Consider the following 144,179-nt stretch of genomic DNA (forward strand, 5'->3'; position numbering starts at 1 on the left):
TCTAACGACAAAAAGATCCCCTGGGGGGTACTCACCTCGGGTGGGGGAAGCCTCAGGATCCTAATGAGGCTTCCCACGCCGTCCTCTGTCCCACGGGGTTCTCGCTGCAGCCCTCCGAACAGCCGGCGACTGTGCCGACTGTTCAATTCAATATTTACCTTTGCTGGCTCCAGCGGGGGCGCTGTGGCTGCTTTCGCTCCGAAGGAGGCGGAAATACCCGATCTCAGTCGGGTCCGCTCTACTGCGCAGGCGCCGGAGACTTGCGCCTGCGCAGTAGAGCGGACCCGACTGAGATCGGGTATTTCCGCCTCCTTCGGAGCGAAAGCAGCCAGAGCGCATGCGCAGGAGCCTGCAAAGGTAAATATCACGTCACCGCTGTACGGAGGGCTACAGCGAGACCCCCGAGGGACGGCAGACGGCGTGGGAAGCCTCATTAGGATCCTGAGGCTTCCCCCATCCGAGGTGAGTACCCCCCAGGGGACGTTTTAACGTTACAGATTCTCTTTAAGACAAACTCACTTAATAGAAGAGTAAATACTCTTCTATTAAGCGAGTTTGTCTTCCTTGAGGTAACCCACCTCAGCTTTTTTCATTTTATTTGTTTTTAAAGTATTTTATTACTTCTGAGCGTCTCTTTCCCCTACCACCTCCCTCCCTTTTGGAGGGGAAACATCCCTCTTGGACCATTTACAGGTCACATGGGGTTGCTTTTTTTTTTATCAAGACTGCGACCACCACCACCAGCAGCTCTGCCTGGTACCCGAGTGGAGTCGGGGTTATACATCTCCACCTGCTTCTAGTGGTCTGTTGCCCTTCTGCAACCCACCTTTGTGAGTAGAATCTACCTTCACTCTTACAACATTTTCCCACTACTGTTGCATATTGCACCATTTGGGCTCCTGTTGTCTCTGTATTTTTTCCTCCTGTGGGGTGCAATTTTTTTTTTATCATCTTAACTTTTATCCACTGGATTACACTATTTATGGCATTTTTGGATTCATAATGTACAAAGACAATTTTTTCATAATTGGTTTCCAGAATTGTTTTTGCCTTTTTTGATATGCTTGTAATAAATTGAGCTTATCACACATGTGGTCAAAGAACAAAGCTCTGTCCAGGGGCGTAACTAGACATCACGAGCTCCACTGCAAAAATTTGGATGGGCCCCCCTCCCCCCAGGCCTGCTCAGGGCCGTTTTGGGGGGCAGGAGGGGTCGTAGCACGAGGGGAGAATTTGGCCACACATTGGAGGGGGGGGGGGACAGTTCCATCCTCCCTAACCTTGGGCTCTCCCCTCCAGCTTCAATCCGTGTCTGCAGGGTGGGCAGGAACACATACCTCCATCCACCGATCTTAGTGGCTCACGCTACTTTCTGTTTAAACAGGAAGTAGCCTCAGACACTTATGCTATGTACACACATGCGACAACGATCGTTCGTTGAGAACGACGAACGAACTTTTAATTGATGAAAGAACGACCTAAGTAAAGTTAGTTTTAAAAGTAAAGCAACTATTGCGCCTGTGCATAAAAATGAGAAGTTTCATGGAGAAATAGCGAAATGCGCATGTCAAGCCTAGTACGAACGACCGTTTCCAACGATGTACTACTTCTGCAAACGATCGTCGTTGGTAAAAATCCGCCGAGACAGAACTTTCTTTTGTAGCGATTTGGCTCGTTCGTCGTTTGCCTTAATAGCCGGTGGTTCGTTTTTTGTAACGATCGTCGTTGGTAAACATCGGGGAACGATCGTTACAAACGACTATAGTCGCATGTGTGTACGCACCTTTAGAGAGGAAGCTCTGGTGGTGGAACACAGGAAGGTATGTGTTCCTGCCCACTCTGCAGACACTGATTGGAGTACTCAGGGGAGAGCCTGGGGGGTGGGGGGGACTGCCCCCCTCCACGCCGATGTGAGGCCAAGCTCTCCCCTCATGCTGTGACCCCTCCTGCCCCCCCCCTCCCCCCTCTGCAGCTGCATCCCCTATTGTTATGCCCCTGGATCTGTCTGTAGGAGTTCCTGGTAGAGGTGTGGTACATCACAAAAAAAAAGGCACCAGGAAATTTGGGTGCCCAGAAAAGCCAATAGCAGAAGGTTGGTAAATTTACAGATATTCTACTATTACAGCAAAGGAAACAATAGTAAAATATTGGTAATAAATACCAATATTTTACTGCATTTAAATTTGACTGACTTCTCACACTGAACCCTCCCACTACCGAGGCCTAAAGGACCTCTGTCGCAAAAATCTCAAAATTGTAAAATATATGTAAACATATACAATCAAGAAGTATGTTTATTCCAGAGTAAAATGAGCCGTTAATTACTTTTCTCCTATGTTGCTGTCACAGTAAGTACTAGAAATCTGACAGAACCGACAGGTTTTGGACTAGCCCATCTCCTCCTGAGGGGTTCACAGGGATTTCCTTATTTTCAAAATGCACTCAGTGAATGGCAGTTGCTCTGTCCAACTGCCAAAAAAAAGTGTATGGTGAGCAGGGAGACTGGTCAGCATCTTTATAAGGACACTCCCTGAAAAAAATGTATATGTTACGGCCAGAACCCGAAGTGTGGCCACTTCTAGTTCTGGCTGGCCACTTCTAGTTCTGGCCGGCCACTTCTAGTTCTGGCCGGCCAATGCGCGAAGTGGCCGCAGCGCAGCGGCCAATGTTAGAAATGGAATGTTTCCTTTTAATATGAATGTAGTTTTCCTGGCCGTCTCTGGCCAAATGTAGCAAAAAAAAAAAACCAGTTCGTTCATTGAATGAAATTAAGCCGCCCGGCTTCTGCTCCGCCTCCTCTCCTCCGCCCCTGCCTCTCTCTCTCTCTATCTTCTTTGGGCAGCCGGCGGGGACACGCGTGTCCCCGAGAGTCGTTCGTGGCACCAGGAAAGCAGAGCGGGGAGGCTGCAGACATTGCTTCTGCCAGCCCCCGCTCTGCAGGGACAAACGACAGGATTGCCTGCCGCGACGAACGACTCTGGAGGGGACACGCATGTCCCCCGCTGCCAGTGTCTGGGAGAAGAGAGAGAGAGAGAGGCAGGGGCGGAGGAGAGGAGGCGGAGCAGAAGCCGGGCGGCTTCATCTCATTCAATGAACGAACTGTTTTTTTTTTTTTTTTGCTACATTTGGCCAGAGACGTCCAGGAAAACTACATTCATATTAAAAGGAAACATTCCATTTCTAACATTGGCCGCTGCGCTGCGGCCACTTCGCGCATTGGCCGGCCAGAACCCGAAGTGGCCGGCCAGAACTAGAAGTGGCCACACTTTGGGTTCTGGCCGTAACATATACAAGGAATAAAGGCTATGCTGAGAATCCCTGATGGAGAGATGAGTAAAGAAGATCGTCAGCGAATTGAGATGGGCGGGTGGAAATTACTGGAAGGGGGAGAATTGTTTTCTTCTGTACTGTATTGTTGTAAGGAAACGCGGAAAATCAGCCGCCTCTACTCAGCGTGAGGCGGCTGTTTCCACGGAGGGCATGGCGGAACGCGGAAAAACCGCCGCGTCTGACGCCCTGCTGCTGACACTTTGACCCAGCTCGGGGAGGCCGCCGCCGGTGCGGATAGCGGTGCGACCAACCCCGCGCATGGGTCAGCAGAGACATTGCAAGGCAGTGCGAGGGTGGCTGGGACTGATAGTCCACCTAGGTTCAGAGTGACGCGCGTGCGCGGGGAGAGGCAGAACTTTTATGACAGAGAAGGGTCAGCTGACAATCACAGCAATTTCATTGGGCCAGCAATTGGGGGAGGTGCTGGAGAGCACTAGTGTATATATGCTGGGTGCTGGTCATTCTCTGGTTGTCTGGCGTTGCGATCACAACGTGGTAGCACTCAGACCTTGTTCGTATCTGTGTTCTAGCATAGTTTACAAAGGTGTTGACATCAAGGCGTTCACACCTTAGCGTTAGGAATATTGTATGCATTATTTGTTGTGACCTTTTGCCTGCCTGACTATTCTTCTGAACTCTGATCCTGTACCTTGCTAATTCTGTTATCCTGTTGCCAAACTCTGCTCGTTCCTGGACTCTGTATTGGCCTGCTGACTCTGTACCTCGTTATTCTGATTTCCCGTTGCCAAACCTTGCCTGTTATTGGATTCTGCATCTGCCTTCTGATTCTGTACTTTATCTGTCTGTGTGTTGACGACCTGGCTTGGTCGACCTCGAGAACTACTTTTAGTTGCCTTACTGTTAGAGGCAGTTCCCAGATCTGTTAGTGACACCCTCTCTCCTTGGTGTCACTCACACTCTGTCCTTCCTACTCTCTGCTTAGCTCCTCCCCCGGGAGAGTCTAGGCTCACGGAAGGAACATACTTCGGTGTGTACTCAAAGTATTACTGTTGCACTAACACTCGCTCATTACTCAGATGTCCAGAGGTTAGAATATATATCTGATTATCGGTGATACTGCAGATCATCAATAATCGGGTATATTCTGCATTCTCGGTGATACTGCAGTTCACCGGTAATCAGACCCTCTCTGTGTTACACCGATCGTTACAATTGTATTGTCTGTTATGCAAAAAGTTAGAGAGAATATGTACTCTATAAAATTCTTACAATAAAAAGCATACCATTCTATTCATTATGTTCTCCTGGGCCCCTCTGTGCTGTTTCTGCCACTCCCTGCTGCAATCCTGGCTTGTAATTGCCATTTTTAGGCAGTGTTTACAACAAAAGACATGGCTGCTAACCAGAGTGTGATAGGGTGAGAGAAGCTCAGTCTGTGACTCACACAGAGCCTGCCGGGGGCGTGGAGAGGGTGTGTATAGCTTCTATCCTATCACAAGCAGACCAGCACATTCCTGCCTGAGCCCGACAAAGCAGTCAGAGGAAAGAAGATTAGATACAATATATAACAGAGATAATAAAGCCACTGTGTAACTAGGGAAGGCTGCAGTAAGACAGACCACATTAGAACAGGTATAGGAACTTATAGGATAGAAGAAATAAGGCTGAAAATTTTGTTACAGAGTCTCTTTAATAAAACTTATTGGGGAAAAAAAAAGAAGATTGTCAACACACCTCTCTCTATAGCACACACTTTATTGTGCCCGTTTCCACAAGATAGTCCAACAATTGTCTCGGGGGCTGCGCAGCGTCCCCCTTTATCAAGGCATGTGGTTACATGGCATTCCAAATTAAACCGCTTTTTATAGCATATAAAAACCCCACCCCAAATAAGTGACCTCACAAAGACATTATGTTTGACAGAAGTAAACAATGAACATTTCACATGAATTGCCTGCAATCAAGAAGGCATACAGGTTCAAAAACGTTACAGTGCACGCAGTGCTACTGATGCCATGATTCTTACCATTCACATGTGCCCCTATTGTCACAGGTGTCACTTGCTGCCAATTCCGCTGGTATCATTTGAATCCAGCGCCGCCCCCCAGCCGTTATGTCCTGAATTACCGGCAAATCTGTTGGCTACAGAAGGCTTGTTCAACCTCCGCTACCTGCTGAGATCCGGGACGTGGGCGGGGTTCTATGTCTTTGCTACATTACCCCTGCTATGCGGATGTCCAATCAGGACTCCAGTGTGCGTCTCCGAGCTCCACCCGCGGGCAGGTGATATACCACGTGCCGACGGCGGCCAATCTGGTGCCGGTGTAATGTCAGAAATTGCAGCCCTGCACGCAGAATGGGAAATGTCATCGCGTACTAGAGCATGGGGCTACACGTCTTCAGTACGCGACAATTAAAAGCGCATGCCCGTTTTTATGCAGCTGAATTGTGTATAAACGTTGCGGCCGCCTCCACCCACCACCGCTGACATTAGCAAACTAACCTCCTACAGCCCTCCCTGATATCATCGTATAGAAGGTAGATATAAAAAGTGTTTCAAAGACTTTTGATAATTAATTGGCATTGAATTAGAGAGGCAGTGGCGAGCAAGGGGTGGAGTATGCGGCGAATGGGTGGAGTATAATGAGATAAACAGAGCAATATTAAAATACACAGATTCTTCACACTACACCGTAAGTGAATTGAACTGCAGCGTTGGAGGATGACGTAGCACGCATGTCCCATAGCCGCATGCGCAGAACCCACAGACCTGCAAAATCTGTGGGGCTGCAAACGCTGACACTACACCGGCTCCCATCATGCGTCCCATGAGACACATACCATGCATCCCACGAGACGTGCCCAATCAGATGCCTTCTAAATCATGCGTTTGTGGCGCACACAGTGCGACCCATATGATGCACAGTACCGCCTCGCACTCCATGCCATACGTTTGTCGGGGGAAGTTACCTGACCAGTTCACATGGTAACCTCTATAAACAACCCCGCTCCTAAACTAATGCGAATGTCTATGCGGCGCATAGCAACTGATTATGCGTCCTAAGCAACCAAGTAAGGACACTAGGCAACCTAGTCATAATCATGCTTTTTATGCCTGTACAGCCTGGGAGGCAATTTTGATTGCACTGCAAATCAATGCCAAGACAATTGTAAAGAGATAACTGTCCATAAAAAGCATGATATGCGTCTCATGGGACGCATGATGGGAGCCGGCACCGGATTGCCCGCCGTCGGCACGTGGTACAACACCTGCCCGCGGGTGGAGCTCGGAGACGCACACTGTGGAGTCCTGATTGGACATCCGCATAGCAGGGGTAATGTAGCAAAGACATAGAACCCCGCCACGTTCCAGATCTCAGCAGGTAGCGGAGGTTGAACAAGCCTTCCATAGCCAACAGATTTGACGGTAATTCAGGACATAACGGTTGGGGGGCGGCGCTGGATTCAAATGATACCAGCGGAATTGGTAGCAAGTGACACCTGTGACAATAGGGGCACATGTGAATGGTAAGAATCATGGCATCAGTAGCACTGCGTGCACTGTAACGTTTTTGAACCTGTATGCCTTCTTGATTGCAGGCGATTCATGTGAAATGTTAATGGTTTACTTCTGTCAATCACCATAATGTCTTTGTGAGGTCACTTATTTGGGGTGGGGTGTTTTACAGGATATAAAAAGCGGTTGATTTTGGAATGCCGTGTAACCACATGCCTTGATAAAGGGGGACCCTGCGCGGCCCCCGAAACAATTGTTGGTTGGACTATCTTGTGGAAACGGGCACAATAAAGTGTGTGCTATAGAGAGAGGTGTGCTGACAATCTTCTTTACTTGTATCTAACATGGTATTGCCTGTGCCACTTTGTCAAGCACCCCGAAACTACAGATGGTGTGCTGACTTCTTCCAGGAACACCCTATGCAGAGATGGACTAACCCAAAATCTGTTGGTAGTGTCAGATTTCTACTACCGTACTTACTGTAAGTGACGGCAACATAGGAGAAAAGTCATTTATGGCTCATTTTACTCAGGAAGAAATGTACTTCTTATTTGTATGGGTTTTAAATTTTAAGATTTTCGCAACAGTTCATCTTAACCACCACCCACATGCCGTAACCCAACCACCTAACCTTAACCACTGGCACTTCGCACCCCCCCCCCCCTCCCCCCCCAAAAAAAATAAAATAAAAAAACTTAAACAATTTTTATCAGGTAATTTAAAAAAAAATATTGGGTGGCGGCAGCCCGCAATGCAAAATACAGTTACAAATAGCGAGCACCCAAATTTCCCTGCTATTACCGATATTTAGGAGGGCGCCTATAGCAGCAGCCAAACTTTCACCGCTAGCGGGTGCCCAAATTTCCTGTGTCCTCAGTACATTAACCTCTCCCCCCCCCCCCCCCCAACACCTCCCATCAATAAAGAGTCAGAAAAGACTGGGCAGAATGGAGATTGTTTATTTAATAAAACAGCAAAGCAGATTGTGTGTAGCTACAAGTGATGAGGAGATCGGCCATGTGAGGGCGCTGTGCGCACATTGAATGACATGCACAAGTAGAACAAAGAACACACAACAGGGATACCAAAATAAGAGGATTCATTTCTGCAGCTTGGCTTCTGGACCAATCATGCAGTATTTAATGATTTTGATTGGTCCAATTCCAAGCATCAAATCTCACTGACCATCTTCTACTTACTAAAGGCCTTCATATTACTCCACTGAGTTCCCTGTAAGCTGAGAGATCTTCCATCATGCTTTCCTCTTGGTAGTATACCCTACAAGCCTAGCCCTGGCCAGAGCACATGGCAATGTAGCATCACGTGATTGGCTATGTTGTGTGCAGGGCTGCCTGACAAAAACTACTAAGAAGAGAGTAGGACCAGCTTTAGCCACAGCTATTACACTGCAGAAATTGTACTATATACTGCAAGATAAACATACATTAGTGTTGGCACACCGACTAAAGAAGTGTTTGCAGTGCTAGTCTGTTAAAAGAGCCAAAACATTGCTAGTTTCTGACCAAGTTTCGCTGTCCTAGAGATTAGGTTGTGTTGGGAAGCGTACGTCCAATCAGGACCTGCTCTGAAGGTTCACAGAAAACTGGGCAAGGTGTAGACCAATCAGAAACCTTGTTTAATTCAAAAACTGATATTTGGTTCAGCTTCCTTGCATTTGTCTTGAGAATCGTCCCTCAAGATTCTTCTGTCCAGGCATTACCTGTCCCAAGGCACTCATAATCTGTTACGAGTCTCTCTCATCCAATCGGTATCTATTACCAGGAACTTGCATCTAAATAAACCGTTCCACGGTTCTACTGTCCAATCAACATCTGCTCCAAGGCACACATATACAATCATTCTGTTCCAAGATGCTCTTGTAAAACCAAATCTGCTCCAATGCAAACACATCCAAGAAAAACATGTTCCAAGAATCATCCAATCAAGTATCTGCTCCAAGGCACTCATCCAATCACAAACTGCTCCAATATTATCTCGTCCAATCACAAACTGCTCCAATATTATCTCGTCCTATCATTGTCTCCAAGGCACAAACACATTCCTTTGAGGCTTTCTTGATGAGATCATTGGCAACCGGCCAGGCTTGTCCCAAACATGCTACAAACTCCTTGTGTCTAATGTGTGGAGTGTGAGCTCTTCTGCTGATCACACACTGCAGAGAAGCATACACAGCAGTCCTATGGGTTAGGCATCATAGCATGGACTCTTTCTTCTATTTACCAGGCTAAGGTACTAAATATCCCAAATGAAAAGGTGCTAAAGCTCCACCTGCTGGTGTGACTGGAAAGCCTTGTATGGACAATAAAGGCCTAGTTTTACTTCAGTGCAAAAAAGAAGAGATAACAGAGCAGCAAGGCCTGACTATCAGTCTCAAATCTGGAATCCTGGCTTTTGCACACATGCCAGATTTTTGCCATACAACATTTGGGACCATTTTCCCTGATCGCTGCAGCCTACCCTTCAGTGATCTGTGATGAGTCCTCATGCCCACTGTTCCCAACATAGTATAATTGGCCCCGTCAGTCCAGGCCAAGTCACACACTACTGCTCAAGGGTTGGCCGGCAGCACACATGCCTGATCGAGCTCCCGTAGCAGAGAATGTGCTGCACATGCACACTATGAGTCATTGCGTAATATACAGAGCATGATCAAGGATGAGCGTTGCCAGGCCAGTGCTTGCGCGGTAGTGTGTGACCTGGCCGGGGACTTACGAGGGATATTACACCAGAATGGAGGGGGGTGGACGTGAACAGAGGGAGAGGTGGGCATGAGGACTCGATTTGCAAAAATGAGCTTGCCTTGGGTATCCCTTAAAGCAAAAAAAGAGTTAGATAATCACCTATGGAGAGGTATGGCTCTGGATCCCATATACCTTCCCGGGTCCTCTCTTTGTGCCCTCATTCAATTTCTGCTCCCCATTCAATTTCTGCTCATAACAGGCTTCAGAAGCATTCGCGTCCCAGAAGGCTTCCGAAGATGTACACATCTGTACTATGCGTGAGCCTGGACTTGCTTGTGCATAGTACGGACCCCATCATCCTCCTAGATTACTGCCTGAGGAGGGCCAAAGCTGTAGCTGACCAAGCTGGTCAAAAACCGTAACCAGGGCCTAGCGGCGGAATGAGAACACCAGAAAGCCTCTATGGGATCCAGAGCCTTCCCTCTCCATATACAAGTACCTAATTTACTTTGTTAGCGCTCTTCAGTATTGCTCAAAGGAGATATTTTCACAGCAAGACAAATACTCAAAATAAGTTTGATAATACCGTTTCAGCTACTGCCAATAGAGCGCGCCCTAGTGGCTGCTGCTCTTCTCTGGCGCTTTGAGTCCGCAAGGAGAAAAGCGCAATATAAATGTTATTTGTCTTGTCTTTAGGATTTTTTGTTTCAACTGCTTAGTGCTAAAAAGTTATTTTGTAGAGGAGATGAAAATGTATCTCCTGGGAGAAAACGAAGGAGAAAAGTTAACTGAACACAGGGCCCCCGTGAATATGTAGATTTAACAATCAAGTTTTCCATTAATCTTGATTGCTCTGAAGTCTATTTACAGCACAGCTGATCAGGAGCCGCAGATGGATTGGCTGCTGCACTGATTGGCTGATCCCAAGGTTAGCCAAGCAGCCAAGCCATCTGTGATCCGCTACATTTATGCTTAAAGGACAACTGTAACCTAGTAAAAAAGAAAGAAAAAAAATCAAAAAAAAGTAGAGAAGGCTTAGGATCCCTTAGAGCCTTCCTATTCCTCTCTGCATCCCCTTGTTCCACCGCCGGGCCCCCAGGTTCCAACCTTTGACTTTAATGTCAACGAGGCCTTTGGGGCTTCTCGGAAGGCCATGGGACTTACTCGAGTCTTTGAGTACTTCCAAAGACGAGTGGCTCCATACTGCACACATATGAGCATGGACACGCCCTTGTGCAGTACAGAGCCTCTTGTGTTTGGAAGTACTTGGAGACCTGAAGACGCAGCTGGTGGGAGATTTTAACAGGGGGCCCAGCAGTGGAATGAGGAGAGACAGAGAGGAATGGGAAGGCTCTTAGGGATCCAGAGCCTTCCTTCTTCTTAGGTGAGTATCTAACTTTTTTATTTTACTAGGTTACAGTTGTCCTTTAAATATGATAGACTCAGAATACTACAATGGGGTTCATCAGTCAACACCACCGAATAATTCATAATCAATCAGTGATTACTAAGCTTTATTGTCACATATAACTTCAAACCTCTTTACTGCCACTGTAAAAAAAGAGTCTTCCAGTGCCAACATTGTATAAGTCACAACAGCAGGTGGTGTAACAGAAAATCAAATTATTCTATTTTAGAGGTTTCTAAAAAAAAAAAAAATACAACGGTGTCTAAAAATATCTTTTTATTACTAAACGCAATAATTATGCAAAAAAACTCTGCTAGCATTCACCCTCCTAAAGAAGACCATCAGCTCCACCTTCATTCTTCTATTGGTGACTGTAAGCCCCGCCTCAACTCTTCTATCGGTGACCGTAAGCCCGACCTCCAGCATCTCCACCCTCCTATAGCTGACAAACTTAGCTTCCTAAGTCTCCTTGACCCAGACAACTCAGCAGCATACAGGGAACACAGGGAGAGGCAGTAACGTTAACCCATTCTGCCCTGACTCCAGTGCTGGAGGGGTTAACATGCCACCCGGCAAAATATTGTTGGCATCCCACACACACACAGATAAGACAAGAAATAAAAATTACACAGAAATTCACAAGATCCAGAGAGGACACACAAAATAATCATCGTTTGTTTGAACACAAAATTAAAAAAACGAACATTAAAAAAAAAATTCTGAAAATGCCACAAAATAATTCTCCATAAAAGTATTCTCATCTGACACCAAATGTAAAAGCAAACATCAGATGGCCGCAAAATAAACTTGGCAATTTCACCAGAACTCAAAGCTGCAAAGCAGTAAAAAAATAAGATTTCTTTCTATCAATGTACTGGCTGAAGGGATGAGTGATGGTGGCCAGTGATGGTGTGGTGGGGTCCAGGCTGCACCCCACAGTTCATGTGTTGGTGACAGGGTCCAGACTGCATCCCACAGGTCATGTGGTGGTCATCATGGTCCAGACTGTGCCCCACTATTCATGTAGTGGCAAGGGGGTCCAGACTGCGCCTAATGGTCAGGGTGGAAGAGACTGCTCCTCACAGTTCATATAATGGTGTGAGGGATAAAAACTGCATAACAGGGTTCATGTGGTGGCGAGGGGAGGTCCAGACTTCACCGTGTGTTTTATAATGTTGAGGAGGGCCCAGACTGTCTCCACAGTTGATGTGATGGCAAGGGGGTTTGTAGTACCGACCATATGTGTTGGCGATGGAGATATGGAACTGTTCACCACAGTCCATATGTTGGCAATAGGGAGGAACCAGACTGCTCACCACAGTTCATTTTAGGTAATGGTGATCCAGACTGCACCCCTTGGTTCACACGATGGCAAGGGAAGTCCAGAATGCTCCCCATAGTTCATGCGTTGGCAAGTGGTATTCAGACTACTACTCACATGTTGCACGAATTGGTAGGAGGGGTCCATGCTGAACCCCATGGTTCATGTATTGGCGAGAGGAGTCCTGACTACACCCCACAGTTAATTTGTTGGCGAGGGGTGCTAAAACTAAACCCCACAATTCATGCATTGGTATGTTGACCCAGTCCAGACTGCTCCCCACAGTTCATGTGAAGTGGCCAAGACTGCTCTGTTCATGTAAAGTGGTGGACCAGACTGCTCCCCACACTTCATGTGATGGTGAGGAAGTCCAGACTGCTCCCTACAGTTCATGTGATGGTGAGGAAGTCCAGACTGCTCCCTACAGTTCATGCGATGGTGAGGAAGTCCAGACTGCTCCCTACAGTTCATGGGATGGTGAAGGAGTTCAGACTGCTTCCCCCACAGTTCGTGTAAAGTGGTCGAAACTACTCCCCACAGTTTATGTGATAGTGAGGCAGTCCAGACTTCTCTCCACATTTCATATGATGGTGAGATGATCCATACTGCTCCCTGCAGGTCATGTGAAGGCGAGGCAGTCCAGATTGCTCCCCACAGGTCATGTGATGGTGAGGCAGTCCAGATTGCTCCCCACAGATCATGTGATGGTGAGGCAGTCCAGATTGCTTCCCACAGTTCATGTGAAGGTGAGGCAGTCCAGACTGCTCCCCTCAGGTCATGTGATGGTGAGGCAGTCCAGATTGCTCCCCACAGGTCATGTGATGGTGAGGCAGTCCAGACTGCTCCCCACAGTTCATGTGAAGGTGAGGCAGTCCAGATTGCTCCCCAAAGGTCATGTGTTGGTGAGGCAGTCCAGACTGCTCCCCTCAGGTCATGTGATGGTGAGGCAGTCCAGACTGCTCCCCACAGTTCATGTGAAGGTGAGGCAGTCTAGACTGCTCCCCACAGTTCATGTGATGGTGAGGATGTCCAGACTGCTCCCTACAGGTTATGGGATGGTGAGGAAGTCCAGACTGCTCCCTACAGTTCATGTGATGGTGAGGCACTCCAGACTGCTTCCCTCAGGTCATGTGATGGTGAGGCAGTCCAGACTGCTCCCCACAGTTCATGTTATTGTGAGATGGTCCAGACTGCTCCTCAGAGTTGGTTTGTGAGTGAGGGAGTCCAGAGTGTTTTACATGGATTATCTGTTGGCAAGGGGGCTCTAGACATGTTGTACAGGAATAGCACTGAGAGAGATCAGGTGTCCCGGAGCCCCACCCATGACCTCTGACCCCTCAGTGCCGCAAAGGTAAAAGCATCCAGCTGCAGAGTTCATATATCACACAACATATTCCGCACGACACTTTGTGATTGTACATCACAGGATAAAGCATCTTATGCTCTCTCTATACATAAAAATAGCCAAATACAATAAATAAAATAATAATCATTACAGGAACATTTCTCTCTTAATAAACCGTACAGCCTTAAAACGGCATAATTAATCCTTCATGGGGTAAATTGCAATAAAATATTCTACACAATTGCAGCAAGCTGTAGTACAATCTCAAGGCCTGCAGGGGGTGCTGTGAGGTCACTGCTGTCCAGAGAAAGGTTTGGTCATCATAGCAGACAGGAGTAACTCACTAGTGCATCCTGCAGACAAGGAGATGTACTGCACTTATTAATACAGATATAGCTGGATATATAACGAGTTACCAGTGGGAATACAACTGTTGAATTCCACAGATAAACTCTATTCTGCTACCTCTTTATCTCTACAAATCCCAGCTCTCTAAAGATCCTTCATCTACAAGGAACAGTGTCTGTAGGCTTCAAACGTGAAAGTAGTCTCAAAGTGCTTTTCATTCCTACTTCATTGTAGTGCTTTTCCTATTGGTCCAAGCAGAGAAGACTGTGTGTACTGTGTACATGTGACATATCCCAGCAGCCATTTTGTATTACTCCTCCATCTTCCCCACCCCACAGTGCAAGAACTTCTAGCATGTTCTCCTCCAGTCAGCTATCGTTTGACAGATCTGAAGTTGGCATCTCTTCGATCAGAGTATAGTTAGCAACTAGGAAGAGAACCTGGCAAATTAAAATGCAGGGTCAATAAGAGGTGCTCATGTGTCAGTTGGGGAGATAAGGACACATTGGAGAGACTGTGAGGCTCAATTTGACCACACAGCACTGGAATGTATTAGTATGAGTTTAGGTTTCTAACTGGCAGCTGCAGCTCTCGCACTCCTGAGCATTATTAGGCTGTACTTCAACTCTACTATCTCAACAGGTGCCCACCTAACGCCTATCGACCAATTCCTGCCTCATACACCCCATCTCCTGCACCTCCTCCCACCATTATTATTGCCAGGTATCTTCCTGTCTCCTCAATCTACTTCCCATCTACTCTTCCTCCCCACACAACCCTCCTTTTCACCTGTTGAATCCCCCCCCCCCCCCCCCCCCCCTTTGCATTTCCACCTATTCTCTCCTTTTCCCCACCTTCCACTCTAACAGTCACCTCTAATCTCTTCACCCTTTTTGAATTTGCATTTTAAATTATTTGCTCTAATATACACACATACTGAGTGTTGACCTCCAGTTGCGTGTCTCCCCAGGATACAAGAGTCTAATAAATGGAGGTGTGACTGCAGCAATTGTGGATGGTCTCTTGGGGTTTTGTATTGGCGGAGAAAGGTTTTTGTCTGTGAACCCTTCCCAGGAGAACATGGAGGAGCTGCAGCACTGCTGAGGCAGTAAGTGACGTACACAGCACACATTAAATAGAATACAAGGAGAAGTCTAATACTGTAAACATCCAGCGCTTCACATTTCAAGGGGCTTCCGGTGCCGTCACCACCACGTCTGAATCTTTGTAGGATCGCGTGTCCATGGAGGAGTGCATTATCGTCACATACACGTCGTCCATGTTTGGCATGACAAATATTTTCTGCAGTGAGAAGAGACACAAAAGGGGAGGCGTGACACATTTGTGGGATGTGGAGAGAAAAAGGGGGAGAGATGGGGGAAGGAGAGTAAAAGGGAGACAGACAGAGGGGGCACGCACAACGTGGTGGTGTTGGCAGGTCAGAGAGAACAGGGGTGGGATGGTGAAAGAGAAAGAAGAGGCAGCAGCAGAAAATACATAGCAAGGTGGTAGGGAGATATAAAGGTAAAGAGAAACAGAGGAAGAGGGGTTGGGGAAAGGACAATGAAAATGAAAGAAGGGAAGTAGTAAGGCTGCACATGCACACTTTTAAGGTGATCACACCACAACACACCACACCACACAACACACACACACCATTTTTATTTTGACCTTTAAATTTGATTCTTGAATTGAGGGTGAATGGCTATTTGGATCAATTAAAAAAAATGATACAGTGGGATGCGAATGTTTGGGCAACCTTGTTAATCGTCATGATTTTCCAGTATAAATCGTTGGTTGTTACAATAAATAATATCAGTTAAATATATCATATAGGAGACACACACAGTGATATCTGAGAAGTGAAATGACGTTTATTGGATTTACAGAAAGTGCGTAATAATTGTATAAATAAAATTAGGCAGGTGCATACATTACATTTGGGCACTGTTGTCATTTTATTGATTCCAAAACCTTTAGAACTAATTATTGAAACTCAAATTGGCTTGGTAAGCTCAGTGACCCCTGACCTACATACACAGGTGAATCTAATTATGAGAAAGAATATTTAAGGAGGTGAATTGTAAGCTTCCCTCCTCTTTTAATTTTCTCCGAAGAGTAGCAACATGGCGGTCTCAAAACAACTCTCAAATGACCTGAAGACAAAGATTGTTCACCATCATGGTTTAGGGGAAGGATACAGAAAGCGGTCTCAGAGATTTCAGCTGTCTGTTTCCACAGTTAGGAACATACTGAGGAAGCGGAAGACCACAGGCTCAGTTCAAGTTAAGGCTCAAAGTGGCAGACCAAGAAAAATCTCAGATAGACAGAAGCGACGAATGGTGAGAACAGTCAGTCAACCCACAGACTAGCACCAAAGACCTACAACATCATCTTGCTGCAGATGGAGTCACTGTGCATCGTACAACCATTCGGTGCACTTTACACAAGGAGATGCTGTATGTGAGAGTGATGCAGAGGAAGCCTTTTCTCCACCCACAGCACAAACAGAGCCGCTTAAGGTATGCTAAAGCACATTTAGACAACCCAGCTTTATTTTGGAATAAGGTGCTGAGGAATGATGAAACTAAAATTGAGTTATTTGGACATAACAAGGGGTGTTATGCATGGAATATCACTGTGTGTCTCCTATATGATATATTTAACTGACATTTTTTATTGTAACAACCAATGATTTATACAGGAAAATCATGATGGTTATCAAGGTTGCCCAAACTTTCGCATCCCACTGTAGATATTGGGCTGAAAATAGTTGTTATTAAGTCAATCTACAGTCCATGGAAATGACAGCCAATTCTTATTCAGTTTCTGGCCATGCGCTGTGACATCGATCTCACCACAACTGTGAGTGATCAAAACACAAATTCTATCAATATTTTGGATGAAATCTACCCAATATTGCTATCAGTGTGTAAGGCCTTGATTTCTTCTCAACTGACAATATTTTTTGATTAAAAAATAAAATTGTATAGGTCACAAGGTGTTGGCCTACTCATCTATACACACCTGGAATTCCTGCTCCAGCTTCTTCTCGATCCACTCTGTCACATGTACCAATGTCACCTCTCTGTCCCCGAGTTTGGGTCGCGCTTTTAGCTCTAGGTGTGGCGGCTTGCGGAATCCGTACCTGCATAAAGGGAGATCATCATATCAATACAATACTACAATGCAACACCTGTGAAGTCACAACATCTCCCGAAGCCCAATACTGTGTTATTACACAGCCCACTACAGTATAAACTAGTACTGCAGTACTGACCAGCAGATGTCGTGGTTATATGCAGTATCAACACCAAGCAATGGTTGGACTGATATCTTGAGGAACAGCTGATGGTGTCAACCCTTGCCCAAGAGATTAAACATGTGGTTCCCGCTCATATGGCTGACATTGCACTTACCATATGCGATCAGTAGGTGGCGGTGGAATGTTAATGGCAAGAGTTCCTCGGCACTCCTGGACCTCCACGGTTAGCACCAGTGGAGTATTGGAGACTTCTTCCATCTTCTTCTTTATAAATTCTGTCTCTGTGGCTTTCTGGAAATACTTTGACTTGGTGATCTTATCTACAAACCTCATGATCTTACTGGTGCGATGGGGGCCTGCATACCTGCCAGAAAATATTACTCATTATACCAAGCACAGACAGAACAGTGTATAGAGTGAAACATAACCGAAGAGAGTGAAACACAGAGCTACAAACAGGTTGATATACAGAGAGAGAGAGCTACAGACAGGCTGCAGGACAGAAAGGCTGGGAGAACCAGGGCAGGCTGAGGGTGAGACAGGACAGACCTACAGACAGGCTGCAGGACAGAAAAACTGGATGGGATGGGCAGGACAGGCTGTGGGGGGGGGGGGGGGGGGGGGGACACGACAGAGCTATAGACAAGCTGCAGGACAGAAAACCTGGGATGAGTGGGTCAGGCTGTGGGTGGGTCAGGACAGAGCGACAGACAGGCTGCAGGAAAGAAAGGCTGGGAGGGGCAGAGCAGGCTGTGGGTGGGACAGGACAGAGCTACAGACAGGCTACAGGAAAACAAGGCTGTGATGGGTGGGTCAAGCTGTGGGTGGGACAGGACAGAGCTACAGACAGGCTGCAAGGAAACAAAGGCTGTGATGAGCGGGCCAAGCTGTGGGTGGGACAGGACAGAGCTACAAGACAGGCTGCAAGGAAAGAAAGGATGTGATGAGCAGGGCAGGCTGTAGGTGGGACAGGACAGAGCGACAGACAGGCTACAGGGCACAAGGCTTTGATGGGCGGGTCAGGCTGTGGGTGAGACAGGACAGAGCTACAAGACAGGCTGCAAGGACAGAAAGACTGGGATGGGCAGACTGTGGGTGGGACAGGACAGAGCTACAGACAGGCTACAGGACACAAGGCTGTGATGGGTGGGTCAGGCTGTGGGTGGGACAGGACAAAGCTACAAGTCAGGCTGCAAGACAAAGGCTGTGATGAGCAGGGCAGGCTTGGGTGGGTGAGACAGGATAGTGCTACAGACAGGCTACAGGACAGAAAGGCTGTGATGGGCATGGCTGGGCAGGCTGTGGGTGGGAGAGGATAGCTCTACAGATGGGCTGCAGATGATTATGGCTGGGATAGGCAAGGCAGGTTGTGGGTGGGACAGGACAGACCTACAGACAGGCTGCAGGAAAGAAAGGCTGTGGGTAGGACAGGGCAGAGCTGTAGTTATCACAATGCAATTATTCTTACCCCTCTGCTCCTGGCTACAGAGCTTCAGACAGGATGCAGGCCAGAAAGGTTGTGATGGGCAAGGCAGGGTATGGGGACAGGACAGACCTACAAACAGGCTGCAGAACACAAAGGCTGGATAGACAGAGCAGGCTGTAGGTTGGACAGGAAAGAGCTACAGACATGCTACAGGACAGAACGGCTGGGATGGGCAGGCTGTGGGTGAGTCAGGACAGAGCTACAGACAGGCTGCCGGACAGAAAGGCTGAAATGGGCAGGTCAGGCTGTGGATGGGTGAGACAGGCCAGAGCTACAGACTGGCTGCAGAAGATTAAGGCTGGGATAGGCAGGGAAGGCTGTAGGGCAGGTTGTGGGTGGGATAGGACAGAGCTACAGACAGGCTGGAATGGGCAGGGCAAACTGTGGGTAGGACAGGACAGAGCTACAGACAGGCTGCAGGACAGAAAGGTTGTGATGGGCAAGGCAGGTTGTGGGTGGGACAGGACAGAGCTACAGACAGGCTGCAGGACATAAAGGTTGTGATGGGCTGGGCAGGTTGTGGGTGGGACAGGACAGAGCTACAGAAAGGCTGCAGGACAGAACTACTGGATGGGATGGGCAGGACAGGACAGAGCTATAGACAAGCTGCAGGACAGAAAGGCTGGATAGACAGAGCAGGCTGTAGGTTGGACAAGACAGAGCTACAGACAGGCTGCAGGATAGAAAGGCTAAGATGGACAGGCTGTGGGGGAGTCAGGACAGAGCTACAGACAGGCCGCCGGCCAGAAAGGTTGTGATGGGAAGGTCGAGGGTGGGACAGGACAGAGCTACAGACAGGCTGCAGGACAGAAATGCTGTGATGGACAGGCTGTGGGTGGGGCAGGACAAAGCTACAGACAGGCCGCAGGACAGAAAGGTTGTGATGGGCAGGGCATGGTGTGGGTGGGACAGGACAGAGCTACAGACAGGCTACAGGACAGAAAGGCTGGGATGGGCAGGTCAGGCTGTGGGTGGGTGAGACAGGCCAGAGCTACAGATGGGCTGCAAAAGATTAAGGCTGGGATAGGAATGGAAGGCTGTAGGGCAGGTTGTGGGTGAGGCAGGACAGCTACAGACAGGCTAGAATGGGCAGGGCAGACTGTGGGTAGGACAGGACAGAGCTACAGACAGGCTGCAGGACAGAAAGGTTGTGATGGGCAGGGCAGGTTGTGAGTGGGACAGGACAGAGCTACAGACAGGCTGCAGAAGATTAATGCTGGGATAGGCAGGGAAGGCTGTAGGGCAGGTTGTGGGTGGGACAGGACAGAGCTACAGAAGGCTGCAGGACAGAAAGGCTGGGATGGGCAGGGCAGACTGTGGGTAGGACAGGACAGAGCTACAGACAGGCTGCAGGACAGAAATGCTGTGATGAGCAGGGCAGGCTGCGAGTGGGACTGGACAAAGCTGTAGTTATCACTATGTGATTATTCTTACCCCTCTGCTCCTGGCATCAGCTGCTTGTCTCCTGATGTCTCAGGTGCATCTTCCTCATCAGAGGAACCAGCACTGGAAGACTCTTCATCACTGTCTGCCAGGTAGTATGCTCTTGGCCTGGTCCTGATAGAAAGAGGTGGAGGGGATGTCAAGTTGTGCCTTTGCCTTAAAAAAACAGCAAACTGCAATACAACCTTCACAGGTTTTAAATAAAGAACACAAATGTAGCACATCAATGTGGGAGTATGTATATAATAAAAAAAAGTTTGAAAATCCTTTGGAGATAAACGTGTACGTATTGTGTATATCCCAAACCTAGTTAGGACTAGCCTGTGTTCCTTCTTTCATTCATCTCACTGTAAGAATACAGGGCTCTTAATGACAGTTTCTTTGCAGTCTGACTGTAGTGTAGCACTCACTTGATAGCTAATTAGGGGTCATAAAACATAGACATTAGTACATCGCCAGTCAGTTGGGCGCAGGATGAGCCAAATGACGGCTCACCCTGCAGCCGCTGAAATGCCCAGGTGTAAAATACTATTCCCCCTCTGAGTCATTGCAACTCTGGGGAAGGTCAGAATATCGCCGGCACCAGAATGAGGTTCGGCTCCATATCGGAAATGCATTTTAAACTGATCCGTTTTTTCAAAGTGGTTGCATTTTGTAGCACACGTTTTCAGAACTGAAAACGTCTGCCAAGAACGTGTCCTTAAAGGGCCAGTGCTGGTTTGAGGGGTATGAGGGCCGTGGGGCAAAGGTAAATTGGGAGCCCCCTACACCCACCCAGAAAAGTGAGCCCCCTGGGCCCCGAGCTAGCTGCTGTTTCACCCCATTGCATCTTATTTGTAGACTCATGATAGTGGTGGAGGTGAGATGGCAGCACAGGGCTCTGGGCTATTTGTGACTGTGCGGATGGTGGTGTGAGCACGCGCGAGGAGGCAGCTCAGCAGGCGGGGAGGCAGGGATACATACGTTACCTGCTTCAGCCGGCATTGTTTTTACTATGGTTCCCGTCCTGCCTGGTGGACCACAGTGGCGCTCTCCCCGACATGACGCAAGCATGTGACGTCATCACATCGGGGAGACCGCCGCTGCAGGCCACCAGGAAGGAAGAGAACCATGGTAACCATGATGCAGGCGGAAGCAGGTAACATATGTATCCCTTTTGTGTTGGATTCATTGTCTCTGCTGGTATCCGGGCTCTATGAAAATCTGCAAAATCCGGACTCTCCATTTACTTTTCTAAACTGGGTCCCACAGAGCCATTTTTTGCACTGTGTGAAGATGGCCGCTATTTTTATCATTGGTATCCGTGGCTCCGTTTCTGTCTGGGGCAAAAAACGGACAATATGAATAAGGTTTTGAAACAAGTGTGAACCGACTCTTACAGCCACACAGCACGGACTGTAGCATTACAGTTATAGCCACGCCGATAACAGGTACTACGTGGCACCATCTCAGTACCAAAGTGACTTGCTTCATCATAAAATGCCTGTGTGGTAGAAAAACCCTTCTACAGGGAACAGAAGTTAAAACTCCAAGTACGAGGACTTGGTTGAACCGAACCAGGGTAATGGGGAACTATCTCTTGTGGCACCTGTCCTTAATGTGGCAAGATGAGGACAAGGAAATGGTTTATCCACCTAGGCAAGATGAATAGGTTGAATCACTTCTTTAACTGGCACATACATATGGTAGTGTATGCTGTAAAACTTGTCCCTGTAATCTTATATATATTGGGAAGACCTCACGCTAAAATGATGGAGAGGTTTTATGAACATTACAAGGCGATGAAAAATAGAAAAGGTCGAAAAGACTCATCGATCATAATAGGTCAGAACATGGAAGGGTTTCAGATTGCTTACAATTTTTTGGAGTAGTTAAAGTTGGGAGCACAGAAATGGGAGGAGTAGATAAGGAAAGTAAGTTAAAGCAAATAGTAAGTAAATGGATAATGTGGTTAGAGGCAGATGGTCTGCTAGTCTTTAATGATGGGGTAGATAGGGGCATCTTTTTATAATATTGCATATTATGTCACACTGCTCTCTCGCTTTCTCTCTGATTCCTGGGTGATGATGTTTGTACATATGAATCTGCTTTTCAATTCCTTTCTTTTTAAACTATGCATTATGTCCAACAATGCTGGATGGCACACTGAGGCTGGCTGAGACCACTGGATAGGTGCCAACAGAGTTGGCTTATGGTTGTATATATGGAGAAATTTGTATTAAAGAGAAACTCCACCCTAAACAAGCATACTGTCATTAAGTTACATTAGTTATGTTAATTAAAATAGGTAATATAATCTCTTACCCACCCTGTTTTAAAAAAACAGGCAAATGTTTGATTTCATGATGGAAGCCATCTTTTTGGTTGAAAGGAGGTGACAGGGAGCATGAGACACAGTTCCAACTGTCCTGTGTTCTGAGCACCTCTCCTAGTTGCTAGGCAACGTGAACAACAACATAGGAAATCCCATCATGCTTTGCACAGCATCAGGGGAAAAAAAGCCTGAGCTTTTTTTCTTTAATGGGTGGAGCTTAGCTAAAAATGCAGCTAAAAATGATGCTTTGGTAAGAAAAACAAAGTTCTGATGCTGTGAAACTGTTAAACACCAAGTCTTTTCAGTTCTGCTGAGTAGATTTTTAGTCCGGAGGTTCACTTTAAGGCAAGGTGAATGTTAAGTGTGGTAAAGTGGGTGGAATCACTTCATAGAGTGTTCCCCTAATAGAATTTGACACCCTCTGCTCTTTCTTTATATACAATGTTCCTGTTTTTTCATTACAAATCATGTGAATTATGCGGTTCGCTCTATGCAAAGTCCTGCAACTGTCTCTGGCCTATGATGAACTGCTGGCTTTAAATTTTGTACACAAGATGGCGGTGTTTCCACCTCTGCCATAGACATGAGTTAGTACACAGGACATTCCAGATTCAGGGCTGGCGCCCCATAGAGACAGAGGGGCAATTGTCCCAGGACCTCAGAGCCTGTAGGGGTCCCCAAGGTGTTTCCTTCCCAACCTAACTGTTGCTCCTGGGGCCTCTGCAGAGTTTTTGGGATAGTGTCCCACCTGTGCTGGCAGGCACACTCCTCATTCAGTCTAAGGCTCTGTGCACTCCCATCTTCAACCACCACTGGCTGCATCTTCTCGGTGACCCTCGGCATGTTATCATGTAATAACATGCGCCAGGTCATGGAGGAGAGGCACCCCTGCGAGGATAAAGTCTGGAAGTGCATGGAACTACAGACTGATAGCCGCAAGCTCAAGTGCCCTGGGGGGAAATGTGGCTGCAACAAAGGGCCCCTAATGCAACTTTTTGGTCAAAGGGTGTCTGTTGGGGGCCCCTGGGATAATTTTGCCCAGGGGCTCTCGTTACTAGAACCGGCACTGCCCAGAGTGAATCGTGAAACTAGACTTTCGTACACGGTGGATGCGACTGGTAGTACGTATCGTTGCTTTGTTCCAGCGTGCAGCGCAAAAGTACACAGAGTAATTTCTGCGGACAATAAACGCTGATCAGGGTGTCGTACTTGTGTGACTATCGGCAGGTGCCAGGTAATGAGATTACCCATGTTTCCCACAAACGCTGCACCCCTTTGCAGCGCGTCAGCCTATTGGATGGTCTCCCAGGCAGGCGTAACTTGGATTCCTTACGTGTCCCCTTTTGAATCCAAGGGGGTTAATGGTCTTGAGAAAGCCCAGATTTCAGGGCAGATTGACTGTTGACCTTTCTCCACACCTCCATTATAAAGAAAAGTTTAAAGAGACTTTTATAGCATTAAGAGCGCTTGCATGTCATTTCTCATGTGGATACCTAAGAAGCCTGCTCAATGGGAAGAACAAGATTTATGTGAGCAGCAGGTGCACCTTTCCAGAATGGTAAACCGTCCAAAGGAAGACATGGAGAGCTCATGTGAAGACCCAGAAGCTCCTCACAATTTACAGAATGTACAACGGATTCCACTCAAAGTCTAAAGCCCAGAAACTGTACCAGAAAGAGACTGGGTTGGGTTTGGTGAGTGTCAAAGCCACTATCCTGGATGCATACTGAATCACATCAGTAATGTACTTGTCGTACGCAGATTCCTGGGCATATAAGGTGGGATGTCAGCAAACTGCCAAGATAACATGTGGTTGTCATGTGGAAGAAGTGTGGTTTATAAAACAATGAAAAAGGCATCCACGTAGGCTACTGGGCCAAAGGCAGCGGCATTTTGATAATAGTGCAGTCTGAACTGTTTACAGGCTACTGTAGTCAATGTGTACTGTGGAGTGGACATACGGAACCTTTGAACCTTTCTGACATTCTGACTTGGTTGCTATGGGGCAGTACAATCCAGAGATGTGAGGGGTGAACATTGGCTGCGCAGGTTGCTATGGCTGATCATCAGATTACAATGGAGCAACTCATTGTCCAAATGAACCAGATGTGTGTCAAAAATGACTGCAGTGCACCCTACTGTGAATTAGACTTCGAAACATAGTGTGTCAGTGTGTCAGTGTGTACATGCATGCAGTGTTCATAGCAAACTAGCAGATTATACTCACCAATTCCAGATTCGCACAGGGAGGCACATGGGAGAAATGTACAGATATGTTAAACACCTGTATAACTGCCGTTATCCTGCTAATGTCAACATGCTCCGATTTACCTAGCATCCCCCAGCACCCGCCAAGCATGGCCTACTCTACTCCGCATCCCCTGCCATCCACCCAGCATGAGCACTCTACTCCGCATCCCCTGCCATCCACCCAGCATGAGCACTCTACTCCGCATCCCCTGCCATCCACCCAGCATGGCCTACTCTACTCCGCATCCCCTGCCATCCACCCAGCATGAGCACTCTACTCCGCATCCCCTGCCATCCACCCAGCATGAGCACTCTACTCCGCATCCCCTGCCATCCACCCAGCATGAGCACTCTACTCCGCATCCCCTGCCATCCACCCAGCATGAGCACTCTACTCCGCATCCCCTGCCATCCACCCAGCATGAGCACTCTACTCCGCATCCCCTGCCATCCACCCAGCATGGCCTACTCTACTCCGCATCCCCTGCCATCCACCCAGCATGAGCACTCTACTCCGCATCCCCTGCCATCCACCCAGCATGAGCACTCTACTCCGCATCCCCTGCCATCCACCCAGCATGAGCACTCTACTCCGCATCCCCTGCCATCCACCCAGCATGAGCACTCTACTCCGCATCCCCTGCCATCCACCCAGCATGAGCACTCAACTCTGCATCCCCTGCCATCCACCCAGCATGAGCACTCTACTCCGCATCCCCTGCCATCCACCCAGCATGAGCACTCTACTCCGCATCCCCTGCCATCCACCCAGCATGAGCACTCTACTCCGCATCCCCTGCCATCCACCCAGCATGAGCACTCTACTCCGCATCCCCTGCCATGCGCTGAGCATGCTTCACTATAACTAGCATCCTCTGCTACCCACGAAACATGCTTTGCACTACCCAGATTCTGCCGACACCTGCCATACATGCTCTACCCAGCATTCAATGACACCTGCCTGGCCCTACTTACATTCCCTGTAAACTAATGAACATGCTCCTCTGTAACCAGCATCCCTTGCCAGCCACCCAGAATGCTTTGCTCTATCCAGCACCCCATGCCACCCATCAAACATGCTCCTCTCTATACAGCATCTCCAGTTATCTACCCAGCAAAGTATGGTCTACTTAGCATGACCCACTGTACCCAACATCCTGTCACCCACTCACCATGGGCCAGCTGCACTCAGCATGCTCTGCTCAGCATCACAAGTCACTCAGACATACTCTATCAAACATCCCACCAGGCATGCTCTGCTCTAACACTGGGTCCCCTGCCACCCACTAAGTCTGTTCTATCTAGCATGCCCTACCAACCACTTACCATGATCCTGCTCTACCCAGTTTCCCAATGCGTTGCCTTCCATTAACTAAACATACGTTGCTCTACCAAAGCATGTTCCCAGCATCCTGTCATCCCATTCAGAGCAAGATCCTGCTCGAACCAGCATGCACTTTCCTACCCAGCATCCCTTTCCTGGAGCCCAACATGCTTCCCTCTACCTGGCCTCTCCTTGCACCCATGGACATGGACTGCAGTACCCAGCATCCCCTGCCTTCCTGAGCCAGCTTCCCTCTATCCAGCATGCCCTGCCACCTAGACAACTTGATCCCAACTCTACACCGCACCCCACTGCCAGCAACCTAGCATGCTCCTTTCTACCAAGCTTCCTCTCCAACCAAGTCAGCAGGCTCTGCACTACCCAGCATCCCCTGCCACTTAGCAAGCATGCTCCACTCTATCCAGCATCATCTGCCACCCACCAAGCAAGCATTGTTCTACCCAATAAGAATCATTGTACCTAGCATTCTGTCAACAACACTCAGCACGCTCTCCAACCCAATCAGCATGATCCAGCTCTACCCAGCATCCCCTGCTAGGAAACTAGCATGCTCACTTCTTCTAACACTCAGTCAGCACTACCCCACACCCCTTGCTACCTACCCAGCATGCTTTGCTCTATCCTGCTTCCCAATAATTATTCCAGCATTGCATGTCACCAACACAGCTTGCTCTACACTAACCAGCCACCTACCCAGTATTATCTGCATTACACAACATCCCATCACCCAGAATGCTTTCTTCTATCCAGCATCGCCCACCACCCACCTAGCATACTTTGCTCTATTTAACATCTCTTGCTATACCTAGCATCACCTGCCATCCACCCAGCATCCCCTGCCCCTCAGCAGAAATACTTTACTCAGCATTCCCTGCCATCCACCCAACAGTGCTCTGGACTCACCCCTCTTTGCCAATGTCTCCCACTTTTAGGTCTTCGGGGAGGGTCTCTTTCCCCAGTTTGGTCAAGTTCATCTTTGTCTCTAAAGTCATGAGGAAGGAGCCATTATAGGAGATCTCCAGATCCGTCCAAAGACCTGTGGAAGAGACACCCAATCAATATGAGTGGTATAGCCCAGCCATGATACTGAAGACCACATGACATTTAAGACATTACCTCTGTGGTCGATGGTGGGTTTATAGGCTTGCAGGATTTTCGGGACACAAATGCCCATATCCAGTTCTGTCAGCGTCAGCTCATTCATGAAGTATGGTAGCTGCAGAAAGACAAAGGGGGTATGCTTATTACAGACTACTATGGAGTCCATTTCTTTGTCCACTAGCAGATAAGAGTTATTTTATGGATAGTTTAATAGAAGAAAATTCACTTGCACTCCTCAGGTCAGGCCAATATGTGGGTGGAGAGATACGTGCTCGATAGTGTGGAGGAGACCACCCTCTATAATCAAATCAAAAGCATAAGCCTTCTTGATAGTGCCTGATGGCAGGGCCATTTCTAGCCTTTTTGTCACTCAAAACAAACAAAAAATACATGCACTCACTAAAGAATATAAACAAAAACAAAAACTATACGCACACAGTGTTGGGCGAACATCTAGATGTTCGGGTTCGGGCCGAACATGGCCGCGATGTTCGAGACAAACTCCGAACATAATGGAAGTCAATGGGGACCCGAACTTTTGTGCTTTGTAAAGCCTCCTTACATGCTACATACCCCAAATTTACAGGGTATGTGCACCTTGGGAGTGGGTACAAGAGGAAAAAAAATTGAGCAAAAAGAGCTTATAGTTTTTGAGAAAATCGATTTTAAAATTTCAAAGGGAAAACTGTCTTTTAAATGCGGGAAATGTCTGTTTTCTTTGCACAGGTAACATGCTTTTTGTCTGCATGCAGTCATAAATGTAATACATATAAGAGGTTCCAGGAAAAGGGACCGGTAACGCTAACCCAGCAGCAGCACATGTGATGGAACAGGAGGAGGGTGGCGCAGGAGGAGAAGGCCACGCTTTGAGACACAACAACCCAGGCCTTGCATGAGGACAAGAAGCGTGCGGATAGCAATTTGCATTTTGTCGCCATGCAGTCATAAATGTAATACAGATGAGAGGTTCAATAGACAGGGACCGGAAACGCTAACCCATCACAGATGTTCATTGTTCATGTTACTTGGTTGGGGTCCGGGAGTGTTGCGTAGTCGTTTCCAATCCAGGATTGATTCATTTTAATTTGAGTCAGACGGTCTGCATTTTCTGTGGAGAGGCGGATACGCCGCCGATCTGTGACGATGCCTCCGGCAGCACTGAAACAGCGTTCCGACATAACGCTGGCTGCCGGGCAAGCCAGCACCTCTATTGCGTACATTGCCAGTTTGTGCCAGGTGTCTAGCTTCGATACCCAATAGTTGAAGGGTGCAGATGGATTGTTCAACACAGCTACGCCATCTGACATGTAGTCCTTGACCATCTTCTCCAGGCGATCGGTGTTGGAGGTGGATCTGCACACTTGCTGTTCTGTGTGCTGCTGCATGGGTGTCAGAAAATTTTCCCACTCCAAGGACACTGCCGATACCATTCCTTTTTGGGCACTAGCTGCGGCTTGTGTTGTTTGCTGCCCTCCTGGTCGTCCTGGGTTTGCGGAAGTCAGTCTGTCGGCGTACAACTGGCTAGAGGAGAGGGAGGATGTCAATCTCCTCTCTAAAGTCTCCACAAGGGCCTGCTGGTATTCTTCCATTTTGACCTGTCTGGCTCTTTCTTCAAGCAGTTTTGGAACATTGTGTTTGTACCGTGGATCCAGAAGGGTATAAACCCAGTAATTGGTGTTGTCCAGAATGCGCACAATGCGTGGGTCGCGTTCAATGCAGTCCTAGGCCGAAGAGGTCATAGCCTAGGGTCACAAAACCTGTTTATTTGGGCAATTCCAATGGTGGCGAGTCTAACATACATAAATCGCAGCAATGGCCGTTAGCAACGTCTGAATCTCACGAAATGTCTCATGCAGGTAGAAGACATATTGTTAGACTTGGGCTCCAAAGATGGGTTCCCTCCATCTCTGCAAACCAGAGTTACAGGGCTCCAAATTTGGTAAAATCCCCCATAGGCTTTCATTGGGCCTCCTATTTACAGTTCCAAAATCTCACATCTTTTCAAAGGGCAATTACTCAGCAGTGGCAAATTTTCTAGCATTGTCGGGACCCTTAGGGGGAACATGACTGGTGAGTTTCGGGCCCCTAGGCCGAAGAGGTCATAGCCTAGGGTCACAAAAACCTGTTTATTTGGGCTATTTCAATGGTAGTGATGGTGACGTACATAAATCTCAGCCATGGCCGTTAGCAACGTCTGAATCTCACGAAATGTCTCATGCAGGTAGAAGACATATTGTTAGACTTGGATTCCAAAGATGGGGTCCCTACATCTCTGCAAACCAGAGTTACAGGGGTCCAAAATTGGTAAAATCCCCCATAGGCTTTCATAGGGCCTCCTATTTACAGTTCCAAAATCTCACATCTTTTCAAAGGGCAATTGCTCAGCAGTGGCAAATTTTCTAGCATTGTAGGGACCCTTAGGGGGAACATGACTGGTGAGTTTCGGGCCCCTAGGCCGAAGAGGTAATAGCCTAGGGTCACAAAAACCTGTTTATTTTGGCTATTTCAATGGTAGTGATGGTGACGTACATAAATCTCAGCCATGGCCGTTAGCAACGTCTGAATCTCACAAAATGTCTCATGCAGGTAGAAGACATATTGTTAGACTTGGATTCCAAAGATGGGGTCTCTACATCTCTGCAAACCAGAGTTACAGGGGTCCAAAATTGGTAAAATCCCCCATAGGCTTTCATTGCCTCCCTATTTCACTTTCCAAAATCTCACATCTTTTCAAAGGGCAATGGCTCAGCAGTACCAAATTTTCTAGCATTGTAGGGACCCTTAGGGGGAACATGACTGGTGAGTTTCAGGGCCCCTAGGCCGAAGAGGTCATAGCCTAGGGTCACAAAAACCTGTTTATTTGGGCTATTTCAATGGTAGTGATGGTGACGTACATAAATCTCAGCCATGGCCGTTAGCAACGTCTGAATCTCACGAAATGTCTCATGCAGGTAGAAGACATATTGTTAGACTTGGATTCCAAAGATGGGGTCCCTACATCTCTGCAAACCAGAGTTACAGGGGTCCAAAATTGGTAAAATCCCCCATAGGCTTTCATAGGGCCTCCTATTTACAGTTCCAAAATCTCACATCTTTTCAAAGGGCAATTGCTCAGCAGTGGCAAATTTTCTAGCATTGTAGGGACCCTTAGGGGGAACATGACTGGTGAGTTTCGGGCCCCTAGGCCGAAGAGGTCATAGCCTAGGGTCACAAAAACCTGTTTATTTGGGCTATTTCAATGGTAGTGATGGTGACGTACATAAATCTCAGCCATGGCCGTTAGCAACATCTGAATTTCACGAAATGTCTCATGCAGGTAGAAGACATATTGTTAGACTTGGATTCCAAAGATGGGGTCTCTACATCTCTGCAAACCAGAGTTACAGGGCTCCAAAATTGGTAAAATCCCCCATAGGCTTTCATTGCCTTCCTATTTCACTTTCCAAAATCTCATATCTTTTCAAAGGGCAATGGCTCAGCAGTACCAAATTTTCTAGCATCGTAGGGACCCTTACGGGGAACATGACTGGTGAGTTTCGGGCCCCTAGGCCGAAGAGGTCATAGCCTAGGGTCACAAAAACCTGTTTATTTGGGCTATTTCAATGGTAGTGATGGTGACGTACATAAATCTCAGCCATGGCCGTTAGCAACGTCTGAATCTCACGAAATGTCTCATGCAGGTAGAAGACATATTGTTAGACTTGGATTCCAAAGATGGGGTCCCTACATCTCTGCAAACCAGAGTTACAGGGGTCCAAAATTGGTAAAATCCCCCATAGGCGGGGGCGCATGCGCGACGCGCCGGAAGGAGGAAGCATGGAGGAGTAGCTCCGCTCGTTACTGATCCAATTTGCCGCTAACCGGAGGGTTCTTTAGCACTGCTGGACACTAAAATACAAGCCATCCCCTCCTGAACTGTTGGTGCATGTCTCGGAGGCGAAAGACCGAATCCTCATCAACACAGAGGTCAGTCTCAGACTATTTTCTCAGACCGCGAGTAGCAGCCATGTCGACCCAAGATGGCCGCAGCTCCCCAACTGCGTCACAAGACTCCCTGCCCGATACAGGCCCAGACTGGACTGCATCAAGACCTGAACGGGAAAAACCTCTTACTAAAAGAGACTTAGAAGACAGTCTGGAGCTGATGTACACTAAGCTAGCGGGGAAGTTTCAATCAGAGCTGCGAAGGGTGGAAGAAACATTAGCCCATGAGATCGCTTCTCTCGGCAGGAGAACAGACCTACTTGAAACTAAGCATGATGACTTACTTAAGTCCCATAAAGAGCTACAGGCTGAACATGGATCTTTGCAGGACTCTGTACAGGCGCTCAAGTTACAGTCAGAGGACCTAGACAACCGCAATCGGCGGAACAACTTGAGGATTAGGGGCCTTCCGGAATCTTACCAGGAGTTAATCCCGCACGTCAATAACATCTTTAAAACACTGTTGCCTGATACGGCCGCTGGAGCTTTTACATGCGACAGAATGCACCGAGCTCTCCGAGCTTTACCAGCACCAAACTTGCCACCGAGGGATATCATCCTATGCATGAAGGATTTCTTAATCAAAGAGCAAATCATACAAGCCGCAAGAACCGTGGGGCCTATCAAATATGAGGATCACGATATCCAAATTTTTCAAGATATCTCACCGATCACCTTGGAAAAGCGTAAAAGCATGAAAGCAATCACCTCGGTCTTGATTAAGGAGCAAATTCGCTATAAATGGGGTTATCCCTTTAAGTTAATTGTAACATCGAACGGCAAGACACACATCATTCAGTCACCAAAAGAAGGTGAAAAGCTGCTGGTCTCGCTGGGCCTATCTAGGATGTCTCCTCAGAAATCACAATCACAGCGAAGGCCTCTGACCCCCATCTGGTCACAATCAAAGAATCGTTCTGGCTCTTCTTCTGCAAGAAGCTCTCCCTCGAGGTCACAGGATCCTACTTGACGTGAGACTGGAACTGGCAAGCATTATTACTTTTTTGTATTGCACCTCTATATTACGGATGACACTGAGAATCTATCTTTGTTCACCCTATAATGCACCTATTTTGAACTAAGCTTCAGATAGCAGCGGCTCCCTCTGGATTGGGCCTAGCGCATTATTCTCCCCCCTCAGCGTTTGGATTTATATCCCTTCTGCTGTTGTATCACAGGAACTCACTCCCAAATAATATTGGGGTTGTTACCTGTTGAACTTCTTACTCTACTGTTAGTTCTATTGTAATGATTGAACTTAGGATTGTTAATGTAGCTGTTCTCTTATTTTTTAATTTTTTCCTTAACATTATTGTTTTGAATGTTTATGATATGCTTGTTCCAGGGTCGATATTTCACACTTTGCTTTTATTTACAAAACGCATACTCCAAGCCGATTTGAACATACTGGGCCACTCTCAAAGGAATTGCACCGCCCTTAGTAATTCTGAGCTATTTCTCCTATACTTTTCAATATGGCCATTCGCCTAATTAGCCACAATGTACAGGGATTTAACTCCCCATCTAAAAGGAAGAAAGCCTTCAATCAGTATAAACAGCTTAAGGCTGACATTCTGTTTCTACAGGAGACTCACTACAATACTGGGGCTTGCTCCAGATTTTTTGATAGGGCTTATCAAAAAGCATATTTTACCACATATACAAATAAAACTAGGGGCGTTGCAATTCTGATCCGAAATGGCATTGCTTTTGATCCGATAAAGACATATAAAGACCCTGAGTCTCGATTCCTGATTATACAAGGTTCTCTAAATGGGAAGGATGTCACATTATGTAATATATATGCTCCAAGCTCAGCTCAAGCATCATTCTTCCGCGATTTTTTTATAATACTTGATAAATATATCTCTGGCCATTTGATAGTGGCAGGGGATTTGAACTGCGTGAGTAATCCTTTATCTGATAGAATTTCAGTTTCAGAGGTTAGTAAATCATTTCCTAAAGTGCTTCGCAGATGCCTGAAAATGCACCAATTAACAGACCTTTGGAGGGCCTTCAATATGGGGGACAGATCATACTCCTTTTACTCTAATCCACATAATACTTATGCCAGGCTGGATTACTTATTTCTCTCACCCATCTTGATGGCTAATGCCACTTCCTCAGATATTCAACATTGTGTATGGTCTGATCATCACATTGTCACAGGTAATCTGGGATTCCTTGGAATGCCATACTCACATGAAAGTTGGCGTCTTAATGACTTATTATTACAGGACCCTGCAATTGTACAAGAAGTCCACGCATCTCTTGAAGAATATTTTCTGTTGAATGATAATGGAGAGGTGTCTGTTGGAACCTTGTGGGCTGCACACAAAACTGTATTGAGAGGAAAACTTATACAATTAGCTTCTAGGAGGAAAAAAGAAAGATTGTCAAAAATTCTGAAGCTTACGACTGAGCTGGATAATTTATATAATCAGCATAGCTCTACATTAGATCATGATAGGCTGATCCAGATCCGGGAAAAGAGACAGGCACTGAATCAGCTTCTTTCAGACTCAGTGGAGAAAACGTTGAAATTTTCTAAAGCAAGATTTTTACTTTATGGCAACTCACCTAGCACACAATTTGCTAGAAAACTGACACAATACTATAAACCTCCTCATTTATATAGGCTACAAAACAAACACGGTGCAGTTGAGTCTGCTCCCCACAAGGTTCTTGAGATATTTGAAGATTTTTATACTAAGCTCTTTCACGCCCCTCAGCTACTACCAAACCCTGACCTAGACGGATGGCTGGAGTCTTTACCATTATCTAGGATCACTGATGAACAAAAGTCTCACTTAAATGCTCCAATCTCTATCAAAGAAATTGAAGCTGCAATTTCCTCATTAAAAAATTCAAAAGCCCCAGGCCCTGATGGCTTCACTGGTCTTTATTTCAAGAAATTTAAACAAATTCTTATCCCTCAGCTCCATTCTTTATATAACGATGCTTTGGGTGGTCAGAAATTCCCTCCAGACCTCACCAGAGCATTTGTGTCTCTGATACCAAAGCCCAATTTAGACCACACCCTCCCACAAAACTATAGGCCTATCTCATTGATAAACAATGATATTAAAATCTTCTCAAAGATCCTAGCCATCCGTTTATCATCAGTTATAACAGACTTAACCACTTAACAACCTCTGCCACGCTTATCTACGCCCCTTTAAAATTCACCTGAGTCACAGGGGCGTAGATAGGCAACTCCTGTTTATTTTCCTGCTGTGCGCGATCGCGTTCGCGTGCGCGTTCGCGTCCGCGTTCGCGTGCACGCGGACGTGCATACGCGTTGGGCACCCGCTGGTCTGTGATTGGCTGATGTGAACATGTGTTCACAAAGCCAATGACAGTGCTTATTCATGCAGAATGTGTGTAAACATTGTATCAGTCACTATGCTGTTACAGTTACTGAGATCACTCGTGAGAGGATCTCAGATAACTAACACAGCATTAGTGACTGATCAGCATCAGTGAGGTTTTTTTTAAATAAATTATACCCCCATTAAGCCCATTAACCCTTGCCTCCCTTAAATGTGAAAATTGCTGTGGTTTTTAGGTGAAAAACCCCGTGGTAGAGAAGTGGTTAATCTCTCCCTCTCAGTCTGGCTTTGTCCCTGCGAGGCAAACTACAGACAACACCAGATTGGCCTGTAATATCTTACAGGACGTTAAGCTGAATGATCAAAGACTCCTTCTTTTGAGTTTAGATCTACATAAAGCGTTCGACTCTGTCTTGTGGCCCTATTTACATGCAGTACTTTCTAAAATGGGCTTCTCAGGAGAATTTGTCCAAGCAATTTTAGCTTTATATAACACTCCACAGGCAAAATTGAGATTGCCAGGTATTCTCTCCAATCCAATTCCGATCACTAGAGGTACCAGGCAGGGGTGCCCCCTTTCCCCGCTACTCTTCTCCATAGCGATTGAACCCCTCTCTCTTGCAATACAAACGAATCCCAATATTAAAGGTTATATGAAAGAAGATAAAGAATACAAACTTAGCTTGTATGCTGACGACGCTTTATTATTTCTATCACAACCTTTGACATCCATGCCCACATTACTTCCACTACTAGAGCGCTTTGGTGAACTGTCCGGTCTCAAAGTGAACCCCTCAAAGTCCCAAGCATTACCTATAAACTTACCCACACAAGTGATAAAATTATATAAAGCCAACTTTGATTTCAAATGGGTGTCTAAAGAGCTGTCTTACCTGGGGATTAAATTAACCCCTACATTTGATGGCCTTATTAAGGCTAACTATGAGCCATTACTTAAAAATATTGAGAGTACACTCAAGGAATGGTCACAGTATAGGATCTCGTGGTTGGGCAAGGCAGTTGCTATAAAAATGGTGATATTGCCACGTGTACTATATTATATGAGAGCCCTTCCTTTAAATCCTGGAAACCAGATAATTTCCAAAATGCAGAAATTACTAAACAAATTTGTGTGGGGCGGAAAATCAGCGAGATTTAAAAATATTTATCTATATAGACACAGCTCTAAGGGTGGAATTGGCTTACCTAATCTTTCTTATTATCACTTGGCAGCTAGATTTGCACAATTAATAGCATGGTTTAACCCAGAAAAACAAACACCCTGGATACAATTTGAAAGAGACTCGGTTAGCCCTTTCAACTTAACATCTATACTTTCCCTTAAAAAGGCAAATTATAAAAAGCTCAAGTCATTAAACCTAATAGTTGCAGACTCTTTCTTATTATGGCATATTCATGGGGTCAAGTGGAAGCTGCAGTCCATGAAACCTCCTTGTTTATCATTTGTCGGCCACCCAGAGTTCCCCCCTGCATTTGAAGATCATTCACCATTCCAATGGTGGATAGCAAACTCTTTGACAACCTCAAACCGATTTTGGATAGGCGATAAATTTTTACCTTTTTCTTTAATCCAATTTAATTATAATGCCCCTACAGTAGAGCATTTTAGATACATACAAATTAAGAACTTCTTCTTAAAAAATACTGTTCCAAATGCTAGACTTAATTGCACATTTTTTGAAAACCTTTATCTCACTCCAGCACCCAATTCTGGAATAATCTCTAGAATATATTTACACATAATTGATCTAACACAAGAGACTAAAACTAAGAGCATGCTAGACTGGGAGAGGGAACTGCAGCTTGACTGGGACATTCATGAATGGAATAAAGTAGGCCTAAACCGAATTAGCTCTACTAGAACGCCTGCATTGAAGGACACTGCACTAAAATTAGCAACCAGATGGTACAAGACCCCTGTTTATTTACATAAAATTTTTCCAGCAGTATCTTCACAATGCTACAGAGGATGTCAGAGTGAAGGCACCCTGAAACACTTGTTTTGGGACTGCAGTGCTGTAAGTATACATTGGGACAGGATTAAAGTTGATCTGGGTGCATTATCCGTACGTACAATCACATTAGAACCATATCATGTACTATTATTCGCTCCTAACCCCAGTATCCCTAAAAAATGGAAGCGGGTGTATTATGTCATGATTAGCGCTTTATTGTGGGCAATTGCGAGAAACTGGAAACAACCCACGGTACCTTTTGAACAGGTTTATTCCAGGATAGAAGACATTCGACTTATGGATTATATTATTCATACCATGCACGATAATATACCTAAATATAACTACGATTGGGAAGAGTGGTCCAGTTCTGATACTTTTTCACTCAACAATCCTTAAATCGGCTTGGAAGCAGGAATGATATATGACCCTGGATGTATATGTTTCCCTTAGACGGTTTATTTGATCTTTAAAGGATTAAGCAGTCTGAATTCTCTTATGTTTAGCTAACTCCATTCTGAGCACCTTGATATCGCACCATATATGCACATATACCTGGAAAAACTATTTCTATATGCTTGGAAAACAACATCAATATGTACAATGTAAAATGTGCTGATGTACCTCATTACTGAGAATTCTTTGTCTGTATATGACTTTGTTTTTCAATAAAAATTTAGTAAACAAAAAAAAAAAAAATCCCCCATAGGCTTTCATAGGGCCTCCTATTTACAGTTCCAAAATCTCACATCTTTTCAAAGGGCAATTGCTCAGCAGTGGCAAATTTTCTAGCATTGTAGGGACCCTTAGGGGGAACATGGCTGGTGAGTTTCGGGCCCCTAGGCCGAAGAGGTCATAGCCTAGGGTCACAAAAACCTGTTTATTTGGGCTATTTTAATGGTAGTGATGGTGACGTACATAAATCTCAGCCATGGCCGTTAGCAACGTCTGAATTTCACGAAATGTCTCATGCAGGTAGAAGACATATTGTTAGACTTGGATTCCAAAGATGGGGTCCCTACATCTCTGCAAACCAGAGTTACAGGGCTCCAAAATTGGTAAAATCCCCCATAGGCTTTCATTGCCTCCCTATTTCACTTTCCAAAATCTCACATCTTTTCAAAAGGCAATGGCTCAGCAGTACCAAATTTTCTAGCATTGTAGGGACCCTTAGGGGGATCATGACTGGTGAGTTTTGCCACTGCTGAGCCATTGCCCTTTGAAATGGTGTGAGATTTTGGAACTGTAAATAGGAGGCCCAATGAAAGCCTATGGGGGATTTTACCAATTTTGGAGCCCTGTAACTCTGGTTTGCAGAGATGTAGGGACCCCATCTTTGGAATCCAAGTCTAACAATATGTCTTCTACCTGCATGAGACATTTCGTGAAATTCAGACGTTGCTAACGGCCATGGCTGAGATTTATGTACGTCACCATCACTACCATTGAAATAGCCCAAATAAACAGGTTTTTGTGACCCTAGGCTATTACCTCTTCGGCCTAGGGGCCCGAAACTCACCAGTCATGTTCCCCCTAAGGGTCCCTACAATGCTAGAAAATTTGCCACTGCTGAGCAATTGCCCTTTGAAAAGATGTGAGATTTTGGAAATGTAAATAGGAGGCCCAATGAAAGCCTATGGGGGATTTTACCAATTTTGGAGCCCTGTAACTCTGGTTTGCAGAGATGTAGGGAACCCATCTTTGGAGCCCAAGTCTAACAATATTTCTTCTACCTGCATGAGACATTTCGTGAGATTCAGACGTTGCTAACGGCCATTGCTGCGATTTATGTACGTCAGACTCGCCACCATTGAAATTGCCCAAATAAACAGGTTTTTGTGACCCTAGGCTATGAGCTCTTCGGCCTAGGACTGCATTGAACGCGACCCACGCATTGTGCGCATTCTGGACAACACCAATTACTGGGTTTATACCCTTCTGGATCCACGGTACAAACACAATGTTCCAAAACTGCTTGAAGAAAGAGCCAGACAGGTCAAAATGGAAGAATACCAGCAGGCCCTTGTGGAGACTTTAGAGAGGAGATTGACATCCTCCCCCTCCTCTAGCCAGTTGTACGCCGACAGACTGACTTCCGCAAACCCAGGACGACCAGGAGGGCAGCAAACAACACAAGCCGCAGCTAGTGTCCAAAAGCGAATGGTATCGGCAGTGTCCTTGGAGTGGGAAAATTTTCTGACACCCATGCAGCAGCACACAGAACAGCAAGCGTGCAGATCCACCTCCAACACCGATCGCCTGGAGAAGATGGTCAAGGACTACATGTCAGATGGCGTAGCTGTGTTGAACAATCCATCTGCACCCTTCAACTATTGGGTATCGAAGCTAGACACCTGGCACAAACTGGCAATGTACGCAATAGAGGTGCTGGCTTGCCCGGCAGCCAGCGTTATGTCGGAACGCTGTTTCAGTGCTGCCGGAGGCATCGTCACAGATCGGCGGCGTATCCGCCTCTCCACAGAAAATGCAGACCGTCTGACTCAAATTAAAATGAATCAATCCTGGATTGGAAACGACTACGCAACACTCCCGGACCCCAACCAAGTAACATGAACAATGAACATCTGTGATGGGTTAGCGTTTCCGGTCCCTGTTTATTGAACCTCTCATCTGTATTACATTTATGACTGCATAGCGACAAAATGCAAATTGCTATCCGCACGCTTCTTGTCCTCATGCAAGGCCTGGGTTGTTGTGTCTCAAAGCGTAGTAAATTTGGGGTATGTAGCATATAAGGAGGCTTTACAAAGCACGAAAGTTCGAGTCCCCATTGATTTCCTGTTAAGCTTGGAGGTGTAATCTCCACAGTCAGCATACCACATAAGCTGACGTGAAGGAGGTACACACACCAGCACAAGGGATCAGGATATCCCCAGTTTAGTGGAGGAGAGGACTGACTCCAATAGGAGATTGTGGTGCACAGAGCCGGTGCAGATCCGAACAGCCACAAACAACACTTTCGTAATAACGTCTCAGCGCAAAGTAGCGCTGAGCGCATAAACCAGGACTGAGGAGATCAGGACAAGTAGACAGAATGAACGCTTGCTAGCTAGCGGCTACTTAGCGACAGCAAGCGTCCAAAACCAGACAGACTGGAATGAGGCAGCCAATGCGTTGCGGCGATGGCGTGCCTCACAAAGACAGGACAGGATAGACAGGAAACAGCAGGATCAAGATAAATGAACGTAACACAGATAAATATACAATAAGTATGATTTCCTAGCGTATTACAATTACAGCTATCAATGAAACTATTTGTAACGTCTGACTAACATATGTATATATCGGCAATGAACCGATATATGACATAAGCAGGAACTCTGACTAAGACTGGAGTAATACAGGGGACAGGACTCAGAAGGATTCGCTATCTCTTCGCAGAGATGAACGCAATCCACAAACAGGACCAGGAACAGGATACTACCTCAGCACGGGTGCTCACGATACGCGCAAACTACCAAAACGTGCTGGAAGGCTGACTGACTGAACACAGGAAATAAACAGTTCGTGTACGTATATATCAGCGACACTGATGTATCAACGTAACACGAATACAAAGAAAATAACAAAATGCGCAAGTATGCGTATATATTGGCGATGAACCAATATATGACACAAGACAAGCAAGTAACAACTTCTAGAACAAGAGCAGAACTAGGAGGACTCGCTGACCCCTTCGCAGGAGTCAGCGCAGTCCACACGGACCAAGAACGAGGTGGGGCACGAGCAGAGTAACAGACTGAATCTGAGACTATGGTAGCCCGTGAGACATTGCAGGAAGCAGTTCTTTATACTGAGGTCATCCAATGGGAGCAGACCTGCAGATTCCCACACAAGTGAATGGTAATTAATCACAGGCTGATAGCAGGAAAAGGCAGACAATGATATGCAGCCTGCAGGAAAGGGACTGCCCCTCCACTGCAGCAGACAATGTCTGTTTACACAAAAGCATATTAAACTGTCATTAACCTCAGAGCGACTGCAGATGGAATCAGCAACCAGTTCAAGTGCAAACCAAACTATGCAAGCAAATGCATGTAATGACATTAGAACTGCTTGGCTTGCAATACCACTGCAGTCAGCAGTAAATGCTGCAGAAGCGATCATAACATTTCCATTATGTTCGGAGTTCGGCTCGAACACACGAACATCGCGGCCATGTTCGGCCCGAACCCGAACATCTAGATGTTCGCCCAACACTACACGTGACCCGTTCGGCCAATCACAGCGCTAGCCGAACGTTCGGGTAACGTTCGGCCATGCGCTCCTAGTTCGGCCATATGGCCGAACAGTTTGGCCGAACACCATAAGGTGTTCGGCCGAACTAGAACATCACCCGAACAGGGTGATGTTCTGCAGAACCCGAACAGTGGCGAACACTGTTCGCCCAACACTACGCACACACTAAAGAATATAAACAAAACAAACAAAAAAATACACGCACACACTAAAGAATATAAACAAAAACAAAAACTATACGCACACACTAAATATAAACAATGTGGTGTATAAGGTGGATGCTTAATACAAGGAGTCCCCAAGATAGGAAGAAGGAAGGCAGAGGGGGGCTGAAGGAGGCACAGGGGGATAGAAGGAGGCTCAGGGGAACAGAAGGAGGCACAAAGTGGCACAGAAGGAGGAACAGAGGGACAGAGGAAGGTGCAGGGGGGCAGAGGTGGTACGGGAGGATGAAGAGGCACATGGATACAGAAGGAGCCAGAGGGGACTGAAGGAGGAACAGGGGGGAAGAGGTGGCACAGGGGACTGAAGGAGACAGAAGGAAGCACAGAGGGGAAAAGAAAGATGCACAAGGGGACTGAGGGATGCACGGGGGGGGGGGGGGTATTCAGGGACACAGTGGCAGCTGCCTGCAACTTACGCTACGCAGACGCAGCAGAAACAGGTGATGGAACACCTGTGGGGGTGGGGCTTAGTCCAGGGTGGGCCTTAAATCCAGGTGCATGGCGCCCCCCAGAACCAATGGTACTCTAGGCAATGGCCTGTAATGCCTATGCCTAAAAATACCCGTCTGACAGCTCCCAAAATACCTCTGCTGTGTACTCCTATGCGCATTTTAATTTCCTTCAAGATCCAGTGCACAAGAGGTAACATTAGAACATAAACCATACTGGAGGTGGAAGGTTGTCGCTTTGGTCACAGCTAGTGGATAGAACCTCTTGCTGCTGGGGCCACAAAATCACCACATTAACCATTTGTCACTCTTCTGCTTCTACTCACCTTTATTTTACTAAGTTTCATTTGGATCTTCTTAGACACTAAATCAGACCAGTACTTTTCTCCCAGAAAGTCCCAGAACATTCGGCCAAGAAGAGCATTCACCCAAGCTTGAGGCTCAATGGCCACCATTGCAGCACTCGCCTATAGAGAGAGAGGTCTGTTAATCTTACAAATGACAATGTAGGAGAGCATATGGACAGCCATCACAGTTAAATTTCACGCCAACCATTGCACCCATCTCCTTTTATGAGGTCCAGCAAAAAATCCAAGTCAGAGGCACACCTCCAAACCGTTATAGTGGATGCTTGGTCATGAGTGTAAAATCACCACGTACAGTGCATGTACAGTGCATTCAAAGATGATCAGCACACTAGGGAATGCTCCAAGGGTCTTATCCAATGGTCATCTGACCAATATTTGTTTTAGTAGCCACACAGGGCCGTTCTTTATTAAGGGATGCAAAGACAGTGTGCCTTTATATTGGGGAACGCTGCTCAACCTCAAAGAATTGTCATTCTTTGACAGATGACATTGATTAAAACCCTTGAAACGTTTCCTGGTGTGCTGGTCATTTTGGAAATGATCTCCTTTTATGTCTGATGTTTGAGTTGTTATGGCCACCTGCTAAGCCAAGGTCTTTCTTACAAAAGTAAGATATAATTCCTTACCTGGACAGAGTCGGGCACTTTCAATGTACTCTGTAGAAACTGCATACAAATATGTGAAAATCCAAGCAACGTGGTTGAACTTGGAGGTCTACCAAACAGCCAGAAATCACAAGAGCAGACTGTCACTTTGACAAGGACATGAAATCTGATCTCTAATGATAGGTTTAGACCATCATATCTACCACATCATGTGACAATTGTAATCATACATCTTGTCCATGCAGGGCCTGTCTCACCTTCTTGGTGGCAGTGGGACTGCTGTTGGCACTTTGTACAGGGCTCTCATCAGGGCTCCTTTCCTCCTGAGGAATGCACCGTGCCATGTAAACATTGTAATCCAAAAAGGTCTTCTGCTTGACACCCGTAGGAAGGTCCTTGCTCCGTTCCTTGGGCATCACTTCATCCATACTGCCCTTACTACTACTCCGACTATGAGTCAAGAGCCCTGACTGGCTGTTCTGACGGCTGTGAGACATCAGTTGACCTGGTAACACACAAGAGAGCAGACAATGCTAAAGGGTGAAATACAGTATTTATAGATGGCAACAAAGAAAGTTGGACATCAAAGGCTTGACAACACTGAGGGAAGTAAGACACCAGAGAGCTGACAGCAGGGGAGGGTTGGGAAATAAACCAGTCAGGTGACAACATGGAATAAAAAGAGACCAGGAAGTAGAACATTATAGGGATGTGCATTATGCAGCAGCGACAAAACTTATATATGCATCACCTGGTTTCAGCGTTGGTGTTCCTCCATGTTTTTTAGAATCAGATCGCAGTTGGGATGCCTGGAGAAATTGATGGAACCATTCTTCTTTGTCACGGCCTGTCCTCCCAAACAAATAGAGCACATGTTCCTTACTACCATCTTGCGGAGGGCCATCCCCTCTCTCCTCACCACTTTCCTTATCCATCTGAACTTTGGACATAAAGTCTTCTTGCCGTGCCAGTTCCAGGCAAATAGGGTACTTCTTGTTCCAGAGACGCTTCCGTGCCAGGCTCTTGGGAACCAAGGTCACCTGTAAAAAAGTAGTATAACCAGCTGAAAATCAGAAACATGCCAGTCTCTGGTGCACTAGAGTCACCTGTACAAGAACATGTAGTATAACCAGCTGGAGATTAAGAACATGGCAGCCACATGTACAGAAATACCTGTCATAACTAGCGAGGAATCACGGACATGCGCATTTTCAGGTTACACAGTCACCTGTACTGAAACACATAGTAAAACCAGCTAGGGATTAGTGAGTATACAGTAACACCTGGTGTGGCCAGCTAATGATCCAAGACACACCAGTGTTCTCCCCAGGCTCTTTTAGCTGGGTGCTCCACCTGGCTAGTTTTGAGAAGCACCAGGCTGTCATCGGCCCACCTCCTCCTATGCTGTAAGCAGAGTTGCGCACAGAAGCATCAGCCCTGCATTCTCTCATATTGCCCCACCTAGCTACTTTTTCATGTCACCCGGCTAGAAAAAAATTCTGGGGAGAACACTGCATGCCAATCTCCTGGTATCACCTGTACAGAAACACATGGTATACTAACCAGCAGGGGACCGGAGGCATGAGAGACTTCCACTTACCACAGTCACCAGTACAAAAATGTATATAGTACTAGCTGATTCCCCGGCATTGCCAGGGTATGTATTTGGCTGGTGTTGGCTCTGCCCACTTTTTTTTTAACCCTAACACAATTACTCAATTCCACAATGACCTAGTTTGTGAGCTTTGCAATCTTTGGCATCAATAATTTGCATTGAAAGGAAACAAATCTGATTAACTGTGGCTCCACCCCCTTTTCTGAATTTGAACCCCAATGACCAACTGTACCAGGTTTGAGGCTTGTGCCATTAACAGTGCAAGAATGGCATCAATTAAATATTCCCCTTGAAAATCCTAGGTGAATTTTGATAGGCTTTTGTAGGCTCCACCCACTTTTATGAATATTAATCCGAGTCACAATACACTGGTCGATTTCAGCCATCGATTGATCGATTCTATGGGATCGACCGATCAGAAATCGATTCTATCAAATTCCCCATTCGATTGATTTACAGCAGATTTCAATCAATTTGATCTGACAGGATGGAAGATCTAGGTCGATCTGCTGCTGCCAGCAGATCGATGGCCCATAGAGTTGCATTGGATCTAATGGTCCAATAATGCATTTAGATTGATTTACAATAAATTTCATTCTGAAATCTATTGGAAATCAGTTCCTAGTGTGTGGCACACATCAGATAGATTGCTGTCAGATTGGACTTGACAGGCATCTGACAGAAATCTATCTGATGGTCGAATCTGCTGCACATCTATAAGTGTGTGGCCACCTTAAGTTGCTGGGGACAGGCTGGAACCAGAGTTCCTCCAGAGTGGTCACTTTGGCTAATAAACCCAGCTGGAGAGAGAGAACAACCGTGCGAGTCAGCTCTTGCACTGTGGAGGAACATCTAAGGCCATCACCGCTGGAGTTTGCCATGCCTGCTGCTTCTGAATCTTGCTCCTCATTCGTTTAGTTGACTCAGACTCTTTGTGACCATAAGTACTTTTGCACACCAGATGTGTCTGCCAATCACTGCTTCTTTTAGTTGTTGCACAGGCATGTTCATAGCTTCACATATGCTGTCGATCCATCTTAGCCTCTGCCATCCTCTTCTTCTTTTGCCCTCAATTTTTCCAAGCATCAAGGATTTCTCCAGGTTAGATCTTCTAACAGACCAGGGAACTCTCAGTAGCTTTCTCCACATCCACAGTTGAAAAGCATCACATTTTCTACGCATGGCCTTATTTATAGTCCAACTTTCAAATCCATAGGTTACTAACAGATGGCCATAGCTCTACCTCTCCGGAGCTTTGCTGAAAGCTGGAGACTAAAACATTCACAGAACAGTGACAGAAGAGTGAAAGGCTTGTGAATTTGGAATATTTTATTGAGAGTTCCATCACAACATATTTCATGAGGGTATCTCACCCCACTTTGTCATGTGAGCATTAAACCTAATGAAGTGTCATTAGCCCTTCACATCTTGTCGTTACTCCATGAGTGGTTTAGCCCCCATCTGTCACCAAGACCTGGCACATGATTAGCGATGATGGCCTTGGATGCTGCTGCTCTTGTCTAGATGGGTATATTAGCTGAAGTGACTCAGACCAAAAGGGAGATGTGACCTCGCTGGAGATATTATCCATAGCATATTTCCATTCTCTCTGTGCTTCATTTGTCTTCTAGTATGTTGTAGTTCCAAACTTGATCACAGCAGCCGTCAGTGGTCATCAATGCTTTATTGCACACCAGTTTTGAGGGTATCATAGTCTCCAGTACAGGAATACAGGTGGGAAATAAGGGACAATCTAATCTCTTTAAAGAGACTGTAACAAAATGTTCAGCCTTATTTCTTCTATCCTATAAGTTCCTAGACCTGTTCTAATGTGGTCTGTCTTACTGCAGCCTTTCCTAGTTGCACAGTGGCTGTATTATGTCTGTTATATAATCTAATCTTCTTTCCTCTGACGGCTTTGTCGGGCTTAGGCACTCAGGCAGGAATGTGCTGCTCTGCTTGTGATAGGATAGAAGCTATACACACCCTCTCCATACCCCCTGCAGGCTCTGTGTGAGTCACAGACTGAGCTCCTCTCAGCCTATCACAAGCTGGTTAACAGCCACGTCTTTTGTTTGTAAACACTGCCTAAAAATGGCAATTACAAGCCAGGATCGCAGCAGGGAGTGGCAGAAACAGCACAGAGGGGCCCAGGAGAACTTAATGAATAGAATGGTATGCTTTTTATTGTAAGAATTTTAGAGTACACATTCTCTTTAAGTTTCAGAGGCACATGTAGAGACATGTGTTGTATAACCAGTTCCGGGTGTCACTTTCCTTTTCCCCATAGTGCCAAAATCACCTGTAGAGAAACACGCATCGTAAAGCAGCTATGGATAAGGGACATGATAGTCTTCTGGGTAACAAAGTCCCTCTGCAGGAACACTTGTGGTATAACAAACTATGGAAATAGAGACAAGCCAGTCTCCCGGATACCAGTGTCACCAGTACAGGAACACTTGTGAAATAACCAGCTGCAGAAGTGATTAATGTGAGTGATCTCAGGACACTTAAGGTGTGCCAGTCTGAAATTTGTGCAAAAACAAAAATAAACCCCTTTTACTTCCTTTGTGCGGTGTCCTCAGTGCCCACCGGTGACCTACCTTGCACTCAACCAAGTCATAGATCTTCTGGCTGATGTACGTCACTTCTGGTTTGCTCTCGTTGTAGGTGGCTCTTCGTGAGATGTTCTTGTTGGGTTTGGACAGCCGCAAAGTGGATCCCTCCAGGCGCACAAAGACTGAATGGGTGAGGGTGGCATGGTAGGTTTCTGGGTCATAATTATGGATCTCATTCATCCAGCCCTGAAGAGGAAATACAGACAACTGTCAGGGGCACAAACACAAACCCATTATTTGCTGCAAACACCAATAGGTGTCATCATTTTAAGTCATAAATGAAGCGTACACGTTAGTACGCTGCCAGACAGCTTTGCGCAGAAATTCCAGGCTGCGTTAAATTATATTCCCCCTACGAGTCGTAGCAATTCGGAGGGAGAAGTAATTCAGGGTCCGGAAACCAGAAATAACCACGAGCGGGCTGCGGAATATAGTATTTTTGCTCAAGTGTCGCCCAACTCAGGCGCTACATGGCTGGCGCTTCATAAATGACCCTGAACAGCATAAACACAACACAGAGAAGATGATCAGAAAAGAGCACTGATGACTTATGCTACGTACACACATGCGACAACGATCGTTCGTTGAGAACGACAAACGAACTTTTAATTGATGAAAGAACGACCTAAGTAAAGTTAGTTTTAAAAGGTGTGTAACGATCTGATCGTTAGAACGAACGTTACATCACGTAAAGCAACTATTGCGCCTGCGCATAAAAATGAGAAGTTTCAGGGAGAAATAGTGAAATGCGCATGTCAAGCCTAGTACGAACGACCGTTTCCAACGATGTACTACTTTTGCAAACGATCGTCCTTGGTTAAAATCCGCCGAGACAGAACTTTCTTTTGTAGCGATTTGGCTCGTTCGTCGTTTGCCTCAATAGTCGGTGGTTCGTTTTTTGTAACGATCGTCGTTGGTAAAGATCGGGAAACGATCGTTACAAACGACTATAATCGCATGTGTGTACGCACCTCTAGACTTTTGTTAAAGCATTAGTGCAACCTCTCATTTCTGAAATGCATAGGACAGCACATTGGCATCCAATATCAATGCACAAAGTTTTGCTCATTGCACATTCATACTTTTTGCAATAAATAGATTGAAAGTTCCTGCCAAGCACCACCTTGTTCCTCCTTATAGGGTGGAGGCTCCCTTCCCCACAAAAAGCAGATCTCACCTGACGCAGCCCACCTTCTCCCACTGCATTAATACATCCCTGCAATTCCTCCCTGTTTGGTGTGTAAGAAAGTAAACAACCCTTTGCAAACCCTCACAGTTTATAAATGCCATGCGTAAAACTAGTCCTCCTGCCCTGTCTGCAGTAAGAAAAACTTTTTTTGTACTGTTTTTTTTTTTTTTTTTTTTTTTCACTTATTTAAAAAAAAACACAATGGGGAGACTGAAGACTGAAAGAAAGGAAAATGCCTTATTATTCACAAGGAGGAAGAACTAACCAGGAATGGGGAGTTTTATCTGTAGTGCTGGCCACGAAGAGTAAATCTCTCAGCACCAGCACAAAGGAGGTGGGCGGGTCAGCTCTCAGTTGAGAGACTAGTTGGGGCCCCTCTCAACTCCACCTGGACTTCACTTATCACTGCCAAAGCTTAGGAATTTAAAGCTATATTAAGATGGCATCTGTTTTTGGGAACAAAAGCTCCCGACCTGTCATTGCCAACGTGAATGCGCCAGCAGGTCGTCTGTATAATAATGTTCACCAGAGCCCTATATCAGCCAGGTTCCAGTGGGTAGCCCTGCCACCTTGCAGAAAAAGCCCTCTACCTTTTCTATATATGATATAGAAAAAGCCAGGGCCATTTTCTGCAAGGAAGCAGAGCTGTGCAATTTAACCCAGCTGATACGGGGTTCCAGTGAATCTTATTAAACAGACAATGTGTTGGCACACTCAGCTTTAGGCATAGGCGTGCCTCTGTGTGATGCATTTTAACTAAACTTAGGATATAGCTGTAGAGTAGCTGTTAAATATAAATCAAAACTAGTCCTTGGTAGAAGTACTTGTACAGGGTACAGACAAGAAGAAAGAACATTGATAGGGACCTAGGCAATCTAAAGGTGGCCACACATGATACAATAAAATGATTCGATTTTACGGCAATTCGATAAAAATGATCGGATCTCTCGACACTCGATCGTATTTCCTGTTTTCTCCGATTTTTATCGATCTGGAATTACAGATATTTTTCTTCAATCTTTCTAAAGATTGTATGGTGTGTGTTAGATTGTCAATTTATTAATATACACACCCTAGCAATTTTCTCAGAGTTTCCAATCATTTTTATTATAATTGGGGAAAAATTGAACATAGGTGTGTGGTACATTGTTCAGATCTTTGAAATGTTACAATCAGTCAGAAAAATTGATTGCAATTCTTAAATTGAACAGACATTTAAAAAAATGTATGGTGTGTGGCCACCTTAAGGGCTCGTTTCCACTATCGCGAATCCACATGCGTCCAACGCATGCGGATTCGCACATGTAATGCAAGTGGATGGGCCTGTTTCCACTGTAGTGTTGTTAAGGTGCGGTTTTTTCAGCGGTGAAAAAACGCACAACAGAGCCGCAGAATTCGCCTGCGAGTGGAATGCATGCGTTCATGCATGTATTTAATAGGGAAATTGCATGCGGTTTCCCCATGCGTTTTTTTGCCGCGAATTCGCATAGGTACCAATGCAAATTTACACAGGCAGTGACATGGTTAAAATCGCATATACCCTCACCTATGTGAATTTGCATGCGAATTCGCGGCAAAAAACGCATGGGGAATCGCATCCGCATGCGATTTCATCAGCGGTGGAATCCAGGCGATTCCGCACCGCAATAGTGGAAACGAGCCCTGACTGTGGGTGCATCTAATGGTGATCTGTAGAATGAGGGGATTCTTCCTCTATTACACATTCTTCATGCATGATCTTACCTACTGTAGGTTTATGGGTGATAGACAACACCTCTGTGTTCAATGTGCACAACATTCTCAGTGGATTCCCTGCAGCTCTGTGAGAAGTGCATATGTAGAGTATAGTACTACTGGATCAACAGTATTATCTAAACTGCAGTATGGTAAAACAACCACAATAATGTCACTGTGTGAAAAATGCGATGTTGACCTTTATGGGATTATAATTTCCTGTATTTAATCTGTATCCTCTCTGTTCTAAGTAAGCTGCATTTCCTGATGGTGGTGTATGATATATCTCTGTATGTTTTCTATTTTTTTATACTGGATGCCTAGCTGTGTCTACAGAATAATTTGTAGTCACCAACCCCAAATTTAACAACATATCAAGTGAACTGATTTTATGTTTAAAAGAGAGTGCATACATTTGCATAAAAAAATTTGCATAAACCTGCATCAACACAGAATTATTTGCATCTCATTGACCGCCCCCTTCTAGTGACACAACTACACATCAGGCTTTTCTTACAGCAGAGATGTTGTTATTTATTATATACTAGCTGATGACCCGACATTGCCCGGGTATGTATTTGGCTGGTGTTGGCTCCGCCCACTTTTTCTAACACACAATTATTCAATGACCTAGTTTGTGAGCTTTGCAGTCTTTGGCATCAATAATTTGCATTGAAATGAAACAAATCTGATTGGCTGTTCGTTGACCAACCCCTTTTCTGAATTTGAACCCCAGTCAGTGTAAGAATGGCTGCATTGGCTCTATAGGACCCAAAGCCCTCCTTTTCCTTAGTCGAATATTCTTTTATTCGCTTCAGCCCTCTTCCTTTTAAAGCCTTAGTTCGGGCTCATGATTTTTCTTTTTTTATGCAGACATTACACATAATGCATCAATGTTCGGTCTTTTATTTTTCAGCATATAAGATGCACTTCTTCCTGCTAGTTATATTCCAAATACAGGGAGTCCCTGACTTATGAACACCCGCCAATATGAACTTCCAACCCCCCCCCCCCCCTGTGTCCCCCCCTCTGCTCCCCCCTGTGTCCCCCCTCTGCCCCCGTGTACAATTATCAGTATCAGCAGCTTGGCCCCGTCAGCAAAAGCCGGCATTAGAGGTGCAGTGAAGAAGAGGAGAGATCTGTGATCACTATGGGAGTTGTGGATTAGGTGAGTCAAGCTGCTGGTTCTGATAATTATACAAGGAGGGCAGAGGAAAACAAACAGTGGAGGGGTAAGCGGAGGACAAAATAATTGGGAAAGAAGAGCCACAAGACACTCCTGGACCACGGACGCACCAGGCTTAGTATATATTTTTCCCTGGTTTTTGCCCTTTAAACAAAAAGGTGCATCTTATATTTCCAGAGTGCCTTATAAGCAGAAATATGGTACATGCAGGTGCCAAGCAACAGCTGAAGTCTACTGCCTGATGCCGTTTCTTTTCCACCCCTCTCTACAGGACACTACTCGCTGCTCATTTGAGCTCAACATCCACAAACTGTCAGTAGCTGCAGGCTGGAAGGAACTGAAGGTAAACTGTACATGTGCTTGTTTCATTTGGCAGCTATTCTGTTCTGAATGTATGTGCTGCACAATAGCCCTGGGGCTCAGGTGTCACTTCCTGGCATCGCCTGGATTTCAGGAAGAACTGAGAACATCCAAAAATCAGTCTGCTACAAGTATTTCTGAACCAGATATAAACAAGGAGTGTGCCTTCGGGATTCTCAAAAAGTCAGTCAGAATCACAGTGGCACCACGTGATTGGGATATATGGTACATCTCTCCTCCTACAGACATGTAGTGGGTCTCATAGTCAGAATCACAGAGGAGCGATATGATGGGGATATACGTCTCTTTTTCTACAGGTGTATAATCTGCCTCATGGTCAGGGTCACAGAGAAGTAGTGAAGAAAACTTTGCACGGGTACATAGGCCCATTGCAAAGTAGACTAGAACTGTTAACACACACGGGATCACACTGGCAAATCAGTGATACATTTATGTGGTTAAAGAATCCCTGTTTTTGAATAGAAGAGTCCCTGTTTTGATGCAGAGGCAGTTACCTAGCTTGTACTAAGAATGTCTATTTCTGAGTGCTTTTGCCCTTTAAAAATCAACCCCATTCACTTTTTACTGCATTTACTGCTCAGAAAAGCGCTTATAGTGTGTCTGAGCCCTAGAATCTGAAGTAAAATTTAAAAAAAAAAAAGATACCCAATGAGTGGGAAGGCTCTGGGTCCTATAGAGCCTACCCGTTCCTCCTATGGTGCTCATATTCCAGCGCTGGATCCCCAGTTAGCAGTTTACAATCGATGGGTCGGAGACTGCTCCTTCTGCCACTGCTGGAGGCTTCAGCAATCTTCAGGAGCCTGTATGTGCAGTATGGAGTGGCCGTCTTCGGTAGCATTCGGGCTCCCGAAGATTGCCGAAGCCTCCAACAGCAGCGGAAGGAGCAGTTTCCGACCAATCCGTTGGAAACTGCTAATGGAGGATCAGCCAGTGTGGATCAGCCTTTAGTGTGGTTAGGGGGAGTTATAAGCACAGGCATGCACTGTGCTCAATAATTCAGCTGCAGTAGATCTATGCTGTGGAGACCACGGAGGCTCCAGAGAGGACGTAGATACACTGTAGCAGGGGCAGAAGTGGTTAGAGAAGCTCGGGAGTACACACCAATGGCCTCTAACAGCCACCTCAGCTGAGTTCTGTCTAGCCTGTGTACAAGGCTTTAGGCAGACAGCTTAAGTATAGCAGAGTATGTACCCCCATCACTAGCTATGTTGTGTCTAAAGAGACCATGAGCAGGACCAAAAAAAGCCACAATGAACTTACCTGGAGCTTCCTCCAGCCCCTCGTAGTCCGTCACCGCCCTCGGTGTCCACCAGGCTCCCTCCATTCTTCCCTCAGTGACTCAGTTAGAGCGATGATTGCACATACGCGGCCCCTCCATACGCCCGTCTTCTTAAGTGTACTGCCCACGTGCAGTTCAAGAAAAGAATGAACCACGCGTGTGCAGTGCGCTCACAGCAAAGGGCACATGCACAGTAGCGGCGACTTCAGCCGCAGTCGATGCTCTAACGGAGCCGCCCGGGGAAGAACAGAAGGAGCCTGGAGGACACTGAGGGACGTCACGGACTAGGGCTGGAGAAAGCCCCAGGTAAGTTCATTGTGGCTTTTTTTGGTACTGCTCAGCGTCCTTTTAAGGATAGAATACTTACCTATTCTCCTGCATGGAAGTTATCTACCTCTGATGGTCAAACTCACTGAAGAGCTGTGTAAAGAGGAATATACAACCCTGCTCCTACATGGAAGATAATTTGTTTCTGACAGCAAGAGAAGAAGAGGAGATATGAGATGGAGATACAAACTTTACCTCCTACAGGGAAGATATTCTGTCTCAGATGGTCAGGGGCCACTGTGAAACTGTGTGACACAAAGATATACTCCTCTCCCCTCTACAGGGATGAGAATCTGTCTCCTATGATCAGAGTCACAGAGAAGCCATGTAATATAAACCGGGGCGTAACTAGAGAGGAGAAGCCCCTGGAGGGGGATCCAGAGCTGTGGGGAGCTCCATCTACTAACTTTTCCTTCCTCCGATACAGAAGAGTATACTTCAGATCATGTGATTTTGCAGCTAAACAATAGCCAAATTTGTTTTATGACCCTTGTGAGGTGCCCCAAGGCCGTAAGGGGCACCAAGGGGAGGCAAGGGAACACTGGGGGCACCCCAAACTTTTGCTGGGGGGAGGCTTCGTAGTTACGCCACTGCTCTCCCCCTACAAAAATGATAATCTCTGATTGCTACATCAACAAACCATAAACAGGGTTGAGACACAAAGGGAACATCTGTAGGCAGCTTTGGTTTCAAATGTTTTTTCATTAAATCTCCATTCCGGAGGGAGAAAAAAAAAAGTAGTTTAGATAGTGTGGTAAAGGGTTAGAACTACTTTTTGAATTTTATTGCCAACTTGTGTCTTTCTCTGTGAGAACATCCAATAATTTACTGTCTAGAATGGAAGTGAGGCAATCTCTCAAGAGTGACAGATGGCAATAAATTAAATATTTTTGTAGTGATCAGAAAAGTTAGAATCTGGCTATTTTTTTATGGTGGTTTTCTTTCTTGTCTCCTGAAACTACCATTTTTCTTACTTAAATCATAAAGCTCCATGGAAGTCCAAGGAGCAAAAAGTGAAGAGACATTTTACTCATGGTGATCTAGACAGTACTATAAAAGAAAAAAAAAATCGTGATAACGCCTTTCTACACTACACAACACTAAAATATTGTTTTCTTTACCGGGGTTTAATTGATGGACATTATGAGTGAAGTCACAGACAAACACTTACTTTAGCTGCCTTGCCTTATGCACAGTGAAATGTTCACCTACCTTCTGTATTTCCGGTTCAGTGATAATCAGCGGCTCCACACATGATTGGTTAGGTTGTAGATGTTGGTTGCATTTGTGAGTGCGAGGAGAAGCAAAAAGCCAAATGATAGCAATGGCAACCATAAAGCCCAAGGCCATTCCAAGGCAGAGTCCACTGATGTAACTAGGGAGGGGCAGAAGGAAATATCCATACACTAAAATCACCAGAAAATAGAGGGTCTTCACTGGAATGTCACAAGGCTCCACATACACCTCTACCTCCTCTCCAGAAGTTGTAGAAATCCCAGCCTGAGCTCCTGCTTCCTCCAACTCCTGATCCTCCTCATTCTCTTCATCAAATTCAAAGTCTTCCGAGTAGAGCTCAGTGAATTCCTCATCCTCTTTACTGGCTAAGGCAGAAAGGGAACACTTCTCCAAGGCCAGCGTGGACAACTTGAAGCTAGTGTCCTTAGCGAGCAGCGTTATCCCAAACTCCTTTTTGTCCTCCAACAATGTCTTGGCCTTTTCATCCTTCATCAGGCTGGAGTCACTGGTGGAGTAGTCTGCTTCTGTGTCACCTTCTTCCTCTTTGATACTGTAGTTGTTGTTGCTCTCTAGGTGGCCATTCAGACTGGAGAGGTTGGAGAGTTCTGAAGCACTTGAGGATAAAGCTTTGGGCCTGTAGCTGGAAGAGTCATCTCCCATAATCTTACTAAGAAGCTGGAAAGGTTCGTAGATAACTTCTGAGAATCGTCTCTTTGTGTCTTCAATTTTGGCCTCCATTTCGGGGACCTTAAAGAAGGAGCTGCGATCAGATGGGGAGGTTATAGGAGAAGAAGGGGCAGTTTTAGAGTCACCTCCCATAACTCGAGGCTGTGTAAATTGTTTAAATAAATGTAAATTTAGCTTGGAGTCCGGTGGCCGGGATGAGGTGGAATCTGATTCTTGCTTAGAAGTGTCTGTAGATAAAGACTTTACTAGAGTTTTCATTAAATGTCTGTGCCGTATAGGTGGAGAAGACTCCACCTCAGTAGAGAAGGATTTCACTAAACTCAGGAATGGCTTTGCGTTAGAGATGGAAGGTGATGATGACAAACTGAGAGCTTTGGATGGAGAAGAGACCATTACGGACCGCTGCTCTGGTGGAGTTGAAATGTTGGCAGCAGCGGCCTCCAGACTGTGCTGAGAGGATGACGTTGGTAAAGTTGATGGCACGTCGTGAATTGATGAGCAAACTTCAGCAGCATTGACAGTGTTTCCGGTTGGCTTAGTGACAGGCAACGCCATTGATGATGGTGTCTCTATTATGGCCATGCTGGGAGAGGTAGCAGCACTGGATATCAACCGTGTAGCAGTGTCGAAGAACAGGTCCTCTTTGGCTTCTTCTGCTGTGATAATGTTCTGGTCATCCAGGTCTTCACTGAGTGTTTCTTCTTCCTCTTCCTCTTCCTTCCCAGAAGCAGAAAAGCGGATGGTGATGGTCTCACGGGAAATGGATCTCTGGACCTCCACTTTTGGAGCAGGGGCTTTGGAAGAGGATTGGTGTGACTTCTCTGCATGGCTGCCGTCCAGACTTGTCATTGCAGTCTCACCCGTGTTTCAAGACCTGCAAAAAGATGAAAAATAATTTAGTCCAGACACATATCAAACAGACATAGAGAGGAGTGGGAAGAAGAGACTAGGATCACAGGCACCAGTCACTTTCATAGTTCTCGTAGGCCTCACACTATCAGCCGTGCAACAATCATGCCTACAGGCCTAAACTTTTCTTAGTTCTCCCGAGACTAAAAATTAACAAGCAAAATATATAGGCGGAGCTCCACAGGTGATCTGACCAAGCAAAAGTGTGTGTCTAGAGCCATATAGATGTGTATTAGGAACAAAGACTGATGGATGCTTCACCCACAGATTGTTGGATGTGTACAAATCATACAGACAAATCAGTAACCAGGCACAAAGCTGTAATTATTGCTGGAACATGTAGTACCCTGCAACAAGGGACAAAGCATTGGATATGCAGCCTTGTACTGTAAATGCCATCGCTGGTGTCCATGAAGCATCATATTCGTGGGCTGCGTTCTGTACTTTGCTAGCCTGGAGTTCTGTTGCTAAGGAAAGGGGCGGAGAGCTGATTGCACATGGCATGATCAAGTGACATGGAACAGGCAGGGTAGGTAAAAGACCAATAGGGTGAGTCTGCATTCAGACAAGTCGATCCACAAACCGCATATCTCAACGATGCATCTGAGATGGAGGATTAGAGGCCGGTGTACCCCCCCCCCCCCCCCCCAGATTCACAGCAGAGGCCTTGGCTGAGAATGATGTAGCATGTGTACGAGGCTTAAGTTTGCTTTCCCGTCAAGTCTGATGGGGTGTGTCTTATCTCTTGGGACCTCAGCGACAAGATCTCACCACTAACGTTTCCGACAAGTCTCACCCAAGTCTGCCTGCTCTTGAATCTCCTGTAACATATAGTAAATTGAATCCCTGGGGCAGCACAATGGGAAGCCCTTGGTAGTCTATGCTGCATGGTGTTAAGAGCTGGAAATCTGGACAGGCGGCCTCACTAGAAGCACTGAGTGGTGGAAGGGAGGGACAAACAAGGGGGGAGGGGCAAAGGGGCCCAACTACTGCCATTACCTACTACTGCCATTACCAACTACGTATTACTGTCAAAGCTGAGAACCTAAGCACACCTGACCTGAGAGGGAGACGGAGGCTGCCATATTTATTTCCTTTTAAACAATGTACATTGCCTGGCTGTCCTGCTGTTCCTCTGCCTCTAATACTTTTAGCCATAGACCCAGAACAAGCATGCAGTTCAGATGTTTCTGACTGAATTACCTACATGGTTGTTTCAGGTGGGCGATTCAGACTCTACTGCAGCCAAAGAGATCAGCAGGACAGCCAGACAACAAGTATTGTTTAAAAAGAAATAAATACAGTATGTCAGCCTCCATATCCCTCTCAATTCCAAAGTACTTTAAGAGAGTGCAGAGATATCACTGCTGTAGTCCCTGTGAAATAGGAGAAATCAGCAAGGGGATTGGAAATTCCTGGGGATGAGTGAGGCAGACGTACAGAGCAGAGAACTGAAGAGCTCAGACATGTCACCACCAGAGTCTGCCACAAACACTCACAAAAAACTAGGGGTGCCCTTACTAATGGACTAAGCAGAAGTGCAGATCTGGGGACCCGTAAGCACAGAGATCTTACCATTGTAGTCCTAGACAGACGGAATCCAGCGGGGCAGGCGGGGGCCCTGGTAGTGGGTGCTGGGAAGCCAGGAGTGCAGATCTTACCCCGAGATAGAGGAAAACAGCAAGTGAAGGGGGAAGCGCCAGGTAATGTGTGCAGATCCAGGAAGTCAGGACTGCAGAGATCTCCCCACTTAAGTCCGCAAGAAGCAGAAGAGACCGTTATGTGGCCACCTCTCCAGCCTGACACTGAGTGACACTGCTGCTCTCAGTCAGGGTGCAAACGTGTAAACATGCAATCAGATGCTGAGTCGCGCCACAAAAGTAGACTGGCTCTTCCACCACATGACCTGCAGGGAGAACCTGTTTTTCTGGACTGACAGGAGGATTCCTCTGCGCTGGTAAATAATCCCCAACTCCAATATTCACATAAAGAGGATTTCCCAAACTCCTGATGCCATAACATGCGGAATCACATGGCCAGAGTCTGCCCTAAATATCCCACTGCTGCGAACTCACAACTCTACAGCAGAAACAGAGCATGAGTGGCAATCATGCCTCAGTAAGACAGAGAAGCATTCACAACAACTTCTGTCTCTATTAACACTTGGCCTGTAATACTGCCAGTTCTCTGCTGCAGATTACATACCACATATTATTATCTGTGTGTCCAGAGGGCCCCCCCCCCCAGCAATAATTCCCAAGTATTTACTGAGAAACAATCCTGTCCCTACAGTCCCATTCTGGGAGCAGAGAAGATTACAGGGGCCTCCGGCGCCCCCCTTCCGCCTGCTCTCCTCGCAAGTGACCCTTGCCCCCGCCACATGTTTATGATGCGGCCAACACTGGCAGCAAGACAGAAACCGCTCAGCTCTCATCTGGGCTTCCAGGACATCACATGACCTCATCAGCAGCATTCCTGAGGAACACGCTTTGCGTTACATGTCCAGATGGCTACGCGCTTACTGGTCACACACACACACACGTTACACGGTGTACATGAAAACACACATTGTACACACAAGACACAGGCACTGCACATTATACACTCAAATGTTATAAAAAGGGTGTGGTTTTGAGTACTGTGTATGGATGAGTGCGCAGACACAAACACACATACACACAGTACATTGTACACACAAGACACAAACGCTACACATTATACACACAAATGTAATAAAAAGGTGGGTTTTTGAATGTTGTGTATACAGTATGGATGTGTGTGCGGATACAAACACACACACTGTACATTGTATACACACACACACACACACACTGTACACACAAGACACAGACACTGCACATTATATACACAAATGTTGTAAAAATTTGTTTTTGAGTATTGCGTATACAGTGTGGATGTGTGTGCGGACACAAACACACACACTGTACATGGTACACACAAGACACACACCACACATTACACACACAAACATTATAAAAAGGTGTTTTTGAGTATTGCGTATACAGTGTGGATGTGTGTGCGGACACAAACACACACACTGTACATGGTACAGACAAGACAAACACCACACATTAAACACACAAACATTATAAAAAGTTGTTTTCGAGAATTGTGTATACAGTGTGGGTGTGTTTGCGGACACAAACACACAATGTCATTGTATTTACACACACTGTACATTGCACACACAAGCAAACAAACCAATCTCGCATGGTACACTGGAGATTACACACACACACACTTTACACTGCATATTGTATATACACACGCAAAGACATCGCACACCACACACAATATAATACTCCAAATACAGAATGTAGATACACTCAGTGAGCAACACACATGCATACACTAAGCTTTACACAAATACACACAATATAAATAGACACACACACACACACTATAAGCTGTACATATTAACAACTCCCACTAGACACAAACAACATTCATTGCAGTTAGTGAGCACAGTGACATACTCTACATTCCTGTATGGAGGTAGTGCGACACATGGGGGAGGATTAATCTGTGACACACTCCTGAAGGATTAATCCTTGGCACACTAGCTGGTAATTACTGGGGATCTTGTATGCTGTCAGATGTTCAAATTGATTTGATGCATTAAACACGGAACATAAAAACAGGAAACTGAGAAGGAGGAGGCTTCTCTTCCAAAGCCCAATACAGAGTGTATGGTAGGTCTCCGATACTGAATATGTCTGCAAAGCAAACTAGTACCGTATATAGCGGTGGTTCTCTGCTATAGTATGACCTCCATCATGGGTGCATAGGTCTCTACTGCAACATATCGTACATCTGCAGCTACAGGCAGAGATCCAGTGCACTTTTGGGCACTCCAGCTGAAAAATGGATGGAACCAAGCACCAGAATGTGGGTGTGGTCATGGGTGGAGCCAAATTTACATGAACCTAACTGAGATCTAAATAGGCCTGTCCAGCAAAATGTTGGAGAGAGAGAGAGAGAGAGAGAGAGTGTGCGTGCGTGCGTGCGTGCGCATATCCCATAAATAGGCAGTGCCACTCAAACATAACTAGGCAGAGTACAGGCAGAGATCCAGTGCACTTTTGGGCACTCCAGCTGAAAAATGGATGGAACCAAGCACCAGAATGTGGGTGTGGTCATGGGTGGAGCCAAATTTACATGAACCTAACTGAGATCTAAATAGGCCTGTCCAGCAAAATGTTGGATGGAGGGAGAGGGAGAGGGAGAGGGAGAGGGAGAGGGAGAGAGAGAGAGAGAGAGAGAGAGCGTGCGCATATCCCATAAATAGGCAGTGCCACTCAAACATAACTAGGCAGAGTTAACTGGTTTCTGTGGCTGCTGGTCTGGCTTTCTGATGGGCGGTCTGACCTGCTGCCAGTTCGTCTGGCAGTTCCCCCATAGCATTCCCTGACCTTCTAGTGGACCCGGTCCCATAGGCCTCCCAATTGAGGCACAACAACTCACACCATGCTCCCATAGAATAACCACAGCTCCCTGCATGCCCCCATAAAGGCACCACAGAACCCAACATGCTCCCATAGGCTCCACAGCTTTCACTCTGCCTGGGCGACACCCAGGGCTCCCCAGAATAGATCCATGGCACGTGCCACTGATCTCTGGGGCTGACAACGCCCCTGGCTAGAGGACACCTGGGTAGACTTACTTATGAATACTGAATATATTTGTTGTGTACAGGGGATAAATAGTACTGTGGTCTAGAATACATCTGTAGGGCATGAGGGATTCATTAAGACTCATCTACAGGGGTGTATCTAGTAATCTGGTACAGGACACAAGGGTAGTAAAAAGTAATATGGTGTAAAACACCCCTATACGTTATAAGGGGTATATAGTTCTACTATAGGGTAAAAGGGAGTGTATAGTACTTTGGTATGAAAAATCTTATAAAACATAGGGGTGTGTATAAAACTCTGGTGTAAAACATTTACTCAGTGAAAGAATGTATATAGTACTCTGGTTCAGAACACAACCATAGGATGACATGGGGTGTACAGTACTCTAGTGTAAAAGGCATCTATAAGGCACTGCAGTGCAGGAGATGCATTTTGCTCTGCTGGAAACACATCTACAGTATAAAGATACAGGGAAAGCATTGTACACTGGTATGATATCCATCTATTAGGCACAGGGGTGTGTGATGATAGCGAAGCCTGATAATCAAAGTCTCAATCCTTCACACACAACCAAAAGCAAGAGTTCTCCCTTAATGTGGACCTGAACTCAGAACTTCCTATCTGCTCTAAAAGATAAGCAACAGCATTATAACATTCAAAGAAAAAAACATTTCTTTGTTACAGCTGATACAAATCCTGCAATAAATCTGCAGTGTGACTACTTCCTGCTTTAATTTCAGCAGACATAGGGTTACCACCCTCTGGGCCAGATTTAGCAAGAGTTTCTGAGACAAAATATTAGTAGGTTTTTAGAAATCCATGCAGAACTGTCTCAGACATCTTAAGAAATCATTAGATAGTGCAGATTCCTACTAAAACTGTTGTAAAATAGGAGGAGCTAGGAAGGTCTCTAAGACAGTGCAGTGCGTGAGGGGAATTGCTGTTGCTGAGGTAACCAACACACCTGCTGTATTGATAGCAGCAGGCTCTGAGGAGGCTCTGAGGAGGGATTCAGCAGGGGGGAGGAGCACCTCACAAATAATGTCTAGCCTGCACTCTGCAATCATGTCTAGCCTGCAATTCTACATCTGTAGAACTGCTATCAAGCACTTCTTAATTAATCTGCGCTAGTTTAGGGATGGATTTGCACTTTTCTTAACTGTAGTGCAGCTATAGAAATTCATGCCAAATTGCCACTATTACCTAGGATTTAAGAAGGTTCTTATTATCATGCAGAACTGTTCTCCCTGCTGGTTAGAACAGATTAAGAAGAAAAAACTGTCGGTAATGCGTTGATAAATCTCCCCCTCTACTTTTTCAAATTTGCTGCTTTGCCAAGACAATCAGCTGATACAGCTGAGAGATCAGAATCAGAATCGTTTTTATTCGCCAGGCACGACACGGTCGTGCTCGGAATTGGGTTTGGCACGTACAATTTAACAGAGTAGGGACAAGAAGTATAGATAACGGAGGGCATAAAATAAACAGAGAGGCATAGATAAAACAAAAACACATAAACCAAAAACGGCTAAAACATAAGTCCAGATATATAATTAGAGTAGTAAAGGCAAGAGGAGGGATACATAACTGAAAAGCATGAACAGGAGTGCACATTTCAATTTGACAGGAGTGCAGATTGATAATTGATTGATTAGAATATGTGAAATTTTGAAGTTCCTAGACAGGGTGCAGTTCTAGAACACAGTGTTGCTCCGGTGCTGGGCTCAGAGCGAGTCAGGAATGCAAGTTAATGATTACAACAGGAGTGCAATTTAAAAACAAAAAAGTGGCAAGAAAGCTGCAAGGCGCAGTTCAGATGCAGTGGTGGAGGGGGTGGAATGACCTAAAGTGAGTTCAGGAGGGTGACAGCTGAGGGGAAGAAAGAGTTCCTGTGCCTTGGGGTTTTGGTGGCGATGGCCTGAAACCTACGGCGTAACGGAAGTCTGCTGGCCAGGGTGAGATGGGTCGCCAGCAATCCTCAGTGCTCTTGAGCGTAGCCTGGAGTTGTGGAGGTGGTCAAGCGAAGGTAGAGGTCTGCCGATGATTCTCTCTGCTGATCTAATGACCCTCTGAAGTTTGTATCTGTCTCTGGTGGAGGAGCCAGCGTACCATACTAGGATGGAGGAGCAGAGGACGGACTCGATGATGGTGGTGTAAAAGCACGTCAGTAGCTCTTGAGCCATGCTGAACGTCTTCAGTTGGCGGAGGAAGAAAAGCCTCTGTTGGGCTTTTTTCTGGGTCAAGGCTGTGTTTGCCTTCCAGCTCAGGTCTTTGGAGATGGTGGTGCCCAGAAGGCGAACGCTGGCTACTCTCTCGACCTCAGTGCCATTGGTAAAGATTGGTGGGGGGGGAGGGGGAATGCTTTCTGAAATCCACAATCAGCTCTACGGTTTTGGATGAGTTGAGGACCAGCCTGTTCTCCCTGCACCACTGGGAAACTCTGTCAACCTCCTGGCCGTAGGCCTGCTCATCATTGTTTTTTACTAGACCAACGATGGTGTCATCTGCAAATTTGATGGCCTTGACAGAGTTTTCCTTGGATCTGTAGTTGTTCGTGTAGAGGGAGAACAGGATCGGTGATAGGACGCAGCCTTGTGCGTGTTCGTTGTCTTCGGTTGAGAGGTTGCCTCCCCAAGCTTAATGACTTAGTTCTGTTAGTCAGGAAGTCTGTGATCCACCCACAGAGTGTGGGAGGGACATTCAGCTCTTTGAGATTATCCTGCAGTATGCAGGGGCAGATGGTGTTGAAGGCAGAGCTGAAGTCCAGTAGTAGAATCCTGGCGTATGTGTTAGGTTTGTCCAGGTGGTCATATGTGAGCTCAAGGCAGATGTTGACAGCATCATCAGTAGATCTGTTTGCCCTGTATGCAAACTGGTATGGATCCATTTGGGGGGAGGTAACAAGCTTGATGTGTGACAAGACGACTCTCTCAAAGGTTTTCATGATGTTGAATGTCAGGGCCACTGGTCTGTAGTTATTGAGGTCAGAGTTGCCTTGCTTTTTGGGGACAGGGATAATGGTAGACTTTTTGAAACATGCAGGGACTTTGCCGACCTGGAGGGATTTGGAGAATATGGAAGTGAGGCTGGGTGCCAGCTGGTGTGAGCAGGTTTTCAGACAGGCTGGTGACACTCCGTCCGGGCCAGAAGCTTTCCTGCGAGGACAGGTGGAATAAGACATCGGCCTCACTCACAGCTGGAGGTGGAGGGCTCGAGACAGAGATAATCTGCGCTAGGTGAGGGGTGTGCCGGTGCGGTTACAGGCTCCCTTAGTGCCTGCGGGTCCTCAAACCTGAAGTAAAAGTTGCTGAGGTCCTTGGCTAGCTCAGTACTGGGTGTTGCGTGTTGTGGGGGAGGCTTATAGTTTGTGGTGGCTTTAAGCCCCTTCCAGACAGCTCGTGTATCATTTGATCGCAGGTTGCATCTTATCCTTTCTGCGTACTCCCTCTTTGCGGCTCTCAGTTCTTGCTTCAGGTTGTTCCTTGCTGTCTTGTATTCCTCTTGGTTGCCGGACTTGTGCGCCACCTCCTTGCTCCTCCGCAGTTGCCATAGTTTGTTGGAGAACCACAGTTTATTGTTCGGATAGACTTTGAAGGTCTTGGTTGGTACGCAAGAATCTTCACAGAAGCTGATGTATGAAGAGATGTTGTCCGCCCACTCGTCAAGGTTTGGAGCTTCCATGGCCTTCCAGTCAGTGCAGTCGAAGCATGCCTGAAGTTGGAGCTTGGCCTTGCTTGACCTCACATTGGTGGACTTGAGAACAGGTTTTGCTGACTCCAGGCGCCTCCTGTAGGTGGGGATCAGATGAATGAGAGTGGTCCGAGGAGCCCAGCGCTGCCCTTGGTATGGCTTTGTAGGCATCTTTCAGCCCTGTGTAGCAGTGATCGAGAGTGTTCTGATTTCTGGTGGGGCAGGCCACATGCTGGTGAAAGCGAGGAAGCTCCTGGCGGAGGTTAGCCCTATTGAAGTCGCCCAATACAATGAACAGCGAGTTAGGAAGGGTTGATTCCCATTTGTAATGGTGTCGCTGAGGTCACGCAGGGCATGTCTGACTTCGGCATCAGGTGGTATGTACACGCCAACAAGAACGTAGGAGGAAAACTCCCTGGGCGAATATTTTGGCCTTCAGTTAACAATTAGAATTTCAATCTCAGGGGAGCACTTCCTGGCTAGTGCTGATGAGTTGGGGCACCAAGACTGGCCGATGTAAAAGCAGATGCCACCACCCTTTTTACCCGAGAGGGTGGGGTCACGGTCGGCCCGGATGAGGCTGAAGTCCGGAAGGTGAAGGGCATTGTCAGGGATGTCCTCATGCAGCCACGTTTCTGTGAAGCAGAGGATTGGGGTACTGCTGCTGAACTCCTTTTCACTGAGGAGACGGGGGGTTCATATAGTTTGTTAGGGAGGGGGCAAACATTTGAGCTCTTGTGCATGGCTCCAGACAGTTTTATATGGAAGCCTGCCCTCAGGGAGCGTGCTGCGTGATTCCCATCTCAGAAGCTGCGATCTGGTGTAGGTGATGCGCTGGGGTGGCATATAGAGAGCAGCTCCGTGTGACTGGTGAGGGGGGGGGGAGGGGGAGTAGAGGTGTGGTAGTGCTAGCAGAACTGCACGTGGGCAGGTCGGGAGAAAACTAGCGAAGACGGGAGCAAACTGGCGTGAATAAGCATATCAGCGGGGTGTTTTAGCCTAGCAGTAAGCCTGGGGGACAGGGCGGGGAACAGTCCATTAGTTTAGACACAGATGAGGGGGAATTAGACAGGCCAAACGCTCTAAATACATACAGGGGGCATTGCTCTATGTTTTCCCTTCTGTCCTGTGCAAGAGTTCAGATCCACTTTAATGGTTTTGTTCTTTTACAACAGCAGAAAAAAAAAAGGCAAAACAGCAGAATCCTAGCAGAGAAGAAGATCTAGCAACCCCAAAGCAGAACCCTTACGAGAATGAGACACTATTCTCTTACACATTTTAGAGGCATACATTTGAAATTGGCGCCGGTAGACTTGGGCGCAGGATACAGCGGTATACAGCTGATCCTGCTTCTGCACAAGTCCGGGCCGTGTTAATTACTATTCCCCCTACAGGCCGCCATGGATAGTGGGGGAATGATATAATTAGGCTTCCAGCGATTGCGGGAGGCCGAATTATTGTGTTTTAAAAGCAACTTCAGCTCCATCTTCTGACGGCACCGACGTTACTCACTGAGCGCCGCTATACCTGTAATTTCCATTACAGTCTATGGTGTCGCACCGGCTGCGCCCAAATCCTCCTGCGCTGAAAAGCACTGCTCCGTTCTAGAGGGAACTTGGCCAAGGCAGCCATTTGGGACAGTCTCATCTGAGAATCTAGCATGTAGAGCCTCCCACTCCTCCATGTCATTTAAAGGGAGCTTAAAGTGAGAGGCATATGGAGGCTGACATGTTTATTTGAAGCATACAATTGCCTGGCTGTCCTGAAGATCCTCTGCTTCTAATACATTTAGCCATAGACCCTGAAAAAGCATGCAGATAAAATATTTCTGACAAAAATAATAATAATCTGATAAGATTAGCTGCATGCTTGTTTTAGGGGTGTGATTCCGACACTTCTGATGTCAGAATGCCAGCAGGGCTGCCAGGCAACTGGTATTGTATAAGAGGAAATACGTATGGCAGCCATATCAGACATATCTGATTGTGCCTGTATATATGATGTGTACACAGGAATCTCTTATATATACTAAATAACTTCTACGCTGTAAGAATAAAGCCTGATGTGTAGCCATGTCACTAATAGAGATGGTCAACGAGATGGAAATAATTCTGCGTTGATTCTGTTTTATGCAAATGTACGCACTCTCTTTGCTCATGAATCAAATAATTTGATATGTTAAAATTTGGTTTGGTGACTACGAATTAAAGGGTACCCGAGACGGATGAAAAGAAAAGTTTTATACATACCTGGGGCTTCCTCCAGCCCCCTTCAGGCTAATCAGTCAGTCACTGTCCTCCTCCACCACCTGGATCTTCTTCTATGAGTTCCGGTAATTCAGCCAGTCAGGGCAGTCCAGCCGCGTGCCGCTCCCACAGCCAGGAGTATTCTGGACTTGCGCAATAGTGCTGCGCAGGTGTAGCACGCTCCCAGCAGCGGAGTGTGTGCATGCGCCCTACGGCCGACTGGCTCAAGTACCTGGACTCGTAGCAGAAAGATCCAGGTGGCGAAGGAGGACAGCAAGGGACTGATTAGCCTGAAGGGGGCTGGAGGAAGCCCCAGGTATGTATAAAACTTTAATTTCATCTGTCTCAGGTTTACTTTGTTACACAGTAGTACTATACTCTACATATGCACTCCCCACAGAGCTGCAGGGAATCCACTGAGAATGTTGTGCACATTGAACACAGAAGTGTTGTCTATCACCCATAAACCTGGTTCAGAGTGAACATGAAGAATGTGTAATAGAGGAAGAATCTCCTCATTCTCCTGCAGAGTACCTGCACATCACTCTTACATGTACCCACAGTTACATTGCCTAGGGGCTGATCCATATTCAGATGTGTAATAGAGGAAGAATCTCCTCATTCCCCTGCAGAGTACCTACACATCACTCTTACATGTACCCACAGTTACATTGCCTAGGGCCTGATCCATATTCAGATGTGTAATAGAGGAAGAATCTCCTCATTCTCCTGCAGAGTACCTGCACATCACTCTTACATGTACCCACAGTTACATTGCCTAGGGGCTGATCCATATTCAGATGTGTAATAGAGGAAGAATCTCCTCATTCCCCTGCAGAGTACCTACACATCACTCTTACATGTACCCACAGTTACATTGCCTAGGGCCTGATCCATATTCAGATGTGTAATAGAGGAAGAATCTCCTCATTCTCCTGCAGAGTACCTGCACATCACTCTTACATGTACCCACAGTTACATTGCCTAGGGGCTGATCCATATTCAGATGTGTAATAGAGGAAGAATCTCCTCATTCCCCTGCAGAGTACCTACACATCACTCTTACATGTACCCACAGTTACATTGCCTTGAACATAGATGTTCTTTGTTCCTGTCTGTACCTTCTACAAGTAATCTTAGGCCTCGTTCACATCTGAAGAGCGCAGATGGCCGTGCGATCCGAACGCAGCGCATCCGATCGCACGCCATCTGCGCCGCTGCGCTGCTGATCCCATCCATTGACAGTGATGGGATCAGCTCTGCGCTTCCGGGCAAAATGCATGCAGCAGTATGCAAGCGCTTCCCAGCGCATCGTACTGCTGCGCAGTGCAGTAGATGTGAACGGTAGAAGGGCAGTCTATGTCCTTCTGCCGTTCCTGCGTTTCAGCACATCATACGCGCTTCCATATCCGCACAGAAGCACGCATGATGTGAACGAGGCCTTACCAAGGACTAGTTTTAGTATTAGAGGCTGGAGATTCGCCGGATATCCAGGTAACCGGTATTGTTTAAAGGGGAATAAATATGGCAGCCTCCATATCCCTCTTACTTCAGTTGTCTAAGCGTTGGCAGTTAAGAGAAGCATTTGATGTTACATACTTTCAATCAACAAGATTGTAATATGCACATTAGAGGAGTCGGGGGAATCCTAACCTGAGGAGTTGGAGGATTTTGTACTAACTCCACAGCCCTGCATCCACCGTAGGTTTGTATAGGACACATATCCACTTGTCCAGAAAAATTGTGCAGGTCAAGACGTTGCCTTACTCCATTGCAGACTGATAAGTGTGAACAGATCCTATTATTAACATACGGTCCATTGACGGTCTGTTTTGCGATTTGGCAAAAAAATAAGGTTAGAGTCTCTGGGCATCGTACCCTCTCCAGCACCTCCTATACCTCTCTGTCACTGGCTGGACACCACCCTATATTCTGAAGTAGAAAACATCCTGTCGATTCTAAGATAGATTTCCACGTACCATTTTACATGCTAAAGGGTTACTGAGGGTCATTTAGTTTTTCTTTTTTAAAGGATGCTTCAAATCATTAAAAGGGACACTGTAGGGGGGTCAGGGGAAAATTAGTTGAAGTTACCCAGGGCTTCTAATGGTCCCCCACAGACATCCCATGCGCAGCCACTCCCCAATGCTCTGGCCCCACCTCCGGTTCGCTTCTGGAATTTCAGACATTAAAGTCTGAAAACCACTGCGCCTGCATTGCCGTGTCCTCACTCCCGCTGCTGGCACCAGGAGCGTACTGTGCAGGCCCAGTATGGTCTGTGTCTGCGCCGCGCGCTCCTGGTGACATCAGTGGGAGCGAGGGCACGGCAACGCAGGCGCAGTGGTTTTCAGACTTTAAAGTCTGAAATTCCAGAAGTGAACCGGAGGCGGGGCCGGAGCATCGGTTAGTGGCTGCGCGGGCACAGGATGTCTGCGGGGGACCATTAGAAGCCCCGGGTAACTTCCACTCATTTTCCCCCTGACTCCCCTACAGTATCCCTTTAAGCTGAATCTCTGAAAGCTCTAAAGAGAAACTGCATATCCCGTCCTCTAAATACCACTTAAATGGATGAAAAGCAACAGTCGACCGGGATGAAGAGAGAGACAGCAATTGGAGGTCAGATATGCAACTGTGGAACACGGGTGTAAAGGATCGTGTTTCAGTTAAACTATGTAGCGGTAGCTACAAGAGTGGGTGTGTGCAAAGGCTAGGGATGTCTCCCATCAGCCTGCTGTAATCAGCTGAGGCCAGCCCAAAACTGAACCAATTCATAATCCCAGACCAAAGAGGACAAGACCACACCATAGACCAGGTGGATAAAGCGTTGTACCAAGCCATGGTCCTAGCCTGAGGGGGGTTTGCTATATCTGCTAAGATGACAGCCCAAAGGGAACAAGGCCATACCAAGCAATGATGCCAATCCATTAGGCACAGTGCTGTACGAAGCTATGAAGCCAGGCCAGTGGGTACAGAGCTGTACCAAGCCCTGATCCTAGCACAGGGGGCATATTGCTATACCAAGCTATGATACAGCCCAGTACACACATTGCTGTACCAAACCATGATCCTAGCCCGGTGGAAACAGTGCCTTACCAAGCCATGATCCAAGCGCAGCTGTAGCATGGCCTGTACAAATTATAAGATCATTTCATAGTGATATTTTCTTACAATGAATGTGCTGCCATTATATACTGTGACCCTGCAAGAAAACAGACTGTCACCTGCTACCCTCACATGTATAGAGATGTTTGTGTAATTTGCAGGAAGATTACAGCCAGGAGGCTGGGGAGAGAGTGGATTAACATCTACGAATCTCCTAATCTCCCTGTCTGGATACTTCATTTCAAGTCATGTGACAGCAGCACATGGAGCCTGGAACATCTCACATCTGACATGCAGAGTAAGAAGGTTTATCACTGCAATTTCCTAAATCATTTGAGTATCCCATAGCAACGAGACCCTAGATTTGGGGACATGGCAAAGAGGATCTGATAGGCTACTGTACTTTGTCCTTATTATAGGGGAACCTAATTCATGAGATTTTGCCATTAGGAAAGCATAACCTCTGCAGAGCAGAGTTTCAGGCTGGAATCCTCTTTAGTATACAGTGGTAAACCAGGCTGTCCAGAGGTCATTCTACTGCAGCCAGGCCAATGAATATGCCTGTCTGATCAGAACGACCCCAGGAAGCCAAGATTAGAATGCTAGCAACTGTCATTTCCCAGATTCCGGCTCTACGTGATGGAACTCACAAGAGATGTCCTGCAGGGGACACAGCAAACATCAGGCATGAATAATTTATCGGACAAAAAGGGAGTAAAGTGTAGGCTTCACGTTACAACGCTGCCACCCACCACAGGAAACATCAGGCAGGAAAGGCTGACCAATATTGGTGCACCATTTCTGTGTGCTGCACATCATCCGCTCAGCAGCAATCTGATCTATAGTTCCATGTTCACATTTGTGCACAGCTCATCAGTGCTGGGCTCTGCCATAAGTCACAGCTATGCATGAATGTGACCCAGTGTGGAGAGCTCACAGACCATGAGATCCACACAAATGTGGCTTTATTAAAGAGGAGCTGTCAGCCATACTATCTCAGGAAAAAAAGACAAATATATAAGTAGATAAATACTTGCTCTACTTACATAACATGTATTGCACTGTCCACGTTATGATTCCTGTGAATTTTATAAAGGAAAAGTAGAGAATCCTATTCTAGACAGTTTCCATATTTACTGTGGCTATTTTGAAGCCAGCCCTGATGTAATATCTGCCCTTAGTCTCCTCTGTCTGATTTGCCCGCCCTTCACTATAGAAAGTGCATTGTTTCAGCCTGAGAAATATTGGCCAATCAGAGAGGAACAGAAGTGTGGGAGGGGAAAACAGGAGGGAAAGAGGCTTCAGCCAATCAGGCTGCATTAGTTAAGTCTGAGGGGAAGTAGAAAAGCAACAAAAGACAACCCAGCATGCCCTGCAACTTCTCTTTTGTGTACCAAATTTTCTGTGTACCAAATAAGAGTCCTGTAAATTGGGGAATAATAGTCTATCAACAAGAAAATAAATAGTGATTTTAACTTTTGTATTGCCTGATTAGCATCCTTATTACTTGTTTACCAAATAAAAATAAAGAATTAATTTTTGATTTTATGCCGGACAGTTAGTCTTTAAACACATTGCAGCATGTAGCTCACTGAGAGAGTATCAGCTCATGCCACACAGTAGCTCACCAGGAGCACAACCCAGCATATGTTCTGATCATCTACCCCCATCACCAGAAGCACCACTCCATGTTGAACGCGTGAGGAATATTTTACCACGATTACCTGAAGCGCAACACCATATGGAAGGTTTATGCTGATTACAGATGGTCAGTAAATCATTTCTAGGTGATGCAAGTTTTATATTCATGCCATGCAAATATATGCAGCTTGGAACTGAGTCAATCTAAAATAATCAGGTATTGCATTCGATTAGTCTAATTCCAAGCCAAATGAAAGCACACCTGACCCGAGGCAATGCTACTGAAGGTGAGCACAGAGGTATGTTCATGCTGGATAAACATACCTGAGTGCGTTGTCTGTTCCGCTCCTCATTCCTCCGCTCTCCATAATCACTCCTTAAAGTAGCTGCCTTTTGGATGAAGTCAAATTTATGGACTACAAGAGGCAAGATTGCCTCAATGTTCCCTCCTATCACCCTCCCATTTCCTCCTCTTCTCCGTCCCAGTCACTCCCCTTAACCGCTTGAGGACCCCAGGCTTACACCCCCCTAGTGACCAGGCTATTTTTTACAAGTTAGTGCTCCGCAGCTTTAAGAACTCGCTGCAGAGCCATACTATTGAGCACATGATCCCCCCCCCCCCCTTCCTGCGCAGAGATTTCTGTTGGTGGGCTCTGATTGCTGCTGGGATGTTTATTTACTTATTTATTATTTTTATGAAAAATAGCTATTTTTTATTTATTTATGTATCCCCCTTGTGAACCAATCACAGCGATCAGCTCTCATAGGCGTCAGCCTATCTCTGAGGCTGAGCCTCTCCAGGGGACAGCCGAGTGACACGGCTGTCCCTAGTACAGCACAGCCATAGATCGCAGCGCTGTACAATGTAAATAGACGGCGGTTTCGCTGTCTAACAGTCTAATATCGGCCGCTGGTAGACTGATGACGGAGTGGAGCTCTGTCATTCAAGCGAGGATGCCCTGCGGAACCCCATCCCCAGGACCTGACGGCAATCGTCATTAGGCGGTCCGGGGCTGCCACCATCCCGATGCCTATCAGCGTTAGGCGGTCGGGAAGGGGTTAAAGTGGACACAGAATAAAACAAAGACAAGCATTTATACTTACCTGAGTTTTCTTCCAGCCCCCTGTGGGCTGCCTCAATGTCCTCCCGGCCACTCTGCTGTCATTCATGCTGTCAGCTCCAGTGAATTCCTCAGTCGCGCTCCACTAAACATGCGCAATTCCGGCTGTGCCCCCCCTCCCACCCCGATCATGCTCCAGTGGCTGGGAGCGCTCTGTACCTGCACAGTTACGGTCTTAGCGACCTGCGCATGCTTGGGAGGCATGCACAGCTGGTGCCACCTATGCACAGTGGAGTGCAATCGACTAGGACTAGGGAATTTACCAGAGCGGACTGAGGGACAGTGGAGCAGCCCAGGAGGACGGCGAGGGAGCCCAAGGCCTATACCAGGTAAGTATAAAAGCTTTTCTTTATTTCATCTCAGGTTTCCATTAACATCACTGCAAGGCTGCCTCTTCCTGGCAGAAAACTTGACTTTATCTAAAAATCTAATTTTTCAAGGACCGATTACGGGGACCAGGAGAACGAGGAGAGAAACAGACAATGCACAGAGCTATGTGGACCCAGTTAGCTTAGGTAGCTTTGCCCCATCTGCACTAACCTAATACCGTCACAAGGTCTATGACTGTAACCTCATATGTGCCGACCATCTGCCACCATCATCAGGAGCAAAATGACATGCTGATCATTTACCACCAATACTCGGACTCTAGCCCCATACAGAATGTATGCTGACCATCTACCAGACACAAAATCCCAAATATAACATGCGTGCTGACAATCTACCACCATCACCAGGTACAACATCTCACATATAAAATTCATACTGACTGTGAGATAACAGCACAGATATACATGCACACACACATACACACATGCACGCGCACGCACGCACGCACGCACACACACACACACACACCAAGCTTTCCCATTAAACACAGCTGCTGGTTAGAGTTCCTATTAATGCGATTCAGCCAACTTTCTTACAGAAACAATTGCTTTGAGGTTCTCTAAACAGGACTGAAGTGTAACATTTTCCATAAGTAGAATGCCAGCACCAGAACTCACATGGGAACAAGCTCAGGGATCCACTTGAAAGGTGTGTATATGGCAGAGATCAGAAATCTAAGGCATGGTTCAAACGCAGAGCTAAGCAGAGTGACACAGAGTTTAAAAAAAAAAAAGCCAGAGACATTTGTACGTTTTTGGGACACAACCCAAAAACAGGTAACTGACACCAAACTAGAAGCATGCCAGTAGACATGCCAGGCAACTGACACCCAGCTACAGTAATGTAATTCAACTTTACGCCCATACCAAGTGACCGATTCCCAAGTGGTCATGCCAGGTGATTGCCACACCAACTAAAATTGCTACAGTGTTCTCAGTGACAGGACAGCAGATATGGAGAGGTGAAGAACCCAACATTCCTCAGAGAGTTGCAGATCCGTATGTAACCGACAGGCAAAACAGCAAGAGATGAGGTAGCAGATCCAAGTACGAGTGTCCAACCCCCGCCCCCCCCCCCCCCCCCCCCCCACACACACACACACCCTTGCCAGCAGTGCTGCCCTCAGTCTCTGCGATCACTCAGAATGCAGTCTTTATTCATTGCCAGCTGATGACAATCCGAGTCTCTGTCTCCCACTGTTGTAGTGTTTACTGACATACTACGGGGACCCTAAAAAACGAGGGCTCACACTTTTGGGAAGCACAAGCCAGCTTTAGGAAGCAGTGGGAACCAGTATACAATAACACTCTGAGAGGAACTAAAAAGCTGTAAAACTCTAAGAGGAACTAAAGAGCTGTCATTAATTATAGGGAGCGGTGGACATCTGTAACACATTTCTGGTGGCACTGAAACTTTGGCATACTACAAGTGTTGAAAGTCGAAAGGGGCCCTGCCTACTCTTGGTCGCATGCACTGATTTGACCTCCCATAAGATTGCTTATTCATGCCTGGCAGATAAAAAAAGTTTGGAGTGTGTGTGTGTGTGTGTGTGTGTGTGTGTGTGTGTGTGTGTGTGTGTGCGTGCGTGCGTGCGTGCGTGCGTGCGTGCGTGCGTGCGGTTATGATAAATTATTCAGCTCAGCAGCAACCCCCTTTAAAATAAAGGAATACACGTCTCTCCTGTACAACCTCCACCACTCCTGCCTCTCCCCTAGAGAATACCCAGCTAGCACAAGCTGTCCCTGCAGGCTCTGTCACCCCAGCAGCGGGTAGCATCCCAGCGTGGGAGCAGACTGACTCAATCAAATCCTATGTGCTAGCTGGTATATTAACCCTTCCCCAGCTAACCTGTCACCCTCGGCCTACTACATTAACCCTTCCTCTGCAGACCTTCACACACTGTCTGGTATATTAACCCTTCACACACTGCCTGGTATACATAACCCTTCCTCTGCAGACTTTCACACACTGTCTGTGTCTGCTACATTAACCCTTCCTCTACTGACCTCTCATGTGCTGTCTGATATATTAACCCTTGCTCTAGCGACTTTCACACACTGCCTGGTATATTAACCCTTCCTCTACTGACCTCTCATATGTAGTCTGACATATTAACCCTTCCTTACCAAGCTGTCACATTTTGGTATTTTAACCCCACACTCCTAAGCATATTAACCTTTCTTTAACCAACATGTTACATACTGCCAGGTATGCTTACAATTTCTCCTGAGGTACAAGGGGCACAAAATGTACACAGCCTGGTATAAAGTAAACAGTGTGGGCACAGCGAATACACAAGAGCATGGGGGCAGAGTGAGTACAAGGAGTATACCAACATGCCAGGTGGTATATTAGGGGACCAAAGGACACAAGGAGTACACAAGCCTGAATAAATGCGGGCAGGAAACACTCCTGGTATACAAACATGGGCACAGGGAGCACATATCCTGATACATAGGCATTGTAATGTATATGTCATTTATACTGTAAGTAATGCATGGACATCAGCCAAAATTCCAATGATATGGGTCACCAGAGAGGACCTGTCTGAACACTGCTAACCAGTGCTGTGTAGGGAATGGGTCACCTTGTTAGTAATATTATAAATCAGAAAATAAACCAGGCACTCACAGAACAGAACACCCAAACAATGTAAAGTCTCAGGAAATGCTAGTGATCAGTATTTAGGAAGCTGCTTTGCTGATATGGCTTACTTCACTGCACAACTGGGGATATGAGTGATGGAGGGACAGACAGAACAAACATGGGCGCTCTTCACCACTACTGGAAGCTACCAGGAAAATTGCACATTATTACAACGTCCTTAGTAGTTCAGTTATGAGGATATTGGTGTTAGACTAGAAGAGGATAGGACCTTCGATTCGTCCATAATGCTCTCAGCAGACGTACCTTGCTTTGTGTCTGCTGGACTACTCTCCCATCATGCAGCAGTGAAGTTACAGTGCCAGACACCACGATCAGCAGCCCAGGGTAAGCATGTCTGCAGGTGCAGGCAGTGACATCACCCAGGCTGTACTTTGCCCTCTCAAGATAAGGCATCGCAATGACCAATGAGCAGCACTGGAGAACCATCCAGGGCCCATTATCTGGGATAATAAAGAGTAAATATGAGGGGAATATTGCTGAACACAGAGACAACGGTTATCTCTGCACATACGCGTGTCATTGATGTCACTCTGGAGTAAAGATCCTGAATATTAAACAGTGGTTGCGCCACACTAGCATTCCATTCTCTGGTAGGGCTGGAAAAATGTAGCCAACACACTTCTGTTCCAAATAACCGCCAGAATGAAGCTCATCACATGACTCATCCCTCCTTCACAGCACGTTGTGTCAGTTCTTATGACTGAAGGAGATTCCTAGGATATTTTAGAAGTACAAGTAATCTGCTTACGTCTGTCAGCAGTCTAGCTAATTGACACTATTAAGCAGATAGTAATTGTTTATATTACAGGACACCCAAAGCGAAAATAAACTAATAAAATAAACAATTGTATCTGTCTTCCTTCTCCAAAAATGAGTTTTTAAGATATTCCATAGTTTGTTTGTTTTTTATGTTTAAATCTACTTTTTAAGTTTTAACTGTTTTCTTGTTTTTGCTCAATGACACATTCATTGAAGTATGCCAGAGCTAAAACCTATGAACTATTGTCCCTTTTTATCTCTTTCCTGCTCTCAAAAGCCATTTTCTGCTAGGGTAGTGGTTTATAGTTGGAATTTCTTATCAGTGAGGGTCACACTGTAGTCACTTCCTGTCTGAGTCAGAACTGAGTCAGCAACTTATATACCTGATATTTAACTCTTTCAGGCAGAGAAAGAAAAAAAGGAACACAGCCTAGTTATTTGTGTGCTAGGCACTGTACATACCCATGTCTATCTCATCATGTCACTTGTCACTTCCGGTATCCTTTAAACCAGTAGTTTAACCACTTCGCCATATCTGGACGCATATATCCGTCCAGATAGGCCGTGGTGCTGCAGCCGTGTGGTGCGCGCGATCCCGCTGCCCCCCCGATCAGTGAATGGGAATATAATTCCCATTCACCGATCTAAGTCCCCGGCAGAAATACCGATGCTTTCTCATCAGAGAGCGTGGTATTTCTGCCCCCAGGAAACTTCTTCTCTTCATTTTAGTTCCTATATGCGACATCGTTCGCATCTAGGAATTTTTTGAATGTGGCCATCTTGTGGCCAAATAGTAAACTGCACCCACATACCTGTATTGACTAAAAACATATATTATATTACATCTAAAATTGGCTATTTACCTCCCAAACTAAAATTACCCAAATACATTTTTGTATTAAAAAAAAAATAAAAAAAATTACAATTAAAAAAAACTACATAAATAGTTACCTAAGGTAACTGAGAAATAATGATTTTTTTCCATTTCTATCTTAATCTTCATGTTAAAATGTATTTACAGTAAAGTGGCTCTTAGCAAAATGTACTACCTAAAGAAAGCCTAATTAGTGGCGGAAAAAACGAGATATAGATCAATTAATTTTGATAAGTAGCGATAAAGTTATTAGCGAATGAATGGGAGATGAACATTGCTCGGATGCATAGGATTTTCGAAGCTGTAGGCTGAAGTGGTTAAAAAGAAACAATAAAAAGTCATATACTTACCTCGGTAGAAGGAAGACTCTAGATACTCTTGAGCACAGGTGTCAAACTCCAGGCCCGCAGGCCAAATGGAGCCCTCCTTGCTATTTTATATGGCCCTCAAGAGCGGCAGCACTGTGCCTTCCCAACCAGAGGGGCACACTGGCGACAGTGTTTCTGGTTGAAACATTGACAGTTTGAGCCGACGTGCAGCATCAACTCACATGAATCCCCAGTGAAATTAGCACAGAGCCCCCTCCTATGATCCAAACCCCCTCATGTGGCTGCCCACCCACACGCACACACACGCACGCACGCACGCACACACGCACACACGCACACACACACCTCATTAAGTACAGTGTAGCGCAGCGGAGCAGTGTGATATTTAGAGCCAGAGGAATGCAGCATACAGCGTGTAGCTGTCAGGAAGACCGGAGGTGACCAGAAACAGCACTGGAGCGGGTAAATATTAAACTGCTTCACTATGCTACTCTGCAGAAAGGGGGGAGGAGCAGGCCATACATGGTCACTATAATTACACCACTTAGGGTGCGTATACACCCACTACCTTAAAGAGAGTCTGAAGCGAGAATAAATCTCGCTTCAGACCTCATATATAGCAGGGGCACGTGTGCCCCTGCTAAACCACCGCTATCCCGCGGCTTAACGAGGGTCCCTGTCCCCCCAAATCCCCTCCGTAATGCGGGGGAGCGTTTCCTGGTTGGGGCAGGGCTAACCGCCGCAGCCCTGCCCCACGCGCGTCTGTCAGCGCGTATCTCCGCCTCACCCCCGCCCCTCTCAGTCTTCCTTCACTGAGAGGGGTGGGGGAGAGGCGGCGATGCGCGGCTGATAGACACGACTGGAGGCAGGGCTGCAGCCGTTAGCCCTGCCTCCAGGAGCGACCAAGCCTGCGACCAAGTGTCGCAGTGGGGGGTTTGGGGGTGAAGGGACCCCCGTTTAGCGGCGCGTATGCGGCGGTTTAGCAGGGGCACACGTGCCCCTGCTAACTATGAGCTCTGAAGCGAGATTTATTCTCGCTTCAGAGTCTCTTTAAGGAACGACGGGTCCGTCAGACCCTCCCGCTGGGTGGGCGTTCCAGCGACAGAGCGTGTGTACAGTCTGTCGGCAGATTGATAACACGGTTTATGAATGATCTGCTCCGTGGATCGTTCAGAAACAGTGTTTTCAGTCTGCCGACAGACTGTACACATGCTCTACTATTGCTTGAACGCCCGCCCAGCAGGAGGGTCTGACGGATCCGTTGTTCCTTATAGTAGTGTGTTTGTACGCACCTGTAGTCTGAGACTGTTCAATATATGTAAAATCTTAATTAGGCCCACGACTTGGACTTTGGTTTCAATTTTAGCTCTTTACGTTATTGGGTTTGACACCTCTGCTCTAGAGGCTTCCCACACTCCTCCTCAAGACCACTGATCCAGCGTTGGGACCCTCTGGAAGTTTGCACCTGCACTCCCGTCCATGAACGAGCAGGGTCACAATGCGCAAGATGTCTTGCATCCCATCAGACTTGCTCCCTCTTTCAACTCATTCAAGCAAGCCCTCAAAACCCACCCCTTTATGATGGCCTACCCACCTCCTACCACACAGTAACTCTCTACTGAATATTTCACAGCCCCACCTAGTGTTTCCACCCCACCCTTTAGATTGTAAGCCTCTGGCAATGTCCTCCACTCCCTAGTGTAATCTACAGGATCATGTGCTCCTGTCCTATGACAGCCTGTACTTGTATTACTGGGCCTACCTAACCAGCCTATATCGCATGATCATGTATTTTGTACAATTTGCATGTACAGTGTTCTCCCCAGGCTCTTTTAGCCAGGTGCTCCACCCGGCTAGTTTTGGTGACCACCCGGCTGTCATCGGCTCATCTCCTCCTATACTGTAAGCAGAGTTGCTTACAGAAGCACTGGCCCTGCATTCTCTCATCTCTGACCACCCGGCTACTTTTTCATGCCACCCGACTACTATTTCATGACACCCGGCTGGAAAAAATTTCTGGGGAGAACACTGATGTATAACTTTGTTCTATGTGTATAACCCTATGTCTGTCATTCTTGTATCATTGTATATATTTATTGTCCAGCACTGCGTAATATGTTGGCGCTTTATAAATACAATAAATAATAATAATAATAATCTGCACAATAGCACTGAGTTGCTTGGGCTCCGTGCTACTGCACAGGCGTGGGGAGTCCTGCCCTTTTTCACGTGAGAAGGCCATGTTCACCACTCCACAAGCCCTTGTCGACGAGGCTGGAGGTGTCAGCACCGGATGGATGTAGGCAAAAAGGACGGGGAAGTATCTGGATTTTCCCTCTACTGAGGTACCTAAATGAGGCACTTCTTTCCCTATAGTTACACTTCAAAGCCAAGTACACAAGGTAAATGGCAAGTGGCTGAGAATCTAAAGTGTGCACAGGAGCCCCGACAGATCTCTAACGACAATGCCTGAGAATTGCTCTCCTACTCCCCTCGCCCACCGGAAGCCACTTCAGCAGGTGGAGCATGTCGTTCCTCCTCCATCGCATGGATTCCAATCCATGTGGTTGACAGTGATCAGGAGTGTGTACAAGACTTATAATGCACCTGAACAATAAACCTGTCACGTGGAGAATAAATCTGTCAAGGGGGTTTTCCACTGTGAATCTTGATAGCATTTTCCCATGTGTGGACTATAGATTGGGATTTCCCGTATACCCACTGCGCGCAGTTCCAACATGATTTTAGTGCTAGCGCAAAAAAACAAAAAATGATAACTTTCTACTGTAAACAGATGAAAAAAAATAAGACCCATGTTTGCGAATGGGCAAAAGCGCATCAAAAACACATTACTAATAAGAAATGCTCCGTGCAATTTCCACCAATTCAAGCATGACCTAGCGTTTTGCAACCCATAAGTGATTGGTAACAGATCACAAATCTGTGATAGAAGGAAACAGCCGTAAGCTACATTGGCGGCGTGTACTGTTAACAGATTTATTCTCAGTTCAGGGGCCTGGCTGAAAATCTGTACTGCGTACAAAATGTCTAGGAAAACATGATAAAAACAGCGTAGTAGGGGAACTGGGTCAAAAGACCTTGTATGTCACACTGGAACATCCATTCCTACACAGAGGAGGTGGTATTCCACACCATCTGTCATTACTGTACCATGTTGCTGTATTATGTTGTCTATACATATGGACAGTACACATGAGCAACGTACTGTAGTTTACAGCAGAAACGTGAAACTTTAGGTGAAAGACCCTACTATTGTGAGCTTACAAAATATGTATATTAATACCACACACCGATGTCAAGAAGCAATACATCCATCCCACACAAAGCAGGTCCATGCTGATGCCAATGGTGCACATTACTGTTGAGGTAGTATTAAGAAATGCCTTTCAGTGAGGATTATGGAGGTTGACGGGAGGTAGGTGGGTAAGTAGGTGGGTAGGTGCAACCTCGGCAGTGCGTGTGTGGATGGGTGTCGCTGGGATGCGTGGAGGACAAACCGCATAGTCAGTAGGGGGTGTGTGGAGAGCAATATGGGGTGTCACTGAGGAGTGTGTGGAGGGCAGTATGAGATGTCAGTGAGGTGTGTGCAAGGCAGTATGAGGTGTCAGTGAGGAGTGTGGAGGGCAGTATGAGGCATTAGTGAGGTGTGTGGAGGGCAGTGTGAGGTGTCAGTGAGGTGTGTGCAGGGCAGTATGAGGTGTCAGTGAGGTGTGTGCAGGGCAGTATGAGGTGTCAGTGAGGAGAGTGGAGGGCAGTATGAGGTGTCAGTGAGGAGTGTGGAGGGCAGTGTGAGGTGTCAGTGAGGTGTGTGCAGGGCAGTATGAGGTGTCAGTGAGGTGTGTGCAGGGCAGTGTGAGGTGTCAGTGAGGTGTGTGGAGGGCAGTGTGAGGTGTCAGTGAGGTGTGTGGAGGGCAGTATGAGGTGTCAGTGAGGTGTGTGGAGGGCAGTATGAGATGTCAGTGAGGTGTGTGGAGGGCAGTATGAGATGTCAGTGAGGAGTGTGGAGGGCAGTACGAGGTGTCAGTGAGGTGTGTGCAAGGCAGTATGAGGTGTGTGCAGGCCAGTACGAGGTGTCAGTGAGGAGTGTGGAGGGTAGTACGAGGTGTCAGTGAGGTGTGTGGAGGGCAGTATGAAGTGTCAGTGAGGAGTGTGGAGGGCAGTATGAGGTGTCAGTGAGGAGTGTGGAGGGCAGTATGAGGTGTCAGTGAGGTGTATGGAGGGCAGTATGAGGTGTCAGTGAGGTGTGTGCAGGGCAGTATGAGGTGTCAGTGAGGAGTGTGGAGGGCAGTATGAGATGTCAGTGAGGAGTGTGGAGGGCAGTATGAGATGTCAGTGAGGAGTGTGGAGGGCAGTATGAGGTGTCAGTGAGGTGTGTGGAGGGCAGTATGAGGTGTCAGTGAGGTGTGTGGAGGGCAGTATGAGGTGTCAGTGAGGAGTGTGGTGGGCAGTATGAGGTGTCAGTGAGGAGTGTGGAGGGCAGTATGAGGTGTCAGTGAGGAGTGTGGAGGGCAGTATGAGGTGTCAGTGAGGAGTGTGGTGGGCAGTATGAGGTGTCAGTGAGGAGTGTGGTGGGCAGTATGAGGTGTCAGTGAGGAGTGTGGAGGGCAGTATGAGGTGTCAGTGAGGAGTGTGGAGGGCAGTATGAGGTGTCAGTGAGGTGTGTGCAGGGCAGTATGAGGTGTCAGTGAGGAGTGTGGAGGGCAGTATGAGGTGTCAGTGAGGTGTGTGCAGGGCAGTATGAGGTGTCAGTGAGGAGTGTGGAGGGCAGTATGAGGTGTCAGTGAGGTGTGTGCAGGGCAGTATGAGGTGTCAATGAGGAGTGTGGAGGGCAGTATGAGATGTCAGTGAGGAGTGTGGAGGGCAGTGTGAGATGTCAGTGAGGAGTGTGGAGGGCAGTATGTGGTGTCAGTGAGGAGTGTGGAGGGCAGTATGAGATGTTAGTGAGGAGTGTGGAGGGCAGTATGAGATGTCAGTGAGGAGTGTGGAGGGCAGTATGAGATGTTAGTGAGGAGTGTGGAGGGCAGTATGAGGTGTCAGTGAGGTGTGTGCAGGGCAGTATGAGGTGTCAGTGAGGAGTGTGGAGGGCAGTATGAGGTGTCAGTGAGGAGAGTGGAGGGCAGTATGAGGTGTCAGTGAGGAGAGTGGAGGGCAGTATGAGATGTCAGTGAGGAGTGTGGAGGGCAGTATGAGGTGTCAGTGAGGTGTGTGCAGGGCAGTATGAGGTGTCAGTGAGGAGTGTGGAGGGCAGTATGAGGTGTCAGTGAGGAGAGTGGAGGGCAGTATGAGGTGTCAGTGAGGTGTGTGGAGGGCAGTATGAGATGTCAGTGAGGAGTGTGGAGGGCAGTATGAGATGTTAGTGAGGAGTGTGGAGGGCAGTATGAGGTGTCAGTGAGGTGTGTGGAGGGCAGTATGAGGTGTCAGTGAGGTGTGTGGAGGGCAGTATGAGGTTTCAGTGAGGTGTGTGGAGGGCAGTATGAGGTGTCAGTGAGGTGTGTGGAGGGCAGTATGAGGTGTCAGTGAGGAGTGTGGAGGGCAGTATGAGGTGTCAGTGAGGTGTGTGCAGAGCAGTATGAGGTGTCAGTGAGGTGTGTGCAGGGCAGTATGAGGTGTCAGTGAGGTGTGTGCAGGGCAGTATGAGGTGTCAGTGAGGAGTGTGGAGGGCAGTATGAGGTGTCAGTGAGGTGTGTGCAGGGCAGTATGAGGTGTCAGTGAGGTGTGTGGAGGGCAGTATGAGGTGTCAGTGAGGAGTGTGGAGGGCAGTGTGAGATGTCAGTGAGGAGTGTGGAGGGCAGTATGAGGTGTCAGTGAGGAGTGTGGAGGGCAGTATGAGGTGTCAGTGAGGAGTGTGGAGGGCAGTATGCAGTGTCAGTGAGGTGTGTGGAGGGCAGTATGAGGTGTCAGTGAGGAGTGTGGAGGGCAGTATGAGGTGTCAGTGAGGTGTGTGGAGGGCAGTATGAGGTGTCAGTGAGGTGTGTGGAGGGCAGTATGAGGTGTCAGTGAGGAGTGTGGAGGGCAGTATGAGGTGTCAGTGAGGTGTGTGGAGGGCAGTATGAGGTGTCAGTGAGGAGTGTGGAGGGCAGTATGAGGTGTCAGTGAGGTGTGTGCAGGGCAGTATGAGGTGTCAGTGAGGTGTGTGGAGGGCAGTATGAGGTGTCAGTGAGGTGTGTGGAGGGCAGTATGAGGTGTCAGTGAGGTGTGTGGAGGGCAGTATGAGGTGTCAGTGAGGAGTGTGGAGGGCAGTATGAGGTGTCAGTGAGGAGTGTGGAGGGCAGTATGCAGTGTCAGTGAGGTGTGTGGAGGGCAGTATGAGGTGTCAGTGAGGAGTGTGGAGGGCAGTATGAGGTGTCAGTGAGGAGTGTGGAGGGCAGTATGAGGTGTCAGTGAGGTGTGTGCAGGGCAGTATGAGGTGTCAGTGAGGAGTGTGGAGGGCAGTATGAGGTGTCAGTGAGGTGTGTGGAGGGCAGTATGAGGTGTCAGTGAGGTGTGTGCAGGGCAGTATGAGGTGTCAGTGAGGAGTGTGGAGGGCAGTGTGAGGTGTCAGTGAGGTGTGTGCAGGGCAGTATGAGGTGTCAGTGAGGTGTGTGGAGGGCAGTATGAGGTGTCAGTGAGGAGTGTGGAGGGCAGTGTGAGATGTCAGTGAGGAGTGTGGAGGGCAGTATGAGGTGTCAGTGAGGAGTGTGGAGGGCAGTATGAGGTGTCAGTGAGGAGTGTGGAGGGCAGTATGAGGTGTCAGTGAGGTGTGTGGAGGGCAGTATGAGGTGTCAGTGAGGAGTGTGGAGGGCAGTATGCAGTGTCAGTGAGCAGTGTGGAGGGCAGTATGAGATGTTAGTGAGGAGTGTGGAGGGCAGTATGAGGTGTCAGTGAGGTGTGTGGAGGGCAGTATGAGGTGTCAGTGAGGAGTGTGGAGGGCAGTATGCAGTGTCAGTGAGGAGTGTGGAGGGCAGTATGAGATGTTAGTGAGGAGTGTGGAGGGCAGTATGAGGTGTCAGTGAGGAGTGTGGAGGGCAGTATGAGGTGTCAGTGAGGTGTGTGGAGGGCAGTATGAGGTGTCAGTGAGGTGTGTGGAGGGCAGTATGAGGTGTCAGTGAGGAGTGTGGAGGGCAGTATGCAGTGTCAGTGAGGAGTGTGGAGGGCAGTATGAGATGTTAGTGAGGAGTGTGGAGGGCAGTATGAGGTGTCAGTGAGGAGTGTGGAGGGCAGTATGAGGTGTCAGTGAGGTGTGTGGAGGGCAGTATGAGTTGTCAGTGAGGTGTGTGGAGGGCAGTATGAGGTGTCAGTGAGGAGTGTGGAGGGCAGTATGCAGTGTCAGTGAGGAGTGTGGAGGGCAGTATGAGATGTTAGTGAGGAGTGTGGAGGGCAGTATGAGGTGTCAGTGAGGTGTGTGGAGGGCAGTATGAGGTGTCAGTGAGGAGTGTGGAGGGCAGTATGCAGTGTCAGTGAGGAGTGTGGAGGGCAGTATGAGATGTTAGTGAGGAGTGTGGAGGGCAGTATGAGGTGTCAGTGAGGTGTGTGGAGGGCAGTATGAGGTGTCAGTGAGGAGTGTGGAGGGCAGTATGAGGTGTCAGTGAGGTGTGTGGAGGGCAGTATGAGGTGTCAGTGAGGAGTGTGGAGGGCAGTATGCAGTGTCAGTGAGGAGTGTGGAGGGCAGTATGAGATGTTAGTGAGGAGTGTGGAGGGCAGTATGAGGTGTCAGTGAGGTGTGTGGAGGGCAGTATGAGGTGTCAGTGAGGAGTGTGGAGGGCAGTATGAGGTGTCAGTGAGGAGTGTGGAGGGCAGTATGAGGTGTCAGTGAGGTGTGTGGAGGGCAGTATGAGGTGTCAGTGAGGTGTGTGGAGGGCAGTATGAGGTGTCAGTGAGGTGTGTGGAGGGCAGTATGAGGTGTCAGTGAGGAGTGTGGAGGGCAGTATGAGGTGTCAGTGAGGAGTGTGGAGGGCAGTATGCAGTGTCAGTGAGGTGTGTGGAGGGCAGTATGAGGTGTCAGTGAGGAGTGTGGAGGGCAGTATGAGGTGTCAGTGAGGAGTGTGGAGGGCAGTATGAGGTGTCAGTGAGGTGTGTGCAGGGCAGTATGAGGTGTCAGTGAGGAGTGTGGAGGGCAGTATGAGGTGTCAGTGAGGTGTGTGGAGGGCAGTATGAGGTGTCAGTGAGGAGTGTGGAGGGCAGTATGAGGTGTCAGTGAGGAGTGTGGAGGGCAGTATGAGGTGTCAGTGAGGTGTGTGCAGGGCAGTATGAGGTGTCAGTGAGGTGTGTGGAGGGCAGTGTGAGGTGTCAGTGAGGAGTGTGGAGGGCAGTATGAGGTGTCAGTGAGGAGTGTGGAGGGCAGTATGCAGTGTCAGTGAGGTGTGTGGAGGGCAGTATGAGGTGTCAGTGAGGAGTGTGGAGGGCAGTATGAGGTGTCAGTGAGGTGTGTGGAGGGCAGTATGAGGTGTCAGTGAGGTGTGTGGAGGGCAGTATGAGGTGTCAGTGAGGAGTGTGGAGGGCAGTATGAGGTGTCAGTGAGGTGTGTGGAGGGCAGTATGAGGTGTCAGTGAGGAGTGTGGAGGGCAGTATGAGGTGTCAGTGAGGTGTGTGCAGGGCAGTATGAGGTGTCAGTGAGGTGTGTGGAGGGCAGTATGAGGTGTCAGTGAGGAGTGTGGAGGGCAGTATGAGGTGTCAGTGAGGAGTGTGGAGGGCAGTATGCAGTGTCAGTGAGGTGTGTGGAGGGCAGTATGAGGTGTCAGTGAGGAGTGTGGAGGGCAGTATGAGGTGTCAGTGAGGTGTGTGGAGGGCAGTATGAGGTGTCAGTGAGGAGTGTGGAGGGCAGTATGAGGTGTCAGTGAGGTGTGTGGAGGGCAGTATGAGGTGTCAGTGAGGAGTGTGGAGGGCAGTATGAGGTGTCAGTGAGGAGTGTGGAGGGCAGTATGAGGTGTCAGTGAGGAGTGTGGAGGGCAGTGTGAGATGTCAGTGAGGAGTGTGGAGGGCAGTGTGAGGTGTCAGTGAGGAGTGTGGAGGGCAGTGTGAGATGTCAGTGAGGAGTGTGGAGGGCAGTATGAGGTGTCAGTGAGGAGTGTGGAGGGCAGTATGCAGTGTCAGTGAGGAGTATGAAACAGGGTGTGAGATAGAGTGGAAGTATTGGTGGGGGGTGACGTGTTACGGTCGGTAATATCTCACCCGCTCGGTGTCTCATCTCCCCAGATCCGCCGGTGTTTCCGCCCGGTGGCCTCCAGAAGACGTCGCTAGTCGCTGGCTGATGTCCCGGATGTAGAAAATCGGCTCTCCATTCATCCACCTGGCTGCTGCTTGCGTCTCGAGCCTCTTTACCACAGGCGACTCGCTGGTTGGCCAAAGCTTCTGATTGGACGTATATAGAAAGGGCAACTTATTGGAGCAGAGCTGTTGTGGAAAACATTTCGTCATCGTCACTAGACTTTATGCTCCTTGTATCTCCATACGCCGTGTACCGCTATCTGCATGCATTTCTACAGCTATATACTCTATATACTTCACTATATACACCATATATTACTATCTGTTTATTTTGTGTATCACTTTATATGCAATGTACACCGTATGAGCCTGTCTACACATTTACACTGTCCACCTGTATCTATATCCATAGTATACTTGCCTGTATACACTATATATCTCTATCTGTGTACCACTTTATATGCACTGCATATCGTATAAGTCTGTCTATTTACACTGTCCGCCTCTCTATATATGTATCCATACTACACTTTCCTATATATACACTATATATTACTATTAAGTATACTTGCCTATATACACACTATATCTGTACCCTGTGTACCACTTTATATGCACTGCATACCGCATAAGTCTCTCTATTTACACTGGCCCAGTGGCGTAGCAATGGGGATAGCCGCCATAGCGTTGCTATGGGGCCCCACGGCAGCCCTACGTCACAGGGGGCCCGCAGCTACCTGTTCTGAGAGGTATTTTTTGTTTTTTGTTTATTTTTATTTTCGCCGGCCGGGTCCCCCTCCCTCACCCTCACCTCGGCGGCGCCCCGCCCCCCGCCGCCTCACCTCGGGTCCCCCCTCAGCAGCGAGAGAGCGGCATATCCAGGAAGCTCCGGCGGGGTAAACAGCCACTAGAGGTTCAGCTGCCTCCGGGCTACTGTGTCCCCACTGTATTGCTGCTCGCACCGCTTCTATTGCGAGCAGCAATACAGTGGGGACACAGTAGCCCGGAGGCAGCTGAACCTCTAGTGGCTGTTTACCCCGCCGGAGCTTCCTGGATATGCCGCTCTCTCGCCGCTGAGGGGGGACCCGAGGTGAGGCGGCGGGGGGCGGGGCGCCGAGGTGAGAGGGGGGGGGTGGCCGGCGGGCGGGCGAAAATAAAAATAATAATTATCCTCTCAGGACAGGTAGCTGCGGGCCCTCTGTGACGTCACGTAGGGCTGTCGTGGGGCCATCTCTCGCTGCTGATGGAAGGAGGGGGGACCCCAGGTGAGGCAGGGGGGATAAGGGTCGGGCCCCTACCCCACTAACTACTCAGCTACCTTCCCTCCCACCCGGCTACCTAACTGCCCACCCTGCCACCTAACTGAGGCTACCTAACTGAGGCTACCTAACTGCCCACCCTCCCACCCAGCTACCTAACTGCCCACCCTGCCACCTAAATGAGGCTACTTAACTGCCCACCCTGCCACCTAATTGAGGCTACCTAACTGCCCACCCTCCCACCCGGCTACCTAACTGCCCACCCGGCTACCTAACTGCCCACCCAGCTACCTAGCTGCCCACCTGGCTACCTATCTGCCTACCCTGCCACCCAGCTACCTAACTGCCCGCCCGGCTACCTAACTGCCCACCCAGCTACCTAACTGCCTACCCTGCCACCCAGCTACCTATCTGCCTACCCTGCTACCTATCTGCCTACCCTGCTATCCAGCTACCTAACTGCCCACCCAGCTACCTATCTGCCTACCCTGCCACCCAGCTACCTAACTGCCCACCCGGCTACCTAACTGCCCACCCTGCCACCCGGCTACCTAACTTCCCACTTCCCACTGCGCACCCTTCTACCTAACTTCCCACCCGGCTACCTAACTGCCCACCCGTCTACCTATTTGCCTACCCTCCCACCCTTCTACCTATCTGCCTACCCTCCCACCCAGCTACCTAACTGCCTACCCAGTGCAGTGCCTGCACCGCAAATAGTGTGCCAGCCTGCCCAACCACCCTCCCTCCAGGTAATTAATGTTAGCCCACTATAGACCTAACTACATATACTGCATTTTGTGGGGAAATCTGCCAGCAATCTGGTTGCATTTTGTGGGGAAATCTGCCGCCAATCTGGTTGCATTTTGTGGGGAAATCTGCCGACAATCTGGTTGCATATTGTAGGAAAATCTGCCAACAATCTGGTTGCATTTTGTGGGGAAATCTGCCGACAATCTGGTTGCATATTGTGTGGAAATCTGCCGACAATCTGGTTGCATATTGTGTGGAAATCTGCCGACAATCTGGTTGCATTTTGTGGGGAAATCTGCCGACAATCTGGTTGCATATTGTAGGGAAATCTGCCGACAATCTGGTTGCATTTTGTGGGGAAATCTGCCAAAAATCTGGTTGCATTTCGTGGGGAAATCTGCCGACAATCTGGTTGCATATTGTGTGGAAATCTGCCGACAATCTGGTTGCATATTGTGTGGAAATCTGCCGACAATCTGGTTGCATTTTGTTGGGAAATCTGCCAACAATCTGGTTGCATATTGTAGGGAAATCTGCCGACAATCTGGTTGCATATTGTAGGGAAATCTGCTGACAATCTGGTTGCATTTTGTGGGAAAATCAGATTTCCCCACAAAATGTTTGGGTAGGAGGTCCGAGGTCCGTGGGGTTGGAAGGTCGTGGAGGGCCCATAAATTGTTTTTGCTATGGGGCCCAGTCATTTCTAGCTACGCCCCTGCACTGGCCACCTCTAAATATCCATAGTATACTTCACTATATATTACTATCTGTGTATTTTGTGTATCACTTTATATGCAATGTACACCGTATAAGCCTGTCTACACATTTACACTGTCAACCTGTATCTATATCCATAGTATACTTGCCTGTATACACTATATATCTCTATCTGTGTACCACTTTATTTGCACTGCATATCGTATAAGTCTGTCTATTTACACTGTCCGCCTCTCTATATATTTATCCATACTACACTTTCCTATACTATATATTACTATCTCTCTGTATTCTGTCAGTCACTTTGTATGCAATGTATTCTGTATATTCCTGACTAATTCCACATTTACACTGTCCAGCTCTATCTACATAGTATACTTGCCAATATACACACTATATCTGTTCTCTGTGTACCACTTTATAGTTATTATTATAAGCCTGTCTATTTATGCTATCCACATTTATTCATATCCATAGTATACTTCTTAGTGCTAGTCTAGCTGAGGGGACCCGCAACCGGAGCAGTGCTTTTCAGCGCTGCCAGATTTGGGCGCAGCCGGCGCCTCCATAGACTTCAATAGGAATCACTCCTATTGAAGCGCTCAGTGAGTAACGTCGGCTCCGTCAGAAGACGGAGCCGAGGTTGCTTAAAAACATAATAATTCGGCCTCCAGCAATCGCTGGAAGCCAAATTATTTCATTCCCCCACTATCCATGGCGGCCTGGAGGGAGAATAGTAATTAAATCGGCCCGGACTTGTGCAGAAGCAGGATCAACTATATACCGCTGTATCCTGCGCCCAAGACTACCAGCGCCGATTTCAGATGTATTCCCCGCAACTGCTTTTTGCTTGTGGCAATATGGTTGTATCCACTAGTTTGTAAGAAATAGGGGACCCAGCAGGAAATGCAAACCACGCCAGCATCCGAATAGACTAGTTGTACCTGAAGCCCAGCAGCCAAAGTCTGCAGGCGAGGGGCCTGGTGAGCAATTTTAGCGTTGGTGTTTTCTGCTGGGTCCCTTATTTCTTTAAAATGAGTGGACTTGACAAAATAGCTGTGAACAGGAAGAGGCCTTTGGTCTATAAGGATTCCCAATGGGACCCCTCAACTAGACTAGCACACCCTCTTCTAACCTATATACACTATACAGTTTTATCTATATTCAATATAGATATCTATCTGTATGTATTCCTCAGATTTAGTGTGGTTGAGGTGAGACTCCTCATAAAGGGAAACCTCATATGGAAGATTCAGCTGCTCACTATTGACAAAGGCTGTTAATACCCAAATAAACAAGCTGAGAATTCAATCATGGGGGGTGACAGGCTGGACAGCTTAGATGGGCGGCTGTGCACTGAGGAGCCCGAGCAGTATAAGCTGGGCTTTATTGTGGCATGAAACCTGGTGTAAAGTAAGTTTGCAATTACTTGACACAACTGGACGCTGTAGCAGAGGAAGAGGCAGCTGAAGGAGGACGGTGAGGAACAGAGCAGGGGCTGGGGGCTTTGCTATGCTAGGTTGGGGGCTTTTCTGGGCTGGGGTTTTGCTATGCTTGCCTGGGGGCTTTGTTGGTTTGGGGTTTTGCTATGCTTGGCTGGGGGCTTAGTTGGGTTGGGGTTTTGCTATGCTTGGCTGGGGGCTTTGTTGGGCTGGGGCTTTGCTATGCTAGGTGGGGGGCTTTTCTGGGCTGGGGTTTTGCTATGCTTGCCTGGGGGCTTTGTTGGTTTGGGGTTTTGCTATGCTTGGCTGGGGGCTTTGTTGGGTTGAGGTTTTGCTATGCTTGGCTGGGGGCTTTGTTGGGTTGGGGTTTTACTATGCTTGGCTGGGGGCTTTGTTGGGTTGGGGTTTTGCTATGCTTGGCTGGGGGCTTAGTTGGGTTGGGGTTTTGCTATGCTTGGCTGGGGCTTTGTTGGGCTGGGGTTTTGCTATGCTTGGCTGGGGGCTTTGTTGGGCTGGGGTTTTGCTATGCCTGGCTGAGGGCTTTGTTGGGCTGGGGTTTTGCTATGCTTGGCTGGGGGCTTTGTTGGGCTGGGGTTTTGCTATGCTTGGCTGGGGGCTTTGTTGGGTTGGGGTTTTGCTATGCTTGGCTGAGGGCTTTGTTGGGCTGGGGTTTTGCTATGCTTGGCTGGGGGCTTTGTTGGGCTGGTGTTTTGCTATGCTTGGCTGGGGGCTTTGTTGGGCTGGGGCTTTGCTATGCTTGGCTGAGGGCTTTGTTGGGCTGGGGTTTTGCTATGCTTGGCTGAGGGCTTTGTTGGGCTCGGGTTTTGCTATGCTTGGCTGGGGGCTTTGTTGGGCTCGGGTTTTGCTATGCTTGGCTGGGGGCTTTGTTGGGCTGGGGCTTTGCTATGCTTGGCTGAGGGCTTTGTTGGGCTGGGGTTTTGCTATGCTTGGCTGAGGGCTTTGTTGGGTTGGGGTTTTGCTATGTTTGGCTGGGGGCTTTGTTGGGTTGGGGTTTTTGCTATGCTTGGCTGGTGGCTTAGTTGGGTTGGGGTTTTGCTATGCTTGGCTGGGGGCTTTGTTGGGCTGGGGCTTTGCTATGCTAGGTTGGGGGCTTTTCTGGGCTGGGGTTTTGCTATGCTTGCCTGGGGGCTTTGTTGGTTTGGGGTTTTGCTATGCTTGGCTGGGGGCTTTGTTGGGCTGGGGTTTTGCTATGCTTGCCTGGGGGCTTTGTTGGTTTGGGGTTTTGCTATGCTTGGCTGGGGGCTTTGTTGGGCTGGGGTTTTGCTATGCTTGGCTGGGGGCTTAGTTGGGCTGGGGTTTTGCTATGCTTGGCTGAGGGCTTTGTTGGGCTAGGGTTTTGCTATGCTTGGCTGGGGGCTTAGTTGGGCTGGGGTTTTGCTATGCTTGGCTGGGGGCTTTGTTGGGTTGGGGTTTTGCTATGCTTGGCTGAGGGCTTTGTTGGGTTGGGGTTTTGCTATGCTTGGCTGGGGGCTTAGTTGGGTTGGGATTTTGCTATGCTTGGCTGAGGGTTTTGTTGGGCTGGGGTTTTGCTATGCTTGGCTGAGGGCTTTGTAGGCCTGTGGTTTTGCTATGCTTGGCTGAGGGCTTTGTTGGGTTGGGGTTTTGCTATGCTTGGCTGGGGGCTTTGTTGGGCTGGGGTTTTGCTATGCTTGGCTGGTGGCTTTGTTGGGTTGAGGTTGTGCTATGCTTGGCTGAGGGCTTAGTTGGGTTGGGGTTTTGCTATGCTTGGCTGGGGGCTTAGTTGGGTTGGGGTTTTGCTATGCTTGGCTGGGGGCTTTGTTGGGTTGGGGTTTTGCTATGCTTGGCTGGGGGCTTAGTTGGGTTGGGGTTTTGCTATGCTTGGCTGGGGGCTTTGTTGGGCTGGGGTTTTGCTATGCTTGGCTGGGGGCTTTGTTGGGCTGGGGTTTTGCTATGCCTGGCTGAGGGCTTTGTTGGGCTGGGGTTTTGCTATGCTTGGCTGGGGGCTTTGTTGGGCTGGGGTTTTGCTATGCTTGGCTGGGGGCTTTGTTGGGTTGGGGTTTTGCTATGCTTGGCTGAGGGCTTTGTTGGGCTGGGGTTTTGCTATGCTTGGCTGGGGGCTTTGTTGGGCTGGTGTTTTGCTATGCTTGGCTGGGGGCTTTGTTGGGCTGGGGCTTTGCTATGCTTGGCTGAGGGCTTTGTTGGGCTGGGGTTTTGCTATGCTTGGCTGAGGGCTTTGTTGGGCTCGGGTTTTGCTATGCTTGGCTGGGGGCTTTGTTGGGCTCGGGTTTTGCTATGCTTGGCTGGGGGCTTTGTTGGGTTGGGGTTTTACTATGCTTGGCTGGGGGCTTTGTTGGGTTGGGGTTTTGCTATGCTTGGCTGGGGGCTTAGTTGGGTTGGGGTTTTGCTATGCTTGGCTGGGGGCTTTGTTGGGCTGGGGTTTTGCTATGCTTGGCTGGGGGCTTTGTTGGGCTGGGGTTTTGCTATGCCTGGCTGAGGGCTTTGTTGGGCTGGGGTTTTGCTATGCTTGGCTGGGGGCTTTGTTGGGCTGGGGTTTTGCTATGCTTGGCTGGGGGCTTTGTTGGGTTGGGGTTTTGCTATGCTTGGCTGAGGGCTTTGTTGGGCTGGGGTTTTGCTATGCTTGGCTGGGGGCTTTGTTGGGCTGGTGTTTTGCTATGCTTGGCTGGGGGCTTTGTTGGGCTGGGGCTTTGCTATGCTTGGCTGAGGGCTTTGTTGGGCTGGGGTTTTGCTATGCTTGGCTGAGGGCTTTGTTGGGCTCGGGTTTTGCTATGCTTGGCTGGGGGCTTTGTTGGGCTCGGGTTTTGCTATGCTTGGCTGGGGGCTTTGTTGGGCTGGGGCTTTGCTATGCTTGGCTGAGGGCTTTGTTGGGCTGGGGTTTTGCTATGCTTGGCTGAGGGCTTTGTTGGGTTGGGGTTTTGCTATGTTTGGCTGGGGGCTTTGTTGGGTTGGGGTTTTTGCTATGCTTGGCTGGTGGCTTAGTTGGGTTGGGGTTTTGCTATGCTTGGCTGGGGGCTTAGTTGGGTTGGGGTTTTGCTATGCTTGGCTGGGGGCTTTGTTGGGCTGGGGTTTTGCTATGCTTGGTTGAGGGCTTTGTTGGGCTGGGGTTTTGCTATGCTTGGCTGAGGGCTTTGTTGGGCTGGGGTTTTGCTATGCTTGGCTGAGGGCTTTGTTGGGCTGAGGTTTTGCTCTGCTTGGCTGGGGGCTTTGTTGGGCTGGGGTTTTGCTATGCTTGGCTGGGGGCTGTGTTTGGCTGGGGTTTTGCTATGCTTGGCTGAGGGCTTTGTTGGGCTGGGGTTTTGCTATGCTTGGCTGGGGGCTTTGTTGGGCTGCGGTTTTGCTATGCTTGGCTGAGGGCTTTGTTGGACTGGGGTTTTGCTATGCTTGGCTGAGGGCTTTGTTGGGCTGGGGTTTTGCTATGCTTGGCTGAGGGCTTTGTTGGACTGGGGTTTTGCTATGCTTGGCTGAGGGCTTTGTTGGACTGGGGTTTTGCTATGCTTGGCTGGGGGCTTTGTTGGGCTGGGGTTTTGCTATGCTTGGCTGGGGGCTTTATTTCTCACTCGAGCTGGGGGCTTTGCTATGCTAGGCTGGGGGCTTTGCTGGGCCAAATAGATCAGCAGGGCTGCCAGGCAATTTGACAGTCTCCATATTCTTTGCACTTCTTTAATGAGACATCAATGACCTCACCTGTGAATGTTTGTGGTTTTCTGAAAAACGTGCACCCTTGGGGATTCTTGAGGACCGAGTTGAGAAACACTGGTCTAGAGGAACAAGTGACCGGGGCTGAGAAGCAGCTACACATGCGGCAGAGGCCGGTTGTGGCAAGTAACATTGAACCTGCTTTCCACCTGCTTCCAGGCCTCAATTAAATGCAGATTTTACTGCTTAGGCTCCTCGTACACATTGAGGCGCACACCCTCCATGATGGAGTCCTCAGCTGGTTGTTACAGGTATTAAAATACTTTTCCAGCAGAGATAGTGAGCAGCAGCAGTTTCCCTATGAGCTTTCACAGTGGGTCACCTCAACCACACTAGCTGCCTTTCTTCCTCAGTCTACACATTGGGTACACCCTGCTTATATACACTGTATTCCCCCATCTATATACACTTAATATGCCTCTCTGTACCCTTATCTATGTACACTGCAATTCCATATCTGCTTGCACTATCCCTGTCTATATATATTGTATACCATATTCATATACAAACCATGCCCCTTTACTCACATTAAATGCCATGCTCTGTATACCCCTATCTATAGACACTGTATATCCTTTTTATATACACTCTATATCACTGTCTATATACATTACATAGTTATCTAGGTTGAAAAAAAAGACGTGTCCTTTGCATCCATCCTTAAAAATCATCCTCCTGACTGGATCAAGGTATCATCTATTCTAGCAGCCAAAGTTGTGGAAGCCCTTTGAGGTTCAAGCATCCAAACCCTTTTTAAATGCAAGTATAGAATTCATCACGGCTACATTCTCTGGTAAGATATTCCACATTTTAACCACTTTTACTGTAAAGAACTCCTTTATACACAGTTGGTGAAATCTCATTTACTTAGTATGTAGATTGAGTCCACTTGTCCATTGTACAGATCTAGGGATAAAAAGCTAATTAGCCAACCTTTATATTGCTCTTGGCTGTATTTATATGGGTTAAAGTGAAACCCGAGGTCAAACGTTAAATACTTATTTAAATTATACATGATGCTGACAGTACAAGTGCATCTTTACTTACCTGGGATTTCTTCCAGCCTCTAGAAGTCTCTGTGTCCCTTGCTGCAGTTCCGCAGTCACCAAGTCTCTTGCTGTCTCATTGCTGTCCCATCCACAGCGGGTGCCGGCCTGGCTGCGCATGCGCCACTTGCGCTCCCATTGCCAGGAGCGTTCTTTGCAGCTGTTGTAGCACTGGGTCGGCAGCTTCTACAGGGGGACCGCAAGAGACTTGGTGACTGCAGAACTGCAGCAAGGGACACAGAGACTTCTAGAGGCTGGAAGAAGTCCCAGGTAAGTAAAGATGCACTTATACATTTTGCCTTACGTATCAGAGGGAAGCCGCTTTATCCTCCAGAGGCTTCCTATGCTGTCCTCCAGTGCTCTTCTGCTGCCCGTGACCATGCTCCTATTTATGTATGAGAGTGGGTGTTCCTGCGCAGCAGCATGAAGCCGCTCGTACACGTGTGGCTCCAGCTTACAGTGCAGGAGAGGCTGTGCTTACGCACACACAGTGGGCCATGCTATTGCTCGAGGATGTGAATGGGATTCGACAGAGACATGTCAGATTCCTTTGGGGGTCAGCTATCCCAGCGGAAGATGGCATTGGAAGCCTCTGTAGGATCCAGAGGCTTTCCTCCCTTAGGTAAATATTTAACTAGCAGTTTGCCTCAGGTACTGTTTAATCAGGTCACCCCACATTTATTTTTTTCCAAGCTAAGTAATCCCAGTTGTGTCAGTATTTGCAGTCTCTGGAAATAAAAGGGTTACTTTTTATAGCTAATTATTAATTCAGTCATAGGTCATTCATTATATAATTATAAAATTTTATTACAACATATTAAAAAAGCGGGAAATAAATATATAATACACCTTTAAAATATAACTGTGCATGCGCCATAATGATTTTTGTATAACATGTTGAACACACTCTTTTAGCTGGGTGCTCCACCCGGCTAGTTTTGGTGAGAACCCGGCTGTCACTAGCTCACCACCACCTATGCTGTAAGCAGAGTTGCGCACAGAAGCACCGGCCCTGTATTCTGTCATCTCGCCCCACCCGGCTACTATTTCATGTCACCCGGCTTGAAAAAAATTCTGGGATGAACACTGAATACATATTTAATTCATTACATTACCATTTTGGTATGATAATCAAATCAAGTAGGGTAAAAAAAAAGATCTCTCAATAGTGTAGCTGAGTTCAGTAGGGAGGGCCGAGCACTCGGCTGGACGCGTTTCATAAATAAATTCACTTACTCAGGAAATATGTTCAGCCCCATCGGGGGGGGGGGGGGGGGGGTATAGTTTTATTATGAACAAATGACCTATGACTGAATGTATACCTACCCACAAATATTGATACAATTACAAATAACTTGGGATGTGGGGAAATACAATCCTTAAAAATTATTGATTCTAGTGCTTTTATACATAACGTTGGTCTCATTCATATTTCGTAAGTAGGCCCAGTTTGTGTTTGTCTAACTTTTCCTGCTAAGTGAGATACATTGTACACACCAATCTATTTTTTCTGTATACCCATATCTATATATTCTATATGGCAATATTTATCATGTCCAGGACTCCAGGGCTGGGTGCTGAACGGCATGTATATCCCACTGTATTTTTGAGCAATAGCTCATTTGGACCAGGTGGGGACTGGTTTGGGACCTGTTTTCACCACCAGGGCGTAGATTTCAGTTACTGTGCCGCACGGTGATTGGCTCACAGCAATCACAGGGTCAAGAGCCAGGGCACAGTGATCACAGGGTCAGGAGCCAATGAAATTGGCTCCTGACCAGCTGACAGAGCTCTGCTGTTAAGTGCGGAAGCGGAAGAACTGTTCCCAGAGCCATTCGCAGTGCATGAAATGAACGGGCATGACCCGGTTCAGAGGACAAGTCCATTCATAATAACGAAAGTGGGAAAAAAAATAAAAAAAACTTTATTGGTAACCCAGGATAGTTGTAGCTCCATCTTGTGGTGAAAAAGTAAAGTTACAGCAGGCAGAACCCCCCCTCCACCGCCCCACCCAACGACAGCGCTGAGAACGCACGCTGGCAGTGAGGTGATATCTACGCCCTGGCATGAATAACAGCATCAAAACAGGGTGTACATTTCAATAACCACCGTCCGGAAGCGGTTAAAAAAAAACAAAAACAAAACATAAATAGTTGCCTTAGGCCCCGTTCACACTTGTGGTTTTGCAAAAACCGCACCGGATGTCCGGACCGCACCGGAGCCGGATCGGACCTGAACCGTACGGTTCCGATCCGGTCCGGATCCGGTCCGGTTGCATACGGTTTCCGTGCGGTATGAACACGGTTGCGGTCCGGATCCGGATTCTTAAAGAGATAACAACCTGTATAAATACCTGGGGTTCTGGGAGGTCAGCAGAAGCTCTGGGGTCATTGTTGGAGACAGCTGGACGTGTGGAGACCATCCTTGGATACAGAGACAGCAGTTGGGACCATGGATCCAGTCATTTTTTACGCTTATTACCTGGGAATTCTCTCCTTCCTGTTGTTTACCTACTACTATGTGGGGAGAAGGCGTGCTCCTCGCAGGAGATGGTGGGTGCACCCTCTACTAGCCAGGAGGCAGAGGAAGGGAGAGTTCCAGGCCCTCTACCGGGACCTCAGACGACACCCACAGAAGTTCTACAGCTACACTCGGATGTCTATTCCCCTGTAAGTATATAGGCCTAAATACACCAACCCCCACCATTCCTAAACACCCCACCCTCACCCCCACAACACCTCATCCCTGTATACCTAGCTAAACACACCACCCTGACCCCCACACCCCTGTATACCTAGCTATACACTACACCCCCACCCTCCACAACACTCCCAAACCTCTGTAAACACACCTCCCCCATCCTCCACCCAACACCTTGTCCCACAACATACTTTACAGCTTCTTCCTTTACATCTCCTGACAGGTTTGATACCCTTTTGGAGATGGTGAAGGATGACCTTAGGAAGAAGGATACCACGTTCAGGAGAGCAGTCACACCACAAGAACAACTACTCATCACACTGAGGTATGTAAAAACAAATTTTTTTATTGCAAAAACAACCACTTTCCAACATGGAAACATTCTTCCAACATGGAAGACAAAAAAATAACATATCTATGGTATAGCCCGGTCAGTTTTAAGGAACACCAACCACCAACTTTGTGCTGGAAGAGTTGTAGGGCATAGCTGCCCAAGTGTCTTTCGGGGACACCAGGCCCTAAAATTGAAGTGCTTCAAAAACCTAACCACTGGCACATGACCCTCTGAGCCATGGATGAAGGACACAGGGCAGTGAAAAGGCTAGGCCTCTCACCGACCAGTCAAGGTGTCCTTCATCCATGGCTCCAAGGGTCTTGTGCAAGTGGTTAGGAACAAGAACAAAGTGAGGAGCAAGAGGAACCGATGGCAGAGGTGCATGACTACAGGTGCAGTGCAACAGGCACAAGGTTGTGACCCAGGTAGTGTCTTTCGGGGACACCAGGCCCTAAAATTGAAGTGCTTCAAAAACCTAACCACTGGCACATGACCCTCTGAGCCATGGATGAAGGACACAGGTCAGTGAAAAGGCTAGGCCTCTCACCGACCAGTCAAGGTGTCCTTCATCCATGGCTCCAAGGGTCTTGTGCAAGTGGTTAGGAACAAGAACAAAGTGAGGAGCAAGAGGAACCGATGGCAGAGGTGCATGACTACAGGTGCAGTGCAACAGGCACAAGGTTGTGACCCAGGTAGTGTCTTTCGGGGACACCAGGCCCTAAAATTGAAGTGCTTCAAAAACCTAACCACTGGCACATGACCCTCTGAGCCATGGATGAAGGACACAGGGCAGTGAAAAGGCTAGGCCTCTCACCGACCAGTCAAGGTGTCCTTCATCCATGGCTCCAAGGGTCTTGTGCAAGTGGTTAGGAACAAGAACAAAGTGAGGAGCAAGAGGAACCGATGGCAGAGGTGCATGACTACAGGTGCAGTGCAACAGGCACAAGGTTGTGACCCAGGTAGTGTCTTTCGGGGACACCAGGCCCTAAAATTGAAGTGCTTCAAAAACCTAACCACTGGCACATGACCCTCTGAGCCATGGATGAAGGACACAGGTCAGTGAAAAGGCTAGGCCTCTCACCGACCAGTCAAGGTGTCCTTCATCCATGGCTCCAAGGGTCTTGTGCAAGTGGTTAGGAACAAGAACAAAGTGAGGAGCAAGAGGAACCGATGGCAGAGGTGCATGACTACAGGTGCAGTGCAACAGGCACAAGGTTGTGACCCAGGTAGTGTCTTTCGGGGACACCAGGCCCTAAAATTGAAGTGCTTCAAAAACCTAACCACTGGCACATGACCCTCTGAGCCATGGATGAAGGACACAGGGCAGTGAAAAGGCTAGGCCTCTCACCGACCAGTCAAGGTGTCCTTCATCCATGGCTCCAAGGGTCTTGTGCAAGTGGTTAGGAACAAGAACAAAGTGAGGAGCAAGAGGAACCGATGGCAGAGGTGCATGACTACAGGTGCAGTGCAACAGGCACAAGGTTGTGACCCAGGTAGTGTCTTTCGGGGACACCAGGCCCTAAAATTGAAGTGCTTCAAAAACCTAACCACTGGCACATGACCCTCTGAGCCATGGATGAAGGACACAGGGCAGTGAAAAGGCTAGGCCTCTCACCGACCAGTCAAGGTGTCCTTCATCCATGGCTCCAAGGGTCTTGTGCAAGTGGTTAGGATCAACAAAGTAAGGAACAAGAGGAATCAAAGGCACAGGTGCAGGACTACAGGTGCTGTGCAACAGGCACAAGGTTGTGACCCAGGTAGTGTCTTTCGGGGACACCAGGCCCTAAATTATTAGTGCTTCTAAAACCTAACGACTGGCACAGGACCCTCTGAGCCATGGGTGAAGGACACAGGTCAGTGAAAAGGCTAGGCCTCTCACCGACCAGTGAAGGTGTCCTTCACCCATGGCTCCAAGGGTCTTGTGCAAGTGATTAGGATCAACAAAGTAAGGAACAAGAGGAATCAAAGGCACAGGTGCAGGACTACAGGTGCAGTGCAACAGGCACAAGGTTGTGACCCAGGTAGTGTCTTTCGGGGACACCAGGCCCTAAAGTTCAAGTCCAGCAAAACCAAAAGTTAAAAAGCCCTGTGATGGTATCCTTCCTCCGAGGATCGGAGGTATTCAGAGGAGCATGTCCAGGAACAATTTGACTTTTTTTTTCAAATTGTATCGGCACCACTACTAGAAAAGGTGGGAGTTGCTGCCTGGAAATCTGGACTCTCTTGGGTGCTGGTCGTGGATGAGCTGGACCCTGACAGCGGTGGCCCATATTGACTGCCTCTGTAGCCGGTGTACATCTGTGATGATTGCCAGGTGGGCACCGCTGTTGGTTGTGGGGGTCTAAAAATTGGTGGTTGCAATAATGGCGTGTCCATGTGCTGTTTAATCACCTCCAGCAAATTGGAATGGCACGCCATCAGGTTTTGTGAAGGCACCTTTTCAAGATATGGTATTAGAGACATCACAGTGTGAAAACACGGGTGTGCCTGCAATTTCAGTAGTTCCTTGCTTTGTTGATGCATTTGCTGCATCATGTTCTGCAGCTGGCCCACCGACTGATGATGCTGCGCACGCAGTTGGTCGATTTCTCCTCTGTGCATCTCATGCATCATTTTAAGCTCGTCCCTGTAGTGCCCATGTACAGCGTCGAGCTCACATTGCAGTGTAGTGATGTGGGACTTGTACTGCTCCATGATATGGCCCCTGTCCTCATCTTGCAACTGCCGGGTTATGAGAGTTTGGTGGCTCTGAAGAATCCCGAGAAGTCCGGAGACAGCCCCGGACATCTCGGACTCTGTCTCTCTCCTTGTTGGGGGGAGGGTACCTCGACGCCTCACTGGTGTGGTGGTCCTCACTGGTGGTGTGGCAGCATCTTCCCGTCCTCTGGCCTGTGTCGGGGTTGCCCTGCGCGCTGGTTGTGCTGCAGTCTCTCGGTGCTCCTCACTTTGTTCTTGTTCCCCTGGAGCTTCCATAGCGGTCGATTGTGGAGGTTCAGCTTCTTCCACACTCGGTCCTGCAACCTCAACATCCAAGCTCTCTTCTGCCAAGTCATCATCAAAGGACGGAGTTGTGATTAAGGACTCCCTCCTCCTACTCCTCGCCTCGGGGCAATAGGTTACATCGGCGACGTCATCATCCACCAAGCTCTCCTCACTGCTGAACCGTGCCTCCTGGGTCGGTTCCTCTTGCTCCAAATTGTCTTCAGTCCTGTAGATAAAAAAAATATTTATTGGGGTGCCAAACAGCATGTGGCGTCAATTCACAGAGCTAGCAAACACTAGCAATCACTTTATCACCCGTTTCTACCCAACATTTGATAAAGCTTGTGAGAAAAGTTCGCTAGCCATGGGAATTGAGGCCATAGCAATACATGGCCGAAGTCATGGTAAATGAGCTCTCAGTTCCTGCCCACAGTAGTGGTACTTACAGTCTAGGTTCCAGGCTTGCATTGATGAAAGACAATTGCTTGGCAAATTGGTAGTCTTTTTGTCGCCTTCCCCCGCCACTGCCACTTCGTTCGGCAAGTTTTTTCTTCCGTAGCCATTTCACATATGCATCCCGTATATTGCGCCACCTTGTCTTGTACCTTTCTCCTGTAACGACATGAAAAATTGATTTCGATTATTTCTCTTGTAGGTACATCGCAACTGGACAAACATATACATCGCTACATGTCACATTTCGTATTGGGAAGAGCACGGTGGCAGGCATCGTCGTGAGGACTTCGAGGATCCTTTGGACGCGACTGAGGGCCAGATACATGCCTGTGCCGGACACCACGAAATGGGAGGAGATCGCCCAGGGCTTCTGGACCGAGTGCAAGTTTCCTAATTGTGTTGGCGCACTGGATGGGAAACACATCCGGATTCAGAAACCCGTGGGGAGTGGCAGCCATTATTTCAACTATAAAAAATACTTCAGCATTGTTCTAATGGCAGTGGCAGATGCGGACTACAAGTTTGTGTACGTGGATGTGGGGTCGTACGGTAGTTCCAATGACTCTGGAATTTTCCAGCGTACGACCCTTTGCCGGCTGATGGAGGAAGGCAGACTGCGTCTCCCCCGTGACAGACCCTGGCCTGGGACAAGGGCACCGGCCTACCCCTATGTGTTTGTGGGGGACGAGGCCTTCGCCCTGTCCGACCATGTAATGCGTCCATACCCAGACAGGGGACTTGATGCCAGCCAGCTACACTTCAATGCTCGGTTGAGCCGTGCAAGGAGAATGGTGGAGTGCACATTTGGGATCCTGGTGTCAAAGTGGAGGGTGTTCCACACGCCCATGCTGCTGAAACCGGGCAACGCAGTTGTCGTGGTGAAGGCAGCATGCATCCTCCACAACTTTGTGCGGCAGGAGGAAAGAGAGACTCCGGAACCCCCGAATGTGCTTCCACTAATGCCCCTGCGGAGGTATGCAACCAGGCCAAGGGTAGTGTCACTGCGGAACAGGGACCAACTGAGACTTTATTTTACCACACCACCTGGACGAGGGTGAATGTTTGGTTTTTAATATGTTTTGTTGAAATGTGTTTATTTTGGAGTTTCAAGTTTGAGTGATTTTAAATGTATTAATTTTTTACAATAAATTGATGTATAATAATTGGTCATTGTGTATGTTTTATGTGCACAGGTGGGGTACATCGCAGGTGGGTGGGATACAGCACAGGTGGGTGGGTTACAGCACAGGTGGGTGGGATACAGCACAGGTGGGGTACAGGTGGGTGGGATACATCACAGGTGGGATACATCACAGGTGGGGTAGAGGTGGGTGGGATACATCACAGGTGGGGTAGAGGTGGGTGGGATACATCACAGGTGGGGTAGAGGTGGGTGGGATACATCACAGGTGGGGTACAGGTGGGTGGGATACATCACAGGTGGGGTACAGGTGGGTGGGATACATCACAGGTGGGATACATCACAGGTGGGGTAGAGGTGGGTGGGATACATCACAGGTGGGGTAGAGGTGGGTGGGATACATCACAGGTGGGGTAGAGGTGGGTGGGATACATCACAGGTGGGGTACAGGTGGGTGGGATACATCACAGGTGGGGTAGAGGTGGGTGGGATACATCACAGGTGGTGTACTGGTGGGTGGGATACATCACAGGTGGGATACATCACAGGTGGGGTACAGGTGGGTGTGATACATCACAGGTGGGTGGGATACAGCACAGGTGGGGTACAGGTGGGTGGGATACATCACAGGTGGGATACATCACAGGTGGGGTACATCACAGGTGGGGTACAGGTGGGTGTGATACATCACAGGTGGGTGGGATACAGCACAGGTGGGATACACCACAGGTGGGATACATCACAGGTGGGATACATCACAGGTGGGGTACAGGTGGGTGTGATACATCACAGGTGGGTGGGATACAGCACAGGTGGGGTACAGGTGGGTGGGATACATCACAGGTGGGGTACAGGTGGGTGGGATACATCACAGGTGGGGTAGAGGTGGGTGGGATACATCACAGGTGGGGTACTGGTGGGTGGGATACATCACAGGTGGGGTAGAGGTGTGTGGGATACATCACAGGTGGGGTACTGGTGGGTGGGATACATCACAGGTGGGATACATCACAGGTGGGGTACAGGTGGGTGTGATACATCACAGGTGGGTGGGATACATCACAGGTGGGGTACAGGTGGGTGGGATACATCACAGGTGGGGTAGAGGTGGGTGGGATACATCACAGGTGGGGTACTGGTGGGTGGGATACATCACAGGTGGGATACATCACAGGTGGGGTACATCACAGGTGGGGTACAGGTGGGTGGGATACATCACAGGTGGGGTAGAGGTGGGTGGGATACATCACAGGTGGGGTACTGGTGGGTGGGATACATCACAGGTGGGGTAGAGGTGGGTGGGATACATCACAGGTGGGGTACTGGTGGGTGGGATACATCACAGGTGGGATACATCACAGGTGGGGTACAGGTGGGTGTGATACATCACAGGTGGGTGGGATACAGCACAGGTGGGGTACAGGTGGGTGGGATACATCACAGGTGGGATACATCACAGGTGGGGTACAGGTGGGTGGGATACATCACAGGTGGGGTACAGGTGGGTGGGGAACAGGTGGGTGGGCCACGGGTGGGTGGGCAACACGTGGGTGACACAAATCCATAGCAAAAGTTGAATACATCACAAGCTTAAACCACAAGCCCCCCCCCCAAAAAAACTTCTAGTCAACATACCCTCTGTGCCTTGCTGTCTCTTGCTCAAGTTCTCAAAGTCCTCCACATACAGCTTGGCAATTTTTTTCCACAGGCCTCTGCATTTTTTGATGTTGCTGTGGTCCGCATCCCCCTTGTCCCACAGGGCTGGTACCTGCTGCACCTGTAGGATGAGGTCTTCTGATGTGTAGGGCCTCACCCCCTCGCTATCAGACAGATCCTGCTCCATATTGCTGCCAAAGAGCTCCAGCATGAAGTCACTGCTGCTCCACTCTGTGAACGCTGGTGCCATGTGGTCCCCATCCAAAATGGCCACCATACCATAGAGTCAGCATAGGAAGTGTGGTACAACATCCGGTTTTTATAGCCAGTGTGTTGTGCGCTCTCCGGTTCTCATTGGTTTCCATTGGCCGGATGCAACATTCCGGCTCCGGTCCGGATACGTCAGCCGGACCAGCCGGACCAAAAAATAGCGCATGTTGGAACGGACGCCGGAGTCCGGATCCGGTCCGGCTCCGGTCCGGACGAAACGGACGCATGTGAACGGTCGCATAGACTTTCATTGCTATGCCGTGCGTCCGTTTCGTCCGGTCCGCATGCGGTCCGGCTCCGGCACGGCGATTCCGGATAGCAGCCGCTAATGTGAACCGGGCCTTAGGGACCCAAAAAACCCCAGAAAAAATACACCTTTATTTCCAAATTATATATTGTCGCCATACATTGTAATAGGGACATAATTTAAATTTTGTGATAGCTGGGACTAAGGAGCAAATACAATGTGTGTTTTTATTCATTGTAGCATTTCTTATTATAAAACTATAGGGGATGAAATTGAAAAAATAGTGTGTGTTTTTTTTTTTTTCTTGTTTTTTCCTTTGACATGAATAGAAAATAAAGCATTTGCTGAAAAAAAGTATTGCCCACAAAATGGCCTAATTTGTGGCAAAAAAAAAAAAGATATACATCATTCAGGTGACAGAAGCAGTGATAAAAGTATGGCCAAATGAATGGGCGGAGTGCTGACAGGTGAAAATGGCTCTTGGCGGTAAAGGTAAAAATGGCCTATGGGCTGAAGTGGTTAACCTCCCGAGCGGTATGGACGATTTTTTTTGTACATAATGTAGCTAGCACTTGGCTAGCTGCATATGTTGTGCGATTGCTGCCGCTCCCCCCGATCACCGCGATCCGCGGCGTGATAAATACCCCCCCCCTCCTTCCCGAGCCTGCACTGGCACAGCCTCTTCCGTCACCACTGGGCATCGCTATGGCGAGGATCAGGAGTGCGCATGACGTTGATGGCATCAGACGTCATGTCCGATCGTCGCCATAGCGATGACCTAAGCTGAGTGAAGAGGTTTCGGCTCTCGCGGTATCCCGGAGTGGTAAATATAGGCAGCGGCGATCGGGGGCGGGACACAGCACCCGGGGCAGTTGGGGAACACGTGGCTAGCCTAGTGCTAGCTACATGATTTAAAACAATTTTTTTTAAATAGCCCTCCCGCGGACGACAGTCCGCAACAATTGAACGCCAGGGAGGTTAAAGAGGGATGCAACTGTAAATGGAAAATCTGTTGTACCTATTGCTAGGTACAACAGTTTCATCCCCCTGTGCAGGTCTACAATCTTGTCCCGTATGTCCTCCAACAGCTCTTTCATATTGCCACTGGTGATGGAGAGGTTATAATGGAAGGAATGGATTCTGTGGACAGGTGTGCTTTATGCACATAATGGGTTGAGATCAGGCGTGTCTGTAATTGTTTGATTGTAATCTGTGTGCCACTTGGGCACATAACCAAGCGGAGGGAGCCAGAATTCTATCTGGGTTGTAGGGATCAAAAACTTATTTCGCTCAATGACATGCAAAACAATTTATAACTTTAAAGAGTAACTTTACCCAATGATCAAACTTCATTCCAATCAGTAGCTGATACCCCTTTTCACAAGAGAAATCTTTACCTTTTCTCAAATAGATCACCAGGGGGCTCTGTATGGCTGATATTGTAGTGAAACCCCTTCCACAGTGTGAAGTAAGGACCATAGTCCTGACATTTAGCTGTCTGTAAACCTCGTTGCATTGTGGGAAATAAAGGCTTTTTCCAGCTGCCAAGCATGCTATATCTACCTCTCAGTAATGAACATTCCGTACAGATCACCTGGCAGAACTAAAGATGTGACCACCAGGGATAAATGTCATAATGTAAATCAGGGAGAGGAAAGATTTTACAATGGGTAAACACTGACTAAATAATCTATAAGAATGTAATAAAAATTGAGCAATTTTATTATCATAATTATGCTATTTTCACTACAGTTCCTTCTTCATGTGTTTTGTTTTTTTTGTTTGTTTTTTTTTGTTTGTTTTTTTCTGGGCGTTTGCTTGCTCTTTTTATTAAAATGAAATTACCATAAAAATTACAAACTGATAATTTATTTGTAAGTGGGCTAACTTATTAGATAACACCAATAGATTACACCAAGCTTTGCTTTTTTAGTAAGAGGGCTTTTTGGTTCCTTTTATCCCCCTACACATTCCTAGTAGTTTGGGTCACCCTGAGCTGCTTGGTTACTCTGTTGTACTGGTCCAAGCCCTATTTCATACAGCTGTATCAATCCCTGCCATGTACTGATGAGGACCAAAAGTCTGAAACAGGCTGTCTACATGTGGGTTTGATTTGGCTGTGTAAAACTTAAAGCTATAGGCTTGCTATATACCAGCGGTTCTGGATGCTTGCTTGGCTTAACAAGGGTGAAAAGGGATAATTTGCATATTTAGTAGTAGTGCATTGTGGGTAACCACAAATGTTCACTTATAACTGAATTATTGCAAATTTCCTTCTGTTTTAAGAAGGCAATTACACCAAGCTTTGCTTTTTTAGTAAGAGGGCTTTTTGGTTCCTTTCATCCCCCATACATTCCTAGTAGTTTGGGTCACCCTGAGCTGCTTGGTTACTCTGTTGTACTGGTCCAAGCCCTATTTCATACAGCCTTATCAATCCCTGCCATGTACTGATGAGGACCAAAAGTCTGAAACAGGCTGTCTACATGTGGGTTTGATTTGGCTGTGTAAAACTTAAAGCTATAGGCTTGCTATATACCAGCGGTTCTGGATGCTTGCTTGGCTTAACAAGGGCGAAAAGGGATAATTTGCATATTTAGTGGTAGTGCATTGTGGGTAACCACAAATGTTCATTTATAACTGAATTATTGCAAATTGCCTTCTGTTTTAAGAAGGCAATTATACCAAGCTTTGCTTTTTTAGTAAGAGGGCTTTTTGGTCCCTTTGATCCCCCTACACATTCCTAGTAGTTTGGGTCACCCTGAGCTGCTTGGTTACTCTGTTATTAGATAATCTAATCATTATTTCCTCCATTTTACATCATTGTGAAAATATACTTATGTATAGGCTAGTGACCGGCCCGGATTTACATCACAGGAGCCTATAGGCACAGATGTCCTGGCACCCTAGACTCCGCACTCCATGCACCTACAAAACCCCGCCAAACTGCACTACAAGTGTGCTGGCTGGCCCAGCTGTCACTTCTCCCTTACTTCACTTGCCCGTCATAGGTAGCTACAGGTGCCCCTTAGTATAAAGCTCAACACACACCATCACTGGTGCTCAGCAGAGCTCGAATATTCGAGTAGCTCGAATATTCGAGCTCTTTTTCAGCTATTCGAGCTCGGTATTCGAGCTCGAATAGCTGCAGCTATTCGAAGGGGCTATTCGAGTGAACTCGAATAGCCCATTCACTATTCGCGCTATTCGAGCAAACAGCGGTATTCGAGCTCGAATACCGAGCTCAAATAGCGTCATAGCCCAGATTGATGTCCTTAGAGCCAATCAGAGGGCTCCCAGGCCCTCTGACGGCAGCCAATCACAGAGGGGGACCCTGGCCAGCCCCTACCCTATAAATAGCGGCCGCCGTGTTAGGTTTTTCCGTCCTTGCTTGACTTGTACAGAGAGAGATCTGCTCCTTTGTGCTTTGGCTTAGCAAGTGCTCTATTGTGGTCAATCACCTAGCGTTTTTGCTCACATACACCTGCTATACACACCTATATTGTTGTTAGCTAGATAGAGATTGTATTTTAGTTAGTAGCTTGTGTGTTACATATAAACAGCTGCTGCTGCAGGCAAGCTTACAGCTTTAGGCCTCAGGGCCTTGCCTGTGTGGGCAGCTGTCCTCCTGTCCTCTGTTTATTTCTCATCTATACCTGTGTTCCTGCTGTGTATTCTACCCTGTCTTGTCCTTTACTACTGATTATTGTATTTTGTAGTTGTACTGTACTAGGGACACTCACTGTCACTGTTCATAGCTCCTGCGTGTGTGTGTGCGTGCGTGCACTGTCTGTAGTGTACAGTACACACACTCTATTTCCTTCTACTGAATCTGATTACTACTGATTATTGTATTTTCTAGTTGTACTAGTGTACTAGGGGACACACTCACTGTTCACACTCACTGATTACTGATTATTGTATTTTGTATTTATACTGTACTAGTAATCACTTAGCGATCTAATCACTTAGTGATTAGTGTCACCTCACCCACCAACCCACTCCATTAAAGTACCCCACTTTTTCACCCGCCCTTTTAAAAAACTTTTTTGTTTACGCCAAAAACATCTAAGATGTCTGGAAGTGGCAGCCAGCGCGGTTTGGGCAAGGGGAAGGGCAGCAAGGGAATCAGGAGGAGAGGGAGCAGCATTGTGGCAAGCCGCGCCACCATGCACAGTTCCGCAGCAGCAGCAGCTGCGTCAGTGGCTAACATTCCGCCTATAGCCACTGGCCGTGGACACCTTGGGCGCCCAGCAGGACCGTCTGCAACTCACGCTGCAGAGACGCAGCAGCGTGTAGTACCTGCTCCTATTTTCCTCCAGCCGGGTCGGAAACGTCCCATTGAGGAAAAGGATGCAGCCACTGTGATGCAACTGATGACGGAGGATGAGCAGCCCGCCATCAGCTCTGCATTCGAGGCCTCCACCCTCACCACCACCACCCCTGTTCGCAGCAGCCGCCCAGCAGGGCCTGGGGAGGAGGAGGAGGCCAGTTCACCGTCACAAGTTGGCGACCTGTCACTCAGCAGTTTTTTTACCCCAGGCATCATCAGTGAATTGTCTGCTGTTGTTGGCGATTTTGAGGAGGAGATGCTGATGGGCACTTTGGGGGAGGAGGGATTGGACAGCAAGACTGTGGCGACAGTCAAGCAGCCCATCCAGGCATCAGGAGAGGAGTTTGGGGGGTCATCATCCCAGCAGGACATGTTTCAGGAGGGGGAGGATGATGATGATGACAGGGTGACGGACAAAGACTGGATGCCACCAGCTCCTGGGGATGTCATCATCAACAGCTCTGAGGAGGAGGAGGATGCGCTTGTGGGCCTTGCAAGGAGGCGCATCATTGCAAGCATTGGCAGCAGTAGGCAGGTCCCACAGCCTGCTGGTGTCTCAGGCTCAGCAGCATCTGCCAGTACCACCACCAGCTGCACCCAAGCCCCCCCAACCACCACAGGGAGACAGGCAGCAGCGGCTCCAGTTCGTAGGGGGGCTTTCACGTCACCAATCTGGCAATTTTTCACCATGCCCACAGTTGACAGCAAGTACGCCACTTGCAACCACTGTCAGTGGAAGCTGAGCAGAGGTGCAGACCCCTTAAAGTACAGCACCACCTCTTTTCTGAACCATCTTGCTGCTAAACATTACCACCAGCATGAGGAGTTCAAGAGGCTGAAGGCATCTGGCGCTGGCAGTGGCACCACACCCACCACTGCACAGCCTTCAGCAACAGCAGCAGCAACAGCAGCCACTCGCCCTCCTGCTCCTCCAGCACCACCAGCAGGAGTGCGGAAACGCACTGCTCCTCCCCCCTCTGCAACTCCTGCCACCGACACTGAGGCCTGTTCTGGCAGCCAGTCCTCAGTGGCCTCCTCTGCTGTCTCCGCTGATTCCCGTGCTAGCAAAAGGCGACGCCAGAGCCTTTTGAGCGAGTCCTTCCAGGGGGTGGTTAGGGCTCTGCCTCCCAGCAGCCGTCGGGTGCGTCAGCTGAACGGCTTGCTGGCACGGGCCATGTGCTCCCAACTCCTGCCGTACATGCTCGTGCAGGAGGGGAGCGACATGCGTGCGCTGCTTGCTTGTGCAGCCCCAGACTGGCAGCTCCCCAGCAGACACTTCTTCGCCCGCAAGGTAATGCCTGCACTGCACCGCTTTGTGATGGCCCATGTGGAGCGAGGGCTGGAGCACGCGGTTGGTGAAAGGGTCCACGTCACCATGGACTTCTGGAGCAGCCGCTTCGGGACAGGCCACTACCTGTCCTTCGCTGTCCACTGGGTCAGCTTGGTGGAAGGGGGTGAGGATGGGAGAGCAGCAGCGGGCACAGCAGCAGCAGCAACACAGTGGGTGGTGCCACCCCGCAGGGTCAGGGGAACTGCAGCAGGTTCCTCCGATCCTCTGCCATCCTCCGGCACACCTGGCCAAACCCCCCGCCTCAGCAGCAGCGTGAAGCCACGCCACTGCCAAGCGCTGCTGCAGTTGGTCAGCCTTGGGAAGACCAAACTGACGGCAACCCATATGTTGGCCAAACTCCAGGAGCAGGAGAGGACTTGGCTGACCCCCAGAGGCCTCAGAGTCGGAGAGGAGGTGGTGGCCAACAATGGGGCCAATCTGGTTGCCGCAATCGGCAGGGGAAACCTGACCCACATCTCCTGTCTTGCCCACGTGCTGAACCTGGTGGTTCAGAAGTTCTTGCGCACCTACCAGGGGATGGACGAACTGCTGGAAACGGCAAGGAATGTTGTGCGTCACTTCCGGCGCTCGCCTGCAGCCTCTGCGAGCCTGGAAGATGTGCAAAAGGAGCTGTAGCTTCCACGCCATCGGCTGATCCTTGACGTTCCAACTCGCTGGAACTCCACCCTGGCGATGTTGGAGCATCTGGTTGAACAGAAGCACGCTGTCAACCACTACCTTGCCCTGGCCACTGTGTCCGCCGTTCAGAAAAGGGACAAGACCAGCAACATCCCGTCCATCGTCCCCGATGACGACTGGGGGCACATGCAGCAGGTGTGCTGGCTCCCTTTCTGCAGGCCACCAACATGGTGAGCAGGGACCATGCTATGGTGTGCGAGTGGGTGCCCCTGGTTTGTCTGCTGGACCCTCGATGCTTTGCTGGAACAGGAAGCGGCAGCCTTGGCCCAGCAGGAGCGGCATGCAGCTGTACAGTCCACCTCTGAGGGGGAGGAGGAGGAGGACTTGGTGGAGGTCCCTGACCTTGCTGCTGATGAGGGGGATCAGCGCAGCTGAGTTGGTGCGGGGGTGGAGAGAGGATGAGGCGGCAGAGGAGGAGGATGAGGACAGCACTGCCGTCGATGTGCCAGCACACGTGGCCCGCCTCTTCCCAATGGCAGCGCACATGCTGAGGTGCCTGCGCAGGGACCCCACCGTGATCCAGATGAAGCAGAGGGAGGACATCTGGATCAGCATGATGTTGGACCCACGCCTCAAGGGGAAGTTGAGCCAGTTCCTGCCTCCTGCAGGAGGAGACCCAGCGCAACAAATATGGAGCTTGCAGCAGGCCATTGTTGAGCGCTTGGAGGAAGCCTTCCCCCAGCCTTTCACCCCACCTGTCCAGCCAGCACAGAGGCAGCAGCAGGTGCCTGCAACCAGCAGCAAGCGCACCACAGACCTGCTGTCTCTCAGCAACGAGCTCTACAGGACTGTAGAGGCTCCAGCAGTGACTAGAGAGGAGGTGCATGCAGCAGCATCCTCCTCCGGTCACAGCCAGCGCCTGACCCGCATGGTGGCTGACTACATGGGGTCCTGCAGCGGGCTTGACAGCGATGCCCCTGTTGATCCCATGGAGTATTGGGTCAAGCGCCTGGAGATCTGGAGCGAGCTGGCGCAGTACGCCCTGGAAGTGCTGTCCTGTCCCCCTTCCAACGTGCTGTCCGAGCGCTGCTTCAGTGCAGCTGGTGGCGAGGTCACCGAGAAACGCGCATGTCTGTCTCACAAGTCTGTAGACAGACTGATGTTTCTCAAGATGAACCAGGCGTGGGTGGAAGGCGAGTTCCTGGCCCCTGTTGTTGGCGAGAGGGGGACATGAAGTGGCTGCCGGAACCATCGTTAATATGCCTTACCACCCTTTACCACCTCCTGGCTCCTGCTCACTAAGCCAGCCTGGTTCACTTTGACTATTACGTCGCCTGCAGCCACACATTTTACACCTACAGTGGGCTGCTGTGTACTGCCCTTCTGCTGTCTGTCTGTGTTTCCCACTGCCAGGGTACACAGAATTACCATCTGCTGCCACTCTGCCACCAGCTATTATGTCCAACAATAGCTATATGTGTAATTTGCTGTAAAAAAAAAAAAGGTTTAATTTTTCTGAGGTGCCCGGGTTGAAAACTGTGTTGTCCCAGTTGTGTGTTGGACACGATGTGGGCTGCACGACCGCTGCTGAACTTCCCTCCTGCTGTCTGTGTGTTTCCACTGCCAGGGAGCACATACAATGGCGCTTCCAACATGCGTGCGCCACCAGCTATTTATTACGCTCAAAAATAGCTGCATTTCTTTAAAAATAAAAAAAATATATACTTTTTAATACTTTGTGATATTATTTTTAGAGGTGTCCGGGTTGAAAACTGTGTTGTCCCAATTGTGTATTGGACACGATGTGGGCTTCACGACCGCTGTCTGGAACCTCATGCTGTGTATTTACGGCCTGGTACCACCGCTAGGTACCAAAGCCTATTATGTCTCGCTGCCTGCCTCATTGACTGCCTGCTGCCACACACTCCTCCTCCTCCTGCTGCTGCTGAATTTACCTCCTGCTGTCTGTGTGTTTCCACTGCCAGGGAGCACATACAATGGCGCTTCCACCAGCTGCATTTCTTTAAAAATAAAAAAATTATTAAGAATAATAAGAATAGGAAGAAAAATAAAAGGGAGGAGGAGGAGGAGGAGGTACAGTACCGAACAGAACTTTGGACACACCTTCTCATTCAAACAGGTTTTTTTGTTTTGTTTTGTTTTTTAAAGGAACATCACCGCATAATCACTTGCTGTTGTTACTTGGAAAAAAGGATGTTTCTTGCATCATTCACCCCCAAAACAAGTGTTGGAAGCTATTTAAGGCCAATTCTAATAGTCAGCTCGAATAATGAGCTCGAATACCGACTCGAATAGTGAGCTCGAATACCGAGGTCGAATAGTAAAAAATATGCGACTCGAATATTCGGCCTAACTCGAATAATTTACTATTCGAATTCGACCTAACTCGAATAATAAAAAGGGGTATCCGAGCATGCCTGCACACCATACAATCTTGGTTGTACAGATTTACCAAATCTATGTAGTATAAGGGCCAACAGATTGAAAATACCTTGAATGATTGATTGGATAAGCACTTATACTACATGAAAGTGGTAGGATTGAACAACCAAGATTGTATGGTGTGTGTTGAGCCTTAGGTAGCCAGGAATACCCTCAATAATAAGTAGCTAAAGTTGCTCCCAAATATTAGGTAGGCAGAGGAACCTCAGTATTGAGTAGCTAGAGGTGCCCCTGACTGAAGGAAGGTTTGGTCAGTGGAATGCTGAGAGCGTGAGTAACCTCTCATTTACACTCTCATCAGGACTCTGCATAGGTTGCGAGAAAGAGAGGAGTCCAGGGAGGGGATTGAGACGCCTTTCCACCATCAGGCGCCTGTAGGCATGTGCCTACATTGCCTTATGGTAAATCCGGCCCTGGCCAGTGATGCTGTTTGCAGTATACATTGAATACACTGTGTTTGTACTTGCATCCTGTTATTTATGCGTTTTGTATTTATCTATATTTTCTTACTCCTATTCTGAGCAATTGTATGTGCCAAACCCAATTCCCGGGCACAACCCACTAGTGCTTGGCGATTACAAATACTTCTGATTCTCTCTGATTCGGATACACCAGTCAGTGATAGTTTTGCAGTGTTCACACATACATACTGATCTGTGACACTGTGTGCACTACAGTTATGCACCCTCTGGTGATAGGATGGCACAGTTGCTCTGCATAAAATCTTTCTGTTTTGGGGACAGAGAGTTACAGATGAATAAAGTGAGGGGGAGGGGGATGTATTTTGGCCCTTTGTACAGAGGAAGAATTGCAGTTCCAGATTTCAGTCTGGAACTTTTCCCACCAACACAACAACTTCCACTTCTGCCTCACAGCACTCATTTCTTTTCTTCTGTGTGGGGCCTCTCACTTCTGGCCCGCGTACCCCACCTCCTGAGCAGCCCACAGCCCCCTCAAGGTAAGCTTGACTACCTTTTATTTTTTCCTGGTGGCTTTTCTTGTTGTTACACATGTTAAACACGTTTAGCTGAACAAACACATTGCACAATCACGTCACATCAGCAGATTGTCAATGTTCTGGATTTATCCCCAGTGTGGATGCTGTATACAGTATATCTGCAGTCACACAAATGCTAATTAAAGCACCCTTCTGCAACCTTTGTTAAGGTGTGATATGACGCAGGCAAGCAGAAAACACTTGTCCCCTAATAGCAGAAAATGCTTAATAAAGCCATGCTGGATCTGTTATATCCCCTGTGTTTTCTCCAGGGATTTCCAGTGATAACCAGTTGAGGAGAGGCATAGTGAATAGTGCCCCTTGTGTCTGGGTGCATGGCATGTCCTAGTTTTCCCTCTCTCCGTATGTAGTCTGTTTTCAGCTTTTTCTCATTTATTTTGGTGGTGATCATCCCACAAATATGTGCTTCTTTCCTCACCGGAATATGTGGTGTTTTTACTGGAAACAGCACAGATTCTCAGGTCCCACTGGGTGTTTAGCTTGGAGCGTATGCTTGGTGTTGCTGATATCTTGTAAGATGGGCGTTTTTTTTTTTTATACTGGTTGAAGTTGTAGTGCATTATATCACATTAAAGAGATGCTGTCCATTGTGCTCTTTCAGTGCAGGGAGATGAGGAACATTTTAAATCTGGAGGGTGATGGAGGTAAAGAACAAGGACGGGGACTGTATTATGAGGATCAGGAGACGGTGTGTGAAATGTGAAGTATGATGGATGAGGGATATGGGGTATTATATCTGGAATGTGACAGAGGGTGGGTCGGTTGTGAAATCTGGAGGATGACAGAGGAACAGATGTGGACCTGGAAGGTGACAGAGTAGGAGATGGAATGTGAGTGAGATCTGGAGGATGAAAAGGAGATTGGGTGCAAGATTTTGGAGTGTGAGAGAGGATGGTATTGATTGAGTTCTCTGGGGGAATAAGGGAGGGAGATCGGTGGGAGATCTAGCGGGTGATAGAGGAGAAGATAGGGAGTGACTCCTTAAAGAGAACATCAGGCAAAAAAAAAACGTAAATTCAGCTTCAGTCACCTGGGGCTTTCTCCAGCCCCTTGCAGCCGACTGTCCCATGCTGATCGATCCGCTGCTGTCCCGGGCCAACCGCACGCTGTTCAGGCCGGCCTCGAGGTCGTCATTACTGCAGCTGCGTGAAGCACCGCTGTCAATCATGCCCAAGTTGTCCGCCGCGTACTGTGCAGGCACAGAACTACTGCGCCTGCGCAGTACGCCGCGAACAACGTGGCCATGAATGACAGCGGTGCTTCATGCAGCCGCAGTAAGGACGACCTCGAAGTCGACCTCTGCACCGTGTGGGGAGCCCGGGACGGCGGCGGAGTGCGGAGCAATCAGCGTGGGACTGTCGGCTGCAAGGGGCTGGAGAAAGCCTTAGGTGACTTAAGCTCAACACACACCATACAATCTTGGTTGTACAGATTTACCAAATCTATGTAGTATAAGGGCCAACAGATTGAAAATACCTTGAATAATTGATTGGATAAACTCTTATACTACATGAAAGTGGTAAGATTGAACAACCAAGATTGTATGGTGTGTGTTGAGCCTAAAGCTGATTTTACATTTTTTTGGCCTGATGTTTCCTTTAAGGGTGATTAAGGAAGAGCTGGGTGGGGCATCTAGGCCCATATGCAATTTACTTTTACTCCTACGTTTTCTCCTAGGACACAATAGGGGCAAAGAGGTGCCCAGGGTGGATAAAACGGAGATAAAAACATAAAGGGTTAGGTGAGATACCATACAATGACATACCTCACATAAGACAACACGGTTATTTAGCACAGGCAACGTGTTTTTTTGGCTTCCTCAGTCCTGATAGCAGATAGCAGGGTAGCATTGAACGCCTATCTAGGAGGCAATTTTTCAACTTCTTTTTAAAATAACTTTTCAGAACTTAGCAATTTAAAGAGTGCTATCAAAATTCTTTTGAGCATTTCATTGCTTGCTGGTGGGTAAAATGTATTTTATGACATGTTTTGAATATATCACCTCAGGAGAAAAAGGGAATTGCATATGGGCCCTCGATTATGATTGAGTTGGAGGATAACCGCAAAAGAGAGGGAGTGTGATTTGTAGAATGTCAGAAGAGTAATTGGGGTTTGACATTGGTTGATAGAGGATGGAAGAGGAGACGATGGAGTGTGAGAGCTGGAGGATGACAGAAGACTTGAGTTGGAGATCTGCATGGTGACCAGAGAAGAGGTAAAAGTGTGAGATCTGAAGGGTGACTGAGGAAGAGGTAGACTGTAATGTGGGTGTGATGCATGGATGGTGACATAGGAGGAGCTGAAGTGTGAAATCTGGAAATGACAGCTGAGAGGAGGTGTGCGATGTGGAGATAACAGATGAGACTAGGGGCCATATGCAATTATCATTTTTTTCTCACAGGAGACCATTTTTAATCTTCTGTTTTAAAGAGAATCTGTACTCTAATATTCTTACACTAAAAAGCATACCATTCTCTTCCTTATGTTCTCCTGGGCCCCTCTGTGCTGTTTCTGCCACTCTCTGCTGCAATCCTGGCTTGTAATTAACAGTTTTAGGCAGTGTTTACAAACAAACTAACCAGCTTGTGATAGGCTCACATAAACAGAGTGTGTGAGTCATACAAAGTGTGCAGGGGGCCTGCAGAGGGTGTGTATCGCTTCTATCCAATCACAAGCAGCCCTGCACATTCCACACATTCAAGCCTTAGCCCGACAGACACGACAGTGGAAAGGAGATAAGATTTATTACAGAGACAGTGCAATTAGGAAAGGCTGCAGTAAGCCAGAGCACATTAGAACAGGCAAAGGAACTTATAGAATAGAAGAACTAAGGCTGAAAAATTTGTTACAGAGTCTCTTTAAATAACTTTTCAGCACTTTGCAACTGAAAAAGTAGGTGAAAAAGTACTATCAAAATTATTTTAAGTATTGTTGTGTTGCTGGTGGCTTAAAATGCGTTTTGACAATATTGAAAATATCACCAAAAAGTGAATTGCATATGGCCCTAGGATGATGGCAGTAGGGCTGATCAATGAGAGGCTAATATTTCTGAGTTCATGCAGGATTATGTCAATTTGTGTGCAATATATGCAGCTTGGAAATGGACCAATCAAGTTCCACCAAGGTTCAAATTGATTGGTCCATTTGCAAGCTGCATAAATTTGCATGTACATACATTTACATAATCCTGCATGAACTTGGAAAGTTATGAACTGGTGGTTGTCATGGCCACTAACTGCGTTTCTGTCAACAAACAACCAAGAAGATGAGTTGATTGCCTTCTGCAGGCTAGTTGATGTATTTCAGCACAAAACAGGTAGCTTTGAGGTGTGCTGGCTTGTCAGTCATGGCACCTCTGTATGTCAGCTGAAGGTGTCTTGGTAGTCAAAGCTGTAGTTGTTGATCACTGGGAGACGCAGCTCACAGGGCAAAAGGGATGGACAGTGGTTGTATCCTTCCTTTCCAGCCACTGGGGGGAGCCCTGCAGCTGTCAGACACCCATATAGCAATGCAGATGTTCTGCCTTAGCACGATCAGAATTGCTCACTAACATTAACTATTGAACATCTGCAGGACAGGTGTATCTGCGCTGATCCTTAACCACTTCCTGAGTTTGATAAGTGTCCCTCTTAAATGACGCTTGTTTTTTTATGCATATTTTGTGGAATATACTATGCATGTTAACCATTTTTTAATCAATATTATTTTACCACCAGGCTTGCTGGGTTTACACAACTGTCTTTCTGTGTGAATTTCAGATGCAGATCAGTCCCAGCTCCTCCCCTTATCCCATCATCACCTACAGGAGTTATTCCCCAAGGACCAGGGAGGGGGGCATTAGCTAGTTTTTCACTGAAAATACCAAGGGGCTGTTAGATTTCCATTGTGCCAGAAAAGGTGATCTAGTGTAAAAGAGGGTGACTAAGGAGGAGATGGAGTAAGACAATCTGCTAGTGACAATGAAAGAGACCATGGCTCATATGCAGTTAACATTTTCACCTCAGTTTTCTCCTAGGAGAACATTTTTGATCTTCTATTTAAAATACTTTTTCAGCACAATGGTCTCGATTTGCAAAACATTACCGCATGCAGTAATGCAGAAAACAGCTGATTTTACTGAGCATTTAGGAAAATATCGATTCATATAGGCCGTTACCGTATAGCAACTAGAAATCGCAGCAGCCTCTCTGCACAGCTGCGGTATTCCAGTATGCGGAAGATCAGGACTGACGTCTTGACGTCAGTCCCAATCCTCCTCATACCAGAATATTTCAGCTGTGCAGAGAGGCTGCTGCGATCGCTGGAACGAGGGTTGGTATGGGGATCCTGTACCTAGCTGGCATGCACTGAGCAACACCTGTACTATCTAGCCCAGGGGTGTCAAACTCAAAAACAAAGTGGGCCGAATTGTACACTGGGAGCGTAATAGCTGGTGGCGCATGGGCAGTAGCACCTTGTAATGTGTTCCCTGGCAGTGGAGACACAGACAGCAGGAGGAAATACAACAACAGGCAGCGTGAGGAGGTTGAGTGTGTGGAAGACTGGCAGCAGGCAGGAGGGCAGGCAGCGAGACATAATAGGCCCTGGTTCCTATCGGTGGTTCCAGGGCCGTAAATAAACAGCATGAGGTTCCAGACAGCGGTCGTGAAGCCCACATTGTGTCCAATACACAATTGGGACTGCACAGTTTTCAACCCGGACACTTCTAAATTAATTACAATTTTTTTTTTTTAATGGATGCAGCTATTTTTGAGCGTAATAGCTTGTGGCGCATGGGCAGCAGCACCTTGTAATGTGTTCCCTGGCAGTGGAGACACAGACAGCAGGAGGAAATACAACAACAGGCAGCGTGAGGAGGTTGAGTGTGTGGCAGACTGACAGCAGGCAGGAGGGCAGGCAGCGAGACATAGTAGGCCCTGGGTCCTATCAGTGGTTCCAGGGCCGTAAATAAACAGCATGAGGTTCCAGACAGCGGTCGTGAAGCCCACATTGTGTCCAATACACAATTAGGACAGCCCAGTTTTCAACCCGGACACCTCTAAAATTTAAATTTTTTTTTCCAAAATAAATAATGCAGGACAGGCAGTTATTTTTGAGCGTAATAGCTTGTGGCGCATGGGCAGCAGCACCTTGTAATGTGTTCCCTGGCAGTGGAGACACAGACAGCAGGAGGAAATACAACAACAGGCAGCGTGAGGAGGTTGAGTGTGTGGCAGACTGGCAGCAGGAAGGAGGGCAGGCAGCGAGACATAATAGGCCCTGGTTCCTAGTGGTGGTTCCAGGGCCGTATATAAACAGCATGAGGTTCCAGACAGCGGTCGTGAAGCCCACATTGTGTCCAATACAATTGGGACAGCACAGTTTTCAACCCGGACACTTCTAAATTAATTACAATTTTTTTTTTAATGGATGCAGCTTTTTTTGAGCGTAATAGCTTGTGGCGCATGGGCAGCAGCACCTTGTAATGTGTTCCCTGGCAGTGGAGACAGAGACAGCAGGAGGAAATACAACAACAGGCAGCGCGAGGAGGTTGAGTGTGTGGCAGACTGGCAGCAGGAAGGAGGGCAGGCAGCAAGACATAATAGGCCCTGGTTCCTAGCGGTGGTTCCAGGGCCGTAAATAAACAGCATGAGGTTCCAGACAGCGGTCGTGAAGCCCACATTGTTTCCAATACAATTGGGACAGCACAGTTTTCAACCCGGACACTTCTAAATTAATTACAATTTTTTTTTTTAATGGATGCAGCTATTTTTGAGCGTAATAGCTTGTGGCGCATGGGCAGCAGCACCTTGTAATGTGTTCCCTGGCAGTGGAGACACAGACAGCAGGAAGAAATACAGCAGCAGCAGGTGTAATGTGTGTGCGCCACTTCATGTCGCCCTCTCGCCGACAACAGGGGCCAGGAATTCGCCTTCCACCCAAGCCTGGTTCATTTTGAGAAACGTCAGTCTGTCCACAGACTTGTGAGACAGACGAGATCGCTTCTCAGTGACGACTCCACCGGCTGCACTGAAGCAACGCTCTGACAGTACGCTGGAAGGGGGGCAGGAGAGCACTTCCAGGGCGTACTGCGCAAGCTCGCTCCAGATCGGCTTGACCCAATACTCCATGGGATCAACAGGGGCCACGCTGTCAAGCCCGCTGAAGGACCCCATGTAGTCAGCCACCATGCGGGTCAAGCGCTGCCTGTGACTGGAGAAGGATGCTGCTGCAGGCACCTTTTCTTTAGTCCTTGGCAGTTCTACACTCATGTAGAGCTCCTGGGTCAGAGACAGCAGGTCTGTGGTGCGCGTGCACTTGCTGCTGGTGGATGCAGGCACCTGCTGCTGCCTCTGTGCTGGCTGGACAGTGGGGGTGGATGTCTGAGGGAAGGCTTCCTCCAAGCGCTCAACAAGGGACAGCTGCAAATCCCTCATTTGTTGCGCACGGTCTCCTCCTGCAGGCAGGAACTGGCTGAGCTTCCCCTTCAGACGTGGGTCCAGCATCATGCAGATCCAGATGTCCTCCCTCTGCTTCATCTGGATGACCCTTGGGTCCTTGCGCAGGCACTTCAGCATGTGCGCTGCCATTGGGAAGAGTCTGGCCACGTCTGTTGGCACATCATCGGCAGCCCCATAGCCGACAGTGCTGTCCTCCTCTTCCTCTGCCTCCTCCACCTCATTCTCTCTCCACCCCCGCACCAAGCCAGCTGCGCTCTGCTGCTCCCCCTCATCAGCAACAAGGTCAGGGACCTCCACCAACTCCAAGCCCTCCTCCTCAGAGGTGGCCTGTGAAGCTGCCTGCAGCTCCTGCTGGTCCAAGGCTTCCGCTCCCTCTTCCAGCAGTGCATACAGGGCCCTGTCCAGCACACACACCAAGGGGACCCACTCGCACACCATTGCATGGTCCCTGCTTACCATGTTGGTGGCCTGCAGGAAGGGTGCCAGGACTGAGCACACTTGCTGCATGTGCCCCCAGTCCTCTGTGGAGATGATGGAGTTGGTGGCAGCACGCCCAGTTGCAGTGATGGAGGCAACTGTTGCTCGTGCAAGGTACTGGCTGACAGCCTGCCTCTGTTCAACCAGACGCTCCAACATCGCCAGGGTGGAGTTCCAGCGAGTTGGAACATCGATCATGAGCCGGTGCTGTGGCAGGTGCAGCTCCTTCTGCACCTCTTCCAGGCTCGCTACGGCTGCAGGCGAGTGCCGTAAAATGACGCACAACCTTCCTTGCCGCCTCAAGGAGTCGGTCCATCCCCTGGTAGGTCCGCAGGAACTTTTGGACTACCAGGTTCAGGACGTGCGCCAGGCAGGGGATATGGGTCAGGTCTCCCCTGCTGATTGCAGCATCCAGGTTTGCCCCATTGTCGGACACCACCTCGCCGACTCTGAGGCCTCTGGGGGTCAGCCAATTCCTCTCCTGCTCTCGGAGTTTGGCCAGGACATGGTTCGCCGTCAGTTTGGTCTTCCCCAGGCTGACCAATTCCAGCAGCGCTTGGCAGTGGCGGGGCTTCACGCTGCTGCTGAGGCGGGGGGTTTGGGCTGGTGTGCCGGAGCATGGAAGCGGATCAGAGGAACCTGCTGCAATTCCGCTGACCCTGCATGGTGGCACCACCCACTGCGTTGTTGGTGCTGCTGCTGCTCTGACAATGCCCGATGCTGCTCCCCCTTCCACCAAGCTGACCCAATGCGCAGTGAAGGACAGATAGCGGCCTGTCCCAAACCGGCTGCTCCACGAGTCCATGGTGACGTGGACCCGTTGACCCACCGCGTGCTCCAGCCCTCTCCCGACATTGGCCATCACCGAGCGGTGAAGTGCAGGGATGGCCGTGCGTGCGAAATAATGTCGGCTGGGGATTAGCCAATCGGGGGCTGCACACATCAGGAGCGCACGCATGTCGCTCCCCTCCTGCACAAGGGAATAAGGCAGGAGTTGGGAGCACATGGCCCGTGCCAGCAAGCCGTTCAGCTGACGGCTGCTGGGAGGCAGAACCCTGACCACCCCCTGGAAGGTGTCGCTGAGCAGGGTCTGGCGACGCCTTTTGCTGGCACGGGAATCAGTGGAGGGAGCAGAGGAGGCCACTGAGGACTGGCTGCCAGAACAGGCCTCAGTGTCGGCGGCAGGAGTTACAGAGGGAGGAGGAGCAGTGCGTTTCTGACGCACTCCTGCTGGTGCTGGTGGAGGAGGGTGGGTGGCTGCTGCCGACGGCTTCGCAGTGGTGGCGGGTCTGCCACTGCCAGCTTCCTTCAACTTCATGAACTCCTCATGCTCATGAAAGTGTTTCCCTGCAAGATGGTTGACCAGAGAGGTGGTGCCAAACGCAGGGCTCCTTCCCTCTGCTGAGCTGCTCGCGGCACTGGTTGCAGGTGGCATACTTGCACTCCACATATGGCAGGGTGACAAAATTCCAAATTGGGGAGGTGAAGTTGCCCCCTCGGCTGGAAGGTGCTGCTGCCGCTGGTCTCCCTGTGGTGGTTGGGAGGGGGGGGGGGGAGTTCTTGGTGCTGCTGGTGGTGGCACTGACAGAACTCGTCTCCGGATCAGCACGCTGTGTGGCCTGCATACCACGCCCACTTGTGATCCTGCCCATGCCTGCGGTGCTGATCCTTCTAGCAAGGCCCACAGACGCATCCTCCTCCTCAGAGCTGATGACATCTTCACTCCCAGGAACTGGCACCCAGTCTCTGTCCTTCACCCTGTCATCATCATCCTCCCCCTCCGCAAACATGTCCTGCTGGGATCCCACAAACTCCCCTTCTGCATGCATGGGCAAATGGACAGTCACCACTGTCTGACTGTCCAAAGCATCATCCCCCAAAGTGCCCATGAGCATTCCTTCCTCCTCCAATTCTGCCGCAACAACACTCCATAACCCCACTGTGCTTGGGGATAAGAAGTTGCTGAGTGACAGGGTGCTGGTGTCGCCCGCTGGGGCTGGAGAACTGCACTCCTCCTTCCCAGGCAGTGCTGGTCGGCTGCTGCTGCTCTTGCGAACAGGAGTGGTGGCGGGGGTGGAGGACTCGGTTACAGAGCTAATGGTGGCCTGCTCATCCACCATCAGTTCCACCACTGAGTCTGCGTCCTTCTCCTCAATAGGACGGCTACGACCTAGCGGTGGGAGGAACATCTGCTCCACACGCTGCTGCTGCTGTGTCTCTGCAGCGTGACTCCCAGCTTTTGGGCGGCCAAGGCGTTCACGGCCAGTGGCTAATGGCGGAATAGCCTCTGGTGCAGACACAGAACTGCGCATGGTGGTGGTGGCACGGCTGCCACGCCCACGACCTTCTCTCTTGGCGATGCCCTTGCTGCCCCTGCCCAAACCACGGCTGCCAGTGCCAGACATCGTATATTTTTAATATTATACAAATGAAAAAAAAAAAACTTATGTATGTAAAGGCGGGTGGGACAAGTGGGGTACTTTAATGAGGTGGGACTGGTGGTGGGTGTGTAAGGTGACGGACAGGTGTACTCTACAGCAGAGATCAGTGTAGCGCTAAGGAGAGAGTGCGCAGTGCGCACACAAAGACCCTAGCTGACGCTGACTGACGGTGTCCCTATACACAGACTACAGTACAGTATAGTCAGCGAATACACAATAGAAGTAATATAAAAAAATAGGACGGGTGTAGCACTAATGAGAGGGTGCGGACAGCGCAGACGTGCACTGCGCACACAAAGACCCTAGCTGACGCTGACTGACGGTGTCCCTATACACAGACTACAGTATAATTCAGCGAATACACAATACAAGTAATATAAACAATAGGACGGGTGTAGCACTAACAAGAGGGTGCGGACAGCGCAGACGTGCACTGCGCACACAAAGACCCTAGGTAACGCGGTGACGGACGGTCTCTATACACAGACTAGAGTACACTACAGTACTACTAACTAAACAATAGAAGAATCTAGCTAAATAATAGAACAGGTGTGACTAGATTACAGAGAGCAGATACAGGACAGGTATAGCAGTAAAGCTGGGACTTGCTAACTACAAAATAGTACAATAATCTATCTAACACAGAAGTAGTACAGTAGAGTAGGACAGGTGAGACCACAGGTAAGGTAACTAGAGACTAGAGCACAGAGCAGGGCAGGCTGCCTTGCCTAGGCACAGGGCCTAGCTGCTGGCTGCAGCTGCAGCAGCACCAGTGACAGTCTCCCTCCCTAGTCCCTAATCACACAAACTAAACTGCCTAAAATACAATCTATCTACAATACAAAGCAATACAGCTGAATATCAAGTGTGTGAGTGTAAAAACGCTTGGTTTAGAACACAATAAATGCACTTGCACACAGACAAAAAGCACTGGAGCAGTTCTCTCAGTACAGTTAGTCAGTAAGTCGCAAGCAGGACGAGTGAGGCAAGATGGCGTCCGCTATTTATAGAGGGGGGCTTGGCCAGGCTCCCCCTCTGTGATTGGCTGCAGTCAGAGGGCTGGGAGCCCTCTGATTCGCTTGTGAGGACTCGAGGTGACGTCTGACGTGACGCTATCCGAGCTCGGATAGCTAGGATATCTCCGTATAGCTGCTTGCTATCCGAGTGCGCTCAGATAGCACAGCCCAGATAGCTAATACTATTCGAGCTTGGTATTCGAGCTTGAATAGTGAAAAAAGAGCTAGGATATCCGAGTATCTCGGAAATCCTAGCTCTGATGAGCACCACTGCTTTACATTTGTATTATAACAGGTTGAGCAGCTGCAGCTTGGAAGTATAAATGATCAGAGATTTTGGGGAGCAATTTTGAAATTTAGTTTAGATTTTGTTACAAGCTTTTATTGGACTCAAAATGTACACTAGACCCTTGCTTGACACATTTTGTCAAGTTAGAGGAAAAAGGTTATGAAAATTAATTGGATTGCTTTTTGCACAGAAATCCAGCAGAAACGGAACGCTGAGGAGGTTAACCTGCTGGGCGGTCTGGACGAGCTCAGCTCGTCCAGTACCGCCGGAGCCTGCCGCTCAGGCCCTGCTGGGCCGATTTGGCTGAAATAAAAAGCAGCACACGCAGCCGGCACTTTGCCAGCCGCGTGTGCTGCCTGATCGCCGCCGCTCTGCGGCGATCCGCCGCGAGCAGCGGCGAAAGAGGGTCCCCCCAGCCGCCTGAGCCCAGCGTAGCCGGAACAAAAAGTTCCGGCCAGCGCTAAGGGCTGGATCGGAGGCGGCTGACGTCAGGACGTCGGCTGACGTCGATGACGTCACTCCGCTCGTCGCTATGGCGACGATGTAAGCAAAACAAGGAAGGCCGCTCATTGCGGCCTTCCTTGTTTATTCTGGGCGCCGGAGGCGATCGGAAGAACGCCTCCGGAGCGCCCTCTAGTGGGCTTTCATGCAGCCAACTTTCAGTTGGCTGCATGAAATAGTTTTTTTTTTATTAAAAAAAAACCCTCCCGCAGCCTGCCTGGCGATCTTAATAGAACGCCAGGCAGGTTAATGTTTCTTGGAAATTAATCTAAACTGTGGCAATAAAATGTTAAGAAAGAAAGTTTCAGAGGGAGCAGACAGAGTATAGAAAACATGCACATCATAAAGGGATGTTGGGATGCCTCTTACTATTGTAATGCCGTCACTGCACGGAACAGCATGTAACAAAACAGAGACAACTCCACACTCTGATTTCACCAAAGAAAATATGTGTTCATCAACCAAGTACAACCTGATAAATTTGGCCTAATTGGCTAATCACAAGACATCGCTCATGCAAATATGCATTTGCTTTCGCATGCCAAAATATGCAGGGTCTACAACTAATACCGCAAAGCGGCTGCCCTGCGGGAATTAGTTCATGCTACATTAGCACTATCCAGGAGCGCCATGGGGAGGCTCCCCAATGCCCCCATACAACCGGGGGACTGAGGGGCTCCAAGCTCTCTCACTGCTCAGAGACCACAGCGGCACCCCGGAGGAGGAGGCTGAGAGGTGCAGGCGACCCCCCCCAGGATGTCCAGCGTCGGGAAAGGGCCGCCCGCACCCACCTCCCAAAATTAAAATCAGGCACTTACCTTAACGTCCATTGCGCTCTGCTGCATGTGCATGATCTGGGCGCGACAAATAGGGGGCATTGGGAAGCCTCCCCGTGGTGCTCCTGGATAGTGCTAATGTAGCATGAACTAATTCCCGCAGGGCAACTGCTTTTTGGCATTGGTTTTTGACCCTATATGATTTGGCATGCGAAAGCAAATGCATATTTGCATGAGCATTGCCTCATGAATAGCCAATAAGGCCAAATTTGCTAAGCCAGATATGTCAGGTGTTCGCTTGGTGTTTAACCTCCCTGGCGGTTATTTTTTTTTTTTGCCAAATAGGCAAAAATCCTTTTTTTTTTTTTATTTTTTTTTTTGTTTCATGTAAAGCTACCAGAGTGGTAGCTACATGAAACACCACTAGAGGGCGCATGTGTCCCTCTAGTGCAGTGGTTCCCAACCTTTTATGAGGTATCGCCCCTTAGGGGAAGACGACTCACCCCTGTCGCCCCCCTTCTCTTAGTACGGTATAACCTTACGCCAGGTGGTGGTGCCAGTGGAGGGGGTAGCGCTGTGACCTTGCCAGCTAAAAATAGCCGGTGACTCAACTACTTTGCGCCAATTCCCTTACCGGTGTAATGTCAGCTATTGCAGCCCCGCACGTTGTGCAGCCCCGCATGCGCAGTAGGAGCATGCGTCCCATTAAATTGTGCAGCCACGTAAAATGTCCTAAATATCTCCGCTTCCGCACCACGTACACTCCCGAAATTTTCAGGGGAGGGAGGGGACCCCCAGATCTAGCTCTGTGCCGAATTGCAGCCCCCGAGCCCCGCTGGTTCCTGAGACTGATTGCAGCAAACCTATCTCGGGAACTAGCGGGGCTCGGGGGCTGCAATTCGACACAGAGCTAGATCTGGGGGTCCCCTCCCTCCCCTGAAAATTTCGGGAGTGTACGTGGTGCGGAAGCGGAGATATTTCACTTAAATAATATCTAACTTCCCACTGAGCATGCGCGATACTCAGTGAGGAAGGCTGCTTCCGGACTGCAATATCTGACATTACATCGGCGCATGACCAACGAGCCCTGAGGAATTACGCAACTCTATCATGCACACTTGCATATTTTATACAGATCATATTTTTTGCCCATCATTTTCTTAAAAACGAGTGACATTGCGACACTTTATTTTTTCTGCCTTTTCATACTGATCGCCCCCCTGTTGCCCCCCACAAATTTACCGCCCCGCTTAGAACCTAAATCGCCTACCTAGGGGCGATCGCCCCCAGGTTGGGAACCACTGCTCTAGTGCGATCGCCGCCGGCATCAATAGCAAACAGGGGAATGCGTATATAACGCGTTCCCCTGTTTGGCTTCTCCTGTCGCCTTGGCGACGATCGGAATGACGTCATGGATGTCAGCCGACGTCCTGACGTCAGACGCCTCCGATCCAGCCCATAGCGCTGCCCGGAACTCATTGGTCCGGGCAGCGCAGGGCTCTGGCGGAGGGGGGGGCCCTCCTCTGCCGCTGCGTGCGGGCGATCGCCGCAGAGCGGCGGCGATCAAGCTGTGCGCGCGGCTAGCAAAGTGCTAGCTGCGCGCACAGCACTTTAAATGGCGCAAATCGCCCCACCAGGGGCTGAGATATCTTCCTGCGCGGCATAGCCCGAGCTCAGCTCGGGCTTACCGCCAGGAAGGTTAATGCACACATTAAACTCTCTGTGGAAGCAACTCCACACTCTTCTGCTGTTACCGCACAGGTTTTTGTGAATTGTAGTCCATTTTTTCAGTAAATTACCAAACTTCTACCGCACCTGTGAAAATCCTTATGAATTGGCAAACAAACTTCTAAAATACTGAATGCGGTATTTTAACGACCTAATTTTCTTTTTATTGCACAGCCGTTTATGAATCGAGGCCTTTGTAATTGAAGAAGTAACAAAAAGTAGGTGAAAAGTACCGTCAAAATTATTTTCTTGTGGCTTGAAGAGACTCTGAAGTCTCATAAAATTCACGTTTTTATTTTTAAAAATCACTTTAACATCAATGCCCTACCCAAAACGCTGCATCTCCACGGCTGCACACTAAGTAAATCTTCCCAAACTCTGGGGCACACTGCGGGGAGCGCTTCCGTGAAGAGGCAGAGCTTTAGGCTGTAGCTCAGCCTCTACACGCATCTATCAGCGCGGATCGCCGCCCCTCTGCCCGCTCTTCTCAGTCTTCTTTCACTGAGAGGGGCGGGGGAGAAGCGGAGATACGCGCGGATTGACGTCAGTAGAGGCAGAGCTGCAGCTGAAAGCTCTGTCTCCCGGGGCAGCAAAATCCACGACCAAGAAAGTCGTGGATTTTGCAGGGGTGGGCATTTAGTTGGAATTCAGCAGCGGAGATGCAGCGTTTTAGGTAGGACAATGATGTTAAAGTGATTTTTAAAATAAAAACGTGAATTTTATGAGACTTCAGAGTCTCTTTAAAGTGGTATGAAACCCAGCATGTCTTCTTTACTCTAAAAGATTATTTATAGAATAAAATCTACTACCACAACAAAAAATTGTAGCAGAACAGCATTCAAGCAGTTAAACACAGCGCTTTGTTCTTCAGTGGAAAGCTCTTTGCTTTCTGACCGCATCTGAAGAGGTGATAACATTATCTTTTGTTTACATTCCTTTGTTAGATACATTTAGTATACAACCAGCAGCATGCTGAAACTTAGCTGCACTAAGCTGAGAAGCAGAGAGAGGTGAGAAATAATCACTAGAAGATTTGAGTATGCAAATACAGCAGCTGTGCAATAAAATGCAATAGCAGCTTTCAGAGCAGATAACCTGTACTTTGGAAACTTGTAATTTATAAACCGACAATATTTCTTGTGCACAAAAGCAAATATGGTAACTGAATAGGTAATAAAGTATTCAGTTAAAAAGTTTTTCAATGCTTTTTCGTAAGTATTTTTAATACCTTGCGTGTTTGAAATGAAATAACTTTAATGCACTGCGGAGCGCTCCTCCTTGTTTCTCTTTTCACTCCCACAGCCGGGACTGAGGAGTTGCTAGTGTGTGCATTTCATACCCCTTTACGCCTTGGTTTATTAGCGCAAGATTGCACATCTTTCTTTGTTGAATCCTTTTCATTGAATGTTATGTCAGAGTTTTATCCCACTTTAACTACATAACGACCGCGTCACGCTGAAGAGCGTGACCGCAGCGGCAGCCCCAGGACCGCCTAACACCGATTGGCGTCAAGTCCTGGAGCTGCAGTTTACCAGGGAACGCTCTCGCCCATGCAGAGTGGAAGGAGGGAGGGAAAAGCCTCCCTTTTGTTAGTAAAATTAAAAAAAAAAGACCACAGGAGCAATCAGAAACCTCCGACAGAGTGTCCTATTAAGGACAATAAAAGGAGGAAAAAATCGTTTCTGCAGCAACCTGACCAAGCTACACAGCCCTCTATTGTGAAAAATAACCTGGTTACTAGGGGGGGCTAAGCCCAGGGTCCTCACGCGGTTAAAAGGCATTTTATTGGCAAGTTGTGACAATATCACCTAGGAGAAAAATCAGAAGAAAGCGTTAATTGCCTATGTGCCCGTATGTGAGATCCGTGGGATGGCAGAGAAAGGCACATGGGGGAGATCTGAAATGTGACAGAAGGGAGATGAGGTGGAATTTATGGTGACAGAGGAGATGAGGTGTGTGATATCTGGACTATGGTGAAGAAAACCGTTAAGATGACAGAAGAGGAAATTGGTGTGAGATTTAAAGGGAGATGGAGAGAGGAAGAGATGGAATGTGAGACTGAATAGTGACAGAGCAATATAGAAAGGTGAAAAGAAATACAACCCTTTCACATATATACACATCAGGAATGTAAGCCTTTTAATGCATGCAGTGACCTGTACGTTGCCTTTGAATGATGCTGCTTTTGTCCCAGTGCTGCACTGCAGTGTACAACTCATGCAGAAACTATGTGTACCTATAGACTCTTTGGGCTTGATTCACAAAGCGGTGCTAACTGTTAGCGCGCCTGTGAAAATACGGTGACCATACGTCCCGCTTTACCCGGGACGCGTCCCGCCTTCGGGGGGCGCTGTCCCAGGCTGCATGAGGTCCCGGGAAACGTCCCGCTTTTAGCAGCGGGACGTCCCGGCCTCGGGACTCTGGCCACCGTACAGTGAACTAGCCCCAGCGTCTACTAGACGCTGCGCTAGTTCATTCCCCGCAGCCCCGCTCCAGCCTGCATTGTCCTCCTCCGGCAGGCAGAGCAGGGCTACGGGAAGATGGCGTCCGGAGGCGGAGCCCTGTATTGGAGACTATTTGTCTCCAGTACAGGGCTCCGCCTCCGGACGCCATCTTGCCGTAGCCCTGCTCTGCCTGTGAGAGGCTGAGCGGGAGATTGAAGATCGTCCAGGCCAGGGGGAGCTGCACACACCAGAGGCCGGCTGCGTGAGGGGACGTCTTCTGCCAGGTGAGTAAATGCTTTTTCTTGCAGGTGAAGTGTTTGCCCACATTTTGTACTGACATATTTGCCCAAATTGTGTTCATTTTGTACTGTCATGTTTGCCCGCAGTGCGTTTATCTTGTACTGACATGTTTGCCCGCAGTGCGTTTATCTTGTACTGACATGTTTGCCCGCAGTGCGTTTATCTTGTACTGACATGTTTGCCCGCAGTGCGTTTATCTTGTACTGACAAGTTTGTCCGCAGTGCGTTTATCTTGTACTCACATGTTTGCCCGCAGTGCGTTTATCTTGTACTGACATGTTTGCCCAAAGTGCGTTTATCTTGTACTCACATGTATGCCCGCAGTGCGTTTATCTTGTACTGACATGTTTGCCCGCAGTGCGTTTATCTTGTACTCACATGTTTGCCCGCAGTGCGTTTATCTTGTACTGACATGTTTGCCTGCAGTGTGTTTATCTTGTACTGACATGTTTGCCCGCAGTGCGTTTATCTTGTACTGACATGTTTGCCCGCAGTGCGTTTATCTTGTACTGACATGTATGCCCGAAGTGCGTTTATCTTGTACTGACATGTTTGCCCGCAGTGCGTTTATCTTGTACTGACATGTTTGCCCGCAGTGCGTTTATCTTGTACTGACATGTTTGCCCGCAGTGCGTTTATCTTGTACTGACATGTTTGCCCGCAGTGCGTTTATCTTGTACTGACATGTTTGCCCGCAGTGCGTTTATCTTGTACTGACATGTTTGCCCGCAGTGCGGTTATCTTGTACTGACATGTTTGCCCGCAGTGCGTTTATCTTGTACTGACATGTTTGCCCGCAGTGCGTTTATCTTGTACTGACATGTTTGCCCGCAGTGCGTTTATCTTGTACTGACATGTTTGCCCGCAGTGCGTTTATCTTGTACTGACATGTTTGCCCGCAGTGCGTTTATCTTGTACTGACATGTTTGCCCGCAGTGCGTTTATCTTGTACTGACATGTTTGCCCGCAGTGCGTTTATCTTGTACTGACAAGTTTGTCCGCAGTGCGTTTATCTTGTACTCACATGTTTGCCCGCAGTGCGTTTATCTTGTACTGACATGTTTGCCCAAAGTGCGTTTATCTTGTACTGACATGTTTGCCCGCAGTGCGTTTATCTTGTACTCACATGTATGCCCGCAGTGCGTTTATCTTGTACTCACATGTTTGCCCGCAGTGCGTTTATCTTGTACTCACATGTTTGCCCGCAGTGCGTTTATCTTGTACTGACATGTTTGCCCAAAGTGCGTTTATCTTGTACTCACATGTATGCCCGCAGTGCGTTTATCTTGTACTCACATGTTTGCCCGCAGTGCGTTTATCTTGTACTCACATGTTTGCCCGCAGTGCGTTTATCTTGTACTGACATGTTTGCCCAAAGTGCGTTTATCTTGTACTCACATGTATGCCCGCAGTGCGTTTATCTTGTACTGACATGTTTGCCCGCAGTGCGTTTATCTTGTACTGACATGTTTGCCCGCAGTGCGTTTATCTTGTACTCACATGTTTGCCCGCAGTGCGTTTATCTTATACTGACATGTTTGCCCGCAGTGCGTTTATCTTGTACTGACATGTTTGCCCGCAGTGCGTTTTATCTTGTACTGACATGTATGCCCGCAGTGCGTTTATCTTGTACTGACATGTTTGCCCGCAGTGCGTTTATCTTGTACTGACATGTTTGCCCGCAGTGCGTTTATCTTGTACTGACATGTTTGCCCGCAGTGCGTTTATCTTGTACTGACATGTTTGCCCGCAGTGCGTGTATTTTGTATTGACATGTTGCCCGCAGTGCGTTTATCTTGTACTGACATGTTTGCCCGCAGTGCGTTTATCTTGTACTGACATGTTTGCCCGCAGTGCGTTTATCTTGTACTGACATGTTTGCCCGCAGTGCGTTTATCTTGTACTGACATGTTTGCCCGCAGTGCGTTTATCTTGTACTGACATGTTTGCCCGCAGTGCGTTTATCTTGTACTGACATGTTTGGCCGCAGTGCGTTTATCTTGTACTGACATGTTTGCCCACAGTGCGTTTATCTTGTACTGACATGTTTGCCCGCAGTGCGTTTATCTTGTACTGACATGTATGCCCGCAGTGCGTTTATCTTGTACTGACATGTTTGCCCGCATTGCGTTTATCTTGTACTGACATGTTTGCCCGAAGTGCGTTTATCTTGTACTGACATGTTTGCCCGCATTGCGTTTATCTTGTACTGACATGTTTGCCCGCAGTGCGTTTATCTTGTACTGACATGTTTGCCCGCAGTGCGTTTATCTTGTACTGACATGTTTGGCCGCAGTGCGTTTATCTTGTACTGACATGTTTGCCCGCAGTGCGTTTATCTTGTACTGACATGTTTGCCCGCAGTGCGTTTATCTTGTACTGACATGTTTGCCCGAAGTGCGTTTATCTTGTACTGACATGTTTGCCCGCAGTGCGTTTATCTTGTACTGACATGTTTGCCCGCAGTGCGTTTATCTTGTACTGACATGTTTGCCCGCAGTGCGTTTATCTTGTACTGACATGTTTGCCCGCAGTGCGTTTATCTTGTACTGACATGTTTGCCCGCATTGCGTTTATCTTGTACTGACATGTTTGCCCAAAGTGCGTTTATCTTGTACTCACATGTTTGCCCGCAGTGCGTTTATCTTGTACTGACATGTTTGCCCGCAGTGCGTTTATCTTGTACTGACATGTTTGCCCGCAGTGCGTTTATCTTGTACTGACATGTTTGCCCGAAGTGCGTTTATCTTGTACTGACATGTATGCCGGCAGTGCGTTTATCTTGTACTGACATGTTTGCCCGAAGTGCGTTTATCTTGTACTGACATGTTTGCCCGCAGTGCGTTTATCTTGTACTGACATGTTTGCCCGCAGTGCGTTTATCTTGTACTGACATGTATGCCCGAAGTGCGTTTATCTTGTACTGACATGTTTGCCCGCAGTGCGTTTATCTTGTACTGACATGTTTGCCCGCAGTGCGTTTATCTTGTACTGACATGTTTGCCCGCAGTGCGTTTATCTTGTACTCACATGTTTGCCCGCAGTGCGTTTATCTTGTACTGACATGTATGCCCGCAGTGCGTTTATCTTGTACTCACATGTTTGCCCGCAGTGCGTTTATCTTGTACTGACATGTTTGCCCGCAGTGCGTTTATCTTGTACTGACATGTTTGCCCGCAGTGCGTTTATCTTGTACTGACATGTTTGCCCGCAGTGCGTTTATCTTGTACTGACATGTTTGCCCGCAGTGCGTTTATCTTGTACTGACATGTTTGCCCGCAGTGCGTTTATCTTGTACTGACATGTTTGCCCGCAGTGCGTTTATCTTGTACTGACAAGTTTGTCCGCAGTGCGTTTATCTTGTACTCACATGTTTGCCCGCAGTGCGTTTATCTTGTACTGACATGTATGCCCGCAGTGCGTTTATCTTGTACTGACATGTTTGCCCGCAGTGCGTTTATCTTGTACTGACATGTTTGCCCGCATTGCGTTTATCTTGTACTGACATGTTTGCCCGCAGTGCGTTTATCTTGTACTGACATGTTTGCCCAAAGTGCGTTTATCTTGTACTCACATGTTTGCCCGCATTGCGTTTATCTTGTACTGACATGTTTGCCCAAAGTGCGTTTATCTTGTACTCACATGTTTGGCCGCAGTGCGTTTATCTTGTACTGACATGTTTGCCCGCAGTGCGTTTATCTTGTACTGACATGTTTGGCCGCAGTGCGTTTATCTTGTACTGACATGTTTGCCCGCAGTGCGTTTATCTTGTACTGACATGTTTGCCCGCAGTGCGTTTATCTTGTACTGACATGTTTGCCCGCAGTGCGTTTATCTTGTACTGACATGTTTGCCCGCAGTGCGTTTATCTTGTACTGACATGTTTGCCCGCAGTGCGTTTATCTTGTACTGACATGTTTGCCCGCAGTGCGTTTATCTTGTACTGACATGTATGCCCGCAGTGCGTTTATCTTGTACTGACATGTTTGCCAGCAGTGCGTTTATCTTGTACTGACATGTTTGCCCGCAGTGCGTTTATCTTGTACTGACATGTTTGCCCGCAGTGCGTTTATCTTGTACTGACAAGTTTGTCCGCAGTGCGTTTATCTTGTACTCACATGTTTGCCCGCAGTGCGTTTATCTTGTACTGACATGTTTGCCCAAAGTGCGTTTATCTTGTACTCACATGTTTGCCCGCAGTGCGTTTATCTTGTACTCACATGTATGCCCGCAGTGCGTTTATCTTGTACTCACATGTATGCCCGCAGTGCGTTTATCTTGTACTCACATGTTTGCCCGCAGTGCGTTTATCTTGTACTGACATGTTTGCCCAAAGTGCGTTTATCTTGTACTCACATGTATGCCCGCAGTGCGTTTATCTTGTACTGACATGTTTGCCCGCAGTGCGTTTATCTTGTACTGACATGTTTGCCCGCAGTGCGTTTATCTTGTACTCACATGTTTGCCCGCAGTGCGTTTATCTTATACTGACATGTTTGCCCGCAGTGCGTTTATCTTGTACTGACATGTTTGCCCGCAGTGCGTTTTATCTTGTACTGACATGTATGCCCGCAGTGCGTTTATCTTGTACTGACATGTTTGCCCGCAGTGCGTTTATCTTGTACTGACATGTTTGCCCGCAGTGCGTTTATCTTGTACTGACATGTTTGCCCGCAGTGCGTTTATCTTGTACTGACATGTTTGCCCGCAGTGCGTGTATTTTGTATTGACATGTTGCCCGCAGTGCGTTTATCTTGTACTGACATGTTTGCCCGCAGTGCGTTTATCTTGTACTGACATGTTTGCCCGCAGTGCGTTTATCTTGTACTGACATGTTTGCCCGCAGTGCGTTTATCTTGTACTGACATGTTTGCCCGCAGTGCGTTTATCTTGTACTGACATGTTTGCCCGCAGTGCGTTTATCTTGTACTGACATGTTTGGCCGCAGTGCGTTTATCTTGTACTGACATGTTTGCCCACAGTGCGTTTATCTTGTACTGACATGTTTGCCCGCAGTGCGTTTATCTTGTACTGACATGTATGCCCGCAGTGCGTTTATCTTGTACTGACATGTTTGCCCGCATTGCGTTTATCTTGTACTGACATGTTTGCCCGAAGTGCGTTTATCTTGTACTGACATGTTTGCCCGCATTGCGTTTATCTTGTACTGACATGTTTGCCCGCAGTGCGTTTATCTTGTACTGACATGTTTGCCCGCAGTGCGTTTATCTTGTACTGACATGTTTGGCCGCAGTGCGTTTATCTTGTACTGACATGTTTGCCCGCAGTGCGTTTATCTTGTACTGACATGTTTGCCCGCAGTGCGTTTATCTTGTACTGACATGTTTGCCCGAAGTGCGTTTATCTTGTACTGACATGTTTGCCCGCAGTGCGTTTATCTTGTACTGACATGTTTGCCCGCAGTGCGTTTATCTTGTACTGACATGTTTGCCCGCAGTGCGTTTATCTTGTACTGACATGTTTGCCCGCAGTGCGTTTATCTTGTACTGACATGTTTGCCCGCATTGCGTTTATCTTGTACTGACATGTTTGCCCAAAGTGCGTTTATCTTGTACTCACATGTTTGCCCGCAGTGCGTTTATCTTGTACTGACATGTTTGCCCGCAGTGCGTTTATCTTGTACTGACATGTTTGCCCGCAGTGCGTTTATCTTGTACTGACATGTTTGCCCGAAGTGCGTTTATCTTGTACTGACATGTATGCCGGCAGTGCGTTTATCTTGTACTGACATGTTTGCCCGAAGTGCGTTTATCTTGTACTGACATGTTTGCCCGCAGTGCGTTTATCTTGTACTGACATGTTTGCCCGCAGTGCGTTTATCTTGTACTGACATGTATGCCCGAAGTGCGTTTATCTTGTACTGACATGTTTGCCCGCAGTGCGTTTATCTTGTACTGACATGTTTGCCCGCAGTGCGTTTATCTTGTACTGACATGTTTGCCCGCAGTGCGTTTATCTTGTACTCACATGTTTGCCCGCAGTGCGTTTATCTTGTACTGACATGTATGCCCGCAGTGCGTTTATCTTGTACTCACATGTTTGCCCGCAGTGCGTTTATCTTGTACTGACATGTTTGCCCGCAGTGCGTTTATCTTGTACTGACATGTTTGCCCGCAGTGCGTTTATCTTGTACTGACATGTTTGCCCGCAGTGCGTTTATCTTGTACTGACATGTTTGCCCGCAGTGCGTTTATCTTGTACTGACATGTTTGCCCGCAGTGCGTTTATCTTGTACTGACATGTTTGCCCGCAGTGCGTTTATCTTGTACTGACAAGTTTGTCCGCAGTGCGTTTATCTTGTACTCACATGTTTGCCCGCAGTGCGTTTATCTTGTACTGACATGTATGCCCGCAGTGCGTTTATCTTGTACTGACATGTTTGCCCGCAGTGCGTTTATCTTGTACTGACATGTTTGCCCGCATTGCGTTTATCTTGTACTGACATGTTTGCCCGCAGTGCGTTTATCTTGTACTGACATGTTTGCCCAAAGTGCGTTTATCTTGTACTCACATGTATGCCCGCAGTGCGTTTATCTTGTACTGACATGTTTGCCCGCAGTGCGTTTATCTTGTACTGACATGTATGCCCGCAGTGCGTTTATCTTGTACTGACATGTTTGCCAGCAGTGCGTTTATCTTGTACTGACATGTTTGCCCGCAGTGCGTTTATCTTGTACTGACATGTTTGCCCGCAGTGCGTTTATCTTGTACTGACATGTTTGCCCGCAGTGCGTTTATCTTGTACTGACATGTTTGCCCGCAGTGCGTTTATCTTGTACTCACATGTATGCCCGCAGTGCGTTTATCTTGTACTCACATGTTTGCCCGCAGTGCGTTTATCTTGTACTGACATGTATGCCCGCAGTGCGTTTATCTTGTACTGACATGTTTGCCCGCAGTGCGTTTATCTTGTACTGACATGTTTGCCCGCAGTGCGTTTATCTTGTACTGACATGTTTGCCCGCAGTGCGTTTATCTTGTACTGACATGTTTGCCCGCAGTGCGTTTATCTTGTACTGACATGTTTGCCCGCAGTGCGTTTATCTTGTACTGACATGTATGCCCGCAGTGCGTTTATCTAGTACTGACATGTTTGCCCGCATTGCGTTTATCTTGTACTGACATGTTTGCCCGCAGTGCGTTTATCTTGTACTGACATGTTTGCCCGAAGTGCGTTTATCTTGTACTGACATGTTTGCCCGCAGTGCATTTATCTTGTACTGACATGTTTGCCCGAAGTGCGTTTATCTTGTACTGACATGTTTGCCCGCAGTGCGTTTATCTTGTACTGACATGTTTGCCCGCAGTGCGTTTATCTTGTACTGACATGTTTGCCCGCCGTGTGTTCATTTTGTATTGACATGTTGCCCGCAGTGCGTTTATCTTGTACTGACATGTTTGCCCGCAGTGCGTTTATCTTGTACTGACATGTTTGCCCGCAGTGCGTTTATCTTGTACTGACATGTTTGCCCGCAATGCGTTTATCTTGTACTGACATGTTTGCCCGCAGTGCGTTTTATCTTGTACTGACATGTTTGCCCGCAGTGCGTTTATCTTGTACTGACATGTTTGCCCGCAGTGCGTTTTATCTTGTACTGACATGTTTGCCCGCAGTGCGTTTATCTTGTACTGACATGTTTGCCCGCAGTGCGTTTATCTTGTACTGACATGTCTGCCCGCAGTGCGTTTATCTTGTACTGACATGTTTGCCCGCAGTGCGTTTATCTTGTACTGACATGTTTGCCCGCAGTGCGTTTATCTTGTACTGACATGTTTGCCCGCAGTGCGTTTATCTTGTACTGACATGTTTGCCCGCAGTGCGTTTATCTTGTACTGACATGTTTGCCCGCAGTGCGTTTATCTTGTACTGACATGTTTGCCCGCAGTGCGTTTATCTTGTACTGACATGTATGCCCGCAGTGCGTTTATCTTGTACTGACATGTTTGCCCGCAGTGCGTTTATCTTGTACTGACATGTTTGCCAGCAGTGCGTTTATCTTGTACTGACATGTTTGCCCGCAGTGCGTTTATCTTGTACTGACATGTTTGCCCGCAGTGCGTTTATCTTGTACTGACATGTTTGCCCGCAGTGCGTTTATCTTGTACTGACATGTTTGCCCGCAGTGCGTTTATCTTGTACTGACATGTATGCCCGCAGTGCGTTTATCTTGTACTGACATGTATGCCCGCAGTGCGTTTATCTTGTACTGACATGTTTGCCAGCAGTGCGTTTATCTTGTACTGACATGTTTGCCCGCAGTGCGTTTATCTTGTACTGACATGTTTGCCCGCAGTGCGTTTATCTTGTACTGACATGTTTGCCCGCAGTGCGTTTATCTTGTACTGACATGTTTGCCCGCAGTGCGTTTATCTTGTACTCACATGTATGCCCGCAGTGCGTTTATCTTGTACTCACATGTTTGCCCGCAGTGCGTTTATCTTGTACTGACATGTATGCCCGCAGTGCGTTTATCTTGTACTGACATGTTTGCCCGCAGTGCGTTTATCTTGTACTGACATGTTTGCCCGCAGTGCGTTTATCTTGTACTGACATGTTTGCCCGCAGTGCGTTTATCTTGTACTGACATGTTTGCCCGCAGTGCGTTTATCTTGTACTGACATGTTTGCCCGCAGTGCGTTTATCTTGTACTGACATGTATGCCCGCAGTGCGTTTATCTAGTACTGACATGTTTGCCCGCATTGCGTTTATCTTGTACTGACATGTTTGCCCGCAGTGCGTTTATCTTGTACTGACATGTTTGCCCGAAGTGCGTTTATCTTGTACTGACATGTTTGCCCGCAGTGCATTTATCTTGTACTGACATGTTTGCCCGAAGTGCGTTTATCTTGTACTGACATGTTTGCCCGCAGTGCGTTTATCTTGTACTGACATGTTTGCCCGCAGTGCGTTTATCTTGTACTGACATGTTTGCCCGCCGTGTGTTCATTTTGTATTGACATGTTGCCCGCAGTGCGTTTATCTTGTACTGACATGTTTGCCCGCAGTGCGTTTATCTTGTACTGACATGTTTGCCCGCAGTGCGTTTATCTTGTACTGACATGTTTGCCCGCAATGCGTTTATCTTGTACTGACATGTTTGCCCGCAGTGCGTTTTATCTTGTACTGACATGTTTGCCCGCAGTGCGTTTATCTTGTACTGACATGTTTGCCCGCAGTGCGTTTTATCTTGTACTGACATGTTTGCCCGCCGTGCGTTTATTTTGTACGGACATGTTTGCCCAAATTGTGTTCATTTTGTACTGACATGTTTGCCCCCATTGCGTTCATTTTGTATTGACATGTTGCCCGCCGTGCGTTTATTTTGTACGGACATGTTTGCCCGCAGTGCGTTTATCTTGTACTGACATGTTTGCCCGCAGTGCGTTTATCTTGTACTGACATGTTTGCCCGCAGTGCGTTTATCTTGTACTGACAAGTTTGTCCGCAGTGCGTTTATCTTGTACTGACATGTTGCCCGCAGTGCGTTTATGTTGTACTGACATGTATGCCCGCAGTGCGTTTATCTTGTACTGACATGTTTGCCCGCAGTGCGTTTATCTTGTACTGACATGTTTGCCCGCAGTGCGTTTATCTTGTACTGACATGTTTGCCCGCAGTGCGTTTATCTTGTACTGACATGTTTGCCCGCAGTGCGTTTATCTTGTACTGACATGTTTGCCCGCAGTGCGTTTATCTTGTACTGACATGCTTGCCCGCCATGCGTTCATTTTGTATTAACATGTTGCCCGCAGTGCGTTTATTTTGTACTGACATGTTTGCCCCCATTGCGTTTATTTTGTACTGACATGTTTGCCCCCATTGCGTTTATTTTATGCTGACATGTTGCCCGCAATGCGTTTATTTTGTGCTGAAATGTTGCCCATTGCGTTTATTTTGTGGTGTCTGGGGTAACTGTTGCTGCATTTATTATTTAATGGTCATAGTTGGCTGTGTTTGCTGCTTTGGGGTTATGGCATACTATTAAATAGCATCACACAGTTTCTGCACACCTATGATGTGAATCCACGTTTGACCACATCACGGCGTAAACACTGCTTTCTTATGCCTCGCTGTTGCATCATTACGTTAGCTCCGCCCATAGAATGTCATGGCCATGCCCATTTTTCGCGCGCGCTGCAGACACCACATTTTTCGCCGCGGCGCGCGCACATCCCCTGTTTTTCGCCACCGCCCCCCCCCCCCCCCAATTCCCCCCGTCCCAGGTTGAGCCTTCAAAAATCTGGTCACTCTAGTGAAAACCCCCTTAGCACGTCTAAACCAGCTTTTCGCACGCAAAACTTTACACGCGCAAAGCTTTTAGCGCGTAAAATTCTACGCGCGCACTGCACAGAGCGCTCCGTGCGAAGTGCCTATTAAAGCCTATGGGACTTAGCGCGCGCATAGGACTTTGCGCGCGGTACATAGCGCACGATCTGATTGAGAAAACCGGTGCTAACCTACTTAGCACCCTGGTTAGCACACCTAAAGACTTTAGACGTGCTAAGTAGGTTAGCACTGCATAGTGAATCAAGCCCTTTGTGTATGTTGTGTCTATTTAGGGTTACAATAAAATAACACCACTTTATTGGTCAGTCCAACAATGTCCATAACAACAAAAATCCACCACACTGGTTATTCAGTGAGGGTATAGTCGCACATAAGACATACAGCCTTCTGGTTCTGTACCAACCCTACCTCGGGTTCTGTTCAGAGTCACTGCGTTCCACCCTGTTACCAGGCCCAGATTTACATCACGGGAGCCTATAGACATACAGTATACAGTGGAGGAAATAATTATTTGACCCCTCACTGATTTTGTAAGTTTGTCCAATGACAAAGAAATGAAAAGTCTCAGAACAGTATCATTTCAATGGTAGGTTTATTTTAACAGTGGCAGATAGCAGGAAAATCGAAAAAATAACCTTAAATAAAAGATAGCAACTGATTTGCATTTCATTGAGTTAAATAAGTTTTTGAACCCTCTAACAATAAAAGACTTAATACTTAGTGGAAAAACCCTTGTTTGCAAGCACAGAGGTCAAACGTTTCTTGTAATTGATGACCAAGTTTGCACACATTTTAGGAGGAATGTTGGTCCACTCCTCTTTGCAGATCATCTCTTAATCCCTAAGGTTTTTGAGGCTGTCTCTGTGCAACTCTGAGCTTGAGCTCCCTCCATAGGTTTTCTATTGGATTAAGGTCCGGAGACTGACCAGGCCACGCCATGACCTTAATGTGCTTCTTCTTGAGCCACTCCTTTGTTGCCTTTGCTGTATGTTTTGGGTCATTGTCGTGCTGGAACACCCATCCACGACCCATTTTCAGTTTCCTGGCAGAGGGAAGGAGGTTGTCGTTCAGGATTTCACGATACATGGCTCCATCCATTTTCCCGTTAATGCGATTACGTTGTCCTGTGCCCTTAGCAGAAAAACACCCCCAAAGCAAAATGTTTCCACCCCCATGCTTGACGGTGGGGATGGTGTTTTGGGGGTCATAGGCAGCATTTTTCTTCCTCCAAACACAGCGAGTTGAGTTAATGCCAAAGAGCTCTATTTTGGTCTCATCAGACCACAGCACCTTCTCCCAGTCACTCCCAGAATCATTCAGGTGTTTATTGGCAAGCTTCAGACGGGCCTGCACATGTGCTTTCTTGAGCAGGGGGACCTTGCGAGCCCTGCAGGATTTTAATCCATTGCGGTGTAATGTGTTTCCAATGGTTTTCTTGGTGACTGTGGTCCCTGCTAATTTGAGGTCATTCACTAACTCCTCCCGTGTGGTTCTAGGATGCTTTTTCACCTTTCTCAGAACCATTGACACCCCACGAGGTGAGATCTTGCGTGGAGCCCCAGAGCGAGGTCGATTGATGGTCATTTTGTGCTCCTTCCATTTTCGAACAATCGCACCAACAGTTGTCACCTTCTCTCCCAGCTTCTTGCTAATAGTTTTGTAGCCCATTCCAGCCTTGTGCAGGTCTACAATTTTGTCTCTGACATCCTTGGACAGCTCTTTGGTCTTTCCCATGTTGGAGAGTTTGGCGTCTGCTTGATTGATTGATTCTGTGGACAGGTGTCTTTTATACAGGTGACTAGTTAAGACAGGTGTCCTTAATGAGGGTGACTAATTGAGTAGAAGTGTCTAACCACTCTGTGGGAGCCAGAACTCTTAATGGTTGGTAGGGGTTCAAAAACTTATTTCACTCAATGAAATGCAAATCAGTTACTATCTTTTATTTAAGGTTATTTTTTCGATTTTCCTTTTGATGTGCTATCTGCCACTGTTAAAATAAACCTACCATTGAAATGAAACTGTTCTGAGACTTTTCATTTCTTTGTCATTGGACAAACTTACAAAATCAGTGAGGGGTCAAATAATTATTTCCTCCACTGTATGTCCTGCCACCCCTTTACTATCTGCAGACACACTGGCTCTTGAGTGACACTCTGCCACGGGCCTAAGGGCAGTCCTTGGACACTCACCTATCCAGGCCTCTCCTTCATTACCAGTACTGGAGTCCAACTCCCTCCAGCACCTCAGCAGCTTCTCTACTGAAGACTTTGCAGCCTCTCTGCTGCACAGGAGCCTCCTGGTTCCACACACAGCCCACTGCATACTGAGGAATGCAGCCCACGGCAGTTTCTAGGCTAAATTACACCCAGGGCTAGGGTGTACAAATTGCACCCCCTTACCCCCACCCCTCTCCCCACTCGCGAACCCTTATTCTTTACGGACAGCAGGCACGTGCAGAGGGGGGTGCTCTGGGTGCCCAGGCACCCCCCCTTTTTAAAAACAGCAAAAAAGGCCCCTCTGATCGCGCAAAATAAGCCCCACCCCTACAGCGGTAAGCCCCGCCCACCCGCGAGAAGCTCCGCCTGGGACACTTTCAGGTGAAGAGGCCTGGATAGGAATCCTAGTGTGGCATACTGACCTCACCCTCCACCTAGGACCCATACTGACCTCTACCTCCCCAAGCACCCATAGTGACTTCTCCCTCACCCACAGGGACCTCTCCATCCACCTAGAACCCACAGTGACTTCTCCCTCCCCAGCACCCACAGTGACCTTTCCATCCACCTAGCACCCACAGTGACCTCT

The 144,179-nt window shown here is 47.9% G+C and overlaps 1 protein-coding gene across 3 annotated transcripts; it reads right to left on the reverse strand.

Annotated features, from left to right (window-relative positions):
- Positions 1 to 14,767: 14,767 nt before the first annotated feature.
- TEX2 (testis expressed 2) lies at positions 14,768 to 86,276 on the reverse strand. Of its 3 annotated transcripts, none has more exons than XM_068262337.1 (12): positions 86,138 to 86,276; positions 53,876 to 55,460; positions 46,553 to 46,753; positions 43,086 to 43,374; positions 42,592 to 42,839; positions 41,688 to 41,828; positions 27,152 to 27,251; positions 26,939 to 27,071; positions 20,118 to 20,234; positions 17,352 to 17,561; positions 16,960 to 17,080; positions 14,768 to 15,234 (listed from the first exon to the last, which is right to left on the reverse strand). In XM_068262337.1, the coding sequence occupies exons 2-12, from the start codon at positions 55,433 to 55,435 to the stop codon at positions 15,118 to 15,120; spliced, it is 3,237 nt and encodes a 1,078-aa protein (XP_068118438.1). In that variant the 5' UTR covers positions 55,436 to 55,460; positions 86,138 to 86,276; the 3' UTR covers positions 14,768 to 15,117. The 3 variants fall into 3 exon arrangements, with proteins under 3 accessions (XP_068118438.1, XP_068118436.1, XP_068118437.1); XM_068262335.1 differs by having other exon boundaries at positions 20,118 to 20,240; XM_068262336.1 differs by lacking the exon at positions 86,138 to 86,276 and adding an exon at positions 57,071 to 57,659 and having other exon boundaries at positions 20,118 to 20,240.
- Between the last annotated feature and the right edge of the window lie 57,903 nt (positions 86,277 to 144,179).

Source organism: Hyperolius riggenbachi, chromosome 12 (genome assembly GCF_040937935.1).
Source record: "Hyperolius riggenbachi isolate aHypRig1 chromosome 12, aHypRig1.pri, whole genome shotgun sequence".
Lineage (NCBI taxonomy): Eukaryota > Metazoa > Chordata > Amphibia > Anura > Hyperoliidae > Hyperolius > Hyperolius riggenbachi.

Coding starts and splice junctions, on each gene's coding strand:
- TEX2 (XM_068262335.1), bottom strand. CDS start 55,435: ATGACAAGTCTGGACGGCAGCCATGCAGAGAAGTCACACCAATCCTCT. Junction 20,241..26,938: donor GGAGACATTGGCAAAGAGGG/GTGAGTCCAGAG, acceptor TCTTTCTATCAG/GACCAGGCCAAGAGCATACT. Junction 15,235..16,959: donor AGCTGGAGCAGGAATTCCAG/GTGTGTATAGAT, acceptor TTCTCACTGCAG/AAAATATTTGTCATGCCAAA.